General features: G+C 39.3%; 6 protein-coding genes across 13 annotated transcripts; 4 read left to right on the forward strand and 2 right to left on the reverse strand.

Annotated features, from left to right (window-relative positions):
• Positions 1-9,195: 9,195 nt before the first annotated feature.
• On the forward strand, positions 9,196-54,515 carry LOC104591226 (Chaperone DnaJ-domain superfamily protein). 3 transcript variants are annotated; one of them, XM_010250015.3, is made up of 7 exons: positions 9,202-9,623; positions 19,270-19,311; positions 43,537-43,656; positions 47,436-47,671; positions 49,293-49,329; positions 53,919-53,976; positions 54,111-54,515. In XM_010250015.3, the coding sequence occupies exons 1-7, from the start codon at positions 9,474-9,476 to the stop codon at positions 54,188-54,190; spliced, it is 723 nt and encodes a 240-aa protein (XP_010248317.1). In that variant the 5' UTR covers positions 9,202-9,473; the 3' UTR covers positions 54,191-54,515. The 3 variants fall into 3 exon arrangements, with proteins under 3 accessions (XP_010248318.1, XP_010248317.1, XP_019052161.1); XM_010250016.3 differs by lacking the exon at positions 49,293-49,329 and having other exon boundaries at positions 9,196-9,623; XM_019196616.2 differs by lacking the exons at positions 43,537-43,656; positions 47,436-47,671; positions 49,293-49,329; positions 53,919-53,976; positions 54,111-54,515 and adding exons at positions 35,927-36,066; positions 36,215-37,941 and having other exon boundaries at positions 9,527-9,623.
• A 3,577-nt stretch (positions 54,516-58,092) lies between these two features.
• LOC104591227 (uncharacterized) lies at positions 58,093-62,243 on the reverse strand. Of its 3 annotated transcripts, XM_088890815.1 has the most exons (3): positions 61,563-62,243; positions 60,260-60,278; positions 58,093-60,212 (listed from the first exon to the last, which is right to left on the reverse strand). In XM_088890815.1, the coding sequence occupies exon 3, from the start codon at positions 60,149-60,151 to the stop codon at positions 58,397-58,399; it is 1,755 nt and encodes a 584-aa protein (XP_088746941.1). In that variant the 5' UTR covers positions 60,152-60,212; positions 60,260-60,278; positions 61,563-62,243; the 3' UTR covers positions 58,093-58,396. The 3 variants fall into 3 exon arrangements, with proteins under 3 accessions (XP_088746941.1, XP_088746940.1, XP_088746939.1); XM_088890814.1 differs by lacking the exon at positions 60,260-60,278 and having other exon boundaries at positions 58,093-60,191; XM_088890813.1 differs by having other exon boundaries at positions 58,093-60,373; positions 61,563-62,241.
• A 13,498-nt stretch (positions 62,244-75,741) lies between these two features.
• On the reverse strand, positions 75,742-81,546 carry LOC104591228 (squalene monooxygenase SE1-like). The gene is made up of 8 exons (XM_010250018.3): positions 81,114-81,546; positions 79,512-79,623; positions 79,030-79,204; positions 78,215-78,383; positions 77,741-77,959; positions 77,270-77,545; positions 76,512-76,790; positions 75,742-76,167 (listed from the first exon to the last, which is right to left on the reverse strand). The coding sequence occupies exons 1-8, from the start codon at positions 81,351-81,353 to the stop codon at positions 76,063-76,065; spliced, it is 1,575 nt and encodes a 524-aa protein (XP_010248320.1). The 5' UTR covers positions 81,354-81,546; the 3' UTR covers positions 75,742-76,062.
• Positions 81,547-106,825: 25,279 nt separating this feature from the next.
• On the forward strand, positions 106,826-110,338 carry LOC104591229 (DNA binding protein). Its single transcript, XM_010250020.2, has 4 exons — positions 106,826-107,146; positions 107,246-107,441; positions 107,574-107,660; positions 109,955-110,338. The coding sequence occupies exons 1-4, from the start codon at positions 106,929-106,931 to the stop codon at positions 110,105-110,107; spliced, it is 654 nt and encodes a 217-aa protein (XP_010248322.1). The 5' UTR covers positions 106,826-106,928; the 3' UTR covers positions 110,108-110,338.
• Positions 110,339-114,095: 3,757 nt separating this feature from the next.
• LOC104591230 (amino acid transporter AVT6B-like) lies at positions 114,096-117,493 on the forward strand. The gene is made up of 5 exons (XM_010250021.3): positions 114,096-114,603; positions 115,859-116,011; positions 116,159-116,365; positions 116,452-116,923; positions 117,032-117,493. The coding sequence occupies exons 1-5, from the start codon at positions 114,204-114,206 to the stop codon at positions 117,168-117,170; spliced, it is 1,371 nt and encodes a 456-aa protein (XP_010248323.1). The 5' UTR covers positions 114,096-114,203; the 3' UTR covers positions 117,171-117,493.
• A 7,028-nt stretch (positions 117,494-124,521) lies between these two features.
• Positions 124,522-130,305, forward strand: LOC104591231 (neurofilament heavy protein). Of its 4 annotated transcripts, XM_088890302.1 has the most exons (12): positions 124,522-125,544; positions 125,652-126,610; positions 127,240-127,304; positions 127,383-127,444; positions 127,529-128,662; positions 128,768-128,969; positions 129,048-129,080; positions 129,153-129,182; positions 129,260-129,352; positions 129,439-129,522; positions 129,618-129,715; positions 129,821-130,305. In XM_088890302.1, exons 2-12 carry the CDS (start codon positions 126,463-126,465, stop codon positions 130,077-130,079), a joined length of 2,208 nt encoding a protein of 735 aa, XP_088746428.1. In that variant the 5' UTR covers positions 124,522-125,544; positions 125,652-126,462; the 3' UTR covers positions 130,080-130,305. The 4 variants fall into 4 exon arrangements, with proteins under 4 accessions (XP_088746428.1, XP_010248325.2, XP_010248326.2 ...); XM_010250023.3 differs by having other exon boundaries at positions 129,048-129,182; XM_010250024.3 differs by having other exon boundaries at positions 129,048-129,182; positions 129,439-129,513.
• The last annotated feature ends 6,457 nt before the right edge of the window (positions 130,306-136,762 follow it).

Genomic DNA, 136,762 nt, shown 5'->3' on the forward strand with positions numbered 1-136,762 from the left:
AATATTATATTCATAACAATTTCCATACTAGAAAATTTGTTTTTTTTTTTTTGTTTTAAAAATCATTATTTTGGTGGTTCAAGAGACATGTATTATTTTTTGAAACAAAACCCACACCTTTTTTCCTTCAAAAACAGAAAAAAAAAATAGAATTCAAGAACATGTTCTTGTTTTCTTTTTTTATTTTGTCGATGTGAGATTCCAAAAATACATGAAAACAAAAACATTCATGTTGTAAAATGCCCCTTTAATTAATCAAATTAAAGATGTGGTATGATCTATTTAGTTTTCATTGATTCAGGTTTTTCTTCACAATACAACTCCTGCACCATAGATTTTGCCTAAACATAATATCTAAATAGTGGGATCCTCCCTGCAACTCAATTGAATGCACATAATTACCTCAACCTTACAACGCCTAAATCATCGTCGTCGTCATCATCATCATCATCCATGTGACCATGTCTTATCCCAATTATATATAATTGGGTGTCCACATAAATCCTGTTTTACCAATCAATTATATTTAAAGCCATATCTAATATTAAACTATTGATACTTAAATCATTTCTAATTATTTCTATTCATATCCTTTTTGATATACTCAGATATCTTATAGCCCCTTTTATATATAACAAATCAATTCTAACTATAATTGGTGCTCTTCTATACACATACCCCTTCAATCCTATTGTTTAAACATTGCACTAGATAGTGTTCAGGACTACCAAATGCGTTGGGTTTGACTCCATCAATGGTCATATTAGAGATTCCATTTACAAAAAAAACACATGTTTGGCAAGCGTTGGAAGTTGACGTGAATTTAGAACAACAGGGAGGGCACTAGGCACAAAGCCTATATCCTGATCCTCTTCATCAAAACAAAACATGGACAACATGTTTTACCTTTTTCCTTCTTATTCTTCTTCTTCCCTTTTTGAATTTCCTTAGGCAAATCGATATTTTGTGGTGGAAAACCGTTGGAATGGATTTTCTCCCTTGGTTTTTTTCTACCGAACACCTAGGCTGTATTTAGTTATATTTCCCTTTCTTTTCTTTCAAACCAAACACAGCCCACATTTTGGATTGAGAAAACATGAAGAACCATCAAGTACACAAAATACTTAAAAAAGAGAACTTGGGAAATAAAAGCCAAGAGTAATGCTTCCTATATTCATACATGGAGAATCATACTGGCACGCAGATATCTCCTCAGAAAGGGTATTTGCCAGATTATAAGCAATGGAGAAAAGATCTATGTTAATTCTGACCCCTGGTTTCCCTCACATTGTGATTATGGCTCAGCAAAGTGCAAAAGAAAATTATGGAAGCTAGCAATGGATCAAGAAAGGGTATGGGATGCTTTTGATCCAGTGGCTGCATAGACAGTGTTTAGTAGTCCACTATAGAACCCTCAATCTAATGAGAAACCAAATTGTATTTGAGAAGGTGGAATCAAATCCAAATGACCATTGGGACCCAACCAAATGGTTGTAACTATTCTGATTCTAATTCCATATCCTAATTCTTATGAACCAAATAGACCCTAAGTAGAAAAGAAGGCGTATGGAGTGAGAAGACTATTTTGGCCAAGCCTAAATCTACTGCTTGGGTGAAGAGTTCAAAATTAATATAGATGGTGCCATCTCTAATGAGTGTGCTAAGATTAGAGTTGTTGCCAACTTTTTATAAACTCAAATAGATCATCTTAAACCCCTGTTTGTGGCTCCTTGTTCATATGTGGACATTATTACTCTAGCCTTAAGAGAAGGAACTTGGTTGGGTCTTTGAGTGCGGAAAGATCTGCATTGAATTATGTTATATATTATTTATACATTATATTTATATAATATTATACATATATATATAGAGGGTTAAATACTTAAACTACTCTTATGATTTAGCGAATGGATACAAACCTGTCATACTGTTTAAGAAATTACTTGAAGTACCCCAGACATTTCTGATAATGAACAACAATTAGGAACCCGTAATGAAAAAATTGAAAAGACTATTTTACCCTTGATTTTTCTTCAAAATTTCAAAATGTAACATTTCTTCTCTGCCCTAATCTACCCTAAGAACTGTAATTTGCTCCGCACTCTTTCACCATCATTGTCATTGTTGGGGCTGATCAGAAAGTAGAGGGTGGGGGCTGGTGGAGGTGAGGGAAGTGATTGGAGAAACGTACACAACCTTCTATTATCTCGAACCCTTTGGGAATGCAGCTATCCCTTCTTTCATATTGGGGATTGTTTGTCATTTTGTCTCTGTCGATTTGTAACCATGTAGGTATTTGTAAAAACCCTAACTGGGAAGACCATTAGTCTTTTAGGTTGTGTTTGGAAACGATGCAAATAAGTGTGAATGCAAATATGTGGAGTGTAAAATGGTCCATATAAATTGTAAAGTTGGGTTAGTTTTGCACTAATAAATTTACTTCTTAGTAAACAAATATTTAGCTACAATGGATGCAAACACGAATTCCAATAAAGCATATGATTTTTTTTTTTATCAAAAGCCCACTTGAATGCAAATTTATTTCTTTTTATTGATGTACTTTTACATCTTATTATCAATGTAAATATGTATTGGTCTGTCATTTGTCAATGCATAAATGTAATATTGCCAAACATAGGCAAAAGTGAAGCAGAATGCAAATTTACCCTGAACCGGGATTTACACTCTATTTGCATCGTTTCCAAACACAGCTTTAAGAACTTGTGGATTTTGTAATTGGAAAGTTGGTTATTAGATAAGAGTGCATTTTCTGGAATTTGTTTAGAATTGATGTCCACTTCTTATGTACTTGATGCCAGATTTGATGGTTTAATTACAAGACTTTAATCATTTATATGGACCACAAAAATTGGGAATGCAGATGTTCAATGGTGGGTAAGTAAATCATGGGTTATTGAAATCGGCGATTTAGTTGTTGAATCAGGAATCTGAGACATTAAAGTTATGTTTGGTTCAAAGGAAAAGGTAAGAAAACCTATACAAGGTTTATAAAGATTTCCCTATATTTCCTTTCCTTTCCTTATATTTTCCTTCAAACCAAAAACAACCTAAAAAAGTTGTGGGTGGGTTGCAATTGGGTGATGGTATAGGATGGTCTTCATTGGGCATTCGTTAGGTTCCGGCGTCACTGTGCTATTGACGGTGGTGGTGGTCAACCGCAAACCCATCACCTTCATCTTTGTTATTTTTTAAGAACATTATTATCACTCCTTTAAATGATATAGGCACTGCTCAGCAGCAAAGCTACCAAGAAGTTGATATGACTGCTCTAAGCCATCCATTGCGATGCAAAAATTATCAGGACATGCAAGCTAACTCTAACTGAGGTATATAAAACCCAAAACTGCAGAAATCTCCTGCTCGAATTGATGAAAAGGCCTAAAGTTCATCTTCTAAAGCTTACACAAACGTAGGGGATATATACTTTAACGGCACACTAACGTAGGGGAGGATTTTGTCCATTGTCTGAAATATTCGGAATACTTTAAGAAATTTCCCAAACATTAGTATATATTTGTGTCAATTTACTAAACCACTAGGGAGGGGCCCTGCATTGCAGGGGCAAAACATGATGATAAGTAGTTTGTTAAAGGTAATTTATTATATAGGAAAAAAAATTGTGAAAGTTAAATTTTTTAATTAAAATTTTATTGGAAAAAATATCTATTTAAAATAAATAAAAATTTTATGGATAACAATATATTTAATTTAATAAAATAAATAAATAAATAATCACAGCCACTAGGCAATAGAGCAAAAGAGGGAGAGATGACTTTTGTCATTGTATTTTTGTTTTAAAAAAGCAGGGCTTAGCCTGGTTTGTGGCATGACACGAGCTTCTGCAAGCTCAAATTGTATATTATATATAATAATTATATAATATATTAATATATAATATTATTTTCAATTTTATTATATTATTTCATTTTATTATTGCATATATAAACAATTGTACACATCAAAATTCATGTAAAGTAAATTTTAAGATCATTTCTTTTTTAGTTTATGTTAAAATTTTCATTATTTTTTTTTCAAAATTTTCAAAAACATGGCTTAGCCCGGTTTGTGGCCCGATCTAGCCCGTGGCACAGCATGGGCCCGCACGAGCCTAGGCTATATATTATATACAATAATTATATAATATATAATTTTATTATATTGTTTCATTTTATTATTGCATATATAAACAATTGTATACATCAAAATTCATATAAAACAAAATTTGAAGATCTTTATTTAATTTTTTATCTATTTTTTAATTTATACTAACTTTTTCATTTTCTTCAAATTTTTAAAATACATGGATTAGCTCGGTTCATGGCTCGGCCTGGCCTAAGACTTGGCGCACAGACCGGCCTAGCTCGTGGCACGACACAGGCCTACACGAGCTCAGGCCGAGGGCTGTATCCAGCCGACCCCCTAACCTAAAGTATCCTAGGGAGGGAAGCACAGCCCGCACGACACGACCCGATTATAAGTAAAATGAGAGATAAAGACAATTTTTAACAAATATGAAAAAGGTTTTCTAACAGGTAAGAGCAAATTTTTTGTCCTTAATATCAATAAAAATAATATTTTTATATAATAACTAAAATGGGATATAGAAAAAATATCAAGAAAAGGCAGTGGATATTGTTGCTCGTCTTCCTCCTCTGCCCTTTTTAATTGTTTTTGCTTTTTGATCATATTCACACTTTTTTCGATAAAATTTACCGAGGTTCAAATCATGTGTTCTCCCAAGCCCAAATTTAAAAGTTCAAAACCAGATAAGTCAGTTGACAAACTTCCACACTACCAAAATTGGATAAAATTTACCGAGGTTCGGATCTAGAGCAGATTCCAAGATCCGAGCAAGGACCATGGATTACTCTCCTGGGATTTTCTTGCAAAGAAGAGTATTCTGATTTCCAATTTCTAATCTAATCGCTTTTAGGCTTGATTATCCACAGCGTCCCTTCAAATTTGTGCAATCTTTTGTTGCCTATGTGACAAGTGTTTTTGTTTTTCTTTTTTGGGTTCAAGTCTCCAATGAATCTTTCAAGTTTCAAAAGTGGTGGCCGGTTTTGGGTTGTGGAGCCCATTGTCTGCATATGCATAATGCATTCGCCGGTGGATTATGGATTGTGTCTTAAAAGTGTTTTAGAAATTCAGATAGTGTCAGTTCGATTCAGACCATTGTGGATTGTGGATTCACTGGGTGGAGACTCTTTTTGAGAGTGATGTCTCATCTAGTCATCTTGATCACCAAATCAAAAAGGAAAAAAAGGGCAAATATAAAAGAGGGAAACGAGTAACAGTGTCCACTGCCCTTTATTGATATTTTTCCAAATAAGCTATCCTATTTTACTTATTATATAAAAATATTATTTTTTATTGATATTAAAGACAAAAAATTGTCCTTATCCAGTAGAAACCTATAAAAAAGGTAAAAATTTAGTGACATTATTGTAAATAATTATCGGTGACACCATTATAAATAATTATATGTTTAGTATCAAATATGAAAGAGGGAAAGGAGAAAGAATAGGTTATGATTGTTTTTTTTTTTGTTTTATTCAATGACATCATTGTAATTAATTAAATTTATAACGGTAATGGTTAAAAAATGAAAAGGAAAGATTATACGATTATAAGATTTCATATAGGTTATATAATAAAAAAAATTCCATTTGCAAATGCACAAGATCGGCTATACAGCCTTTTGCTTTTTTAGGTTAGGATAGTTTAAGTATTTATATTAATAATAAAAATAAGGGTAAATAATTTACGACAAAACCCCCCTAAATTTTAACCATTAGATAAAGACTCCTTTAACCGTCAAGTCAAATGATGAAAAGCATTAAGTTACCAAAATACCCCACTAATCTTTTTTCATTTTCTTTTTTCTGCCATTCTCTCATAAAACCTAACTGACCGAAAAATCTCTTACTTCTCACCAAATGTCATCTCACCGGTGCATTTAAATTAAAAGATTACTCCTTTAAGACGATAAAACGAAACTAAGAAATACATATAAAAAACAGAGTTCGGTAGTTCATCTTCCCCCTCTTCGAACAATTAAATCGGACCTGCCCAAATGGTGCTGTCAGAACTTGAAGGCTGCCCAAATGGAGTTGAGTCGGACCTGCCCTTATATGATGCTTGCGAGGACTATTATCCGAACATTCTCTTCGATGAATTTGGGAATTGCTACTGCGAGAATATTTGAACCTTCTCGCTCTTCAAGTCTACCAATAAAGTCTATTATATGGATATTTCGGTCCACAGGCAACCTGACAAGTGCTTCCTTTAGAAGAAGCTTTTACATCCATAACCTGGAAATGGCAATTTCAGTATATCAGTCTCTGCAACAAGAAAATGCCAAATAAATGGGAAAGGGGTCGGGTGGTTTGAAAGTTCCTTACAGTTGTGCATCATATTTAACATTGATATATTTGTCTATGGTTGTGGTTGGGTTCCACTCCTGAACATCTGTGCCATTCACAATACTAGTAATGCTAGTCTTCCGAATTATGTCATCCCCATGGCAAAGTCCCGACGGACCAAGGCGCTATAGGTTGTTGGTTGGCGTGAAGGATACCCCTCCTCTGCACCAAGGTCTTATTGTATATATTGTTCCGAATCATTGTCCTGTTCCTTCATATAGAAGCTTTGCTATTCCCGACAACTGCCCCGACATTATTGATATCTACTTCAATCTGGTTGCCGGAGAAGGCGAAGAACTAAAGGTAACGTGTTTAATTAATACTCTAAATTTGAAATATCTAATCAACTACTTTTAAGTTTTAACCCCATGGCCCATACTTCACATTTGACTCAACTTGACTGTGAAATCCATTATCATAGTCACATGATCAGTCAGCTTCTGTTGGATAATTTAAGTTAAATGTGTATGACTTTTCTATGAAAAATTAAGTCAGAACTTGTTTTTGGTTGGCTTATTCCAACAGGTATTTTGCTTCCTAATTGCGGAACCCAAGGAGCAAATGTTTGTCGAGAGATGTCGGACATTCACAGCTCCGGTCTTGTTGCACCGGCATCGGAGTTGGGCCTATCTACGAATTCTGTCATGGTACCTGCAATGGCACCGACAACCAGCTTGACTATGGATCATGTCGTTGCATTTTGGTCGAGAGATGTCGGAGATCCCAAGCTCCGGCCTTGTTGCATCGGCATTAGAGTCGGGCCTGTCTATGAATTCCGTCATAACACCTGAACGAAACAATCGTGAAAGATGATGATACGTAATAGGGCCGTTGCAATATCAGAGGAGAAAAGAGTATTTTGGACATTTAAAGAACTTTAAACAGTCGGGATGAGAATTTTTTTTCAAGTTAATTAATAGAACGCTAATGAAGGGGTTTTTATTTAATGGTTAAAGTTCAGGGAGTTTTTGTTGTAAATTAAAATAGAGGAAATTTCTTAAACTATTTTTATGATTTAGCTAATTGATTAAGTATATTTTTACTGTTTAAAATTTAATTAACACTATTCTTACTGTTTTTAACAATTGATTAATACTTTCTTTACCGTTAGTGTCAGTTAATATAATGATGAAAAAAACTAATTTACCCTTTATTCTTCTTTAAATTTTCAAAATAAAATACAGAAAAGAGAAAAAAAGACACTGACTCATCAAAGCCCTAACCTTTCAAACCCAGAAGCTCCATTAAATTAATTATCTTCCGCCATTATAAACAACTTGAGAGACGAGACCCATTAAACTAATGCCGCCTCCCCCATAAACCAAGTCGGTGCTCCTTTCGAGTTTCGACCTACAATTCAATAATTCAAAAAGAAATAAAAATGGGAAAAAGGAATCCATCAATTTGAGTATATTTCTTAAGACCAACATAATTCTGTAGAAAACAGACTAAATAATTTTAGTTGTTTCTCGCCAATATCTTTTCCTCTTTTTAATTTTCTGATGTAGTTACTGAATTTATCAACCGGGATTCCTTATGGACAACAATTGTTTCACTCTATACAGAGAAGGAGAAATCCCCTGTATACAGAAATCCGTGTATACAGGAGAACACAGATTTCTCGCCAATTGTTTCGCCAATGTCTCGCCAATTTCTTGTTGAACTTTATACAGAAATCTGTGTAGCGGGATCCCCTGTATATGTTGGCGAACAATGCAATGGATGAACAAGAGAAATCTGTGTAGTGGGATCCACAGTTCTCTCATTGTTGACACCATAGTGCAATAGATGAACAGGTTATTGCAAATAAAAAACAAGGAAAAAGAACAACAAAGTTCAACAAGAAAAATAGAAAATAGAAAAACAGAAGTGTAAAATTCATAGATCAAAAGAAATCTGTGTAGCGGATCCACAGTTCATCTCTCACTGTTGACACCTCGTGGCCCTGTATATGTTGACGAAACTTATCTTCCAGATGATAGTCATCATCTTCTTCTTAAGGTTCCCAGTCGTCAAGTCGGTGCTTGTGCTAGCTTTCCCAGTTCTAGAAAGCTCTCTTTGACTCTTTCTCTTTCTCTGGGATTTTCCTTGAGCTCTTAGAGAGCTTTAATTCTTGAACAGAACCACAAGGTGGCAGAACAGCTACGCCGGTGGTGGCCATTGAGAGAATGTTGTCGATGCCATTTATTGCTCGGAGGCAGAACTCTCAGGGCATTCTGATTTTTGATTGAGAGAAAATAATAGCTGAGTGTATAGAAATTACGACAATTTATTGCCTAAACATCCATATCTAGCTTTGGATGCCGTGCTGGTGCATCAGAGATATTCCGTTGGAGCCGGTGTTAGAAGTTATAATAAGGATAAATTGGATATTTTCGAAAGTTAAAATAGTCACGTGATACAGATTTGAATGGCTTATAATAGAACATTAATAATAAGAGAAGTATTAGTTAATTATCAGAAACAATAAGAGTAGTGTTAAAAAATTTTTAAACAATAAAAATATATTTAATCAATTAATTAAACTATAAAGGTTGTTTAAGAAATTTATCCATTAAAATATAGGGGTCTTTGTCACTGACTCATAATAAAAAGGAATCTTTGTAATTTATCCTAAAAATAAATAAAAAAAACCGACGCTGCTTTTTTTCGGTTGGATTTCCCTTTCGTTTATGCGTTAAGTGTAGGAGATCCCTATTCAAAAAAGTGTAGGAGATCGGACCCGAATGGGAGTGCATGATAAGTACACAGACAGATAACGACTCGCTCAATCGAAAAAATTGCGTAATCTCCTTCGACTTTCCGTGAAACCCACCTCAACCAACAACAGGACTCTTCTAAAAAACAAAATACAGGACTCGACCACGAACTCAACCACAACTTCCCGTCAGCCCTATTTCATTCTGTGGGGGTTTAACGAACTCATAAATTAGTCTGACGAAGTTGGTTGATAGAAATCATGGTCTGGGGTTTCAGTCTCTGTTACGAGGTCTCCGAATTAGATATTAGTTAGATATAACAGTGAAGATGAAGCCAGAGGAGGAGAAGAGAGACGATACAAATTCTACTTCATGGCCACCGAAAACACCATACGAAACAAACCAAGATGGAGAAGGGATGAGGATTTGGGGAATTCTCTTGTTCGGTCTGATTGGCGCCACCGCCACCACATTTGCTGTAAGTGCCCTGCTTATTTTCTTATCGTTCTTCATTTGCTATTTTACCCGCTTTCCGTATCATTTCTCCTTCTTTCATATCCTTGAAATATCTCATTTCAAATTCTCCATCAATTTGTCGTGTCCTAGACCGGAATTTGGAGGATGGATTCCATTGATCTTTGCAAATCGTAACTTGGGTTTTGGATTTAGGATTTATTGGATTACTCTTTTTAATGGTTTAATGACCAAGAAAATTCTTCATAATTTATATAGATTATAGAATTCTGTTATTTGCAATTTCTCTTCAGGTTGTGTTTTATTGGCCATTTTACTCGTTGAAACATTAAATCAATTCGGTTATTTGGTTCAAATCTCTGGCGGGCCTGCCATGGGTTAGATAGTGGTCAATGGGTTAAGCTTCGCGCATTTTACTTGACTGTGATAGACCGTTATCTGGTTTGAGGAAGTAGGCTGAGTTTCAGACATCCTCACTGGTTTTGTCTTTTGCTGTCTGTTGGGGTTTAGGGGCAGGGGACAGCCATATCAATAGAAAATCTCTTGGAATTCAAATAGACACCTTAGCAATTGGCATTAGTAATCCGTGCTTGTAGGAAGTTGGTGAGCATTAAGAAAAAAATGGATAAAAAGCGGTCCTTGATTAATCTGACTAAACTCTTTTTGCATGGATCTGAAGGGCGTCTCGACCATTTCCATGGCTTTCCCAAAAATCATAGTAAGGCTTATTATGGAAGCATATCTAGGTCATCCTTTGCTGCTCACTCTTATCACTCTCAAGGGTACCTTTTGGTCCAAGCAATATACTCTCGAGTCTTGACAAGCCATAGAGGGTATTTGAGTTTGTAACAGGTCCTCATCATGTGCATTGTTGTTTGACATGCATATGATTATATGAGGTATCTAGAGACCAAGATATTTGGAAATTTGAAATAGATTTGTGAATGCATGAGACTGAGAATATATTTGAAATATGAATACTTTGCTCTGTCCAACATTGCCAACTTTCAGAAAATCAGCTGCCCCTGTTATGTGATTCTAGAACATATCAGTCAGGTATGTTGCCCAGGCGGCTAATCCAGGGGGGTGAATTCAGTTGGAGGCAAACTCTCCCTTCAATCCAAGATTTAATTTTGTTAGATTACAACACAAAGATTCATAATCTCCTAACAAAAGAAATGGACGATTGGGTTATCATCCTTAACCCAAATCAATCTTATGATTTGTATCAGTTAGGAGAGTGATGGTAGGGTACTTGCCAAGATCTTTTCATCCTAGCTAAGCATGAGTTGTTCTAATTACAAGTGCACTCATCACTATTATCTGATCTCCTAATAATTATTCTTATTCTAGTGAATTGTTAGTAAAAGGATTCTACTCAATAAGATCTAGGAAGGAGAAAGAGAAACTAAGAACATGCAACACACACAGATATATACTATTATATAGTGATTCAACCCTCCTCACCTACATCTACTCCTCAAAGGCTCTCCTTGAGAATTTCCACTACACTATTTACCTAAATAGTACAACAACCAATGTTCTCTGGTGCTGGCTACACCATCCACATGATCGGTATTCTTCGGTGTTGATCACACCATCACAAACAAGTTTTCATAGTGCTGGTTACACCTCCTTCAAATAAAGATATACAATTTTCATGGTTCAAACTATTCAACTCATTTGCACATGTTAGGGTTTCAAACATTGTATGTAGAATTATCCATAATGTTTACATATGGTCCGAGAAGTCCTTCCTTGTGCTATACTTTCATTTAGATTTTGATACTTAAGACTGGAAGGTTGGAATTCCTTTGGTTGATTTATTCTGATAGAAATTGTTGAGCTCATTGTCTAGAATTTCTTTATGCAGATTCTAATCATTGAGTTCTCCTTTTTTTTTCACCATTGTTGATTCTAGGAGAAAACATGATTTGAAACATTTTTAAGTTCATCCAGAAGCTGTTCTATTCTTTTTACAAGAACTATGTTTTTGCTTTTATATTGAGACCCCAAGAGCAAATCTGTCAAAGCTTTCATATTTTTACCATTGCTTTTCTCGATAGACCTTTTTTCTTTCTGATAATTTTTTTCTCGACAGACCTTTCAAAAGTCCCCTTTTTCAATTGTTTAAAGTACAAAAGCAATCACTGCTAAGACAAAGCATTTAATGTGACCCAATGGTCTAAAAAGAATCTACCCAAGAGTCATCTAATTAATCTAGGGTTCACTCCTTGTCACCCAAAAATAATTCAAAATCAAGGGATGAGTCCTTCGTCCATGGATTGATTCTTAGTGCGCATAGGTCAACTCCTAATGTTAATGGGTTGACTCTTTGTGTTCATGGTTCAACTCCTATTGTTCATGGATTGACTCTTTGTATCCATGAGCTAACTCCTTAAACCTAGAGGCTTTTCATATTTTATATTTTCGACCAAGGACTTAGGAAGGATTCTAAAACAATCAAGGCTGAGTTTCTGAGGTCAAATAGGCATATATTTACCTCGTAAGGTCCATATCTAAGGTCTTGATTTCCTTTATTTGTGTGTATGAAATGTTTTCCATAAAATCGATCCCAAATGGTTAAATATGCCATTGAAGCAAAAACATGTCGGTTGCTTATGTTTGTTTACTTAAATATGCTGATACTTGAGCAGCGATCTTTTCTTTGCATCACGAACCAGTCACTTGAGATGACCAATTCTTTGAAACACAAGCAGTAAGTGGTCTTCCTTCAACATCAACTGCTTGATTCTCAGGATACCTTGAAGCTTGAGAAACACTTTGACTCTTCCTTCGGTTGCTGACTTCTTTGAACTGAATAATGGACTGAAGCTTGGAGCTGCATAACCTTCTTTCATCTTTCTTCCTGTTACGGACCTTGTTAAACCATAACACATGCATGTTGAATAATACTTGAAACATATGTAATTACTTTAACACATTTAAACACATTCAAGGCTGCAAGATTCAGACATGATTAGCATAGTCTTTATGGTGAGTTTGCTGTCATCAAAATGCATTTGGCTTTCAGTCAACAAGGTATAACTGTAGAAGTCAATTGACTTTTATCAGTCTCAGGTTATTGATATAAACTGTTTCGACTGCTGCTACAGTAGTCCGAACATGAAGAGGAGAAGAAGAAGAAGAAGAAGAAGAAGAGAAGAAGAAGGGTCTGTCGAAAATCTGATGGTTAACCCATCCAGTCGACCCCCTTAATCTATATTAGATTCTAATAATGTTTACAAAGACAGAAATGCCCTTACTTAAGTGTGGGGCAGAGTAACTCTAATAACACTGCCACACAAGTAAGTTACTTAATAAATAGAAGAAGACTAAACTACCCCTATTTGGCACATCTTAACACTCCCCCTCAAGATGGAGAATATATGCCATATAATCCCAGCTTGTTACATAGATAGTTCACTTTCCCTGAGCTTAGAGCTTTTGTAAACAAATCTGCCCACTGGTCATTGGAGCCCACATGTTCTGTATTTATCTCTCCGGCAAGAACCTTCTCTCTCACAAAGTGGCAATCAACCTCTATGTGCTTTGTTCTCTCATGAAAGACAGGATTGGATGAGATATGGAGTGCAACTTGGTTGTCACAGTACAATTTCATAGGTTTATCCATGTGAAACCCAATTTCTTGTAGGAGATTCCTCAGCCACACTAATTCACAGGTAGTGTGAGCCATGGCCCTATATTCGGCTTCAACATTGCTTCTGGCTACAACCGTCTGCTTTTTACTCTTCCATGTCACAAGATTTCCTCCTAGAAATGTGCAATAGCCTGTAGTAGATCTTCTGTCACTCACTGAGCCTGCCCAGTCTGCATCTGTATACCCAACTACTTCAAGTTTTCCTCTTGGTTTATACAATAGCCCACGGCCTGGAGCTCCTTTCAGATACCTCACAATTCTAAGGACTGCATCCCAGTGAGGTATACGAGGGTTCTGCATGAATTGGCTCACCACACTAACTGCAAAGGAGATGTCGGGTCTCGTGATAGTCAGATAATTCAGCTTTCCCACTAGTCGTCTATACCTTCTAGGATCTTCAAATACTTCTCCTGTATCACTGCTCAACTTAACATTTGGTTCCATAGGGGTCTTAGCTGGTTTTGCACCTAACAGTCCTGTTTCTTCCAATAGATCAAGGACATATTTCCTTTGGCACAAATTCACACCTTGTTTTGACTTGGCAACCTCTATTCCCAAGAAATACTTTAATGTTCCAAGGTCCTTTGTTTGAAAATGATTTTGCAGAAATACCTTTAGTTTGCCAATCCCCAATTTATCACTACCAGTTATGACAATATCATCCACATAGACCACTAATAAAATCTTCCCAGCTTCTGAGTCATAGTTGAACACTGAGTGATCAACCTGGCATTGCTTCATTCCAAAACTCTTCACCACTTCGCTGAACTTCCCAAACCAAGCACATGGAGATTGCTTCAATCCATAAATTGCTTTCTTCAGCTTGCACACCTTACCACCCTCCCCCTGAGCAACAAACACAGGTGGTTGCTCCATATATACCTCCACGAGATCACCATGGAGGAAGGCATTCTTTATGTCAAGTTGAAGGAGAGGCCAATCATACATAACTGCCAAGGAAATTAGGACACGAACGGAACCAATTTTAGCCACCGGAGAGAATGTCTCCATGTAGTCCACACCATACAACTGTGAGTAACCTTTAGCAACAAGTCTGGCCTTCAGACGCTCCACACTACCATCTGGCAAGTATTTCACAGTATACACCCATTTACAGCCCACAACATGCTTCCCAGGTGGGAGAGTAGTAAGTTCCCACGTTTGAGTATGTTGAAGAGCAGAAAGTTCCTCCTCCATTGCCCGCCGCCATCCAGGTGAACTAAGAGCTTCTTGAACATTGTTAGGTATGGAAATAGAAGACAAAAGTGAAACAAACTGGCGATGTGAGGTAGAAAGACGAGATAATGAAACAAAATTGGAAATGGGATGGAGTGTAGAACTACGTTTACCTTTCCGTAAGGCAATGGGTAGGTCAAGATCTGAAGGTTCAGCAATAGGAGCCATGAGAGGATCCGCAGATGAGGTAGAAGTAGGAGGAGGGGCCGGTGTCGTTTGACGTGTATACACTTGTCGGATTGGTGGTCGTTCAATGGTGACCTGCACTGAATGAGGAGATGAGTCTACTCCAACAACAGCTTCTGGAATTGAATCACTGATAGGAAGAGGAAGAGGAAGAGGAAGAGGAAGAGGAGGTAAGGGTGAGGACAAGGGTGCTTCATGACTGGAGAAGAAGGGGACAGACTCAAAAAATGTGACATCAGGGCTGACATAGCACTTTCGGGCAATGGGATTATAACACTTGTACCCTTTTTGAGTTCGAGAGTAGCCAAGGAAGACACATTTAATTGAGCATGCATCTAGCTTGTCTATTCCAGGACTCAAATTATGAACAAAGCACACACAACCAAAGACATGAGGAGTTAATGGGAACGGAGATAAAGTGGGAAACAAGATGGAGAAGGGGGACCGACCATGAAGAATAAAAGAGGGCATCCGATTAATGAGAAAACATGCAGTGAGTACAGCATCACTCCAAAACCGTTTAGGAACATGCATGTGGTGAAGCATAGATCGAGCAATTTCAAGAAGATGACGATTCTTCCGTTCAGCCACCCCATTTTGTTGAGGGGTGAAAGCACACGAGGTCTGATGAATAATGCCATGCTGTTCTAAATACTGTTGAAATGCAGTAAGAAAGTATTCACGACCATTATCTGAACGGAGAACTTTGATTGGAACACCAAATTGTGTGCGTATTTCTGCATGGAATTTTTGAAAAATGGAAAATAATTCACTTCTTTCTTTCATTAAGTAAATCCATGTCATTCTTGAACAATCATCAATAAAGGAGACAAAATACTTGTACCCATTATAAGACTCTCTTTTGATTGGACCCCAAACATCTGAATGAACCAAAGAAAAAGGACTCAACATACGACTCTCAACTCTTGGACTGAAGGACACACGACGGTGTTTACCAAACTGACATGACTCACATTGTAAAACTGACAACTGACTCGATGATGGAACCAACATCTTGAGAACCTTGAGAGATGGATGTCCCAGTCGGCAATGCCATTGTAGAGGAGTAAGGGAAGTCTGAAGTGCAATTGAAGATCCACCGCTGTCAAGGTAATACAATCCACTAGCTTCATGCCCCCCACCAATCTTCTTCCCCGTCTTGAGATCCTGAAAAACACGTGGAAGGAAAGAAGGTAACAGAACAGTTAAGAGCTTTGGTTATTTTACTAACAAACATAAGATTGAATGGAAACTTAGGTACATATAAAACGGATGATAAGGGGACAGAAGCCAAGTCAACATTACCAACACCACAGATAGGAGATGAGGACCCATTGGCAAGTGTAACAGTTTGTGATGTGGAGGTTTCAGAAAGATAAGAGAACACACCTGGAGTCCCGGTCATATGATTTGAGGCTCCAGAGTCAATAATCTAGGAAGGAGTTTTAGATGACATGCAAGCAATACCTGATTGGGCATATGTGGCAGTGGTATGCTGTGAAGTAGTTTGAAGGAACCGTTCATACTCATCACGTGGAGCACTCACCATCTCCCTCCCAGAAGTAGATGTAGATGTGAGAGGTGTTCGGTCTGCCAGTTTACTGTCACTAATAGCAACCTCGCCTGCTACAGCATGATTAGCCCATTTAGAGGGAGGGCCATGTAGGTCATAACAGAAATTCACTGTGTGTCCATCCCTACCACAATGAGTACACTTCCTTGTAGAGTTATTTTTTCCTCTGCCACGGCCTCCCCCTGAGTCACGGCCACCCCGACCAATCATGGAATTGCCACGGCCCCCTCTGGAATGACCTCCCCCTCTGGAATGACCACCTCTAGCTGTCACAAGTGCTGATCTATCATACTGTGTGGGGTTCTCTGTCTGGCCCAAAAAAATTCTACGAAGTCTTGAGAATACTTCCTCATAAGTGTAGGAAGAGTAGAGCCCCCCAATATTTGAGCTTTAACTGGTTCATATTCCGACTTCAGCCCCACTAAAAATCTTGTAACATCTAGCTGCTCCCTTTGCTGTTGTTGAACTTGAATATCTGGAGTAAGGGGATGATAGACATTGAGTTCATTCCTTATATTCTTCATGCAGGCATAGTACTCTTCTAGTGTTTTGGTTCCTTGTTGTAAATCAAAGTACTCCTGATACAGCTGATATACTCTTGTTGTGTTATCTTGTCTAGAATATAACTTCTTAGCATGCTCCCATATATCCTTAGCCGTATCAAGGAACATGAAGTTAGCACTGATTTTGGGTTCCATACTATTCCACAACCAAGTCATGATTTGAGCATCTTCTTGTTCCCAATCATCAAAACCCTGGAGAGTCAACCGGTGGCTTCTCATCTCTTACATGCTTTACTTTCTTCTTTGCCTTGAGAAAAACTTCCACTGATTTAGCCCATGGAACATAGTTCTCCCCATTTAGCTTAATTGAGGTAATTTGTACCCCTAGGTAGTCGGAGGAAATTACTATACTAGGTTTCTGATCATTGTAGCCATCTCCTATTGCTGCCATTGTACTCTTTCACAGTTGTCTCTAACTTTACTTCCCAGCTACAAGCTGATTGATGTTGTTCACAGTTTGATATTTCAGCACCTATTGCAGCTTCTAAACACCACAGTGGAAGCACACACTTGTTCTTATTCACACTACTGCTGACTTCACACACTTATGTCCCACATAAGCATCGGTTTACCTTTCACTAATCACAAGTAGAGGCCCTCTTACAACCACTCAAGCACCACAACACAGTCAAATCTGCTGCACCCAGTTCAGACTTGTTTAACACACTTAAGAGGACATTACACAACCACAAGGAGTTCGGCAAGGTCACTGCATTCTACCTTCCACCACTCGGCCACTTACAGCAGCCCTAACACCATTCAACAACTTATAGCAGCTCTACACCATTCAACAACTTACAGCAGCCCTACACCATTCGGCTATTGCACACACAGCCCTTCCTAGGGCAACAATGAACCTAGTTCTCTAGGTTCTACTCAGTACTAACAGCTTCTTGTAGGGTTTCTACCCAGAAATATAAGTAACACTAGAAGAAGAGAGAACTGACCTTCCTTTGAGAATATCAATCAACCATTCACTGCTGAAGTCACTTTCCTTGTTGAAGAAGATTATGCGCAGCAGAGAGACAAGCTGTAATGTTTCTGACCTAGGGCGAACCAGTTCTCTCCATCGACTGACCATAAACGAAGGTGAAGAGTCACGAACAATGCTGAGGTGCTTTACCAACTGACTTAGGTCAGGAGCATGGCTCTGATACCATGTTTCGACTGCTGCTACAGTAGTTCGAACATGAAGAGGAGAAGAAGAAGAAGAAGAAGAAGAAGAGAAGAAGAAGGGTCTGTCGAAAATCTGATGGTTAACCCATCCAGTCGACCCCCTTAATCTATATTAGATTCTAATAATGTTTACAAAGACAGAAATGCCCTTACTTAAGTGTGGGGCAGAGTAACTCTAATAACACTGCCACACAAGTAAGTTACTTAATAAACAGAAGAAGACTGAACTACCCCTATTCGGCACATCTTAACATAAACAATCTAGCTGGCCTGTATTTAGATGTGAATTTTCCTCAACTATTCCTAATTTGTAGACCAGAGTTGAGTAAACCCTTACCTGCAAACAGTGTTACATGGACATGGAGATAGACACGAGAATTAGAATCCTATTTGTGTTTGGGAGTACAACTCAGAAAGATGAAGAATCAAGGACTTGTAGACACGTCTATAGAAAAGTATAATCTATTGCAATAGTCTATATTTTGTTGAATTTTAACATTATAAACCAATAGAAAAAGGTCTAAAAGATTATATTATTGGTCCTTATAACATTTTATTGTAAAAATGTATTCATTGCATATATATTAGCTATTCATTTGTGTTGAATAAGCAAGGAGAAAAAGAAAAATGTCACATAGAAACATCTTTAAATAATCCATGGAATGTCAGAGTCTGATACATGTTCAGCACGAACACTTAACCCATTTGGGAGAGTCCATGCAACACTGTCCACGAAAGAAAGGACATCACCCAATGTTGGTCCTGGTTATCCAGGGCCTTAGGAGTGGCGGACTAGATACAAACCTACTCTTTGGAACTTCAACACAAAGTGGCTGTTCTCAGACTTGAAGCTGAGCTTGAGATTTTCCCATTGCAGTAAGCATTGGTCTGATTGATGTGGTTGTTGGAATTTGAAACATACTTCTGCAATCATTTTTGGAATCAATACCAGTGGATATAAGAGTTACTCCCATGAGAAAATATCCAAGAAGAAAAAGAAATTCATCATATTCATAGGTTAACCTTGATCTCATTGATATCTATATGGATTTATGAATCAAAACGTAGGTTGTTTCACCATATATGTTACTATTGTTATTGTTGTTGCTGTTGCTGCTGCTGCTCTGTACAACTTAGCAATAAAAAGGAAAATGAAAAACCTTTTACAACCAGTTAGGAAATTTATAATATTTGCTCATTATTTAAGATGTCATTTTTTGAAAACACTTCTCTAATAGTTGTGATCATTGACCAGGTTGGGCAGTTGCGCCGGACTGCTGACTGGTTCTATGCTCAGGTACAAATTATTGTTCTTGCCTTATTTTTTGAATCCCAAAGCAAGCACTTCTTTGTCACATCAATCTCTTCTTTGATGAACTTATGTCCACTCCACTTAAAGTCTTCTAAAATTGTAAAATTCAAGGGAAACTTTTCATTCATGTATGGGAGCTAAAGCCAGATGTAATAGTTAAGGGCAGAAAGATCTTGCAATATTTTAATTTAATTACCTCAACAGCTAAACAAATTAGGAGTCATTTCTTGGTGCAACAGTAAAATCTCGAGCTGATAAGTTGAGAGCAGTGGTTAGAGTCTGAAATTGACTTCTTTGTTCAAGAAAATGCTGAAGGTTAGATCTGTACCCAGCCCACCCCTCCCAAGACCCTGTATGGCGAGGACCAACATTGGGTTATGGCCCTTATACAGTTATACCTAAAGAAATTAGTTCTTTATGAAGCCTTGGTTTGTGCTTATATTGTTAGGCTCAAATACTTGTAAACACATCATAAGTGTTTGGATAAGATAGTGAGATTTGATCACTTGATTTTAAGAAGATTGGCATTCTCCTGAGCATGTGTACTATGCAATGCTAAAGAGGAAATGGTTCTCCATCTTTTAATCCATTGTCCCTTTAGGTTTAGAGTGTTGTCCTACACTAGGGGTGCTTCCATGTACTTCTGGATTTCCCTAATTGATTTCACCATGGCCATCTAAATTGTTTCTCTATAAGGGAAAAATAATTCCTTGAAATCTCCTCCCTTTTGCTTCTTTTTGTTTATTTGGAGGAGAAATTGGCCTATTTTTGAGGAGTAACCCAAGGGAGAAAATTCAGGAGGAAACCACCTTCTTTTCATACTCTTCAATATTGAAGGGTTTCATTCTGTTAGTGTAGCATGGTACCCATGCCTGGTGATGTCACAACTTACAGAAACTTGCAAGAGCTTTGAGGAAGATTTTCAGGAAGCAAAAGAAAAATAAAAAGAAGAGAGAACCAGAGAGAGAAAAAAAGTGGAGATAGAAGGGGTAGAATCTCACTACTTTTTCTTACTTTGGGATTGGAATCTCATTAGTCTGATGATGGAAGCTTAGTTATTTTTGTAAATAATGTGACTCATCAATTGAATTGAAAAGATGCCTATTCAAGATTGGCTAGGCGATGGACTCCTTTCTTTCCATCCATTGCCTCTGATGGCTAAACTATGATGTGAGCTAGCAAGTACTGCCAGCTGCCTTTATAGTGGGTGGTAGGCATTGGATCAAAGGAGAATCAAACAGAGTATCATTGTATCACATTGGGTAGAGTCTCTTGTCTCTTGGAGGCAAACCCAACTCGAGCAATTAATAAGCTGTTATTAATTTGTAAAAAATGGGTTTTAATACTATTTATGGAAAAATGCTGAACTTTCATAGATTTGAGGCCTTTGGAATAAGGGGGTTTTAACTGTATGGGACTGTAGTTAAGTGGGTAGAGCCCATCCCTGATGTATCATGAATCTTGTGGTGTTTGTGCTGAGATCTATGTTAGTTACAATCAGCCTAAAGGGTTGAATTGGACTTAAGCAGTTCTAGAACTTGGTGAGATTGAATTGGTGCCGATTGTTTGTATTGGTGTTTGGCCAATGTCAGTACAATTAATTGCATTCATCCAACCTAATGGTGCCTGTGTCAGCCTGATCTTAGTAGAAATCACTGATTGTAGATTTAGTTGAATTTCTTGTGAAAGGAAAAGGGGAGGAAGATAAAGATCTCAGTAGTAGAGAAGAAAAGAGAGGGAGAAAAGAGTAGGAAGTCAACCAGGATTCTTAAATTAACCCAGCCGCCAACCCCTCATGATATTTATACTTAACTTAAAGGATGAGATATTACAAGGATGCCCTTAGTAGGGCGGCTACTAATGTAGCTGAACAGTCACAACTTGAAAACATAAACTAATGGGCCTAAAGCCCAACAACTTCCTAACTAAATAGCTTAAAATAAGAATAAAAAACAACTAGGCCCAATTCAACACTCCCCCTTAAGTTGGGAGTAAATGTCACACATTCCCAACATGCGTAGATCATGCTCCAGCTTATTCTTTGCAACACCTTTTGTGAGAACATCTGCGAGCTGCAGATCAAAAGCAATGTATCGAAGACAAACTTCTCTAGAAGTTACTCTTTCTCTGATAAAATGTCTATCTACTTCAATGTGCTTAGTTCGGTCATGCTGGATTGGGTTATTGGCAATGTTAATTGCTGCCTGGTTATCACAGTATAATATCGTAGGTTCTTCTGCCTGTACACCAATTTCTTCTAATAGGGAACGGATCCAGAGAAGTTCTGAAACTCCATGTGCCATGACCTTGTATTCAGCTTCAACACTTGATCTTGCCACCACTGTTTGTTTCTTATTCTTCTACGAGACAAGGTTACCCCCAACAAGGGTGCACACTCTTGAAGTTGATCTGTCATCAAGGCATGCTGCCCAATCTGCATCTGTATAAGCCTCTAGTTTCAACTGTCCATGATCAGTAAACAATATGCCTCTGCCCGGGTGTCCCTTTAGATAAGCAAGAATCCTGTCAACTGCCTCCTAATGCTGGACTCGTGAAGCATGCATGTATTGACTTACCACACTTACTGCATAAGAAATGTTTGGTCTTGTCATACACAAGTATAGCAGCCGACCCACAAGTCTCTGATATCTCCCAATGTCCTTTACTGGTTCACCTTCTGATGCATTGATTCTATGGTTCTGATCAATAGGGGTACTGATTGCCTTCGTTCCAAGTTTCCCTGTCTCTTGAAGAAGATTCAAGACATACTTCCTTTGAGAGATAAAAATTCCATGTTTTGATCTTGCAACTTCAATGCCTAGGAAGTATCTCAGTTCTCTAAGATCCTTAATTTCAAATTCTTTATGTAGATTCCTTTTCAGACAATCAATCTCACTTAGGTCATTCCCCATGACAATAATATCATCCACATAAACAATTAGGACTGACACCAAAGATCCCCTTCGCTTCACAAACAAGGTATGATCGGATTGAGTCTGAGTGTATCCAAAAGCAATCAAGGCCTTTCTGAATCTGTCAAACCATGCTCTAGGAGATTGTTTCAAGCCATAAAGTGACTTCTTAAGCGCCTGCATACCTTTCCCTTTTCAATATCACTGTAAAAGCCAGCAGGAAGATTCATATACACTTCCTCTTGCAGATCCTCATTTAGGAAAGCATTCTTCACATCAAGTTGAAACAAGGGCCAAGAGTATGAGGCAGCAAGAGAAAGAAGTATCCGAACAGAGGTCATCTTTGCAACTGGTGCAAAGGTATCTAAGTAATCAACACCATTGGTCTGTGTGTACCCTTTTGCAACAAGTCTTGCCTTGTACCTTTCTATACTTCCATCTGCCTTATATTTTACCGTGTAAACCCATATGCATCCAACTGTCTCCTTGCCTTCTAGTAGATCCACAATGTCCCATGTCTGATTCTTAATCAAAGCTGCCATCTCTTCCTGCATAGCTATCTTCCACTCAGGTTTGGAGAGAGCCTCACTAACACCCTTAGGTATAGACACCGAGTCAAGGGAGGAAAGAAAAACACGGTAGGAAGGAGAAAGTCCACTGTAGGATAAGTACTGTGAAATACAATGAGTAGTACACTTTCTCTTCCCTTTTCTGAGAGCAATAGGAAGATCAAGGTTATCTGTTATAGGATTAGTAGAATCAATGGGAACTGAAACAGTAGCGGGACCAAGAGGAATACCTGAATCCATGTCAGTCGAATCTGGAGTCTCCAAGGAATCGACATGAAGTGATGTGAGTTCTGCTGCAGTGGAATCAACCTCCTTGTGAAGTCTCTGTCATAAGTAATGCTGAGAAGCAGGATGCAAAGGAGGTGGTAAGGTAGGTGACACAGGATGGTCAAGCACAGGAGTAGACACAGGGACTGGAACTGGGAGATGAATAGACTGCTGACTCACTTCCCCAAAACACTCCCCCTGAGAAGGATCCTTTGAAAAGAAGTATGTGGATTAAAAAAAAGTGACATCCATGGTAACATACCGGCTCCCAGAGACTGGATCATAGCAGTAGTACCCTTTCTGATTTTCTGCATATCCAAGGAAGACACACTTCTTCGCCTTGGGATCAAGCTTTGAGCGGTGAGGACCAAGGACATGTGCAAAGCAGACACACCCAAACACCCTGAGAGGAATATGAAACATCTCCCCCTCAGGAAAAAGGAGATTGAATGGGGTGTTGAATCCAAGTATACGAAAGGGCACCCTGTTAATCAGATATACTGCTGTGAGAACTGCATCACCCCAAAACTGAACTGGAACTGTAGATGTGCTCATCATGCTTCTTGCAATCTCAACAATGTGTCTATTCTTCCTTTCTGCAACACCATTCTGCTATGGCCTGTAGGGACAACTGCTCTGATGGACAACACCATATTCTAACAGATATGAAGCAAGGTGTTTTTCAAAATATTCCCTAGCATTGTTTGATCTGAACACCTTTATTCTTGTTCCAAACTGTGTTAGCACCATCTGATGAAATTGCATCACCAAGGATGGAACTTCATCGCGGGATCTCATCAGGTAAATCCAAGAGTATCGTGAGAAATCATCCACAAATAAGAGAAAATATCAATAACCTCCCATAGAAGGAACATGATAAGGTCCCCACACATCTGAATGAATAACATCAAAAGAAGAACAACTTTTATTACTAGGTTTAAATGAATGTCTATAATGCTTTCCAAGTTGACAACCTTCACACTCTAGACATGACAAACTAACAGACTCAAAAAGTTTTGGAAACAAAAGACTCAAAGAAGAAAAAGGTAAATGGCCCAAACGATTATGCCAAAGCATAATTTGACCCACAGACCCTGACTCACTTTCCCTGCTGATATGATGACTTTGATGAGGAGAAAGAACATCCAGGAGGTAGATCCCATTCACTTCACGACCACTCCCAATCGTCCTCTTTGAATCCAGATCCTGCAAAATACAATGATCAGGAGAAAAAATTACTGAGCAGTTCAGGTTCTTAATCAAACTACTAACAGATAACAAATTAGTGCTCAATCTAGGAACATGAAGGACTGAGGGTAGAGAAATAGAATCACTAATCTTGACAGATCCCTTCCCAGCAATAGGAACATGGGATCCATCAGCTGTGGAGACCCTATCTCTGCCAGAATAGAGTTGGTAAGAAGAAAAAATAGTAGAACTATGGGTCATGTGCTCTGAGGTTCCAGAATCTATAATCCAAGGAGGTCCCTCCTTACTTGAAGTAGAAACATAATTTGCAGTGACGTGTAAACTATTTGTGTGAGCAAAGGCAGTAGAGTGGACTTCACCAGTGCCACCTGTACCTTGTTGTCCGCTTGCTGCTGAACTGGAAGTGGCTGTATCCCGCTGGTTCAAAAGTTGCCCATACCTCTCAAGTTCGGCCCTTACTACAGCAGTTGCAACAAACTCCAGAGCAGCTGTAGTAGGAGGGGCCGGAATGTCACCAGTAACTGCCATGTGTGCATTTCCTTTCTTATTTTTCAGTCTAGTCGGCACAAGATGTGGGTGAAGCTTCCAACAAGTATCTCTTGTGTGTTTAGGCTTCTTACAGTAGTCACAGATCAAATCTCTTTTATCTTCCTTCTTGATTTCATTGCCACCCCGATCTCCACTTTGTTTAGGTTTCACAATACTCACCATGGCAGACTGATCAGAAACAAGATTTTTCATCATCACATCTCTCCTGCTCTTCTCCCCTGACACAAAGGCATATGCCTGGGAGAGGGTAACACTGTCCCTAGAAAGAAGATGCTGTCTTGCAATATCATACTCAGGATTAAGGCCAATAAGAAATTCAAACACCCTATACTTCTCTAGATGTTTTTGATAGGTAGCTGCACCCTTAGTGGTTTCCCAAGCAAATGTCTCTAAATGGTCAATCTCCTGCCACAGGGTTTTAAGGGCTGAAAAATAGGCTGCAACAGGTCTATCTCCCTGCCTTGTAGAAATAATATGATTTCTCAACTGATAAGCCCTAGCAACATTCTCCCTCTGTGAATAGGTTTCTACAACCCCATCCCATATTTCCTTAGTTGTATTTGCCCATAAAAAAATTTTACCTATATGGGGCAACATGGAATTACACAACCAAATCATCACCATATAATTCTCCTGTACCCACTGGGAGTTGCTAGTTTCGGGTTTCACTTCCTCACTAGTGATATACCCTAATTTTTTTTTGATGAATGATAATAAATTTATTAATTCAGAAGCAGATTTAGAGTGAGTTCATACAACATCCCAGGGAGAGGCGTGAGCTGTAGCCCCTCCTTGAATCTTACAAGTAAACTAGGAAAGAAAAGCAAGAATCACAACTGAGCCCAAAACAGTTCTTCCCTATTTACCCCTTGCTTAGCTAACACATTTGACAAAGTATTTGCTGATCTCCCCACCCACTGTACAGTGACCAACATATTCCTTGTTAACCAACTAAATTTCTTCATTTCATTCTTGTAACGCCACATAGCCTCTTCAGGATTTTTCAACCAACCCACCACCACTTTGGAATCCCCCTCGATTGTTAGGTGTTGTACCCCCAGCTGGTTTGCAAATTGCACCCCTTGTACAGTAGCTAAAAGTTCTGCCCTAATGGAGTCCCCAATTCCCAAGGGACCTGACTAGAGCAACAAAATCTCTCCCTTCTCAAAGCACCCCCCATTCCGAATAATCATGGATTACCCATGCTACTTCCATCAAAGTTCAACTTTAGTGAGCCTTCGGATGGAGGAGACCAGCTTGTAATTGATTTGTCCTTTAGAGATGAACACCTTGCTACTGCTGACCAATTTCTCCAAAGGTCATTAAAGGAGAATTGATGAAAGATTTCCAAGGTCTTCAGCCAAGGTATTGCCCTATTTAACACACAGTCTTTCAATTCCTGACTGCTCATTTCCTTTTCTTGAAAAATTCTAATATTCCTTTCTTCCCAAAGAGTCCAAATCAAGGCAGTACAAGCACATCTCCACATAATTCTCCCTATTGTTGTAGGCCAATAAAAGGTAGAATGGTTGAAGAGCATGTGAACTTCTGCTGGTAGACTCCAACTACTCCCAAACAACGAAAGTAGCCAAGCCTAAAGGTCTACAGAACAGGGACAAGATATTAATAGGTGGTAACAATCCTCACCGTGAGCTCTACAGAGGATACACCAATTAGGAGAAATACAGAGGAAAGGTCTTCTCTTTTGTAGGTTATCTAGAGTGTTTTTACTTTTCCATGGAAAACTTCCCAACAAAACGCCATAATTTTTTGGGGAACTGGCTTGCACCAAATTTCTTTTGACGGAAAGGGTTGGTGAGTAGAAAGTTGAGAGATGGACTTGAAGAAAGAAGCACAAGTGAAGGTTCCATTGGGTCTAGGAGTCCATACCCTCTTATCTGGCTTGGAGGGATCCAAACAAACCTGATTAAGACAACCAAGCAAAACAGAAAGAGATTCAATTTCATCATCCCTAAGTCCTCTACGAAACCCAAAATCCCAAGTAGGATCTAAGGGTGTTCCCAAAGGTGAGACAAATTTTGAGACCACCTCTTTTTTGTACAAAGAAACAGAAAATGGCGAAGGGAATAGATCCTTTAAAGGTGTCTCCTACCCAAATATCCTCCCAAAAATGGACAGAGTTGCTAGAACAAACTTCATACCTGATAAAATTGAGGAATTGAGGAAGGGTGTTGTGAATGGCCTTCCAAGGTGCTGCTAGGTTAGCTTACCTTGATACACCAGCATCCCATCCCATTCTCTGACCTCCCATGAATGCTTCCCACCACCTCATGCCACAATCTCTCTCTTTCCAATGACCATCGCCACAACCATTTCCCTAACAGAGCTTGATTTTTTCTAGTTACCCTCCCAAGTCCCAAACCCCCCTCTTCTTTACTTCTGCACACAATTTCCCAATTAACCAAGTGATCCTTTTTTTCTTGTCCCGACTCCCATAAGAAATCTCTCATAAACTTCTCCAGATTGTGACCATTCTAAGTAATTTGCACCATCCAACCTAACTGTAGTAATGGTCCCAGTCCCGAAAAGGTCTCCAGCACCTCCTCCCACTGGTCCTGATGATGCGCATTTCGGCAGCTCCCAGCTGGCAGGTGACTCGGATGCCTGGTTGAATAATCCCTACCTGGAATGTGGTTGGATACCTAGCTGAATGGTTCCTACCTGGAAGGTGGCTTGGACGCCTAGCTGAATGGTGACGAGTTGGAGTGGTGGCTCTGACGCCTAACTGAATGGTGACGAGCTGGAGAGGTGGCTCTGACGCCTAACTGAATGGTGACAAGCTGGAGAGGTGGCTCTGATGTCTAGCTGAGTGGTGACGAGCTGGAGAGGTGGCTCTGATGTCTAGCTGAGTGGTGACGAGATGGAGAGGTGGCTCTGATGCGACCTACAATGACAGTGTTAGAGTGCCCGGGTTGCTTTACCTGGGGTGGGCACTCCGATGCTTAAGTTAGCAAATTAGAGATTTTAAGATAGCTAAATGCGAGAGAGCTGGAGAGTTGCGAGAACTAAATTGTGCATCTCTCCCCTGGAGTTGGAGGTAAGGCCTTTATATAGGCATTGTTTGGCGTGAGCATCACACAACACGTCCGGGATCTCCGGGAGGACGTGCCTAACTGCTCCGAAGTCCTCGGAGGTAGTCGTGCACATAGGCCAATCTTTACGCCTTACTCGGTTTCTCCCAAAACATTTGGTGTGAGAGTTGACTTCCGAGAGACCCGGGAGTGATGGGGTGCATGCAGAAATCGACGGCGAGCATGCCTCGTAGGTCGCTACCTGGACCTCAATCAGGTCGACAAGCCCTCGATTGAGGTCACTCCCCACGTCGAGGTCGCTTCAGCTGTTACTGACAAGGTACCACAGGTCGGCCCTGGACAAGGTGTTGCTAGCTGCCCCGAGTCGTGGACGAGGTTGCTGGCTAGGTTTCTACTAGGTTGGGAGTGGAGGCAGGTCGCCAGGTCGGCGCTAGAGGCAGGTTGCCAAGTCGGCGGTGGAGGCAGGTCGCCAAGTCGGCAATAGGGGCAGGTCGCCAGGTCGGCGCTAGAGGCAGGTCGTCAGGTCGGCACCAGAGGCAGGTCGCCAGGTCGGTGCTAGAGGCAGGTCGCCAGGTCAGCACCAAAGGAAGGTCGCCAGGTCGGCACCAGAGGCAGGTTGCCACGTTGGCGCCAGAGGTAGGTCACCATGTCGACAACAGTGCCAGGTCGCTAGCTGGGACTCCATCGTTTTGGCTAAGGCAAGTTGTCGCCTAGGTGGTTCTGGGTGTCACCCAGTTGTTCCGAGATGCCATGTGTCATGATGTTAGTGGAGGGCCAAATCTGCCCTCATCAATTGCCCCCCACTCCCGAGCTGAGATCAGCTCAGCGAAGGGAGTAGATTTATGCTTCGTTGTAGGCCCTTAGGCCTGTTGCCAACATATTTTGAGGTCGGCTTAGGGGTCCTTGGTGCTGAAGGCAATTTGGCTTCCCCTTGTGATATGTGCGTCGATGTTGGAATTTAAATAGCGGGTCGGTGCCACGATTGCGCTATATCAGTCCTTTAAGGTGCTGGTCGTCTACTCCTACGATAAGCCACAAGGAGCTCAACCTGCGGGGGCAGCTTTACAAACTGCAAGTTGCCAGCTCGCATGGGAACCTTGAAAGGCTCAACCCGCAAGGGCGATTGTAGTCTGTTGGCCGCCGACTCCTGCGGGAGCCACAAAGGGCTCAACCTGTAGGGGCGACCTTGTGAACAGGGCTGACAAGGCTCATCCAAGTTGATTACGTGTGTCACCAGGTCGGCGGAAGTAGGTCGCCAGTTCGGAGGCAGTCTCTGCGTCTCCAGGGCGTCAGAATTTTGACAATCTAGTTTTTCTCTCAGCACCTCAGCCTACAGACACTTCGTCACCACGGCAGGACTGACCTGCGAGGGCGGCTCCACAACCTGCTGGCCATCAACTCCCACGTAAAGCAAGGAGGACACGATCTGCGGCGCGACCTCACAGTTTGTTGGCTATCAACTCCCACGGGAATCACGGAGGGCTAAACCTGTGGGGTGGCCTCACATTCTATTGGCCGTCAACTCTCGCATAGAGCACGTAGAGCTCGACATATGGTGGTGGCCTCACAATTAGGGAGATTTTGTTAGGGCAAGACTGCGAGAACTCGTCTGGCCTAATCATTTTGCTTCTGCCCCCCCTAGGGGGTTCTTTCGATCAAGCGTTGTTGTTGTTGCTTGAAGATGTTATTACTTGAGGCTAAGAGAATCAGGTGAGAAAATAGCCTTTTGTAGCGTTTTCCACAGACGACGCCAATTGATGATGCACATTTCGGCAGCTCCTGGCTGGCAGGTGACTCAGATGCCTGGCTAAATAATCCCTACCTGGAATGTGGTTGGATACTTAGCTGAATGGTTCCTACCTGGAAGGTGGCTTGGACGCCTAGCTGAATGGTGACGAGCTGGAGAGGTGGCTCTAATGTCTAGCTGAGTGGTGACGAGCTGGAGAGGTGGCTTTGATGTCTAGCTAGTGGTGACGAGCTGGAGAGGTGGCTCTGATGCAACCTGCAAGGACACAGTGTCAGAGTGCCCGGGTCGTTTTACCTGGGGTGGGCACTCCGATGCGTAAGTTAGTGAATCAGAGATTTTAAGATAGCTAAATGTGAGAGAGCTGGAGAGCTATGAGAACTAAATTGCACATCTCTCCCCTGGAGTTGGAGGTAAAGCCTTTATATAGGCATTGTTTGGCGTGAGCATCACACAACACGTCTGGGATCTCCGGGAGGACGTGCCTAACTGCTCCGAAGTCCTCGGAGGTAGTCGTGCACGTAGGCCAATCTTTACGCCTTACTCGGTTTCTCCCAAAACATTCGGTGTGAGAGCTGACTTCCGAGAGACCCGGGAGTGATGGGATGCATGCAGAAATCGATGGCGAGCACGTCTCATAAGTCGCCACTTGGACCTCAATTAGGTCGGCAAGCCCTCGAGGGAGGTCGCTTTAGCTGTTACTGACAAGGTACCATAGGTCGGCCTTGGACAAGGTGCTGCTAGCCGCCCTGAGTCGTGGACGAGGTTGTTGGCTAGGTTTCTACTAGGTTGGGGGTGGAGGCAGGTCGCCAGGTCGGCGCTAGAGGCAGGTTGCCAAGTCGGCGGTGGAGGCAGGTCGCCAAGTTGGCAATAGGGGCAGGTCTTCAGGTTGGTGCTAGAGGCAGGTCGCCAGGTCGAAACCAGAGGCAGGTCTCTAGGTCGACACTAGGGGCAGGTTGCCAGGTCGGCGTTAGAGGTAGGTCACCAGGTCGGCACCAAAGGCAGATCGCCAGGTCGGCGCTAGAGGTAGGTCGCCAGGTCGGCGCCAGAGGTAGGTCGCCAGGTCGGCACCAAAGGCAGATCGCCAGGTCGGCGACAGAGGTAGGTCGCCAGGTCGGTGCCAGAGGCAGGTCGCCAGGTCGGCGACACTGCCAGGTCACTAGCTGGGACTCCATCATTTTGGCCAAGGCAAGTTGTCGCCTAGGTGGTTCTAGGTGTCACCCAGTTGTTTCGAGATGCCATGTGTCATGATGTTAGTGGAGGGCCAAACCTGCCCTCATCCGGTCCCATTTCACTCCCGGGCTTATTTTCAACTCCGTGACCCTCCATGCTTCTCAAACAATGTAAAGAAAATAATTGAAATATGTAACAAGATCAAACGAAACACTTCTGGAACCAACAACACCTTTTTGGTGTCCTAAACTGTCTTTCCACAAAAGATTCCTTTTCTGTAGGACGAGAGGAGAGAAGAGGCAGTCGCTCTCTCTAGAAGCCTCCAAATCAAGCAGGACTTGAACTGCCCCTTATAGAAAACTCCAAGGAACCCTAAAAAATTAGGGCACCACTTCCTAGGTCAAAATTGAAGAGTCCAACAGAAACAGAACTCTTCCCCTTTCTCTAGTTTTTCCTGATTTTGATGAGAAACCCTAGACCAGCTACAGGGCACACAGATCCACCAAAAAATCCAAAAATTGGGCTTACCTGAGAACTTCGATCAGCCTCTTAAATCACCATGCAGTCGGCCGATCTAGGGTTGCATGAGGAAACAACTCAAGGAACCTTCGGCCTGCTCTGATACCAAGTAGAAATCACTGATTGTAGATTTAGTTGAATTTCTTGTGAAAGATGAAGGGGAGGAAGATAAAGATCTCAGTAGTAGAGAAGAAAAGAGAGGGAGAAAAGAGTAGGAAGTCAACCGGGATTCTTAAATTAACCCCAGCCGCCAACCCCTCATTATATTTATACTTAACTTAAAGGATGAGATATTACAAGGATGCCCTTAGTAGGGCGGCTACTAATGTATCTGAACAGTCACAACTTAAAAGCATAAACTAATGGGCCCAAATGCAATTCAACGCAATTCAACTCACCTTCTACCATTTTGCTCTGTCCAGTTCCATATCCATTAACCATAAAACTGTAAAACCCTAAAACCTTAGGCTTCTGGAAGGGCCCAAACAAATCTTATAACCCTAAAACTCCTCACCAACTTTTATTAGTAGAATAGGTCATTGTAATCTCAATTGGTGAGAACACACTCAGTTACTCCAGGCATGGAAGAAGAACCTTTGTCCAATAATGGAGGTAACCTAAGTCCATTATGTAACTATGGAAGAACTTTTAGGTTTTCTATTTTTCCCTCTCTTTTATTGATGACAGAAGTAACTTGACTGGGACATCTTACAAATTACAACGTTGATCCTACTGAAGCCATTAGGCCTTTTTACAACTAAAGTCAACCCATGACCTTTGTAGTTGCCTTTGCATCTGTTGGTTGGTTTAGTCCCTTCTTTCTTCATTTCCATTAACATAAAAAAAGGAGAAAGGAACAAAAATTTGCTTGTGACATAGTTTTGCTTTTGTGCTTATGAAGGTAAGCTGCTTTTACCTCATATGAGTATTTCCAGTTTAGCCAGTATACATCTTTCTAGTAGGTTAAATTTTCATTGGTAGGTAGTGACATCAAAACCTGTTTTAATTTTCAATTAGAACTGAACTGTCGTGATCAATGTAGAACAGTAAAAGCGTATCTTTTTTGGTCTTTGAGAACATATTGGCTAGAAATAGTGATTTGTAGGATTAACCTGCATATACTCATTCATTTGTTTGTTACTTAGTTTTTCTAGAGATACAATAGATTAGTTTGTGTAGTTCCTCCATATGTTATTGTTTCTTTTCTTTCTTATATAGGTGGCAAAGGCATTATTGTCATTGTATTGACTTTTATTTGCTAACATATAAATATATCTAATGGGGTGGCAGGACCACAACTTACTGCACCTCTTTTCTCTCATTCTTTCTTCTCTCTTTTCTCTTCTTCTTCCTCTTCTTTTCTTTGCTCAATTCACATCAAAATTTCATTCGATTACAGACCCTTTCAACCAAGTTGGTATCAGAGCAGGTCTAGAGTTGATTAGGGTTCTCATGTAGTCTTGATATAACCGGTTGCATGAAATTTTCTATGGCTAGAGATTCTGTGAAGATATATCTTGATGTACATTATTAGAGTAATCCTTGTTGTACAGTATCATAGTTCTTATTATTTTATTTGTTCTTTTTATCTTTCAGCCCTGTAAGGGCATTCTTGTAACTGTACATACCTTTTATCTCGTTAATATAAAAGAGGCTCTTTGAGGTGGGGGTCGACTATTCTGGACACCCCTAAATCTGTTTTCTTCTAGATCTGAATTCAATTCACATGGTATCAGAGTAGGTTGCTCTTTGATCTTCCTTCTCTCTGATCCATCTTGCCTTCGTGATCTACTGAAAACCTACAGCTTTGCCGAGTGGTATGTTTTGATCTATCCAGGAACTCTTTTGTTTTCTGCGCTTTGAGAGAGAGAGATTTCATTGGATCTCTCTTGTTTGACCTTCGTTTGCAGCAAGAATTGAAAGGAGTTGTTGCCTAGCCCTTCTCAACATATTCTGAAATTTTTACAGAGGTTAGTGAAGTTTTGAGAGGGATCTGGGCTCTTCTTCTTGGCGGCTGCGCCCAAACTTTCCTTTTCTGCACTGTGTGTTCAGCTTTTCTTTGATTTGAATCTTGAACTTCGGTGAAAGTAAGGGGTTTCTATCTCAGTTTTTTGACTCTCTTGGATTGATTACAGCCTATTTCACTTGTCTTTGGATCAAGTTTTACTTCAGATTAGTTTCTTTAAATTTTAGCCGAATCCTATTTGTGCTATTGTATTGCTGCAATGGCTTCAGACAGAGGTGATATCATCCTTGTAAAGATGAATGGACAGAACTATGGGATGTGGAAGTTCCACTTCGACTTTTATGTTGAGGGAAAGTGTTTAGAAGGATATCTGAATGGAACGGTCACCAAACCAGTTGAGACCGAGGCCAAAGCTTTACAACAATGGAAGTTGAACAATGGTAAACTTGTTTCTTAGATTCTGAGTTCTATTGACTATCATATATCTGTACCTATGAGGAGAACGAAAACAGCATATGAGATGTACATGTATCTAGAAAAAGTTTATCAACAGTCCAACGTATCTAAGCAATATCAGATAAAATCAGAAATATTCTCTTATAGCCAAGGAGATAGGAGGATATAGGAGTATTAGTCTGGTTTTCTTGATTTATGGGCTGAATATGAGATTGTTCACATTGAACCCTCAGTTCCAGTGGAGTGTGTGAAATATCTTTAAAAGCACTTTGAGAAGAGAAAGGTGACTCGGTTCTTGATGAGACTTAGACCTGAATATGAGATAATCAGGTCCAACATTCTGAGTAGGGAAACACTTCCAGATATGGATTTTGTTTTAGGGGAACTTCTGAGAGAAGAGACTAGACTTCTCATTGCAGCCGGGTTTAATGGGAAGATGGCTGAAGTTGGGGCTGAAACAGCTTTTATTGCTCATGGGGGTAAGAAGCCAACCTCCAAGGATCTCTCCAAAACCCAGTGCTATGAGTGTAAGGGTTTTGGACATATTGCATCTCACTGTAAGAAGAAAAATGTGTATACCTATTTCTAGCAACATGGTCACATCATTCTAGATTGTCTAGTCCGACTAGCTAAGGGCTCTCAGAAAAAGACTTAGCCCGGGGCCTATCAGGCAACAGATGGACTGGCAACAGACGTTGTATCTACCATAGGTGAGTCTTCAATGAAGGGTGAATCAACAGGTGTCATGGATGAAGAAAAGGTTTGGCAACTGGTATCTTCTACTATTTCCTCTGCTTTCTCTGCTATTGGCTTGTCTGGTAAGTTCTTTTCCCCTTCACATGCTTGGATTATAGATTCAGGTGCCACCAACCATATGATAGGAGCCTACCTCAACCACCCAATCCCTTTCACTAAAACTCACCATAAACATATTATTACTGATAATGGTGAAAAGTTAGACATCATTGGTAGTAATGATTTGTCCCTTCAACTGTCACCAACCAGATCCTTTCTTCTCTCCAAAACCCTCTTAGTACCCAACCTTACTACTAATCTGATTTCTGTTGGTCAATTTGTTGATGGAGGAAATGTTCTCACCTTTTCTCATGATGGTTGCTTGATATAGGACCGGTACATTGGGAAGGTGAAAGGGAAGGGGCGTAAGCTGGGCCGTCTGTTTGTGTTGGAGTTCGAGAAGTCTCAACCGAGGGCATCCTCAACTTTACTTAGTTCTTTGTCTGATTCTATATTGAGTTATAGAAATAATGTTTGGGATTTATGGCATAAACGATTGGGTCATCCATATTCCCAAAAATTAAAATTTTTGTTTGACTCTGGTTTGATTAAGAATAAAATTCCCCCTGTTGATACTTTTGATGTTTCCTGCACTACGTGTTGTTTGAGTAAAAGTCATGTTTTACCATTTCTTCATAAATCTAAACATGCCACTAAACCTTTTGAGATAATACATAGTGATGTTTGGTCTGTTTCTATTACTTCACGATTGGGGTACAAATATTTTGTATTATTTATAGATGATTGTACCAGATATACTTGGATTTATTTTCTGCGACACAAATCAGAAGTCTTTGGTGCATTTAAATTGTTTCATACTATGGTGCAACATCGATTCAAGTGCAGTATGACTATCCTCTGCTCAGATTTAGGGGGAGAATATAGAGATGGAGACTAATTGGCATATTTGAGGAGTCATGGAATTCAGTCTCAACGCAGCTGCCCAGAAACTCCACAACAGAATGGTGTAGCTGAATGGAAGAACGGACACATTCTCAATGTTGTGCGGACATTACTAGAGGAGTCTCATACTCCAATTTCGTTTTGGGTAGAAGCAGCCAGTACAATCGTGTATTTGATCAATTTTCTTCCATCCTCTATTCTAGGCAACACCTCTCCCAAAAACTTTTTGTTTATCCCCCAGATTTCTCTAGCCTTCATGTTTTTGGATATCTTTGTTTTGTTCATCTTCCTTTCGTGAACGATCTAAATTAACTGCTCAGTCTGCTATGTGTGCCTTTGTGGGATATAGTCCTGACCACAAAGGATTTTTGTGTTATGATCTTGCTATTCGTCGTATTTGGATTTCTCGGAATGTTGTGTTTCTTGAACATATCTCCTTTGCTGGGGTTGCTAGATTGCCTGCTTCTTTCATCTTTATTTTGCAGGACTTTGATTCAAATGACACTACTACTTCCTCAACCGAGAGAGATCTTCTTGTCTTCACCTGCAAGCGGCTACGTGTCCCGGCTCTTGTGCCTACAACCCCCCTCCACCCGGTCCAAAGCATTCATCTCAGATATCCTCTGTAAGTGATACCTTGACCCAAGATCCTCCTATTTCAAATAGTAATTCAGTTATTCCACTTCATCATTCTACTTGTATCTCTCGACCTCCTGACCGCTATGGTTTTCCTTCAAATCATAGTTCCTTTTCTGCTGTATTTTCTTCCACAGATATCCCTAGATCTTATCAGCAAGTCATTAGAATTTCTCAGTGGAAGGAAGCTATGGATGCCGAAATTCAAGCCCTTCATGAGAATGACACCTGGGATCTTGTGCCAGCTCCTCCAAATGGTTCTATTGTTGGAAGCCGTTGGGTCTATACGATCAAACTGAAATCAGATGACTCTCTTGATTGATATAAGGCCCGGTTAGTTTCCCAAGGATATAGTCAGGAATATGGGATTGATTATGAAGAAACATTTGCCCCAATCGCTAAGATCACCACAATTCGGACTCTTATGGCCATTTCTGTTGTTTATTCCTGGACTATTTATCAATTAGATGTGAAGAATGCGTTCCTTCATGGCGAATTAAAGGAGACAGTCTACATGAAACCTCCGCCTGGATATTGTAGTGATCCTTCACGTGTCTGTTGCCTGAAGAAGTCTTTATATGGCTTGAAGCAAGCACCCAGGGCTTGGTTTGAGCGCTTTTGGGATGTTGTTGCAACTGGGTATAATTAGAGTTCCTTTGACTACTCCCTCTTTGTTAAGAGAAGACCCCAAGGTATTACTATTCTTCTATTATATGTTGATGACATGCTCCTAACGGGGGATGACTATGACGACATTTGTGAGCTGAAGCCCTTACTTCATAATTCATTTCACATGAAGGACCTGGGTCCTCTCACTTACTTCTTGGGTTTGGAGGTTCATCGTAGCAGTCGAGGGTATTTTATTTGTCAACAAAAATACGCATCTGATCTCGTCAAACTAGATGGAATCACTAACGAGAAACATGTTGATACCCCCCTGGAGTTGAATGTCAAATTATCCAAATCCGAAGGCCTCATCCTTCTTGATGCCACCCTGTACCGTCAGCTTGTTGGCTCTTTGATCTATCTTACTATGACCAGGCTTGATATTTCACATGCTGTTCAGGTCGTCAGTCAATTTGCCTTTGGCTCGAGACAATCTCATATGACTGCAGTTCGCCGCATCATTTGTTATGTTCGAGACACAACCTCTCAGGGGCTGTTTTTCTCTTCCTCATCATCCATACAGTTGAGGGTTTATGCTGATGCTGATTGGGCTGGTTGCCCTGACACTCGCCGATCCACTACTAGGTGGTGTGTCTTCATGGGTGACTCTCTCATCTCCTGGAAGTGCAAGAAACAACAAACTCTCTCTAAGTCTTCCACTGAAGTTGAGTATAGAGCTATGTCTTCTGCATGTGGTGAGATTGTTTGGCTGAAATCACTTTTCATTGATCTTGGGATTTCTCTTCCTACTCCTATCCCTCTATATGCCAACAACACCAACACTATCAAGATCGCATCTAATCCAGTCTTTTATGAGAGGACTAAACATATCGAGGTGGATTGTCACTTTATTAGAGACCTCCTTGTTGTAGGCTCTATATCTCTTCCTCATGTTGCCTCTCACATGCAGATTGCTGACCACTTCACCAAGGCCATGACTAAAAGTCGACATCTCATTCTTGTAGGCAAACTGATGTTGATGTCTACGCATCAGTTTGAGGGGGGAGTGTGAAGATATATCTTGATGTACATTATTAGAGTAGCCCTTGTTGTACAGTGTCATAGTTCTTATTATTTTATTTGTTCTTTTTATCTTTCAGCCCTGTAAGGGCATTCTTGTAATTGTACATACTTTTTATCTCTTTAATATAAAAAGAGGCTCTTTGGGGGTGGGGGTCAACTATTCTGGACACCCCTAGATATGTTTTCTTCTAGATCTGAATTCAGTTCACAGATTCAGCATATGTCGTATGATTCTTGGAGGTTATTGGAGAGTCCAATTGCTGCCCAAGGTGTTGTGTGATCTTGGAGATTGCCCATGACCTGGAAGAATTAGAGAAACCAGTTATGTTCAATGTTTAGGGCTTAAACCTTGGATTGGAAGTGGTGCTCAAAGATTTCTGGGTAGACTTATCACTCTTATTGAGATCAATAGCTAGAAGGTGTTTGGATCCTTCTGGAAGGAGCGGTTGATGGATTTGGTTTTCTCTAGGGTTGGTTCTGGGGTTTCCCTTAAATTTTTGAGCAGTTTTTTGATACCCAGCCTATTACTTTATTAATTTAATTGCCTTTGTTGGAATTTCTAGAAAGTTTTGGAGGACTATCATTTGATTTGGGTTTCTGTACACACCTTTCAGCCTTGTGAAGACTGAAATTGGGTATTTTTTCTTGATGGAACCAATTACTTGGAGTGGGCTTAATCATCCATGATGGCCATTGGAGGTAGGAGAAAACTAAGATATGTGATTGGAGATACAAAGAAGCCAGCTAAGGAAAACCCATCTCATGCCAAATGGGTTCAAGAAAATTATTTGGTGATGACTTGGCTATGCAACTCAATGTAGCCTCACATAAATAAAAATTATTTGTGGGTGAAAATAGCTAAGGAGATTTGGGAAAACATGAAAAAGACTTACTCCCGATGTCTTAATGTTGCTAGAGCTTATTAGTTGAAGAGTAAAGTAAATAATCTTAAAATTTATCAAAAAAAAGTAAATAATCTTAAATAGGGGGAGAAACCTATATTAGTTTACTTCTCTACTCTAAATCTTTATAGCATGAAATTGATCACTTAGAAACAATTGAGAGAGAAATCTATAAGGATGCAACAACATATGGGAAGTTGGTTGAAACAAAAAGGGTCTTTGAATTACTTATAAAAAAGGGTGTTTGAATTCCTTGCTAGCCAGACTATGACATTGTGAGGCAAAAACTACTTACTAGAGACAATGTTACCTTGTCTCAAGTTTATTCACTAGTACACAATTAAGAAAGTAGGAAGGTTATGTTACAAAGTCCACGTATGGAAGCAACTTTAGTGGTTGTAAAGCCAAAGCATAGTGGTGATAAAGAGAAAGATATGAAGAAGGAAGAAAATAGGGAGATATTATGTGATTATTGTAAGAAGTTGAAGCACACTAGGGACAACTTGTTGGAAGCTTCATCCTCATCTTATTCCAACAAGGCTCAAGAATAAGAAGGGGAATGCTAATGCGATTGTTACTATTGATGCTTCACCTTCTTGCAGAAGATTCACTTCTCTAGATGCTTTGGTTGTAGTCAGAGTTGCTTTGACCTAGTTGGAGAGTGAATCTAGTATTACTGGATCATCTCAACCAACTACTATACCTACTACTCCCACTTTATCTTTTGCACACTTAGGTACAAGAGCTATTGCCTATCATGCTGTAGCCCCAAGTAACACTAGATTTTTTTTGGATTGTAGATTTGGGTACCTCTAATCATACAACTAGCATGTCTTCTTTGTTTACCTCTTATTGCCTATTCTTTGGTCGAGACAAAGTATTTATTGTTAATGTCTATCTTGTCCTATTTCTGGCGAGGGAGACATCAGAGTGTCTAATGCCATTTCCTTATCCTCAGTCTTACATGTTCGGATGTTCCTAAGCTTAGTACTTATCTGCTTTCAGTTAATAGTATTACTAAAAATCAGAATTGTTTAGTGACCTTTTCCCCTGATCATTGTGTATTTTAGAATCTAGTGACAAGGAAGGTGAATGGAACTGGTTGTGAGGCAAATGGAATCTACTTGCTTGAGAATCCACCTGGGAATAATAAAGAAGTTCGGAGGTCTTTTGTTTTTTAGTCTGTGAGTTAGATTATGCTTTGGCATAATCGGTTGGGTCATTTATCTTTTGGGTCTTTGATGAGTCTTTTTCCTACTTTGTTTGAGTTAATCTAAGTATCCAATTTGATATATGAGAGTTGTGAACTTGTAAAGCATTGTAGATCAACTTATTCATTAAGTACTAAAAGAAGCATTATTCCTTTTGAAATTGTGCATACTAATGTTTGGGGGCCATATCATACTCATACTATGGAGGGATATAGATATTTCCTATTGTTTGTTGATGACATTCAGGTTTCTCATGGGTTTAACTTATGGGCTCTCGAGATGAGGTCCCTACTTTGATCGGTGCTTTCCATAAAATGGTTCTTACCTAGGTTGGAATTGGAATCAAAACTTTCAGATTTGATAATGCCAAGGAGTACTTTTCCAAACCCTTGGTCTCATATTTCCTTGAGTATGGACTTATCCATCAGAGTACCTGTCCCCACACACCTCAGCGAAATGGAATAATTGAAAGAAAGAATAGACACATCTTGGAAGTTGCCAGAAGTATCATGCTGAATTTTAATGTTCCTTTACGTCTTTTGGGCATGCCATCCACAGCTGTGTATCTCATCAACAGGGTTTCCTCGTGGGTTCTAGATATGAAGACCCCTTTTGATCTTTTATATCTAGATAAAGACTTGTTCACTATTCCCCTTAAGATGTTTTGGTGAACTTGCTTCGTTCAAATTCTTGGACTTCATTGTTCTAAATTTGATCCTAAGGCTACCAAGTGTATTTTTCTTGGGTATGTATAAAATCAAGGGGTGTATTGTTGCTATGATCCTCTCTTTGCGACTTGTTTTGTGCTTATGGATGTTACTTTCTTTGAGAATGCCCCCTATTATCCCAGGGTTTCATCTCAGAAGGAGAGTGGTGAGAAGGGCATTTTTTGCTCCTAACGTCCCATTACTTGTTCCAATCATTGAAGGGGAGTATAGTGAAGAGAATTATTCAAAGTGTAAAGAATTAAGGATGTTTCACAGGTGGTGGAGGTAGGTTGATTTTGTTCACGAGCAGTCTAGGCCAGTTCCAGTCTCTTCTGCAGTGCTAGATCTAGGTGTTATATAGCTCCTTTACCTACTATTATTGCAGATGACATACCTACCACTACTAAGCCTCGACCTCCCTCAGATGGCCTTGACCTCCTTATTGCAGTTTGCAAGGAAATGTTGTTGTATCTCATCTATTGCCCATTGCATCTCCCAGTTTCTTTCTTTTAACAACCTTTCACCATCTTATAAATCTTTTTTGGCATCCACTGTTGCTATATCTATTCCTAGAACAATGTAGGAAGCCTTGTTAGTCCTTGAGTGGAAGGATGCAATGAAGGTAGAGATGGATGCTCTCATTAAAAATACTATATGGGAGTTAGTGTATCAATTGGAAGGGAAGAAACCCATTGGGTGCATATGGGCATTTATAGTGAAATACGATGTAGATAGCTGAGTTGAAAGATATAAGGCCCGACTGGTTGCAAAGGGGTATACACAGGCTTATGGTATTAATTACTTAGAAACCTTTGCACTAGTCGCGAAGATGAACACCATTGTAGTATTGTTGTCCATTGTTGTGAATTTCTTATGGTTGTTGTTTTAGATGGATGTTTTTTTCCTTTTTTTTTTTGATAATCGAAAATGATTTCATTAATCAAGAGAAATAAGATTTTACAAGAATCCCTTGGAGAGGCACGAGATGCAGCCTCCCCTAAACATTACAAGAGATCAGAAGTAAAATTACAATGCTGCCCAAAATAAATGGTCCCTAGTAGAGGCCCCTGTTTAGCAAGATAATCAGCCAAGGCATTTGCCTCCCTACCCACCCACTAATATCTACATGTTATGTGCCTTGTTAAACATTTAACTTTTTTGATGAGATCCCTATAATTCCAAACAACTGAGTCTGGATTTGACAGCCAGCCCACAATCACCTTAGAATCCCCTTCAATTAATTTGTTTTAGATGGATGTTAAGAATGCCTTCCTCAATGGTGATATGTAGGATGAGGTATATATGGAATTGCCCCTAGGTTTTATGATACAGATTTAGGAAAGAAAAATTTTCAGTTGAAGAAGGCTTTGTATGGTCTTAAGCAATCTCCCAGGGTGTGGTATGACAGATTTTAACTTGCCTTGGAGAAGTTTGGTTATGTACAAGCCTAATCTAATCACACCCTTTTTATTAAGAAAGCAGGCTCTTCCTTGACTTTCCTTGTTGTGTATGTTGATGATATTGTGGTGATAGGCAATAACATTGATGAGATTGATTCTCTTCAACAACTACTTAACAAGGAGTTTGAAGTGAAAGACCTAGGTGATTTGCGATATTTCTTGGGAATTGAAGTGGTCCGGTCTAGACATAGCATTGTTATCTTCCAAAGGAAATATGTCCTTGATCTATTGGAAGAAATTGGGAAATTAGGAGTTAAGCCTACCGACACATCTATTAAGCAAAATCATAAGAAAAGTGTAGAAGGTGGTAAGCCTCTTATAAGACAAAGCTATGTTTTAACAGTTGGTTGGGAACTTCTTTATCTTTGTTTAACACCGACACATCTTGATATCTTATGCTATTAGTGTTGTCAGTCAATACATGCATTCTCCTAGAATACCCATCTACTTGTAGTTAAGAGGATTCTTTCCTACTTGAAGAGATGTCCAAGCGAGGCATACTGTTCTAAAATAATAGTCATATAAAAATGGAGGTGTACATAGATGTTGATTGGGCAAAGTGTGTTGATAATAGGGCATCTACCTTAGGGTATTGTGCCTTTGTTGGAGGGAATCTTGTTTCATGGAGGAATAGAAAACAAAATGTTGTTTCTCATTCCAGTGTTGAGGCAGAGTATAGGTCCATGGCTAATGGTGCGGCTGAAATGTTATGGCTAAGATCTCTACTTGAGGAGTAAGGCATTAAATATGGAAGACCCTTGATGTTGTATTGTGATAACTAGGCTGCTATTAATATTGCTATAATCCAATGCAGCATGATAGAACAAAACCAATTGAAGTGGACTGACATTTTATCATAGAAAGAGTTGCCTTTGATATGCAGTTTGCTGATCTCTTTCCCAAAGCAATCACCAAAGTTAAGTTGGAGACAGATCTAAGTAAGTTGGGAATGATCAATATCTATTCCCAACTCGAGGGGGGAGTGTAGAGATATATAGTAGATTAGTTTGCATGGTCTCTCCTTACTGCACCCCTTTTCTCTCATTCTCTCTTCTCTTTTCTTTTTCTTCCTCATCTTTTCTTTGCTCAATTCACATCAGAATTTGAAATACAAGGTGCAGGCTTATGAGCCTTTTCACCATTTTCAACCATAAATATGTGATTACAACTTCTACTCAGTCCACATGCTTCTCAGGAATTTAACATTTTTTGCATGAATAAGTTGTTCTTTCTTGGTTAAAATAGTCACAGTTATTACCTGGAAGCCATAAACTTGATTATAAAAGTTTTGGTATATTAAGGGTGGGATACTTATTGCCTCCAAAAGAATGATAAGAGTGCTACCTTTCAAAGTTGTAGAAAACATTAGTCTGCTTATAGAAGTATTTTTTGGTCAATTTATTTACCCATACAAAACAAGAGATGATAGTTATTCTGTTACTTCTTTATTAGATAGCTTGCTGATTGTATTTGTAATTTCATGACAAAAGCTGACCAGGTCACAGGCATCCTGGAAAGGTGCAGCTGGCAGTTCAAGTTGGAAGGAGGAAGCTCGAAGACGATATAATCGTCGAATGCAAGAGGAGTATGAAGAGGAAATGGAGAGAGTGGTGAGCTTAGATGTTTCTCATTTTCTTTTGTCATTGACAATGTTTTTTTTGATGAATGTCATTGACAATGTTATCAGATTCAGACTGGAAACAGAACCATTTTCATCACTGAGTTGCTGGATAGTCCAGCTATCTGGTTCGACCATTTGACTCATTAAAAAATTCCAAAAAGAAAAAAAAAAGAAAAATTTGAAAAGGCAAATAATTGAGGATTGCCCTTTAAAGATATTTTATGTCAAAATAATATTAACACAATAAAGATTATAGGTTGTAACAGTTGCAGGAAAAATCTCTTCTGCTGGAAAGACATGACACGGAAGGGCTTCGATCAATCAACCCATCCCCCCTGCCCCCCTGAATTTTGATGAATAATACCACCTGATTCATTACCACTTTATGATACTGGTTAAGTACTTAGTGGTTACAAGTTTTTCCAGTATCATAGTTGAATCCGCATAATCCATATATTTAAGGTAGGTTTAACTAAGTCTATATTTCAAAGAACTTTATGATACCAGCTAAGTGGTTAGCCTAAACCATTTTAGCCTAAACAACATTGGTTATTGTTTTATTTTTTAGAAAATGGTAAGGTAAATATTATTAAAAAGAACCAGAATACAGAGTACAATCGGCCCCTCAATATAACTGGGGCCTAAAATCAAGAAAACACTACAAGATATCACCTGCCAACAGCTGGGCACCCAAGACCCTTGGTTGAACCCCTTTCACAGCAGCAGTCCAAGAGACTAACTTCCCAAAAGTAAAGGAGATTAGTTGGTTATTTGGTCACTATTAGTTGCTTTTGTCAATAACTTGTTTCAGTGGCATAAATTAGGAGCATGATATGTTTGTATGCTGGCCTGTTGAAATCACCAAACAGATTACTACTTAGTTAACGGTACATAGTTCAATAAATTCTATAACTTTCTTTCTTTCAACCATTGAAAATTTGTAATTTCTAGGATTAAAACTCACTAAACAACTTGGGTTTCACAATTTAGAAGTGGAAGGGGACTCTCAGCCTCTCGGCTAGTCATTTCCTGGACAAGATGCAGTACCCAAATCCCATGGGTGTTCTGGTATAAATTTAGGGAGATTGAGTACTTAATAAGGGAGCTAAATGTTACCTTTAAATGGGTGAGAAGAACAGCAAATGAAATGGCAGAAACAAGGGGCTGTAAGACAATATTTGTTTTGGGCAGAACTGTGAACTCTTGTACTGCAGGAGTGGATCCTACACCCATCTTCTTGTAAACTTCAAGTTACATTAATAAAATTATTTTCTGCTGATAAAAAATTGTAGTTTCTAGGAGTAAACCTGACATGCTCTGAAGTCTGAAGTAGACTTAGCAATGCATTTATTGAAGATCTGTGAAAGAAAGTGGGTACCCTTCAGTATGATGATCCTTGCATGATGTTGACTGTACTTCAATGATGTTTTGAGACCTGTTAAGTGTTTTTTTTTTTTTTTGCAGCTACCTTATTATCTGCTTTTTTTTATCTAAATACATTTGGTTTAGTTTCCACTTTAGTTGCTTTTTTTTTATAACTTCCACTTCAGTTGCTTTTATTAATAGGATTATTATTAATTATGAAAAAATAATAGGATTATTATTAACTTACAGAACAAAAATACAGGGGTTTATACATTGTTACAAGTATCTTATAATTCACTAAATGTAAGCCCATCTTTCTCACCTGGTGACTCAGCTCCCAGAGTATTTTATACCACAAGTATAAAAAAAAAGAAGAATCAAATGTTTATACCACTTATCCATTCTTACTTCCTGCCAAATTTGTCCATAATGTAGCCCAGCCCAAGTGGTATCCTCTATATTGGTTGCCTTCAAACCTTCTAACAAGACAGGGTGTGCCTTCTTGGTGGAACATTTTGGTCTATGCAGAGCCACTCAAAAATTTTGGCAAATTGATAATCCTTCTTCTCAAAGGAGTTTTTGTTGTATTCATTGAGAGTTCTCTCCTCAGGCCTTAGACCTCTGGATCACTGATGGTACTTTTGTCTAACTACAGTTTGAAGGAATCTGGATATACATGTGAAACTCAAGTTACAAAGGTACTCCACTTGCATCTGTCATCCTTAAATTGTGCCAAAGATGTTCAAGACATGGAATTCTTTTTGAGAAAAAGAGTAACTTTATTATAGAGAAAACAAGTACATGAGATGATGTACAAAAGGCTAGTCTCACACAGGTTACATAGGCATTATACTATCACCATAAAAGTTTCTCTGTGAGCACCAGACTTGGCTAAATTATCTGCTACAGAGTTTATAACTGATCTCTAGCCTCGTCTAGGTAGTGAGCCAGTCTCCAAGGTCCTCCTCCCCAAGCCACTTTATTGTGTTGCTAGAGTCACCTTTGACCACCAGGTTGGTCAGGCCTAGTCTTCTTGTGATAAGGAGGCCATTTAGCACTGCTAGGACTTCAGCCGTTCAAGACATGGATTCTTGGGGGGAAATACCTGGTCAATGAGCCCCTAATTTGACAGAATAAGCCACTAGAGACCTAGTAGTCCCAAAGACCTATGCCATAATCATATGAAACATATTATAGCACTTTTTATACATTAATAAAATCAGAAACATCAATCATCAACAGAAAAGAAAAGGAAAAAGGAAAAAAACTATGCCATAGTCTATGATGGATGAATGTGTAGCAGGCCTTGGATAAGAAAAATAAATAATCTAACAAATAGGCAAATTTGTGGAAAAAGGACCTTTCTTTTTCAGAAAAATTGCCTGACACTTTAGATTATTCTTATATTAACCTTTATTTAAATATTTTCTTATTGTAGTCCAATAGTCCCTAGCCATAGATTGATAGTGTTTTGCATTTCCGGAAAATGTCATTGTTAGTGGTCTCTTTATCTATTTATTTATAATGTATATCTAGCTTTCTTTTTACTATATTGTTTTGGTGTCATTGAACCACTGAACCACACTTGGGCCTCAATGGCCTAAACCCCATTGTTGAATTGCCAAAAGGGTCATTGTCCATGTTGAATTGCATGACACTTTAATCAGATCAAACCATAAATCACCTGGGAAAGAACATGACAGTGTCTGGATGCATTGACTATGCTGGTTCAAACTAAAATCATCTTTCATTCTAGTATGTCCTGGAGGTGCCATATTGATAGAAATTTTGTGGTTATATATCTTATATATGCAATAAGTTAAGGGCACTATAGTTGGAGCTTTTCAAGGATCCTGTCTTCTTTTCAACATCACGAGACTGATATAAGAATGAGAGTAACTGGAAGGTAGTTCACTCAATCTCACATCTGTTCTGTGTGGATAACATGTTTCGCTTTCCTTGAGTTTGTTCTGCATGCTTCAACTACATCAGTCATTGTTCCAAATATCTCATAAACAGTTCTTCAGGCTATCTTGACTTGCAATTATTTGTTCACGATAATAATGTAAAAATTTTATTAAAAAAAAGATATTACAATATAAGGTGATGAAGTTTCACCTTGAAAGAACAAAGCTTACATACAAAGTAAATATAGACCATATAACTAAACATCTTCAACAACCAGATCTAAAGAGGACTAATCCACTAGTGTTTTTTTTTAATGCAATCTAACAGTGATGAATGGATATCCTTCACAGTACTATATTGCTTCTTTGACTTGCAAAAATTTTGCCCCCAGGTCTATGCTGAGCAGTTGAGATATTGCTTGCACATATTCCTTGATTATGGTTTTTTGTGTAAATACCTCATTTTATGGTGATCTCTTTCCTGTGTCTTTTGTAGGAGCGTATAAGACGTATGCAAAGTGTGTTCAACAGAGAAAGGAATAAATATAAGAAGAGCTATGAGAGTTGGAGAGAAAATGGCCCAGGAGCATATCATCAACATTTTCAGCGTGATGATTGGTATTGGAAGACTGATACATCCTACAGAGACCGAAGATCTAATTCCAGGGCAACCCCCAGAGAAAGTGGAAGCTATTCATTGTCACATCACTATTCAGTTTTGGGCCTCGACAGGTAAGGGACAATAGGAGGCTAGGTTAGCAGAATATCTAAGTTATTTTTACTTGTCCATTTTATTCATACTTGTATAGAGAAAGAGGGAAACAACTGGAAAGTGATTCTGTTGTTCTAAAGCGGGGGGGGGGGGGGACAGTTACCTTTGGAAATTAAGTTATTAATAAAATGTACAATCCCTAAGGTTCTGAAAATGAGTAGATCAGATATAATTATATGTATTTCTAGAATATCTTTTGGGCCTTCAGGTGGCATTGCACTTTTGTCTGTTCTGAGAAAATAGACATCCTGTTTTGTTTTCCTTTGTGTGATTATTTCTTGTGTTGTCTTCATCCTTGTAAATTAGAGAGCTCATTGAAGTCAAATTAAGTAGATAAAAAAGAGGCATTGTTATTGTACATAAGATTCACTATTCATGAACATATGGCGATCAAGATATTTGTGTTGTGGTGGGCTTCTCTTAAGAAGGGAGTATCTGGATGTGCTTGTCATCACCTTTTATGGTCATTACATCCATAAGCCCTTAATTGAGAACTTGTGAAAGGTACCTTTTTATATCCTTATCCATTTGACCCTTTCCACAGAGAGAGAGAGAGAGAGAGAGAGAATTCAAGTTGTATTTTGATTACAAGTATAAAAAAGTTATATTTTGATTATTTCCATGTTCAACTCATTCTTTATATCCTATGCTTCTAAACTGGCAAGAAGGCAGAATTTCTCATTGTAATTTATTTATTTATATTTTAGATCAAAGAGGGGAACAAATTGTCCCCATTTACTAGGACAACATGGTCCCACATGTAAGACTTATGTGTAGCATTTACAGCTCATACATTGATTGGAGCTTGATAGATGTTCTTTGTTCACATGTAACCAAGATTTGTTAATGATTAAGAGACAGCCAAAAGATGCACATAAAGGACCATAGCCCAAAAATCTTTACAGTATAATGTGCTTTACACCCAAGGCAAAATACCACCTATAGAACATTTTGCCTCTCAAATCTCAACCCTTAATGCTCATTGAGAAAAAGAGCCCAATAATTCAAAAGACAACAATGGCAGCACAAAATGAGGCCTATGAGAATCTTGAATGCCTCTCCTATTTGCTCCTTCCATGGTTCCCAACATGTAGCAAAAGGAATCATAGAATCATAGAGTCATAGACCACAGGAGCAATGTAGTTTTTCCATTTTTGCTGAAATTTCAAAATTATGGTTTCATCAGGAAAATCATAATATAGAAGGTCTTGGTTTATGTGTATCATCCATATAATGTAAAGGGTATACACACGCACACACACACACAAAGGAATTGGAATTTTGTATAGTTTTGTTCTTTAGTAATGAGGTAATGGAAAATTTTAGGCTTCTCCCTGAAAGTTTTCCTGGGAATTCATTTTCTTCTGAAGAGAACAGTTCTCTACATCTCGATATTAAGTTCTAGATTATAGTGATTATTCTGGCAACAGTAATGGCTACCATCCATGGGTTATTTTAATGCATTTATTTTGATTAAAATTTTAATGCATTTAGTGTGTGTAATTTTGTATTGCATTACTATTTCAATGGCAACATTTATATGTTGGGCCATTAACAAAATTGTTTTCTCCTTTATAACAGATTAAGAACAAAACCATACACGGATGCTGAGATTAAGGTATTCTTTATATCATTTTTCTGATGCCAAAATTGGTGCTATAAAATTATAGTGTTTGGTTTCTGAAAATGTTTCTATGAGTCATTTATTAATCTAGGTTTAGTCAGTGTTTAGGAAACCAGATCAGACCAACTGGTTGGACTGGTTGAACGGGAACCTGGGACCTGGTGGTTCAGTCACACCCCAATAACCATATTTGCTATAAACCCAGTGAAAACTGGATGACGGTCCAGTTTAACCAGAAAGCTGGTGAATCAGTCCCGGTTTCATGAAACCGCTCAGGTCCTTAAATAATTGAAAATTTAAAATGTGTTTAACAGGACTTGAACCCATGACCTCTTATTTTCATTTATTGTTTAATTACCACTAGTCCACCTCTTTACTTGTGTTAAGTAATGACTCTTTATTGTACATATTACTCTTTTACACATATTTTAAAGAAAATGTAAATTAAAAGACTTGAACCCTAGTCATTTGTTTTAAAAATTAAGTAACTTGCCATCCATCCACCATATTTAAGTATATTAAAAACTGTAAAATATATTATATACAGTATTTATATGACCCATAGTATATATGTATATACCATGTCATCACAGTTTGACCTCTGGTTCGACCCTGGTTGAACCTTTGACCTGTGACCTCTCCCTTCTCTGGTTCTATGCCTGGCCTGGTTCTTTGAACATTGGGCTTAGCAGTTTAATTAAATGAGTTTTTTACATGATTTGACACTGACTAATCCATATATATATTTTGATCAGTGAAAGTGATTTTATTAATAAAAAGATATGAGAATTAGAGGCTACCCCTTGCTTCTGACTAATCCATATATTCACTCCTAGTCTCTCTCTCATATATATAAAAAAAAGAATGCTAAGTATACAGGTCCTCATTCAATAGATACATTCATCTTGGACCACAATATTCATCCTTGCTTTGTTTGTGTCAATTCGTTTTGATGGAAAACAGTCCCTAAAATTTGGTCCTTGACTATTGATTTATATTGTTCCTAGTCCTCCAGAATAATGGTCCCAAAATGTTGGTTGACTACTGACTTATGTCACTTATCCAAGAAAATATCTTTCATGGCCCTTATCATAAACTACTGCACATACAAGTGCACTTAAAAATTACAGTGGGGAGAATATATTGCCAGAGGAACACCATTAATCTTAAATTCTAATGGGAAACACTCGACCTAACTGACTTGAAATAGATGCAATAAGGCTTAGTTGGGTTAATGCACTCAAGATGCAAAGTTGTACCTTTAATTAAAAAGTTTTTTTGGAACAGTAACAATAAAAGTTTAATCGATTTTTGTCTTAGAAGAGGTTAAGTATATGATTTTATTAAGTATAATAAAAACTGTACAACAAGAAGCTGTTCATAGGAAAATTACAAAACATCTGCCCCCAAAGATCACAATAACACCAATCCATGACTGTTTACAAAAAAGTATCATATAGAACAAATGAATTATAACGTCTTTCTTTAAAATACTAGTGAATAGCCAACCAAGAACACAGTTTTCCTACTATTTTCTGCACCACTGATTCTGCTAAGCTTTGTTTTGGAATATCCTTGTATTCTTTCCTGCCATATAACCCACAAAACAGCCACAGGAACCATACTCCAGGCAACCTTTCCCGTCTTACTCAGACCCTCCAATCTTCACCCCTTCATAAAATCTACAATAAATTCTGGCCAACAACTTCTTACTGAAAGCAGAGCCAAATTCCCGATACAAATAGTGTAAGCAAAGCTACAGTGGAGTAGCAAATGATCCACTATTTCTGAGCACAGCCATTACAAAACACATGATTTGCATTAGCCAGGTTTATACATTATACCTATCTTCAACAGATTATCTCTTGTAAGAATTCTATTCAAATAGGCAGTCCACATAAAAATGATACTTTCATAAGGGATATTCTTGCACCATATACTGTTGGTAGGGAATTCTTGCTCAAATTAATCTGACCAAATAGTTGCATACAGATCTAACAGAGAATTTGTCAGTCTTCTCCCAAGACTATACCCTTTTATCTGCTTTGTTATAGTCCACTCGAGTGCCATATAACATCTGCAACAATTCTACCATGAGTTCTACTTACTCAATCATTTGCATTCCTCCTGAACTGAGGCACTTACACAATACCACCGCTCTACACCTGCATGCAGCCAGCCACACTTCTTTATTGGAGGCTAGTTCAAACAGAGCAGGGAACACTTCCATTAAGGGTCTATTGCTACACCAACACTCCTTCCAGAATTTCACTTTTTGCCCATTTCCAACCTCATTTCAGAGTATCAGGCTTTTAGTGAACAGACCATACACTTTTTCTATTCCTTTCCAAATAGAACAGCCATATTTTTGGTGAGCATCTCCTGTATCCCATCTCATATTCCTTATCCATACTTAGCCTGTATCACCCTCTTCCAAAGCTCTGTTGTTCATCAAACCTCCAAAACCATTTGTTTAACATGGCATTATTCACATTCTTCCACCTCCTTACACCCAAACCTCCAAACTTCTTTGGTTTGCATACCTTGACCCAATTGATCAGATGATATTTTTTCTCCTTCCATCCCTTCCATGAAAAAAATTCATTCTCTTTTCAATGGTTGTTGCTATACCCACTTGGATTGGGTAGACAAAAAGCAAATACACTGGAATAGACGATAATACACTGCTTTCCATGATGCAAATCTCCTCTCAACTCTATCTAGAATTGGTTTCCATAGCTTTTTAATTGCATTTAGCTCCTAAGTGCATCCCTAAATATTTTGTCGGCAACTTCTCTACATTTACAACCCTACTCCTTTGCCCACTGTCCCAAGTCTTGCACTTCCCTCACTACCAACAGTTAAGTTTAATGAGTATTTACATGTAAGCCAATCACCCCCTCAAACCATCTGAGTATTGCCATAGCATACTCCAACTGGTTGTGAGAAGCATCGAAGAAAAACAGTGTATCATCAGTAAATTGCAATGTAGGTACCTCGGCCCTTTCTTCCCCTATTGAAAACCTTCCAAGAGTCCTCCCACTACAGCCCTCTTCACCATTCTATTAGCATTTCCATAATACAGATAAATAAAAAAAGGGGGACAGTGGGTCCCCTTGTCTTATTCTCGTGGACGGTCAGAAATTATAGCCCCCAATACAGATTCAATTTTTTGCTAAGACCTTAGAAATGATTTTATAAATGCTACCAATGGGACTAGTAGGCCCATAGTCTCTAAGCTTCCTAGCCCCTTTCTTCTTTGGGAGAAGGGTGACGAATATGGAATTTAAACATCTCTCCAAAGCTGCTGAGGTGTGTAATTCATCAAATACTCTCATCATGTCCTCTCTATCAAAATCCTAACACCACTTACAGAATGCAGTTGTAAAACCATCTGGGCCTGGTGCATTATCCCCCTCCATCTCTTTAATTGCCTCCTACACCTCCTTGCTAAAACTTCTTTCCAATTGTCTTGCTTGTTCTAATGAGAAAGCCACAAAACCAAGCAATCTAGTTTTGATATTTGTTTCCATTTTTCTTAATAGAGGATTGCATATGGTCAACTATGATTTTTAGTACTGGCCTCTTTTTCAATTGTTTCAACATTTACTACCAATCTTTTTACAGTGTTCTCATGCTGCATTTGCCATTTTGTGAAAAAAAATAGTATTGTTATCTCCGTCTTTCAGCCACAAGAACTTTGATCTTTGTCTCTACTTCATCTCCTCTAGATTAGTAAAGCTTATCTACACCCAGATTGTCTTATAAATTAGGTTCCTTTGGAACCTCCCCCCAGAATGTTTGATCTGTATTTGCCCCTTGCCTAGCTAAGCCAACATCCATGCTGTTTGCACTCCTAGGCACTCGTTGCAATGTAATCATTATTATCAGCAACCAGCTTTCTAACTTCTCTTAACACATCTGTATATTCATGTTCCTTGAGTGTTGTGCTTCAGCCATCCCACTACTATGGAATATCCCTTCACTGTTATATTTTTCTATTGGAGTCTTGCCCAACCTCAGCCCATGTAGTGCTGCCAACAATTGTGCTCTTGGTGAGTCTCCATATCCAATTGGACCTCTGAATAGAGAGCAATTATAGCCCTATTCTCTGGTTTTCCAAAGATGCAACCATCAAAATTCATTTTAACCTTTTGAGTTGGGTGGCAGCTAATATATCCTTGTTCTAGCTTTAACATAAGATGATGAGCTGGGCTAAATTGGGTAATTTATATTTTAATGCCTGCCATCAGTTTGCCACAGATTTACTGCACAGTAAATTTTAGGGTTTCCAAGGAAAGAAGCTTGTTAGTGTGGATGAGGTTTAGCTAGCTAGCTACTCAAAATGATAAAGGAAAATTTTTGATCTGCTGCTTATTATGGTTTTTTGGAATTCTGGTTGATTCTCTACAGAAAGCTCACGGCCAAAACAATGTACTTTTTGATCATATGAATCAGATTCTGTTGCATAGACATTTTACCATGGCTAGGCACTTTACATAATAAACACATATGATATGTGCTTACTACCAAGTATAATATTCCCAATATGAAAACAATGCCATACTTTTTTTTGTCTGCAGACAGCTTTTAGAGAGAAGGCAAAACAGTACCACCCAGATCAAAACCAAGATAATAAAGGTAAGCATTGAGTCACCATTGTCTGAATTATTTTAATAATTCGCTGTGGAATTGGATTCACTAGACTAGCTTTCATTGTTCTTTTCATCTACTTTGTTCAATTGGAATTGGGAACTTGATTCATTTCATTGCAGAGGCTGCTGAGGCAAAGTTTAAAGAGGTGTTGACGTCATATGAGGCCATAAAATTAGAAAGGAAGCAAGGCAAGTTGTGAACAACCAAAAACTATCAAAGGGATTTTGTTACTTGAACGACAATTACGCAGGCAGAAAAATTGTCGATGTACACCTTGCACTAATGGCAGTACATTTTCAAGGTGAAAGTTGATTCATCTTCGGCATATTCTTTGTGGACATTTTCAGAATTGGAGAGATGAAAATTGCATCTTGCGAGCAATCTGATCTCAATGGACCAACACTGAGTTTACCATACGGAATGGACTTTTGTGTATCTTTACAATTGCTTCTCTGGTGTATGAGCAATCTTTGTAACTTATAGTTTAACCTGATCCAAATAAATATAAAATTATCATTCCTGTCTCTCGTGCACGCATGCACTCACACCAAGTAATAGATATAACACCCTCTGACAGGAATGCACAGAAGCAGGCAGATCGGTGAATAGAAATTAGAAAATCAACTTGCAATGAACAAGACGGTAAGTTGAAAACCCCTAGGCCTATATGCAAGAAACCCCCAATGACACACACACACTGAAGGAAATTGTGAATTTTCCTCTGTTCAGTATGCTAAAACGAATAAGAATGAACCTAAAGAAACAAATGTTTAAAAATACAGAATACTCGGTCTCTTCTGTTTTAATAAAAGCTATGCTTTCTGTTGCTGATAAAAAAATACAGAATACTCGACTCGGTCCAGGCGTCCAGCCAAGGTAGATAGAAATCCTACCTTTGGCCCCTAAATGAGTCAATACCACCTTTTTGTGGATATGGCAAAGTTGGCCCAGTACCAGTGAATTTACTCTAATTCTTAAAGTAGTCATTGTGTCCAATTGAATAAATCCCAGGTGTCATCTCCACAGGGGCTATCCTCCTTTTAAATGGATATGCTGTTCCTCTAACTCACCCCAGACAACTTCCACCTCCAGAGCTACCATTGGATCCCGTGTTCTTATGACCATGCCAATGGTTGACAGAGCTGGATTGGAGAGATCACCTGCAACAAGGAGGGGCCCTTCTCAGCCACTTCTTACCTTCTGATTTAAGCAACATTGGACCAATCTGCTGATTCAAATTGCAATGTTGACTCGCCCTTGACCCCGACCCCACCGACATCTATGAGCCATTCTCTTCCATCCTTTGTCTTAAGCCTTTTCCTTCAAATCCCTCTCACTTCATCGTTTATACATCTTGAATAGCATCTGTCAGCAGCCATCTTCCTCACCTCTAGTATCTCTGCCGCAATTTGTTTGTTGTACAGTTTTCTGAGACTGCATATTAGTTTTACAAAGGTTCCTGGTCGTGGCATGACACCTGCATCAAAGCATGTCCAAGCAGTAAAAACAAGCTTATTTTCACAAACCCATTCGAGAAAAACGCATGACGGCATGAATCCAGATGGGTGCTTTCAGCCATGTCATTCCAAGCTTGAACACACCTAAGCACCATCTCTCACCTCCCTTAACTTACAGGTTTTGTAGATGCTGAGGTCAGGAATGCAATCATACTCTTCCAGTTCTTCTCAGGGGCCTAAAATGTGTAAATACGTCATCGAATTTGGAGTGCAACTTTGCTAGATCATACTATCTAGAAGTTCATAACTCTTGTTAATCTTCCCCTACTTGCAGAATCCGCTTATCAGGATTGTGTGTCTCGCTACATCTGCAACACATCCCCTTCTTTGCATCTCGCCGAAAGCCCACATTGCTTCCTCCATTTTTTCCTCGGAACAGACAACAGAGTGCTTGAATTAGAATTGTATACGACGTTGAGAAAACACCCGAACAGAGTGCTTGAACCAGGATGTATTTGGCCTCCATCAGCTTCCCTTCTCTATCTCAACGAAGTAAAATGCTCGAGGGTCGGTGTAAACCGTATTCGCATATCCTCAAACAGCGAAGCAGCTTCTTTGACACTGCCATAATGCCATTCTTGCACAGGGCGTCGAGCAGACATTGCCATTCTGCACCCAGGTTGCTTGGTTATTAATAGCATCAGCTACAGTACTTAATCCAGTAACTTAATTACTCCAATAGTCAACAACCACAACAAGCTAACAAACTGTCATGGATGGTTAACCCTATTATTCAGCACCATATATATATAGGAAATCAAAACAAATTATTTGATGCCTTGAGCCGGCAAAAGTAATTTTGTTGAATACTATTACCATGAACGACAAAGGTTAACATGTAAGTGCAGCGTTCTTAGGCGGCTTCTTATGGTAGATATTGCACATGCCTTGAACACCAATGCAAGAGGAACATTATGTGAGGCATACTCGTAGAATCATATTGCCCATGAAACAAATAAATAAATCATTCTTTGGCAAAACAGTAAGTAGATGATTAATGTTAAATACACCAATTTTATTTAATAAAAATAAGGGAAAAGCGGGTATTCAACAATAATAAGGAAGCCCTAATATGGTCCAAAAAGTGCTTAGACTTTGAGCACTTCCACTTTCCTTTAGGTCTCTCCTGATACTTGTGAATTCCATTTCCTCTGAATCAACAGCTCAGCCAATTAGAACTCTATTTTACATATACGAACAGGCACTAATGAACCAACTAGTAGAAATTTGTCCCTTTTCTTCCTTTCATTTTGTTTACGTGTTTGTGGTTGTGGGTGGATATGCAAGGATAAGTGGTTATCAAGTCAGAAGGTTGGATGGATTAGACAGACCAACAAGACATATTGAATTAGATCAATCCGGTCCAAAATATTTATTAGATTGGATTAGACCTGGTCCGTCCATAAGAAATTTATATTAGATTGGGTTAGATTAAGTCAATATGTGATCCATCCAATAAAATAAAAATATATCAATGGACTGGATTTGGATTGAAACCAATTTAAATTAAAACGAATTGGAACAAATGGACGGTCCAAACATTGAATTGGACCAATCCAAAATGATCCAAAATATTCATTAGATTGGATTAGACCTGATCATTTGTAATGGACTCACATTAAACTGGATCAGAGTGGACCAAAACCAGTCCAATTGACACCACTTGGGATAATGTAAAAGGGACTATATCCCAGGTCCGGGTTTGAACTTCTTTCCCAACTTCACCAACTAAGCACAAATTAAAAAACAATAAAAAGATGAAAACCACTGTATTATGAATTGGCTTGAGCCTGTGCTTTCCAGATGAATTACTAAAACAAGTGCTTTTTTGGACAAAATATACAAAACCAAATAAAAGAGTACAAATAATTAATAAAGTTAGTTTATTTATGATATACAATATTACTAAAACAAGTGCTTTTTTGGACAAAATATACAAAACCAAATAAAAGAGTACAAATAATTAATAAAGTTAGTTTATTTATGATATACAATATTACTAAAACAAGTGCTTTTTTGGACAAAATATACAAAACCAAATAAAAGAGTACAAATAATTAATAAAGTTAGTTTATTTATGATATACAATATAAAAGTTAGTTCTAATTCATTTTATTAATATTATATATAATATTTTGATAATCTAATTTAATTATTTAATGGTGTACAAGTACAATATCCAAATCCAACTTGAGTCTGATCTAAACTCAACAGAAGTGATACAGTCAATCAGAACGGAAAGGTGTATCCCATTCGACTCTAATCTGTTCGTAGCTCTAACAAGTAACAATAGACATTAATCAGAATCTGTTCGTAGCTCCAACAAGTAACAATAGACATTAATCAGAATGGAAAGGTGAAACAAGATTCTGTGAAAACACAAGTTTCCAATAATAATGCATTGAAAATCATTAACTTCATATTCTTCTGTTATTTTTGGTAATGGGCCAGTAACCAAACAATAAAATAACTATATTAATAAAAAGTAACAACAACAATAAACTAAACCTCAATTTAGCTTGCCTATAAGAACCCTGGAGCAAGAGCTCAGATTAGATCATAACTGGTTGCAGGCAATGGATTTAGGTTTTGTAATATTTTTTCCATACATATACCTAAAACCCAAAATTATAGTTCTTGGGTCCGAAATGGGATGACAACAGTAATCCGACTATAGCCATAAATAACTAGTTAAAATTCCTAATGTTGATTTCAAATACATTAAGATTAGGATACAGTGGGGAATTCTCATTTACACTAGATATTTCTAATTTTACATTATGTAAATGGTAAGCATGGAGCATGGCTTCAACATACGACACTAAATCTGTGAGAACCACTAGTATTCAAGAGATCTATATATGACTCAGCTCAAAGTTAACAACACCCTAGAATTGTTCTATACTCTTAATAATCTCTGCTTTGCATGTTGTCTTATAATGTCCGGTTTGGTTACACCGACTACAATGCACAGTATGCTTCTCCCGATTAAGGTCCTCTACACAAAGTCGCTTCTTTTCAGGTCGTCCTGGAGGGCGTCGAAACTTGGGTGGCCGCACAACTCTATTGTCTTCATCTGTAGAACCCTCACTTATCTTATTATTCCATTCACCTTTATCAGGAATGGGATGTATCATTTGTGAATATGTTTCACGGTAATTAGCAACTGTAAAGCACTTCTCTGAAAATTCATACACATCTTTTTTACATGAGATGAGTGCTGCAACAGCGTGGGAGCATGGCAAGCCATATAGTTGCCAATCGCGACAAGAACAACGTCGGGTCCCAATATTCACAATGTCTGATCGTTCAGCAGATATTACTTCAAATTCTACTTCATCTGATCGAAGGACCTGGTAGCCAGATGCATTATTAATTGCTTCTGCCATGCGTTTCTCAGCAGATGGTGCAAGTACCGACATCCAAGACATGCCTCTGGCACGCCGTTCATCAAACTCAGCCATCAGTTTACTGTGAATTCGCTCAATCACTTGGATTATGGGTAACTCTCGCGCTTCAAGAATCCATCTGTTGAACTCCTCAATATTTGATGAGAGATGACCGAACCTTGTTCCTTCAAAGTATGCTAGTGCCCAACGGGAAGCTGGAATTTGGTTAACCCACTTGGCAGCTTCTGCAGAAACCTCTTCAATTTCAGCCATTTTTTCTTTAAACCCAATAGTGGTAATCGAATAGGCAGATTTCCATAGAAGATTGACAAGCCTAGAATTCTTGAATTCTCTTCCAATGCTTTCACTTAAATGGCGCATGCAATATCCATGAGATGCACTTGGGAATTTCCTTCTCACTGCATCTATGATACTTTTTTGTCCATTTGATAAGAATGTAAGCTGAGGTATGGTCTCAGTGTTCAACTCTAAAAGCTTATGCAATTCCGACAAAAACCACATCCAGCTCTCATCATTTTCGACATCAACAACACCAAAAGCAAGTGGAAACAACCCACCATCAGCATCAAATGATGTTGCTGAAAGTAAGGTGCCAAGGTACTTGCTTTTCAGCTGGATTCCACCAAGCCCAATAAGGGGTAAGCAACCATTCACAAAACCATAGATGGATGCATAGAAGGAAACAAAGAGGCGTTGAAATCGATTATCAGCTCCTGTAGTGAAAACCTGTGCAATACTTCCAGGATTAGTTTTCATTATTTGCTCACAATATGCAGGAAGGAGGCAATAACCTTCCTCGGAAGATCCATAAATTGCTGCAAGCCCCCGTTCCTTGGCCCGCCAAGCTTGTTTGTATGGAATGGTGATCCCATATTGTTTGTGGATGTCTTGCAATATATCTTTCGGCTTGTAATTCATGTTATCCCGCAGTCGCTCCTCTATAAAATTCACAATCCAATCTACAGATGCCTGGTGATGGCCATGCTGTGCATTTTTGCCACAAGTATGTGTCCCTTCAAGGCTCCTTATTGTAAATGTTGGGACATTAGGAAGTTTAACTGCACGGATGCGCCATGGACAACCTTCAGTTGCACACTTTGCAAAGTAGCGAATCAAATCACTCTTTATTATCCGAAGCTCAAAATGCTGGGCAATAGCAGCCTCTTTGATTGTTCTCCGGAAAGCCTTGACATCAGAGAATTCTTGACCAACAACAAAGTTATAATCTTCCATATCCAGAAGTACACCAGTTCGAATGTTATGTACTGAACATCTACATAAAAATAATTGAGTGCAACACACTGTGCAAAACTCTGATATACGGCTCTTAAAGAGACCTTCCAAGTTATAATCCAACCCACTGCAAGAAAACCGCTTTTACATCAGCCAGCAGTGCAGCAAAGCATTTACTTGTAAGGAAGAAGCTAGACTTCAGCAAGTAATCATTCATGACACCTAATTATGAATAAATATGCAAGCAATGTATTAATACCCTAAAACCAAGTGGACCACAGTGAGGATAACTTGAGACCCAAAATCAGGTCAATTAAGTATGATTTTTTTTTCCTTCCTTTTCTTCTTTTGTTTTTTTTTTTTTTTTACAATCTTTGGGAAACCAGATAAACACAATAGACAAAAAAAAAAAAAAAGCAACAGGCAAAACATAAAATGGTCTGAGACATCATATAGTCGTATCAATTATTAATTATACATATAATAGTACATAATTGAACTTTATTGCAGTAGCGCTGTTCATCAAAGATGAAAAGCCATCTGTTTTTCCTAAACAAGTAATCATTTTAAAGCATGTGCTTATCCAATCATGGCATGAATCAATCTGGAGCTACAGATATTGTATCTCGGTTCTACTTTAGAGACCGTGTCTCAAGCTCAGCCTTGACCCTAACTATTTGGGTGCCAGCTGACTAAACAGACCCTTATCTGCCATTATGCGGTATCAAGAGCCTATGGGAAACTGTTTTTACAGTTCTGAAAACAAAGATGCCGTTTAAATTTTCCTCAATATCAATTTCTGTAGTTGAAGGAAGAAGACTTTGGTTCCTTACGGCAAAAAATGACTTTGGTTCTTCCATAGAATTGGTTGTTAGTAATCTGAACAACTTAACTAACAAAACAACTAATAAAAAAAAAGAAAACTTAATTAACAAAACAGAAATAACTGACATGCCCAAGGGGAGAGAGAAAAAAAAAAAAAAACTAGCAAAAAAGAAAAGCTTGAGAGATCTTGATTTCATAAGGAGACTAATTACTGAAAAAGTTAAAATTAGGTAGTAAAGACAATTAAACATACAACGAAAAAGTTATCTTATTAAAGATTGAAAAAACAGAAATAATGGTAAAAGACCGGTATTTATTTTAGCATATGAGCACCATAGGAATTAAAGCCTGTTTTTTCCTTCCTATTTTCCTTCGAAAATAAGAAGAGAAAAATATGGGAAAGGAAACACCCCCAAAAAAATCCCAAATTATATAAGAGATTTCACAAAAAGAAAAAAAAAGGCCTCTATCTAAGATTAATATATCAAATCTAACAGCAGAGGCAAACCAGAATAAGATAGAAGTGCTTAGACAAGAATTAAAAACCAAAGGAATGAAAAACTCTACATCATCGTTTTCAACTTACCTCGAATACCAGGCCTCGAAGCCCACGATAAGACTATAAGAGTATGCTACACGGGAACAGAAAGCTAGATGAGCTGAAAGGCATATAGATTTAGATCACGAGACGCCATGGAAATCTTCGATTACAGGAAAACAAAGAGATTTTCGCCATGAAAGGACTGAAGAAAACGAAGAAGGAGAGAAAGGGAAAGTCGAAAAAAAGAGAACCCTCTCGGCATTATAACGAAAGATTAGGGTTGATTAGGTCACCATGAGGGCAAGATAGTCATTATAGTAAAATTCAAGGGTAGTTCAGTCAACAAAAAAATTTGAAATAGACTACATAGAGAGGTAATTGTTTGTTTATTGCACCTTGACGATTAACGAATTGGCTGGTCAGATGTTTGATGAGAAGATGGATCCCGTGCTCTCATTTGAGCAGTGGCGTGGTTTACTTTTGAGTGCCATAGCGGCCCCACAAGATGATAGCGACGATGTGATAGTAGGACTAGGATTATTTGTCGAGCAGAGAAAGGAGATTTGGAGGCTTGAGATCAATTTCCGGTGATCATTGCAGCTCAGCCTCAGCTCATCTCAGCGGCCCGGCCTGAAAATTCCGGGTGACTAGGTTATTGCCCCTTATCATAATTTAAAGAACGGCCCATATTCACCACTGAGATGCAAGGACATGTCCACTGAGTAGATTCTTATGATTGTTATGCACAAAGGAAGAGATCGGAGGCTTGAGTCCGAACAGCCGATTCTCTGTGCACTTCGTCAGTATCTACAAGAACGATGAAAGTTGAAAAAACTTTGTTGCCAACCACGTGCTTTAGCCATGAAAATGGGCTCTTAAAGACCATGCGGCAATAATTAATTGGGAGAAGTACCAATCAGTGCAGATCAGAATTTTCTAGGCCCAAAGTACAGGGCGAATGCATCCTGACCGTGAATTGATGTCAATTTCACGGGCAGATGTGGTTTATAGGGGGAGTGGACTAGTTGTAGCGGGGGCTGGAATTCAGAATTCTGCATCGTGTGTATCCCTATTTTTTCGTAATTAGTTCTAGTAATTGTGGGCCTCGATAAATTAGAAAGGAAGAAAAAAAGGAGAAAGCTTTCATTGAATCGATTTCTTTCAATTGGAACGTAAATTATTTGTGGAGTTTGGGATTGATGTTGATTTTTCAGAAATCGGCACTGATGGTGCGCTATCTAGATGTTCCTAGCTGGAGGATGACCTGGAATTTGGCTGTGTGGTGAGCTGGTTCGATCTGCAAAACAATGATGCTCAGAAAATCTGGGGTGGCTAATCCGGCAAGGTCGCCCCAATGCTTACGTTAGTATTGCGAGTTGAAAGTTGAATGTTAAGTGTACTAGTGAGCAAATAATTGCACATACCTGGGCCCTAGAGGGATTGTTGCCTTTATATAACTAAGTTGTTGTGTGTCTCACGAAACTGTCCTGGGATATTCGGCATTAGTGGATGATATCCGTTTCCACTTTAGTTGTTGAGTAGCATATCAGTTAATTACGTGTCACTTCGATTCTGGAGGTTCGAAGTCTGCTAGGGAGCTTTTGGAGTCGATTACTTGTCACTTCGATTCTTGGGCCCCAAACTGGATTAGGTACCGAGGTGACTTTATCCCGAAGTGGCTTTGTGCCGAGGTGACTGAACACCCGAGCTCTAAAAACCATTGACTAGGCTCCTTTTGTTGAGTTGTCATCCTTCGAGTAGATCGCATCCACGTGACCTTTACTTATTAGGTCGTGCCAAATCACTCTTTATCAATTGCCCCACATTCCTTGTGCTGGGGGTCCTGACCTGGCGCGGGGAGTTTATGACGAGCCCAGGTGGATTTGGCACAAAATCTAGGTGATACGGAGGGCAGATCGTTGGTTGGACCTGTTCGATAGTTTGGCTCAACAAGAAGTGACCTAGATTGCGTATCAGGTACGCGCAGATGTCAAGCCGATTATAGCCTCTGCGGACATCAAAATGCGTGCTAAACTGATTTCAACCTCGGTAAGCGCATAATCGATTTTCCTAGGAGCCGTTTGGATCGTGTAGATCTCGGCCATTGATTCCCGGATATACTGGTTATAAATAGGGGCCGAAGGGCCCATTTTCTTTGCCACAAACCGCGAATCCAGAGTCCTTGAGGTTGCGTTCAAGTATCCCAACTCGGTGTTAGCTATTCCTGGGTCCAAAGTCGTCTTGGTCTATTCGGTCTTCCTTTGGTGAGTTTGCCTTCCTTTGCTTTCAATTTCGTTGTCCTTTCTGTTAGTATGTCCAGCCTTAGCTTAGATAGCCTTTTAGATGGGAGCGGTGAGTCCGCTAGGGCTGAGGTGAGAACCTCAGCACAGGCCGTAGAGCCTCATCCTATCGAGGTGGGCACTTCATCATAGGATGTGGACTCCAATCCGTCTGAGGTGGACTCACCTCGGCGAGAGCGAGAGGCCTCTGGTAGGTCGACCTCCACCTCACACCGAGGTCGCCTGCCGGACAACTTCGGTCCATCTACTATGACAGTGGATAGACTCCTATCTCTGGTAGCTAGCTTAGTACAAACTTCCTAGTGACCTCATATACAGTATTCCCTTAGGCAACTTTCCTTGGGATCACGGTCATGACGGGATCGTGGTCTTTGAGGAGCAGCTCGTAGCCGAGCTGCGTCTTCCACTCCACCCTTTCATAATTGAAGTCATTAAGTTCTTTGACATTGCCATAGACCAGCTACATTCGAACTCCATTCATAACATCGTAGGTACCATTGCCCTTTTCCACAACTACAGCCGACCTCTAGACCTCGACATCTTCTCTTTGATCCTTTCCATAAAAAAGAACGCGTCCTGTGTTTTACCCGAGCACAGAAAAAGTTACTATATGTCTCCTCGCCCCGGGTACAAGCTGTTGCACGAGCTCCCTAACAAGGTCCCGGCCTGGAAGAGACGCTACTTTGTGGTCCATAACACAGAGGGGTGGCCTTTATCGACTCACTGGAGGGTAGCCATCTAGGACCCCGACATCAGACCAGACCCGAAGACAAGGGAGGAGGTCCGATCTTGGGCGAAGCTCGGCCTGAAGTTTGTAAACTTCATGACCGAGAAGAAGCTCGTGCAAGCCGGTATGATCCCTCCTGGTAGGTCGCTAACTGTTGTACTTTTTTCCTGTTTGTTTTACTTTGGTGTTGTATCTAACTTAGTTCATCACTTGTCACGGTTTCCATGGATGACATCCCGGCCGACGAGCTCTTCGAGAGCATGTAGAAGGGAAAGAAGAAGAAGAGGGCCTTTAAGAAGGCTCGCCTCCATACCGAGACCACCACCTCTGAAGTCGTTGCCTCTGCCCCCGAACACCAACCCATTGCTGAACAGCCTCCCGTGATTGACTTAGTTGAGGAGGACCCAGGCAAGGCCACTCCACCCCGCGTGCCCAAGGAGACCACGTCTTCAGAGCCTTAGCCTATACCAACGACCACCACTTCGTCAGGCAGCGATACTTCAGTTTGGAGCATTTTGAATCCAAAGTTTGGCCTTCTCAAGAGCAAGGATGCGGTGTTTGCCGAGGAGATCGCTCATTGGGCTAACTTGTCGGTTGCTTAGCTCGGGGCCCGAACAGCCATGCACCATATGGTGGTACGTACTTAGCCTTCAAGTTACTTGATACTTAGATTTTTCTTCATACTAATACTTGTCTTCTTCCTTTGGTAGGTGAACTCCTCTATTCACGCCTTGGCCTACCAGTCCAAAGTGAATTTAAAGCAAGCTCTTGAAGCCGAGGAATCCTCCCGAAGTACCCACTCCAAGCTCAACTTAGCTCACAGCGTGATCAGCCAATTGAAAAATGACGCACGAGCTAAGAAGGAACTATTGACTATGCTGATGTCGGAGAAGAAGGAGCTCGAGGCAGAGAAGAAGCAGCTCGAGAAGCGCGAGGTGGCACTAAAGAGGGAGAATGAGAACCTCGAGGCTCTTGTGAAGGAGCATACTGAAATCCTGCTTTGGGTGATGGATGAGGCCAAGGTCAAGGCGGTCGAGGAGTATAAGTCTTCGGCGGAGCTTCGAGAGAGGTTGGTCGAGGCTAGGACAGCGGGCTACCGCAAGGGGTTTAAGCTCAGTAGGTGGTTGACCTGGTGTGAATTTTCCCACCTCGACCTCAGCGCCATCACCACTTCCAAGATCACCAAGGAGATGGCCATTGAAGCCGCCAAGGATCTGGAATTCGAGGCAGAGAGCGATGACAACCTTCTCAATGACAAGACGGCGGGAGAGGGAGAGGAGACCGATGCCGCCGAGGACCGTATGGAGACAAATCCGCCTGTTGAAGCCTCTGTTGGGGATGAGGAGCCTTGAACTGACTGATGCCTCTTTTCTTGGACCCCCCCTTTGTAAATACTTGATGTCTCGAGCCTCCAAGCTCGGCTAAACGGTTGTAATCTTCCTTCTTTTTTTTTTACTATGTACTTGAAGCATCTTATCAATGAAATACAATCATTTTGCAAAACTTTTTGTGTGCAAAATTTGTCTAAGTGTAGATCACTCCCGAACTCATGAGCTAGAACATATAGGAGCAAAATTTTTCTAAGTATAGATTATTCCCAAACTCAAATAGGAGTAGTCGTTATTGTATGTTGGAGTGAGCAGACACTGTAGGGTGTGCATGCCCGACCTGTCTGCACCCGATCTACTTTGCCTTACCTATGCCAAAGCGACTGGGTTTTAATGAGCCCGTGTTGAAGAGGTGACCGGGTCTTAAACAGTCTATGCCGAAGAGGCAACAAAGACTTCTCTACTCATGTCGGAGAGGCGACTAGGTCTTACACCGTGCTGAGGTCTTTTGTCAGCTCAACACTATAGCCCTTAGGCTTTTGGGAGTGACTTAAGGTCTTCTCTCTAGTTTGGTAGTCTTGTGGACTTGGTAAATTCTCAATTGCTCTAAAGTTGTGACTCATAGGTAGTATCTTCTTAGGTTGTTGACATTCTAGGCTTGAGGTACTTACTTCCCTTCCATGGTCTCAAGCTCATATGTGCCTTCCCTAAACACCCGTCTTACGCGTTACGAACCTTCCCAATTCGGTCCGAGCTTACCCACGTCGGGCTTTGGTACCATAACCTTCTGGAGGACTAGGTCGTCGACACAAAACTATCATTTCCTCACCCGGACGTTATAGTACCGAGCTAATCTTTGTTGTTAAGCCGTTGTCCGAATGTAGGCCAAGTCCCATACCTCTTCTACAGGTCCATCTTGGTATGAAGCTCGTCATTGTTTTCTTCCCCATCGTAAGCCTCGAGTCGCAATGTTGGCACTTCAATCTCTATTGGGATCACTGCCTCTGTACCATATGTGAGGTTGAAGGGTGTTTCATCAGTCGCGGTCTTGATGGTAGTTCGGTAGGCCCAAAGGACACTAGGCAACTCATCTACTCACAATCCCTTAGCTTAGGCCAGGCGAGCTTTCAGTCCATAAAGAATTGCACTGTTTGTTACTTCAGCTTGTCCGTTCGCTTGCGGGTGTGCCACCGATGTGAAACCTTGCTGGATTTCCATCTCGGCACACCAGTTCCAAAACTTGATGTTTTCGAACTGCTTCCCGTTATTGGATATCAACACCCGAGGTAGTCTGAAGCGGCACACTATGTTTTTCTAGAAGAAGTTTTGTATGTTGCGAGTTGTGATGGTTATCAAGGGTTGGGCCTTCACCCACTTCGTAAAGTAATCTACTACCACAACCAAGTTTCGCTACTAAGCAAAAGCCCACGGACTGGTGATCCGCCAAGACTTGGGCTTTGATTGTTGGGTGGCGCTCAAACCGGATGTCGTATTTGCTTAGTTTGATGGACCACTTCGTTAATCTTCCAAACACCTTAGGCTTGAGCAAAATCTATCTCAAGGGTTTGTTGGTGAAGACGACGATAGTGTGGGCTTGGAAGTATGGGCATAGTTTCCGGGCTACTATGACCAATGCGTATGCTAGCTTTTCGATCTTGGGATACCTGGTTTCGACATCCTACAAAATTTTAGTAACATAGTAGATGGGTCGTTGGACCCAGTTTACCTCTTTGATCAGTAGCGAGCTGACTACCTCATCACTCACAGAGAGGTACAGCTTTAACTCATCTCCTTCTTCAGGTTGGGTTAGAACCGATGCAGTACTTAGGTACCTCTTCAGCTCATCAAACACGAGCTGGCACTCCTTGGTCCATTCATAGTACTCGTTCTTTTTTATTGCCTTGAAAAAAGGCAAGCATCGACCCACTGACTTAGACATGAACCGGACTAGGGCGGCTACCTGGCTAGTCAGCCTTTGGACTTCCTTTATTTTCTGAGGTGGTCTCATATCTAAAATAGCTTTAATTTTTTTTGGGTTAGCTTCGATGCCTCGTTGGTTCACTATGTAACCTAGGAATTTACCCGACGTGATCTCAAAAACACACTTGTTCAAGTTTAATTTCATATTATACTTCCTTAAAATTTGATAAACATCATTTAAATCATTTAATAAAGAGTTCAAAAATTGGGTCTTCACTACCATCTCATCAACATAAAATTCCACTTTATTGCCGATCAATGGCTCAAAAGCTTTATTTACAAGTCGCTAGAACGTTGTCCCAGCATTTTTCAAACCAAAGGGCATAACTTTATAACAATATAGCCCGAGTTCGGTTATAAATGCGGTCTTCCTAGTCAGTAGGGTCCATCCTAATTTGGTTGTAGCCGGAGTAGGCATGCAGAAAACTTAGCAACTCGTGCCCCGTGGTCGCGTCTACTAGGCAGTCAATGTTGGGCAGTGGGAAGCAATCTTTCAAGCAGGCTCTGTTTAGGTCGGTGCAGTCAACACACATGCCCACTTGCCATTGGCCTTCTTCACCAATATCGGGTTGGCGACCTAGCTCGAGTAATGGACTTCCCTGATGAAGTCTGTGGCAAGGAGCTTCTCGACCTCCTCATCGACTACCCTTCACCGCTCTGGGGCGAGGTTGCATTTTCTTTGTCTTACTGGTTTGACTAGAGGGTCCACATTAAGTTTGTGAGTTATTTTAGGGTCGATTCCGAGCATCTCCGCCGCGGACCAAGGAAAGATGTCTAGATTTTTTAGTAACAAACTTACAAGTTGAGTTTGGAGCGGTTCGTTGATCAAGGCACCGATCTGAAGAGTTTTGGTCAGCTCGGTCTCAAAAACCGGTATGTGGATCATTTCTTCTGTCGAGGCAACTCGCTCCTCTGTATGCTCCACTGGTTGTTCGAGTTTGATGTCCTCCGCCAGCATTGCATTTCCTTTTAGGGCGGTCACGTAGCACTTACAGGATTCGAGCTGGTCACCTTGCATGACCCCCACACCGTAATCAATTTGGAACTTCATCGCTAAGTAATAAGTGGACACTATCACATGTAGAATGTGTGTGATAGGCCGACCTATGATCGCATTGTAGGGGGATGGAGTCACGACCATCAGAAAAGTGTGCTTGAATCGTACAACGTTCAGCCATGTGCCTGCCTCCACTAGTACTATGACCCGACCAAGGGGTCTGACCTCTTCTCTACTGAAGCCCTACTAAGGGTGTGTTTGTTGGCTTCAGGTTGCTCCGTTGTAACTGCAACTTTTCGAAGGTCTCCTTGAAGAGGATATCCACCGAGCTGCCCGAGTCCACTAGAATTCGCTTCACTTCGAAGTCGTTGATTCTAAGTTTCACGATTAAGGCATTACCGTGTGGATATTGAATCCTGCGCTCATCGTCCTCGATGAAATAGATAGGTTCTTCGAGCCGAGGTCACTTTGGCGGGTTTTCGCCTTCGTTCTCCAACTCATGGACTGATGTCCTCCCTGCTGCTGATGTGCACCCCACAATGATGGACATGCCGGTGATCATATTGATCACACTGCGGACTGGTCTCTCCTTTGGTAACTACCAAGGTGGCTACTCGTTCTACTTGCTAGTCTTGGGGGCGTTCCTTCTCTGGTCTCCCTGTCGGTCTCCCTACCCTCTCTCTTCCCGCATGATGTAATTCTTCAAGTACCCGTGGTGGATGAGCTCCTCGATCTCGTCATGGAGATTCCTGCAATTCTCCGTGTTGTGATCGTGATCTCGGTGGAAGTGGTAGTAGACGTTCGGGTTCCTTGTTGTTGGATCTCTCCTTAGCCTGGGTGGTCATCTGACGATGGAGGAGTCCTTAATAGCCATTAGGATCTTTCATCTTTTTGCGTTAAGGGGGATGTAGTTAGTTCGCTCTAATGGAGGGGTCCTGGAACACCAATCTGACTTGTAGCCGTGCGAGGGGGACTTACTTCTCGAACATGGGGATTTGCTTCTTTTCCTGCTTGGGGACTTACTTTTCTTTCTTTTTTGCTTGCCATTACTTGTCCCTTCGTCTTCTCTCTTCCTCTTTTCACCCAGTGGATTGTCAATCTTCTGGTTGATTTCCTCTTCGGTGCCGATGAATTGATCAGCTAGCTTGAGGAACTCGGTGATGTTCTTCGATTTGTTTACTACCACGTGCCACTTGAACTCTTTGTGGGTGATCCCCTTCTTTGCTGCAGTGAGGCGCACCGCCGGATCGAGGTATGGTATCTGCAAGCACGTCTCATTGAAGCGCTTAATGTAGCTTCTGATAGACTCTCCTTCCTTCTACACCACATTCAGAAGGCTCTCCTGTGACTTCGGTCACTTCTTATTGGCAATGAAGTGTGTCGTGAATAGGTTGGCAAACTAAGCCCAACTCTTGATGGAGCTCGATGTGAGATTCCTATACCAGGTCCAAACTACTCCTCCGAATGTAGTGGAGAAGGCCACACACATGTAGGCTTCGTCAGCCCCAGCGAGGTGCATCTAAGACTGGAAGGCATCCACGTGGTCATTGGGGTCGAACAACCCATCATACTTATCTAGAGGGGGGACCTTGAAGTCCTTTGGCATCGGGGCCCCTAGAAGCTCGGGTGACAGGGGGATGGCCGGCTCAGCAAAGCAGGCGCAGTCTTCGTGGCCACCGAGCTCACCTATTCTCTTTCTTTGGTCCACTCCACTAGCTGGCTGGGCTTTGTTAGCAGATTGTTTCTGGTTGAAGAGTGACGAGTCTTGTGACGCCGTCGCTGTTGCTTCTTCACCGGCTTGGTATTGGTGTTGTTGACCTCAGTTTGGTACAGTACCTCGATCCTAGTTCTCTCGCGAGGTGGATCGGGGTTTCTTCTCACTGACTCCTCCTGGTTATGAAGCCTATGTTGGTCATGGTGACGTGTGGAGGGGGCTTGCCTCGAGTCTGCGCCCTGGGCTCTGAGCTGATGACCTTCTCTTCGCGACCTATTGTTCTCAAGTCACGAGTGTTGCGGTTGGATGGCTCTGTCGAGGTGGTTAACTTCAGACCTGTCTCCCGGGTTCCCCCTCTGAGAGACTGGGGAAGTGCACTGTCTATTCGTCCTACCTTGTGGTGGAGTTTGGTTCCTAGGAAGTACTGGTACCTACGATGTCCCCTCACCCCGATAGGGGGATTGGCGGGCATCCTGTGTGGATCTATGCAGGCTTGGGTGTAAGGGTGGAAATTGCCACTAGTAGAGGAAGTATTGTTGGAACTGCTAGACTTGTTGCATCTAGATCTGCATCGTCTGGACACATTGAATCAGGTCATCGAACTGAGAGTGTCCAACCCTAGGGGAATCACAGATGGCTCTGAGAAGGCGGTGCCCACCCGGGAGAGCGGGACACTCACTTGCGGGGTTATCTGTGGTACAGACAGTGATGGGACCCCCGAAGCTGTGAGGGAAATGGTAAACTGACTAATACACACCATGGGACCTTGAGGGAGAGTTAATTGCTGATCTTGCCCCCCGGTGACGTTCACCTTTCTCGGTGTTGCTGGAGGAGTCCATTGAGAGTAAGATAGAGGTTGCAATGACCTTTCGATCGGTTCCCACAGACGGCGCCAAATGATGGTGCACGATCTGGATGCTCCTAGCTAGAGGATGACCTGGAATTTGGCTGTGTGGCGAGCTGGTTCGGTCTGCAAAACAATGAAGCTCAGAGAACCCAGGATGGCTAACCTGGCGAGGTCGCTCTGATGCTTAAGTTAGTATTGCGAGTTGAAAACTGAATGATAAGTGTACTAATGAGCAAATAATCGCATGTACCTGGGCCCTGGAGGGGTTGTTGCCCTTATATAGCTGAGTTGTCGTGTGTCTCACGAAACGATTCTCAGATCTTCGGCCTTAGTGGATAAGAACCGTTTCCGCTTTAGTTGGAGAGTAACGTATCAGTTAATGAAGTCTATCGTCTTTGCCCAATTCGGGCGGGGAGAGGATAAGGCCAGCCGTTACGCGGCATGACCCTGTGAGGTTCAGAATCTGCCTGGAAGCTTCTGGAGTCAATTACGTGTCACTTCGGTTCTTGGGCCCTGAACTGGATTAGGTACTGAGGTGCCTCTATGCTAAGGTGACTTTATCCCGAGGTGGCTTTGTGCCAAAGTGACCGAATACTCGAGCTCTAAAAACCACTGACTAGACTCCTTTTGTTGAGTTATCATCCTTCGGGCAGATCGCATTCACGTGACCTTTATTTATTAAGTCATGCCAAATCACCCTTCATCATACACCACATCAGAATTTTCAAAATCGTGAATTATTTTAGTGTTTGGTTGGCCCAATTTCTTAGAAATCAGTAGATCAGTTATCAAAAATGATGATAATCATCATTTTGGGTTGATTTCGATTATTTTTTAATGATGTGGTATCTGACATAAATAGGGGAGATAGTTCCCATAAACACAAAAATCGTCGCTGATAAATCACTAATTCACTATCAAACAAACTTATAATAGATTTCTGAGAAATCGACTGGCATGACAACAATGGTACTAAACAAGCAATTTCTTTGATTCCTGAGAAATAGGTGATCTCAGAAATCACTGATTTTTGAAAAATCTCATTAGAGGGAAAAAAAATCAAAAATAAAAGGAAGGAATAAAGAATAAATTAATGAATTAATAAATTGAAGAATATTAATTAACAGGAATGATCTTAAATACAAATTGCTTTGCTTCAATTTACACAGCTTCACTCTACAACTTTTGGAATGAATTTGAGATTCTGTTTGATGACTCCATTTATCATTGTGTCAATATCACCACCACCTCCTGCAAGAAACATCTTGGAATTGAGATATCTTGAGCTTCATCACTGTTTCCTGCCTTAGATAATGCCATGGTACATCAGCATAATAAACGAGCAAGTTTAACTTCATAAGTTTAAAATGTTCATAAAAAATCATATATAATTTCTCTCTCTCTCTATCTCTCTATATATATATATTTACCATGACTTCCCCACAAGAGGTACAAAACTACAAATCCCTTTTTCCCTTTCAAGTTGCATTACGAGAATATATAACCTGAAGGGTAGATTGACTGGGCATGTGAAAAATAACTTCATCTAGTTTTATCAGTTAAAAATGGATTAGTAAATTCCTTGCAACAAGAATTCCCTACTTAGGTGATGCACAGGAAGCAGTTGGAAAATCAATCTTTTAATTTGTTAAATTAAATCAAAAGAGCAATAACCAGAGTAAAGAAAGATTGAAGGAAAGAGAGAAAGGAATAACGATAGAAGTTTGGGGTTGGGAGGGGGGCGGAAGCAAGAAAATCTAGAGGCTACGGTTTATGGCAGAGTATTCAACCAGAAGCTTACATGATGGTTGGTGAAAGAATAGCTAAGGTCAATGACAAGTATTCCAGTGAAGTTATATGTCAAAGGGCATAAAGGAGCATATAAAGCTTCAAAGGTTCCAAATGATTAACCAAAAGTTATTTAGGGTCTGTTTGGTCCATAGTTGGAACCAGAATTAGAATCAGAATCAAAATCCTCCAGAATTGTAATTGGAATGGTTCATTCCTATAATATGTTTGATTCAGACAGGAATGGGAATAGAAATTGAAATCAATAGGAATAGGATTTCATTTCTAAGAAAGGGACAGAATGATCATTCCCTCAAATAAAGGCCAAAATAGGAATAGAATTCTGATTCCATCCAATCAAACAGTTGGAATCGAAATAGCCCATTTCAATTCTAATTCCAAAGCCCTTTTCCCGCAAACGAAATGGGGCCCTTACATTCCCAATTGTTGGTAAATAATTTGTTCCGTCAACAATTACAGTTGTTTAGCACACCAGTAGAGAACCATTGCCATATCATTCTATTCTAAAGTTCCCCTCAAACCCAAAAAAAAAAGGATAATATGCACCATTCACCATGCCTCTCCCAACAAATGGTTCAAGATTACTCTTTTCCTTTTCAGCTAAGAGTAGAAGGAAGGCTTTCATGTGGCTCACATTAAAATAGAACAGCTTTTTTTTTTTTGATTGGTAAATTCACAATAAAATGCAGCATTTTGTGGATATGACTAGAATGACCATTAAAAAGATTGAGGTTCGAAGCTAAGGGTTATGAATGGCAATGCATGCATCTAGTTACTCATCAATCGGAACTAGCTAGAAGCCATAAATCTATAGCAATATTCCCTATATATGTAAGTACTAAGTGACTAGAGAGATGAAGCATACCCACTAGTGCAGCAAATTAAGCAATTACCACATTATAGCTGAAGAAAGTTCTGACATTAAGCAGTTACTTTCGTCTATTGGAAACATATGTTTGCAAGTTAGTATTGATGTTAGTGGTGGTTATATATGCTTTTTGCCATCCATCCATGGGGCATGGACCATATAGAAGGTTTGAGATGAAGTAATCTTCAATCAAACAGTCCCGGATCCCACATGCACACCATAACGAGGATTCAAAACCAGATTTCTCTCATCTATTTACAGGAATCTACTGCAGCAGATCTCCACCTCCCCCTCCTGTGCTCTACATATTAGTTGGACCCCCACCTGAAGTGAGATGTGAATGTGTTCAAAATAAGTGTTGATGGCGCTGCCACTCTCAGAGCAGTGGTGATTGAAGGCAAGCTCACACAAGTGGTGATTGAAGGTGATGCTATAGATTTGTTAGCAATTTGTCAAATACACTTTATAGGGAATCGCAGATTACCCAAAAGCCAAATTCCAGTCAGCAAAGAACCCAAGAAATCAAAAAAGTTAGATTCCACCATAATAGCAAACAACCGAGCAGGAAAATTAAGAGAAAATAAAACAAAATTTCGAAACAGAAACATCAAATTAAGATGGTGTTTGGAACCGGTGATGCCGATTCCTCTTCACTGATTTTTCAGAAACCGGTGATTTCTTAAAATTGATGATTTCTTTCTACTTCCCCTCAAATTGATGTTGACTCTGGAAAGTTGAAACAAGATAGAATTTGGCCAAAAAAGTTGTTTGACGAAAATTCAATTTTCCTCATTTTCTTAGTACTTCCCCTCGAATTGATTGACTGGAAACAAGATTGAATTTGACCAAAAAGTTGTTTGCCGAAAATTCCCTTGCAGTGGATGATGCTCTTTGAGAAGAAGCCTTACTACAAAGATAGTCGAGGTGCGATCAAGACGAACAAGGGCAAGATAATGGCCATATGGTAGAATAGCGAAAAAAAAAAACCACAAAATGTACAAATGTGCCTCAATATCCACACACTCACTCTAAGACAAGCCATGGCCAAACAAAAAAGACCTCAATGGGTCAAAAAGGTCATATCAGACCAAAACGCCCTACCAAAAGCAGGCCAGGGCAGCCTCGCCAAAGGCAGACCACCATAGACCTTGGGCCGTTGGGCCTTAAGCAAAATATAGTTTTTTTATAACGAGCAGCCCAGGCCGTGTTTTCCAAACAGCCAAAAAGTTTTTCCAATCAAATCTTGCTTTATTTTTTATTTCAATTGGAAAGACTAAAGAGCTTCAGGTGATGCACGGATTCACTTTCTTTTGCAACTTTGTGCGCATTGAACCACTCCATATCCTCCACTGACCAGTGCGGATATCATTGAGTAATTAGTGGGTAAGGCTCGGATTGGAAAGAGTACAAATACAAATAAGTACAATGCAAATACAGGTTTAAATATACAAAATACAAGGCTTGTATTTGCACTCCTTCCAAACTGATCCTAAGAAATAACCGCCAATACCAGAAAGACGTCACCCGGGTCCGGGTGGATTTTGACGAACACCAGTCCGCATGGTATCATTGGGTCATTGGCCCAGTAGAGTGTTCGGAGCCGCATAGAACAGAACCCATACTTGATATGGAATCAAATTAGATGAGTTGCTGATTTCCAACAGAAAAATAAATGGATAAAACGAAAATATTCTAAATCAGAGATAATCCAGCATGTCCTAACAATTACATACTTCCGGATCACAAAGAAAAGTTATTCACACGTTTGGATAACCAGTAATTAGTACACGTGATAAGAACGAAAGAAACTTGTTGCATTTTAGTCCTCTTTGACTTTTGACAGCCTTCTCTCCTCAACTTTGAATAAAGGAAGGGCAGTCACACTCACACAAACGAGCTTGTCTTGATCTTGATGGATAACAGAACCATAACATAATAACCCGTCTTATCATGAATTTTCAACCCTTTTTTTTTCTCAATTAGCAGGAGGAGATCTGTAATATGCTGGGACAGTTACTGGGAAAAACATCTGCCTTACTCCTTCAGCCTTTATAATGGGGAAGATGATACCTGATGCACCCTGCAAACAAACAACTTCATATGAAAAAGATTCCAAGAATCCCAGTGCAGCCTTCAGAAAACCATTGCCAGTGCCACTGCTAAGTGCTAACAATAACATTGGCCGCATTTTGCTCAACTGGAAGCCTTAATGATCAGAATTAATGCTTGTATGAACAGAGAGATAGTTCACAGGACTTGTTAGCAGTGGAAGATGTAGCAAGTAAAATACTGCTGCAACATTTTTTTAGCTGGTGTATTTGCAAAGCCAACAGTACGGTACCAAGTACATGCAGGGTGTTGGTTTTCATGAGGCTACCACTTAAATCTGAAATTATTGCAAAGAAGTATAAATAAGATACTTACCGAAATCAATCTAGCTCCCACCCAGAGGCGTTTTGGAGAAGGAAATGGAAGTAATAAACGACCAACACCATATAGAGCCACGGCAAAGAAATGACAAACCAAACTCAATGGGCGAGGATTTAGACCAGAAAGTAAAGCCACTGGCCCTGTTGAGAAAACACCTCCAAGGCTTAAATAATCAAAACATGCTTGGCGCATTTCCTTCCTTGCTTGATCAGGTGAAGCACAGAACACCTTGTATAGAGCACCTGCTAATGTATTTATCGTAGATGCCACCGGCTGCAAATAGAACCATGAAATGTTAAGTTAATATATATCAAATAAAAGAATTTTATTAAGTCACAATGGCAGGACCAAATAACAACATAAACTACTTTTGTGGTGGTGGAGTTGGTAGCAGTTGCAATTGTTGTTTATGTCATTTCCTTCTTTTTCATTTCTGTTAATTCTCTTGTTCTGCTTGTGCATTGTAACATAAGACATTTATCTATCCCCACTGTTGGTCTTTTTATTTTCGGTTTTTTTTTTCTGGTAATCATATTATTACTCATCACAAATAAAGTATCTTTTTTGAGTTTGTCCAGGTTCTTATAACATCATTACAAGTCATTATCATCATCATCATCTAAGCCTTATCCTATATGGCATCGGCCACATGATTGCAAATCTAGGGAAAAAATCAATACCAGTTTTTTATTTTATTCATTTACTTATTGCAAATATGTACCAGACACCAGCCACTTAGGAACACAGCTTACCTTGCGTAAGGTGTAGAATGACTCAAGATATTTGCACAGTGAGGATGCATCATTCAGATCACGCAGAGGCTTAAGGAGATTCTGTAGCACAACAATATCAGACAATGCCACGGTCATTCCTCCACCAGTTAAAGGATGCCGCATATTAAATGCATCCCCCAATAACAATGCTCCAGGAGTAGGATAAGGAGAAGCTGGCATGCTTCTGTTTGCCATACTTCTTATGTTGCCTTTGTCCACTGCTGCTATAAAGGAATTATAAAGCTCAGGGGGGATCTGAAACAAATGCAACTGCCAAATTAGTCAAGGTGCTAGAAAAGCAGAATGCAGTGACAAGAAAAAAAAAAAAAAAACTTCATACCAATGTAGGGGAGAGAGAGAGAGAGAACTAGTTAACGAAGGCATGCATGACTAAGTTCAAATTCAAAATGTTCATATGCATTTATCAAACCATGTAATGTGCTTAGATACCTGTGGGGCCACCATAGTCTTCAAATAGTTGGCCATTTCACCATTAGAAATAGAAGGTACTTTTTGCCCAGGTATATCAACCAAACAGCGAATCTCTGTACTGCTGATGGGATAAAACAAGATTGGTGAAGGGTCCGCTAAAATGACATGCCCATGATTTGGATGTGGAAGTTGACAGTTCTCCAAGATCAAACCAATAAAACAAGACGGGATATCCACCTGCAAAAATGGGAAGGAATCATAAAGTTGTCTTCAAGTGAAAAGAGTGATAATAAAACACATTTAACTTCCTGTACTGTAATTAAGTCAGTTTGGAAAGGGTTCACAGTTTAGTTAATCAACTGTTAAATACCATTTCATAAGACAAAAATCGTTAAATAATTTGACCAAAAAAGAAAGAAACAAGTGATTGATAGTTAACAAGAATGAAGGGATGCTTTTTTTTTATCAGCAGATCGAAAAAGATGTATTCACCTTTGGATTACAGAGAGAACGGCGCAAATTGGAAAAACAACCATCACATACAATTGTAAGAGGTGCAAATGCATTTAGCTCTTCACCAGTCTTAGCCTTGTATGCTACGCCTTCAACAGTCCCCTTTTCTTCAAGTAAGGATGTAACTGTTCCCTGCTCCAATTGTACACTGAAGAGAAAATTCAGACAATAATTAATCAGTCAACAAAATAGACATAATGCATAAGAATACAAATATAGAGAACGTTTATGAAAATGATGCTGACTTAGATACTCAACATGTACCATGATACTAGTGTTTTGTTGATCATTTTTTATTATGTAATTAGCTTCAGAGACATAAAGCTAGCTGAAAATAGTTACCTTAAAAGCAAGCTTAATCAAAATATGAAGGCCCGAGTACACAATTCTTTGCTAATTGAAAACTGCAGATAGCTTATTAATTATAGCAATTTCTGTATGGAAAGCAATGCATCATTTTATATCAGTAACTTTTGAGTAATAATAATGATAGTGAACTTGTATATTTCTCTCTAAGTACACATAGAACCAGCCCTTTGCTGCTCTCCCGAAGTACAAGAAGCAATTTCCTCATACCTAAGTTGCATGTAGGTTCTAGATAGCACATGAATGTTTTTTTTTAACAAAAAATTAATTCTCAAAACTGGGATTAGAAAAGTTTAAAAGTCTACAGCTTGTGGAACTTTGAATCATGTCACAGATTCATTACTAAAATCAAATGGGCAGCACAGACACTTGTTTCAATTATAAGACAAACCAAAAATACCAAATACTATGATTGAGAAGATGTTTACTTGGGAAGAGATGCTGCTTTCTCCCGTAAGCGTTGTATGAAGCGCCCATGATGAAAGCTCCTCCCAGACACATCTGAATGGAATCTTTCCAATGGATATGGTATTCTAGTATTCTTCCCATCCTTGAAAAGAGCATACCCAAATACTCGTTGGGAATCAATCTCCTCCACACAATCTGCAATTCACACAGACAAATATATTATTCATAACGAACATTTTTTTTATCAATAACTGTGAAATGTATTCGTTAAATTTAAGAAGAATTACAAAGCAAGGGGGCTAAACAAATATACATTCATAACGAACATCTAACTAAAAAGGAAGATAAGGAGAAAAATAAATAATTTAATTCTAACAAATTAACATCCAGAAACAAAAATTTTGAATAAACTAACTATTGTTTCCTAATGGCTATAAAATGGTTTATAAGTTAGTCCAATACATTAATAAATGGCAAGAAATATGCTGCTTTTCATGCCTACCCTCAAGACCCAACTCAACCAACTTCAGGTAGCCCCCTGGTTGTAATAGTTCGCCAACTATCCTGTCAGGCTCTGTCAAGTCCCTCTCTATCAAATGCACTCTGCGTCCATCCTGCAATTGGGAGCAAAATATAATGTTCAAGTTGGAATCCAATGGTTGAATGTCCATACAAGCCAGTTTTCACCAAATGAAGCAAGAACATGCAAAAGTTCATCATATATACCTAAATGATACATTTTTAAGTTGTTTTTAATATAAACACATGGTTAGTGCACATGAGTAATTGTTGCTAGAACACATTACTAGAGTCCCAGAGACCTTTGGCTACATCTCTGCTTTCAGAAGAAGATTTTTCTCAATGCCATAATGTGACAATGCAACATCCCTTGCTAGTTACTACTAGCGAGCCTCTCCCAAAAACAGTGCATCTTATCTTCACTCAATTCTATCAGATTGAGAGATGAACAAAGGAATAATGGAAAACAGAAGACCGGGGGATATGGTTGTCTTGAAGTGAGTGATCCTGTACTTTCCAAAGAAAGAGTTTCATCTTTCTGACAACAAGAACTTGACTCCCGAACTTTTAAATTTTAACTGAAGTTGCAAGTGTCACAGAGCCTAAAAGAACAAGCAATTTTCCCCATTTATTTCTCTTTCACATCACATGAGCGACCCCCAATTGGACATGGACAAGCCATCCCTTTGTTAAAATCGAAAACATCACGTGTTCTGTTTTTCTATTTCCGATCCTTCCATTTCTCTTTCTTTTCTCAATACCTGAGAAAAAGAATTCTGGGTTGCCACTAAATGGAACCAGAATTTACAAGCAAGCTGCTATGCGATAAGCTGAACCTTGTCCTTCTTTTTGGTGGGGAAGAAAAGAACTTAAGCTCAGTTTCGAAGGAGTACAAATACAAATATATAGAATGCAAAACCTTGTATTTTGTACTATTTTGTATGCACTTACACTGAACATATTTGTATTTGTACTCCTTCCATACTGAGCCTTAAGAAAAAAAAGATAAAATAGAAAGAAGGTAATATACAAAGTCTCAATATACTCTGTTAATAATACCAGTATAATTGTATTTATACATTTATATATTGTACGGCATCGACGATCTCCAAACAGATCAAGGGATGGAAAACAAGGCAGGCGTTCCTCCGGCCTAATTCCGTGTGATCACGAACCGGCTTCACCGTTTAACAGAAAAGGAAACACCATGGACTAAGTGTAGGTAAAGAAACCAAAGGACGTATGGATCAAAACATCCTGTAAGATCCTCAGACCAAGGTTCTTCATGACAGAAGATACTGTGTGGAATCTCTCTAGTTTCCAAGTCCAAGCTTTTCGGATTTGAAAAGAAATTTCTTTTTTTTATGGTAATTACAAGCATAACCTTTGTAATCGTTCAACGTATGTATCCGGAACCAAATGAATAAAGAAGACCCCCAAAACTTGAAGAGGCATCGTAGATTACTAGATTATCGGAAACCCCAACTACAGTGATATCATTCTACAGAAAAGCTTGAAATCATTAAGAGAGAGAGAGAGAGAATCCAAAGATTATGGAAGAAAAGAAGAAAGATAAGGTTTTCACCTTGCCAAGCGTATACGCGAGAGCAGAACCAACAACGCCGGCTCCAACAATGATAACATCGGTATTTTGTGAGCTCTCCGATCTGCATTCTCCGTTTATGGAGCTCCTCACGCATTCGTTTCGGATCTCCACGGTAGCTCTTCTGATCTCCTCTTCCTCCTTCCTTCCAAGCGAACGGTACAAGAGAACAAAACCTAACAGGGAAGCGACGATGCCTGCGAAGACACACTCCACGATCATCTCCAAAGGTTGAGCTGGCACCTACTCAGTCTCTTGTCTTTGATTCTCTGATGTCTGTCTAATGTTTCATATCCACCGGAGACGTTCTTGGATTGACGCGCGTTTTATAGGCGCCCCAAGCCCAACCAGCTTGGCTAAAACTAAAAGACAAGTTCTAACGTGCGCACATACTGCAAATGCCTTGAAAGACCCAAAGTTCCTAACTGTCTTACGTATGAAATATTGAATTTGGTGTCCCTTTACAATGCACGAAGTTCCCATCAATCAAGACCATTTGAATATACCGATCAGACGATAAAGAAAAGGTAAATTACAAAGACTCTCATGTACTCTGGTGTCTGTAATAAATACCTCGCTGTACTTTATTTTGCGATAAAGAATTTATATTATGACCGTGAGACAAAATCCCCCTTAACCGTTCCGTTAAGTTATATGACGGAATGCGTTAAATTATCAAAATACCTTATTAAGCATTTTCTATTTTCTGTTTTTGCCCTTTTTTTTCTTCAAACCTATTTAACTTATTCTTTTTCCTTTCTTCTTTCTTTTCCCTCCCTCACCGTCCTCTCTCATTCTTTCTCTCTCCCAAATCTCTCCCAACGCACGCCATAAGCAGGGATTCTCTGCTCATCCGCACTTCTGCCTATAAAGACGCTCTAACCTCAGAGAGTGAAAGATAGCATCATCATAGCCTACAAGAAACAGTGAGTTAGGGGAACCCAAATCAGAAACTACAAATTCAGTGAAGATTGCAGAGACAACTTATACGGTCTGGTTTGGGAGTTGGGACTGGTTCTTATTAACTTATCAGCTGGGCACCGGGTCTACCCCAACCCAGACCCATTAAAAAGCAAAAAAATAATTGTATTCGTCTATTCCACAACTGGGTAATATTCTACGGGAAGGGGAAAGATGAGAAGCGTATTGAGTAGTTCAAACATTCTGAACATTGAATATGAAGATCATCTCCTGGTCCTGGTAGTTGGATTCCAGTAGTAAGCTTCCATAATCTTGATAGCTGACGCCTGACCCAATTTCTCTGAAGAATAGAGCGAGCGTTGGCCCCTCTGAGTAACAACACTCCCGGCTGGATTTTTATAGCATGACCCAATTCCAGTGTAATCTTGCCTTGCTGCCATTCTCTCTAAACAAATTAAGTGTCGAAATTTAATTTAAACTATAAACCAATGGTGGCTGATGGTAGCCAATAAGCACTCTCCTCTTAGTTCATCTTCGAGGCGAGGAGGAATGCTCGTACCGTTTATGGAATGATGCAAGGGTCTCGGTTCTGATAGCCATGAAGGATAGTCGAAATTTAACATTCGCTTAGGGTAGAGAGAGGGGAGAGAGTGAGATCGGGGAAGATGAATAGTATTTTTCTGTTCTGAATAGTTATTATAAGGATAGTATGGATATTAAAAATATTATAATGGTTTTTTTGAATGAAAGGCTAATGAAGGGTGGTTTTTGTCTCACGGTCATAGTACGAGAGAGTTATCCCAAAGCAAAGTAGTGAGGGATATTTGTCACAGACCCCTTAGTACAGGGGGGTCTTTATAATTTACCAAAAAAAGATGACCATCCTTTGATGATGATCCTCAAGTCCCATGTGATGATTGAGCCTAAATGATGCTTAGACGTATACATGTAGGGAAAATTTATGATGACCAATCAAAATATATTCATGTATTACGAGAAGGCACGTGGGCACACTTGAGGCGAAATACTCCCTCCACCTTCGGGATTATCGTACATGATATTTGTAGTGCATCTCACTTATTCATCTTCTTACACCAACCAAAAGGTGACAAAATTTAGACAGATCTCTTGTAATACCGACACGTCATCACAAGGTGTTTTGTTCCCGCGAAAATTCTTGGTAGTGTACACGTTGTCCACTGTCACAGACCCACAGTGTCATGAGTTGTATGGCATTAATTATGAGTTGTAAAGAGAGAGAGGGGCAGAGCCGCAGAGGCCAGAGGGGCGCCCCGGGCCCGGAAAGGGAAGGATGCTTTGACAATCACACAAACAATTGATCCAACGGTGTGGAAAGGAAATAACATATGTCAGTTGTGGTGCTCCGTGTAGCGTTAGATCAAGAGCTGACGATTACAACACAAGGATGAAGGATGTTCTCTTATAGGGTATGTTAAGTAGCTAGCTAGGCCTAGGCCTAGGGGTATGGTTTGGTGTTGATTGAATCTGAGTTGCACTACACGCTAGGTAGGTTTTTTTCTTGTTTTTGTTTATATCAAGATTTTGGCGTGGCGCGGAAGCTGCGGAACATCCGATGCGACCATTAGTGCTGTCGGACACGCATTGACGCATACGTAGCTTTGAACGTGTTAGTGTTACTTTACTAGTATAACAAAAAAAACCAAAAGAAAAACGTTTTATATGCACAAAAAATTATTATATTGGATTAAAGTAAACTTGACAGGAAACATTTATTTTTTCTTGATAATTACAGGAAACATTTATTTAATACAAGTAATTAAAATGTTAAACAACTAATGCACTTCAAGGGTCATCTCGTCTGAGGCAACATCACAAAATCATCGTCACACTGTACCCTTGCGTTGGAAACATCTCTTATATATTTTTTAATTGGGGGAAGATATTCGCCATGACATCAAATCAGCCCTCCACATAATTGCCCCTCACAATCTCATTTATCATGCAGGTAGAGTTGTTCATTTGACTCGATTTGGTCCAATTCGATCCAGTTAAATGTGACTCTACTTATAAATGGATTGGATCCAAATTGTCATGTTTGGTGTCTCATTCCGTATGGTCTTTGGACTGTTTACAAGTTAGGCTGATTGTATCATAGTCTTTTTCTATTTGATTTATAACAAATCTAGCTGCCAAAAGCTAATGACATGAGAAGCCTAAAATGGGCGAATTTCGGGAAGCTCTAAATAGAGCTTTTCATGTCTCTCTCGGTTTGTTGTTGTGTGGAAAGCCGCACGATAGGGCTGAGCAAACAGTTTATTTAGTTAAAAATCGAATTAAATAAATCAAAATTTTTAAAACTAGAGTTTTAAATGAAAAACCAAAATAACCAAAATTGAAAATTTTGGTTCGGTTTTCAGTTCAAACCGAATTTCAACACTATATATATTTTAATATAATATATATATTATAGACAATAAACTTTGGTTAGTTCGGTTTTTTCAATTAATCGAATTTCTAAACATGAAAACCGAAATTTTACAAAATCGAAACCAAAATTTTCGATATGGTTTTTTGGCTTTAACCGAATAAAGCTCACCCCTAATGCACAAAAAGACATGCGGTATCCAAACTAGCTTCGGGCTGCTCAAATCTTAATGCAAAAGCTCAATGCGTCTTTTAATTGCTAGAGTTACCAGAAAATCTTTCCAAAAAGATTTACTGATGGTGCGCAATCCGGTCGGTCCTAGCTGTCAACGACCTTGCCTATGACTGGAGCAACAGGTGCCTGAAACGGGGAAGAAGGTGAGGAGTCTCCGGGGAGGAACCCGGTGAGAGTGCTCCGAAGCTCAAGTTAGTATTTCCTCGAAGGCAAGATAAAAAACCAGATGGCGCAAAGTTATCACATACCTCTCTTCTTGGGGGCAAGGGGGCCTTTTATAGCCACTTCGCACACTCACTCCCAAGCTCCTGTCAGGTCGGGTATCATTACCTGCACTTCTACCAGTTCGAGTGTCATCACCTCTACTGGGGCAGAACCGCCACTGCTCTCTTTGTCGGAGCCGTCTCTATAACTGGAGGTGGCGGTGGCAGGTGGCCGTTGAAGTGCGGCTATCAAGCGTCAGATCCCAAGTTAGTCAGGTGCGTCGCCTCAGGATATGGACACCTTTGGTGTCAGGTACGGTACGGTTGTTTAGTTCGGCGACCTGGAGATGAAGTGCTAGAGTGTTGTGCAAGGTGAAGTCTTGAGTTTGGATAGAGGTGTGGCCCGAACTGCCCTAGGGTGGGCCAGTTTGGATTGTTGCCATTTGCGCTCCTCGTAAGGCTCGGGGTCAAAGGAAGAGTTTGGGGAGCTCGGACCACTGGTTCCTCTTTTTGGAGCTCGTGCCTGGGGCGTACTGTCGTGCCGAGTTGTTGTCACTGCCACGTGTTGAGTGGTTACGAGGTCGGGCCAAATCTTCCTTCATCACTTGCCAAATGGCCACTTCAAGGGTCATCTCACCAGAGGCAACATCACAAAATCATCATCAAACTATACCCCTTGAAATGTGAATGAATGGGATTAGATTGGATTTGTAGGTAGAGGTGTCAATTGGACTGGATTTGGTCCAACCTGATCCAGTTCAATGCGAGTCCACTTACAAATGGATTGGACCCAATCCAATCCATTAAAATGTAAATGAATTGGATTGGATCCAATCCAAATCGAATGAAATATAAAAAAATATATATAAAAAACAGTACATATAAACAATTACAAAAATATATTAAAATGAAGAAAATATGAAAATTAAAAAAAAATACCCTTTAGCATTGAAAAAACACTTTTGTGAAAGTGCTTTGATAAAAAAAAACACTGTTGTAAACTTTTATGAAAGTACTTCGTAAAAGTGTTTTTGTAAAAGTATTTTTATAAAAGTACTTCTGTATAAGTGCTTTTGTAAAAGTACTTTCATATAAGTTCTTTTGTAAAAGTAAGTAGTTTTATAGAAGTGCTTTTATAAAAGTACTTTCGTAAAAGTGCTTTCATAAAAGTACTTTCATAAAAGTGATTTTATATTGGCTTTAGTTTTGACCAGTTTCAAATTGGACATGGGTTTGGCCTCATGATTGGATTATTGGCAATTTGGTTTAGGTCCAATTCAAACCAATAAGAATATGAACCAATTTATTTTGGATTGGCCCAAACCAATTGGACATGGGTAAAAGTACTTTCATAAAAGTGATTTTATGCCAACTTCAGTTTTGATGGGTTTCAAATTGGGCATGGGTTTGGTCTCATGATCAGATTATTGGCAATTTGGTTTAGGTCTAATTCAGACCAATAAGAATGTGGACCAATTTATTTTGGATTGGCCCAATCCAATAATTATAATGGACTATCCAAATCTGATTTGATAAAGTTTGGATCTGATTGGATTCAACCCAAAACCGGTCGATTGACACCCCCAGGGTTACAAGAGTTATAGGAGGAAATTTGAATTGATCCCCAACAATTCCAAAAATAAATATTTTTTTAATTAAGGTTTGGTTTGCAGGAATAGGGGGTTTGGAATTAGAATCGGAATGGGCTATTCCAATTCTAACTATTTGGTTGGATGGAATCGGAATCCAATTCCTGTTGGAATGGCATTCCCAACCCCTTCTTGGGAATGAAATGTCACTCTTGTTGATTCCAATTCCCATTCCCATTCCTGTTTGAACCAAAGAAACTATGGGAATGGACCATTCCAAATCCGATTTCGAATATGAACCAAACGGCCCCTAAGACTCATAAATATTATAAGTGTAAAATATGAAAATATCCCATGAGGTTTCAATTTAACAAAAAAAAAAAAACTTCCAATTAACTATATTTCCTCATTGTTTCAGTAACAAGACTTGGAATTTATGAAATTGCCCTTAATACTCATTAGGGCATCCTTTTTTATAATTCAAAATGTCATATTTGTCTTCCAAATTTCACTCTACTTTGACATAATTTACAAAGTAAAATTACTTTGTTCTTTTTATTTTGACCTATGGAACCTTTTTAGTTCAAAGTTAAAAGTTCATTTTGGATAATTTAATAAATCTTCTTATGAATTGATAAACACAAGGGTAAATTGGTTATTTTCAAATAAAACTAACGCATTATGCCAACGTTTCCGATACGGGATAATGATAGAAGGGAAGTAATTACAAGTTTTTTCCAAAAACTACGGGAGAGGTTTTTCAAAACCAATCGGCAGCTTGATAAGTTTCTCTAAATGCATGAACATGAGAAAATGATGATACACTCCTATTTCCTGATGATGACAAAAACATTCTTCAATAAGATTTCTTATTCTCTAAAAACAACTTCTTAGGGCACAAAATAATTATATTGAATCTTCCTCACTCAGCTATATTTGTTGTAATAATGCCAATCGGCTTGGCTTTTAATTCTAAGAACTTTAGAAAACCTAGTAAGCAAAATTGCCTGGAGGCAAGAATGGTACTTTTGCTAATCTTTGTTAGTTAAACATATATATTAAATATTTAAGGCTGTGTTTGGGCTGAAAGAAAAGGTAGATTTTTTTTCCCATTTGCAACCAAACACAACCTAAAGTAAAATTCAATTTAGGGGATGTGAGAGTTGTTTTTGCTTTCAAAAACAAAACCAATCATGTTGTGGAAAACCACCTTATAGATTCACATCGCAAAATAACATTTCAAGAATTCAAAATGTTCAATCATTTAAAAAAAAAAAGAAAAGAAAAAAAAAAAACACCTTTATTATTGAGCATAGACGGGCGGTTTATTGGCTAATGGTTTATGAGTTATGACGAAGGTGGGGTTTGATCCAAGTCCGAGATTCAAGTTTTCTAACTCCCCATGACTTTACCAACCCAGACAGCCGACGCCCTGATAGAACAGTTATATATAAACAACCAATTTGACCAGTTACTCCAAAGTTTGGTAAGCATAGAAATTCTCATGAGCTAGACAATTTAATTATAAAACTTCTAAGTCAATGAGCATATATTCAAATTAGAGGATCGATTTATAAAACTTCTAAGCCAATGATAATTAAACTAGTAGTATTTGTATTTTGTATAACAAATTATGACTTTTTAATTTCATGATCACACACAGCAGAAGTGAGTGATGAAAAACTATTGTTTGACGATAAGAAATAAAGTTAATATATATATATATATAGTAAGAAATGTTCACAAACTTATCAGATTCTAGTTTAGGGCAGCACCAGAAATGATAGTTAGGTCTGAGATTGATTGACTTATTATATTGGCTGGGTCTGTGACGACTCTGTGAGGGAATAGGAGGCGATGCATGGCTCGGGTTCATTGATTGAGGATGAACAATGGGCCTGGCTAAAACTAAACTAAACTTCAGGCTTCAGGGTACGTAATAAATATCTTTTTAATTTCGTTATAATTTTATTTGGGTCTCTATTCGAGCTTGGTGGGTAAGTCTAAACAGTTGCAAAGATCCAGAGGTGAGAGGTGGTTGTATTTGTATATATATTGAAACTAAAAAGTTGCAGAAGATAGATGAAGTCAAAACATGCATGCATGATTCCCCCGTCAACAAAGTTGAAAATAATGTGGTCTATCTCTGTGAGGGAGATGGGACATCACATATTCACATACATCATACTTGACTTGACCAAATTCACTGGTTTCATACTAATAATACACACGCCAGTGCTTTGGATTTGTGCCTAAATTCCTCCGGTCCATACATCTCTGCTTCCAATATCCTAAGGTAATAGAAATTAAGAAAGAGTAGAAGTAGCTTTCGTTTAATTGCCAGACGGCAGCGCTGCTTTGGGCAGGACCGCTGGAGGTAGACAGACCGCTTCGGCCATGGCCCATGAGTAAGTAAGAGAGCAGTAATTTATTAGTGATGTTGAGAGATTTTGAAGACTACTGCTAGATCTGATCAGAAGTCAAAAGAATGGACGCCCGAGGGAGTAGTATTTAATTTAATTGGCTTGTTAGGACGAGCAGTACTTTGAGTTTGAGTTGTTGTTGTTGTGGTGGTCTACATATACTTTTAGACTTTGGTAACGGGAGTCTATATTAGTATTAGAGGTGGATTAGTCAAAGTCTTTTAATCATTTTAAAATAAGTCGATCAAAAGGTGGTGGTGGTGGTGGTGTTGCACCTTGCACCTTGCACCCACGGCCCGCCAGATGACAAGAGTGGCGGAAGTACTGTAGGGGCTGCATTTTCAACCCTTTTGCTTATGCGCATCCACTCATGCTTGTGCGTTTACACATAGCATGCTAACTGTACTGCGGAAGATACACGGCAAAGGTAAGGTAATTAGGGGGTTAATTTGATGGTTGCTACTACAATGCCATCCCATGCTTCAAACCAATTACTGCATTACAGTATGGGTGGTCCTGGCTGGGAGTGTCAATTGGACTGGAGTTGGTCCAATCTGATCCACTCCAATGCTGAGTTCATTACAAATGGATCGGGTATATTCCAATCAAACGAATATTTTGGAACAGTTCAATTTAATGTATGGACCCGTCCATTTATTTTAATTTAGATTGGTTCCAATCTAAATCTAGTCCATTAGCACCTATATTCTTATCTTTTACCAATGGATCAGATATTAGTTCAGTCTAACCCAATTCAATATAAATTCATTATGGATGGACCAGGTCCAATCTAATAAACTAATGATCATGGCTAGGCCAAGGTGGAGCTATGCACTTATGTTAAAGGCCACAACCTGTGTGCATGCTTGGATATATATATATTTATAATTCAGATAAGGCTTAGATGATGATGACTTGGATATATAAATGTATCAAATTCAAGCCTATCTATTATATATATAGGCTACCAAATTGAAGTCTAAATTGGATTCGGATATACTACCGTTCACATTTGATCTGATACATTTGCAGCACTATAACGTCGTAATATTAAATATGCAACTTTTGACTGCCTTTTAAAGTTTTTATTTTATTTTATTTATTGTTGAAGGAGAGGAGGATAACTTGTGTTGGATTAATCTCTTTTTCATGAAGGTAGTTTTTTTAATAATTATTAAAGATGTATAGTCGTAGGGTTGATTTTGTCAATGGATTCATGTCCTTAGCTTTTTTTTTCCCAAATACAATAAAGTAAGAAGATAATTAATGGGGTTGACGAGAAGAAATTTCTCACAAATTACTTAACCCCTTGTACTTTGACCTCTAGCAAAACCTCTCTTTATGTTTTAAACAAATAATGTAAGCACATTGCCTTTGTTTATTATCCTATTTGCAAATATCCCATTAATGTTATGACTTATGATGAATGTGCATAGTAAACATCCTTATTCTTTGCTTGAGTGCGGCGTTTCTACAAGAGTTGAACTCCAACTTGGCCCTTCTTATTAACTCAATGACGTGGACAATGAAAGTAAATCACCTCCTTTTGGAGTAATTTATAAAATTTATCTTAATAAATTTCATGGAAAAATATACGATTTTAATAACCTTGAAGCATTACACTACCACTTTCCGTCAATAGAATTATCAAAAGGAATGTATTTGCATATTTATTTCAAATATGAAGGGAGGTTTTGTGAAGGTCAAAATGCAAAGGAAGTTTAAGTATTTATTAGCAGGGATAAGCAAATGGGTAGGTTCTACTCAGGACTGAATGGTACCAATCTCGAACCAATCTTGAATTTATCCTACCTAATCTATTCTAGGGTAGGGTCTGATTCTAAATTTTTTGAACCCACCCCCACCCAAGCCAATTCCAAGGTTTAAGGGGTTACCTTGCCCGAACTAACTCAATGAATTGGTTTTGATTGTCCTTGGTGGAATTAAAGTTGTCTTAAAATAAACCCCAAAATACTTTTAGGAGGTGAAGATTTGAACCCAAGTACTCATGGTTATAAAGGCCATGGTCTCGCTTGACCATTGACTTACTTATGTGATTTTATCATTTGTTTTTATTTTATTATTTGAATGTGTATAATAAGTAATGTAAAATGTAATATTTACAAAATCTAAATTATAATGATACATTTTGAACCATATATGTTAATATATTATGATAATCTACATATTAAATTATTTAATTTAATTAATAAAAATAATATAAGTTTTTAACTATATATTATGTTTATCAAAAATCAAGTTTTTTAAAATAACGTGTTTCATTTTTTGGGGGGTTTGACTATAATGCCAAAAAGACATTGTACCAGAAAAAATTATAACCAATTAACTGGCATCATAAAAGTGGTAACCAATCAAGTAGGTTCTCATCAAAATTCATGGGGAGTATTGATTGGTCAAAGCCTTATTGGTATCATATTTTTCCGACATCATAGATTTTCCCCTTTTTTATTGGGGAGAGTAAAGAAAGAACATGTTCCACGAGCAGACTTTGTAACCAACCCTAGAACCGCCAAGACCATAACCGACCTTCACAATGTAGGTTTCGATTCCAAAAACCTAGAACCAACCCCTATAGGGTAGGCTCCAAGTTCTGTCATGAACCAAACCAAAATGACTCATGCTCACCCCTATTTATTAGGAAAAACATAGAGGAGGTTTAACTAATTTTCCCTAGGCTTAGTTTAGGAAGAGTGCAAATACAAATATGAACAATTCAAGACTCTTTCCAAATTAAGCCTAATTAAAAATAAATAATTCTCATGCAAGCGGGGGATTAAGTACTTGTCACAAAAACACAAGGGGGAGGTTTAAGGGGTATTTGGCATAGTGGTGTTGTGTTTTGGGTTGATCAATACAAATTTGTATGAGAAAGCTTTTTTTTTTATTCCTAAACATTTTGAAAATGTTGAGTTAATTAATACAACTTGATATTTATACTTAAAACCAAGGTTTTAAAAACCGACTTGGAAACAGAATCGTTCTGGCCACCGATTTCTGGGTCAGCGGTTCGACCATCCGGGTCAAACGGTTCGAACAGTTTAAATATTGTAGCTAGGGAAATGTCACCTTACCATCAGATTGAAATATTAGGGTAAGATGCATATAAATACAAGAGAAAAGAAGTTAAAATGTTTGAGTCTTTGAGAATGAGAGAGATGTGAGAAGTTGCCGATGGCTGAGAGAGTTTAGATGAGAGAGAAGAAGAAGAAGAAGAAGAAGAAGAAGAAGAAGAAGAGGAGGAGGAGGAGGTCACTTGCAGGTTGTAGCGGTGATGGCAATGGTGACGACAACGACGATGGTGAACTACAGCGGCGGCGATGAAAGTAGATATGAGATTTCTCTTAGTCTCAAATCTCTCTCTCTCTCTCTCTCTCTCTCTTTAGTAGATCTTAGATCTGAGAGATCTTCACTTGCTCTCTTTTCACTCTTGCTCTAAACCACAAACCGTTCTCCGGGTCGAAGGGTTCAATGGTCAAATCGTCCGGGTCAATGGTTCGCTAACTAATTCAACAGTTTTTGACCAAAGACTGGATTTGGGGTAAAATGGAACCGATTGTTTGAATGGTTTCCAGTCCGAACAGTTCAACCATCCAGGTCAACAACGGTTCAAAAACATTGCTTAAAACATCAAATTTGATGTTTTTCATACATATGCACTTTTCTAAGTGAAATGTCACTCATGCATAAGGTGTGACAATACATATTTTCTCAAATTTGTATTGAAGAACCTAAAACGCAAGGCAAGACAACCAGTGTACCAAACACCTCGTAATAATCCTACTTAAAACAAACAATTCTTGTATTTATTTTTATTTGCACAAGTCCTTCTTACTAAATGGTGCAGCTACATCCGAATTCGAGCTAAGTTGGTTACATAAACCAACTCTATCGTTTATGTAAATTTGGTTACATTCAAATCCGATTTGAAATCCTAAATGTTGGACTCAGTTCGGATTTGGCACAACAAACCATAATTTCAGCCATGTAGAAGCTGGCTTACTTTCAATCTTCCATGGCTTCCATCTCTATAGTTTGAGGTATTCCACTTGGTATCATAGGTATCTACGCATCTTTGAAAACTCAGATTTGTTCTATCACAACTCACAAGGATTGTCCATTGGTTGGTTTGGCTTAAAAAATGGATGTGTTTGTTAAGTATTTTGCTTTCAATTTTCGTGCCCATATTCCATCATTTTCATTCATTAATCGCTATAAATGTTTCAACAGTAGTGCTTGGTTCCATTCTCCTTTTTTGAAACCAAGACCATCTTCTTCTTTGGGTCTTGTGATTCTACTCCAAGCAATTGTTTTAATTTTCTTACCTCCTTTTCCTTTCCACCAAAAATTCTTTTTAATCTTTTCAATTTCCTTGTTGATTGGTATAGGAAAAAGGGTGGTATTCATTTGATACGCCGGTATCGACTGTGCCACTGATTGAATAAGTGTGGTTCTACCCGCCTAAGAAAGAAACTTAGCTTGCCATGAATCCACCCTCATTTGTACTCTCTCCACTATACCTGTGAAAGCTTCAGTTCTTCTCTTTTCAATTAGGGATGCAAACAGATTGGATCAGATTCTAATCAATGTATATTTGAATCCAATCTGACATTGTTCATGTCGGATCTGATCCAATCCAAAGATTCGATCGAATCTGATAGGACTCGATTTGAATTCGAATCCTATTGGTAAGTTTGATCTTCAAATCTAATCCGATCCGACTTGTTTTCTTTAAAAATTAATAAATTATTAAAATAAAAATAAAATATACTAATTTAAATAAAGTAAAAACATAAAATCTAAGTATTTTTTAGTTATTTTCATCATATATATACATGTTTTTTTGTAAAAAATAAATAGTATGACAATTTTATAAAAATATATTTATAAATAAATAAATAACATATATATGTACTATAAATATTTATATTTATAAATATAAATATATCGGATTAAATCTTCTCAGACCAGATAGGGGGTGATCTGAAGACTGATCCAATTTCTGATTGGATCTTATTATTTGATCCGAACTGAAGATCCAAATAGGGGTGATCTGAATTCGACCAAATAGGATCGGATCAGATCATGATGCGATCCATTTGTACCCCTATTTCCAATCCACAACTTGGTGCCCAAATATTTATCATTAAAATCTATTTGTTTGAGGCCTAGATATTGTCTCATTTTCTTTTGATGCCTCAAAACATTCTTACTAAACAGGATTGCTATTTTTTGGTAGTTTATGCATTGTCCCGAGATACTTCCATTCAAGATGATTAAGAATGTTGGGGTGGTTATACATCATTCCACCAATGCTCTCCATTGACTTGAGAAATTCATCATCTCTAAGGTTTTCACTAGAAAATTCCACCCCATACGTTTATAAGCCTTTGACATATCAAGCTTAATGGCCAACCATCCGGTCTTGCCCTTCTTTTTATGCATTGAGTGGATAATCTCTCAAGCCAAAATAATGTTATCCACTATATTCCTTACCTTGATGAAGCCCGCCTGATTAGGGGAAATGATATTTGGAAGAATCGAGCTCAGTCTATTGGCCCTAAATTTTGTTATAATCTTATATATAACTTTACATAATGAGATTGTTCTCAAATGCTCTGCCTTTTCCTCTCCCTTACGTTCAGGGATAAATATTAGATTACTATGATTCAACTCCTTCAATAGCACTCTTGTGCTAAAGAATTCTTGGACCAATTTCACTCAAGGATCAAAGTATCGGTATCGGATATTGTATTGAACAGATTGGATATAGATATGCTTTGGAAACATATGGATACAGATGAAAGATATGAAAACACATGGATATGCTAGGAAAATGATACAAATTTTGTAAATACATCAATTACACTAATTTTAAAAGTCAAAATAGCCACAAATAAAACATAATACATAAAGAAATATATTACCAATATAACAAGATACATAAATATCATACAATTTTGTTGATAATCCAACAATCAAGAATCCAAAACTCATATTATATAGTTTTTACAAAGTAAAACATGCACTAAACAATTATTATGTTAAATTCTATAAGTCCAAAACACAAAACATATGCAATTATTATATTTTAATTACTATACCAATTATTTTCTATTTTTACTGTTCAACATTAACAAAAAAAGAATTAAACATCAAATTTTGAAATGTTTGATAATATCAAAATTACTATCATATGAAACTTACATTTTTTCTAAGATACATATATTATTATCATATTTTTACTTTTAATCTTAACTAAAAGTATATCAAAATTATTAAAATTTCTAAGATACATACACATGAAATTCATAATTTTTAATTATTAAAGTAATGATTCCATTATTAACATTTTTATTTTCTATAGTTTTTTTGAAATAATAAATCATTTTTTATATAAATTTAAATTAACGGATTTGATAAGTTCAATTTAATATTATATTCTTGAATATTTTGTAAACAATTGTTTTTATTTTTGTAAATAATAAATATGTTATTTTCTAAATTAAAATATCAATGACTAATTTATAAGCAAATATTAAAATTTGAAGATACATATAATGTACAAATTTATGAAATTTAAGTACTAAAATAATTATCTATTATTAATTTTTTTATTTGTATATATTTATTGAAGTAAAAAATAATTTTTGATATAAATGTAAATTTGGTAGATTTTTTACTTCATTAATGTTTATAAATTAGTAATTTTTAATATTATTTTTTATTTTAAGTTAGAATTATTGAACATAAACATATAGTATTTGTGTAAGTTCATGTTAATTATAAAGTTAATAAAGTGTATTTTATTTCACTTAATATCACAAGTTGAATGATGGCATAGTGGCTTAGAACGTTAGCATAGAGTGACATGGGTGCCAAAACTTGAGTTCGAATCTTTCTAATACGGTGCGATACACACTAATACTAATTTGTATCTTGTTGATACACACGAGTGGACGTATATTGTACCAGTCATAGTGTATCTTGTATCCATTCTTACTATTACCGATACGATATGCCCCATATCGGGCATATTGTGTTGATATTTTAATCCTTGGTTTCACTACATCTGTCTTCACTACCTCCTAATATTTTTGAAAGAAACATGTGGTAAATCCATCTGAACCGGGAGATTTTTGAGTATTCATTTGGAAAACTACTGCTTTGATTTCATCTTCGGATGGAGTTCTCCAAAGCTCCTTTTCTTCATCCTCGTTCACTTGGGGTAACTCTATTTCCGCCCAATTAACGTCAATGCTTGTTTCTTCTTACACCCCACTAACTTTCAAGAACTGTCTGTAATTCCTCTTTGATTTCCTGAGTAGAACTTAGCTCTTCCCCTCCTCCTTTAGTCCTTTTAACCATTCAATGCTATTCCATTTCCTCTTTTATTCCACCATATTGTGAAAAAGACTTAGTATTTTTTTCACCTTCTTGTGGCCAAATCTCCCTTGACTTTTGCCTCCGTAGTTGTTCTTCTTTTTTATGCCACTGACTGATCTGTTCCTCAACTTTGTTTAATTGCTTTACCTTATTAGGTTGGTATCGTAAAAGGTATTGTAACTGAGCTTGAAACTCTTGTAATTTCTGTTGAATAAGTCCAAACGCTTTCTTATTCCATCTAATCAAACTCTTTTTTTACCTTTGTAGCTTTGTGGCTACCACATAAGATGCACGACCCCTAATGTTAGTTTATCAGTTCTTTTGAATGATTCTTTTTAACAGTCTTCATGATCAGTCCAAAAGGGTTGAGAATCGAATTGTTTTTTCATGTTACTCCCACTTGGGCTTGTATTTAACAAAAACGGTAGGTGATCGGAACCAGTTCCACACTTTCCCTTCTTTAAACAAATCACACCACAAAACATTAGCCCAAGCCTTGTCAAATCTTTCACTTACATGATTCCATCTCTCCTGCCTCTTTGACTATGTAAAGGAAGGTTTGATAAATCCCAACTCTATTAATTCACATTGCCTTTTCAACCACTGTTTTCAAAATCGGACCAGACCGGATGGTTGGACCGGAAAACCGGGAACCAGTTTCGTTTTCTTTTAAAACCGCTTTTTCCCCCCAAAACCGTTGATTTTGGTCAGCAAACTGTTGAATCGGCCAGTTAATCGTTTGAATCATCCGAACAGTTTTGTCCGTTTTTCAATTTTTTAAATTTTTTTATATTTTTGTCAGAATGGGTTGGCCATTTGGATCGAACGGTCGGACTGTTCGAACCGGTAACCGGACCCCTGACCGGTTTGGCCACCGGTTCATTTTTAAAAACCATGTTTTCAATTGTTCCATATCGATTGAAATTTTGGATTTTTTCTACTTTCTTTTTCTACTCTATGTATTCTTCCCAATTAAGTAGAATATTAAAATCCCCCATCATTAGCTAAGGGTAGTTATTTTTAGGGAGAATAACGGTTCATCCCAGGGCAGAATTCATAGGCACAAAGTACAGTTGGGATAGGTGCCAGCTCGGAATTGATGCCAATTCACAAATGGGTATGGGTGCATAGAGTGTGGTTTTTTGACCTTTTGAATGTTTATAAATTTGCAGTGGAAATCAGAAATCTGCATTAAGCCTGACTGTATTTTGCTGTTATTTTTATTACCTTCCAACCTGATGTCATGCCAAAATTGCTTTCTTTCATACTTAATAGGAGAACCATAAATAAAAGTTATGAGCCAAGGGCTTGACATTGGACAATTTTTAACCAGCACATCAATATGATTGCTAATCATACCTTGCACTTCAATTTCAATTCCTTGTTTCCAAGCACATAAGAGGCACTCTTTCAGATTTTGTGCAGGTATTACTACAAGAGCTGATTAATTAACTTGTTCCTCTCCTCATTCAGTTTTGTTTCAGACAGAAAACAAATAACAGGACTGTATTTTTTGGTTCAGGTAGGGAGCTCAAGTATTTGATAGGATTCAAAAGAAAATAATGACAAAGGAATGCAAGAAAACTGATTTGTCAAACGAGCAATGAGTCCTCAATTCACATGGTAATTTCAACACACCTTGAGAGAGTATACGGCTTTGAGTTGGGGAGGAACTTGTATGCTGTCGTCGATTTGATCTCCAAGGTAGAGAGGCCCAAACTACCAGTACGTATTCATAGTTAGGGGTGGATTCGAGCCGAGCCGAATAATGTCAGGCTTGAGCTCGGCTCGAGACTGTTCTATAAGGCTCGAGCTTGAGCTCGAGTTCGGTTCGAGCTAGAACTTTGAGCTCGAGCTCAATTTTGAGAAAAATGTTTTATAAAAATAAAAATTATATATATATATAATTTTTTAATTTATATTTAAAAATTTAAGAATTATAATAATTAATAATTATAATATTTTTATTATATATATATATATATTAAATATCAAATATATATATATATACATATTAAATATCAAATATATATATATATATATATATATATATATAACGAGCCGAACTCTAATAGGCTCGAGCTCGGTTGAAACTGAACCGAGCTTGAATAGCTCGTAAAAAACTCAGCTCGTTGTCACTCCTATTCGTAGTAGCACCTTGGAATAACAGGCTCGTGGCCAGAGATTTGCCAAAACGCCTTTGAAATACAAGCTCAAGGCCAGAGAAGAGAAATGCTATATATTTTCCATGGATGATTATTGAAATGTTGTTGGATTTACAAGCTCAAGGTTGAAGCTTGATGAAGAAACTTGGAGATTCAGGTGGAAAGAAAGAATCTTATGGACATAGACATATCTCCATCAGAAGTTGGAAAGAAGCTTTAGGGTTTAAAGGTTTTATCATTAATTTTCTATAGAGCAAACCTTAATCAAGGCAAGGAAACACAATGGGAGTCTTCCCAAGTCTTCCACTCGTTGTGGAGGCATGGAGATCACATATAATGCAACCTCCTAATTGGATGCAAGTTATACCATGTAAGTGGGATAATGGGATGGAATGTCGAAATGGAATAGGGACTTGTCGAAATGGAATAGGGACTTTTGGAATTCGTTGACAAATGACAACCTTACAAATCATGGGTTTTATGTGTTTTAGGCCCATTTTTTTTGGAAAGTTATTTATTTAGATAAGTGAATTTATCCATGTTTTTTTATTTCCCGTATAAATAAGAAAATGACCATTTTAACCATTAAAAACTATTATTAAAATGGGCAATTTTGTTTCATTCAAATATTGGCAACTTTTTCTCAGGTGGAAAAGTTACTTACCCAACTAGGAGATGGGTAAGTGATACCTAAGAAAAATAAATTTTCCATGAACTAGGCAAACCCTCCAAAGTCGCAAATGGGGTTGTCAATGGGTTGGGTTTGGTTTTGGGACAGGGTGTATCAAGCCCAAACCGATTATAATTGGTTACATGTTATACATGATAGATCAAGGACTGTTCCAATGATTAATCAAGATAATCGGTTTTGACTCAATTATACTAGATTTAAGCTAATATAAAACTTCGTTTTTAATAATATAACATTTATAAAAATGACATTAAAATAGTAAAATAGTAAAGTGTTTATATGTTAATAAATAGTGTCTTTAACCAATATTATCTTATATAGCCTATACAATTTACTCTTTTAGGGATACAAATATACAGATCTATTTGGTTCACAGTAAAAATCGGAATCAGAATCAGAATGGTCTATTCCTCCCACTTGTTTGGTTCATACATGAATCAAAATGGAATTTGAAATCAGCTAAAATGGATTCTCATTCCCAATAAAAGGAGAGGTCTCGTTCTACCAAGAATAAGAATGAGATTCTGATTCCGCCCAACCAAACAGTTTGACCATCCTAATTCAGATTCCAGACTCTTATTCCCATGAACCAAACAAACCCTAATAAACATTATAAAAAAGCCACATTTTAGTAACTATATAATTGGTTTTTTAGCTACCAAATAGTTGGTAGCAACCTCAATTCCTTGGCCGCCTAGGAATTATTTGATTTGTTTAAAGTTGCTATAGCAAATATCAAAGCAGTATCCACTATGCTCTCTTTCCATAACCCAAGCGGTACGAGGGGCAATGTGACCATTAATTATAATGATGATAGAATTGTAATTGAGGGAGACAACGGAAATGCATGGATTTGTGGACTAGGTTGAGACGGGCTACCGGTTACCCTGTCTTCTCATACCAGTCTCCTTTAAAAGAAATAGAGAGCAAAACCTCGATGACCAACTCTTAAGCGGACACAAGCAAGGATGATATCAAGAGAACGAAAAGACCTGATGACCGATGGGCTTTGTGTCTAATTGCAGAGCTTTTTGGAGAAGCGGAACCTATCAAGGTTATTGTAGATAAAGCAATTGATTGAAAGATAGAAAAACAAATTGAATGGTCAAACAATAGGTAATGGTTTTTACTTGTTTGCTTTCACTTTTCAATTGGACTATAACAAAAGTTTTGAACAACGGACCTTGGTTGATCAGTTGGAAGTACTTTATTATTGTACTCTGGAAGAGGATTAAAACCCATTTTGATTTTACTTCTAAAAATTACTTCATTTAAGTGTTGGGATCACACATTGAGTGGTAAAAATGTATTTATGTATGTTTAGTGAAAAAGTCATCAAGAAGTAATTATAGAAAAAATGACTTGAGAGTGGTTTTTTTTTTCAGCACTTCTTGGAAAAGTGCTTTTTCAAAACGAATGGGACGATTCACTCCCTAAATAATTTATTTAATACCAGTTTTTCCCCCGCCCGAGGGTTTTCTTCCCTCTCCTCCTATTTGAACACAGCAAGCAGAGGGCGGCAACTCCAGTTGCAGGTCCACCGGTGACAATTGACGGTGTGAAAATACAGCCGGTAGACCTGCTGTTTTTCCCTTTGTGACTATTTTTTTTGCTTATTTTATTCAACTTGAAGCATTTTTCTTGAGTTTTTTAACACCTAAAAAAGTATTCTTCTCTTTGTTCATAGATCTGTGATTGGGCAAGTTTACCAGCGACACCCGACTGTCTAGCCGCCGACGAACGAAGGCGAGTTCGCCCAAACTCCTCCCCTCCATGTTTGATGTTATTTTCTTGTTTTTTTTTTGGGTAAATATTTATTTGGATTCGTTTTTTCAGATTTTTCAAGTGAGAAATTCGAAATATTTGTTTTTTTTTGCATTGTCTATGTGACGGTTCCTATGTGTGAGTAGAATTTTTTTTGCATTATTTATCAATATTATTTATTATTAGTTATTATTACTATTATTATTTATGACATTTTTATTATTACTATTTATCAATAATATTTTATTATTATTATTATTATTATTATTATTATTATTATTATTATTATTATTATTATTATTATTATTCATTGAAATGTATAGTATAATATGTGAAAAACATTGCTTATATGTATGAATGAAGTGAGGGCTCACCAAACATCCCCACCCCAATAAGTGCTTAGAAAACATAATAAGTGATTTAGCAAGTGGGTCACCAAACAACCTTAAGTGGTTGTTAAAATAAATACTTCTAAAAAGTACTTATGCAACAATTACTTCTTTTAACAACCACTTAATCACCAAACATAGCCTAAGCTAAGCTCAAGATTGTTGACCTAATGGTTCATCTCCCAGGTCTTCCTCTTGAATTCTACTCAAAGGAAGATCTAGAATTCATCCTCAAGGATGTGGTTACTATGTTAAAGATAGGGCTGCAACTTGGGCTGGGTTGGCCCGAACCCAACTCGAAAAAGTTGGGTTGATGATCGGGTTAGGGTTAGGGTTGAAATTCTTGAATCCGACCTTAGTTCGGGTTGGGTTAGGGTTGACCCCTCTGGCAACCCGACCCAACCCGAACTCGACCCCCTATAGTACTAGACTACTAGTCTACTACATGTCACACACACACACACACACACACATATATATATATATAACATACACTGATTTGTTTAGATGCATAATAGTTGTATAGCCCCCCTACATACTATCATGCCTTTCTTTAAGTTATTCACAGGTACTTAACAACTTGTCTTTTCCTTTTGTCTTGTAATTTTTATGTGTGACCTATCAAATAGATTCAAATTATTTGCTTGATCCTATGAATTGTTATTAGTGATTTTATTTTCATAATTTTATGTTTCATTATTGTTGATTTCATGAATTTATATTTTTGAGAAAAATTCTATCATAAGTCATAACTCATGATAAATAAATACTTATTTTTCTACTAGATTTTAAGGGATGGGAAGGTTGGGTTGGGCCCAACCCAACCCGAAGTTGACATTGGGTTGGGTTAGGGTTGAAGGAATTAGTTAGGGTTAGGGTTAGGGTTGAGTAGGTCGGGTTGGGGGTTTAGAACATCGGGTTGGGCTAGGGTTGGCCTCAACCCGACCCAACTTGCAGCCCTAGTTAAAGATTGATGATAATACGATGAACTTGTACAAAACTAACTTCCCAAGGGTCAATGTCCATGTTAAGCTTAACTGAATAGACCTTTTGTGTTGACTATCCCTTTCACCTATAGTGGAGACGGGATCTCCACGAGGCAGAGATTGGGGGTTTGGAGAAAATTTTCATTCTTAATAATCATTGTTATATTGTTAATTTCCTAGAGAAACACTAATTTTATTTTCTTATTGTATATATTGTTATTCTTATTTATTCTCAAATGACCCCATTTGTACTTGTAGTTGTCAAGAAAAAACTTTACAAAAAAGTAAAAAAAATAAAAGACAAATAATGCTTACCCAATTAAGAAAAGTGATTATTTATTGTCTAGATTTTTTTTCTTAATATTTAAAAAATGGCAAATTTCTTAGACTACCCTTATGGTTTAGCTAATTGACCAAGTATACCCTTAATGTTTGACTATTGTCTAACGCTACCCCTACTATTTCAAAAAATTACCATTATTGTTAAGTATTAATGGAAGGGTTGAAATGTTAATTTTACCCATCCGTTAAATCCCTTTGAAAGTAATTCTCTCTCTCCTCTCTCCCATTAAATTCCACTGACACCCAGATCTCTAAGGCTTGGATCTGATTTGTTTCTTGCATGTTTTGGCTAGACCAAGATTCTAAAACTGAGCTGATGAATGGACATGATAATGATGTTTCCACAACGATACACTTAAAGGCGTTCACCACCATGAAAGCACTCGTCGAGTTGATACTACCACTGCAAATTCTAGCAGTAGCAACTCCTCTACAACTCTCTTCTCTCACTCTTTTTCCTCTCCCATTCTCTCTCTCTCTCTCTCTCTCTCTTGTCACCGCCGGTCTTCCTCTACTGCAACGAAAATGGGCGCAACCTTTTTATTAGATTGGTGATAAGGGTCAAGGGACATTAGATGACGGTGAGGTGGTCGCTAATCGGAGAGAAGATGCGGTGGCCACCAATTGAAGAGCAGAGTAGACCAAGGGACATCCGATGATAGCAATGACAAAGTAGAGAAAACAAAGAAAGAAAGCCTTGGAAAATCAAGTTTCAGCTTCTTTAGGTTGTTCGTGCTTACACAAAGAGGACATAACCCTAATCAGGAAGATCATAACCCTAGAGGTTGAATCCTTAGACACAATGAACAATGTGAAGGTGAAGATCCAAGACAAAGAGGGCATACCTCCTGATCATCAGCGCCTTATCTTCGCAGGCAAGCAACTTGAGGACAACTGCACTTTGGCCAATACAACATCTAGAAGTACCTACACTCCACTTGGCCCCTATTTGATTTCACTTCTAAAAAGTACTTTTAACAAGTACTTCTTTTAAGAGCTGGGACCACACATTAAGTGGTTATTAAGTGCTTTTATGTGTTTGGTAAAAAAGTGGGGAAGAAGTACTTTTTGTTAAAAGAAGCGCTTCTTAAAAAAGTGACCTGAAGTTGGCTTTTTTTTAACACTTCTTGGAGAACTACTTCTTCCAATAGAATGGAACGAACCAGTCCTTGGTATTTTTTAATACCCAAAATACCCCCACGGGAGGGTTTTACCTCCCTCTCCTCTCATTTGAACATAGTGAACCAGAAAACGACCAAAGACAATGAAGAGGGATTGATCTAGAGTTGGGAATACTACTTGATATCACTAAAGGAACAGGAACTCAAATCAACGCTACTACTATCCCCTCTGTCACGTCGACGAAGAATAGAGGATCAAGGATGCTGATGGTGCGCGATCTGGAAGCTCCTAGTTGGAGGACTGGACGTACTCGCATGGTAAGCTGGATCAATCTGCAAAATAATGCTCAGAGGGACCGGGGTGGAAGACTCGATAAGGTCACTCTAATGCTTAAGTCAGTATATTGTGAGTTTGCAAGCTAAGTATGAATGCTAGAGAGCTTGAATGTGAGTAATCGCGCATACCTTCGCCTTGAGGATCGATGCCTTTATATAGTTGAATAGCCGTGATCTTACGAAAAGTCTTTGGGATACCTAGGCTGCATAAATAAGATCCGTTCCGTTTTCAAAGGAGAGCAATGTGCCAGTTGATAAGGTTTATCACTTTCCTCTGATTCGGACAAGGTGAGGATGAGCCCTGTTATTAGACATCGTGATCCTGGGAGATTCGGAATCCATTGGGGAAGCTTCTGGAGTCAATTATGTGGCGCTTCGGCTCTTTGGTCCCAAACTGGCACCTCGGTTCTTTGGCTTCGAACTAGAACCTTGATTATTTGGCCCCGAACTGAATTAGGTGCCGAGGTGCCTTTATGGCAAGGTGCTCAAGGCCCCGAGCTCCCGAGCTACTGGTGAAGCTCCCTTGCTGAGTTGTCACCCTAGTGGTTGATCGCATCCACGTGTACCTTGGTCGCTAGGTCGGGCCAAATTACCCCTCATCAGATGCATTTGAGGAGCCAAAAATGACAGAGGAAGTTGATGAAGCACTTCAAATCAAGATGTATTCTGAAAAACAGTAATAAACCACCGATATATGACTGAAAACTAAGTGGATATCACCACTGCAAGCTGCTTTTTGTGACCAAAGTATGGGGATGGGGAAGAAGCAAGAAAAGAATATAGGGAGGAGAAGAGAGTAGGAATGAAAGGGAAGATGGACGAAAGAAGAGGGGGAAGGAATTGGAAACAGGGGGTTACCGTCGTTGTGTTCTTGCCTTCAGGATGAAGATGATGAACAATCCTTCAGCTTCACAAGTCTAAATCTATATGTAAAGAGAGGGGCAATTCTGTAATTTTGTTAAAAATCATGCAAAAAAAATTTTGGAAATACTGTTCAATGTTTGTTAAATTATTATTATTGTTATTTATCAATATTATTCTTTATTTGTTATTATTATTATTATTATTATTATTATTATTTATCAATAATATTTATGATTTGTTATTATTTGTTATTGTTGTTGTTGTTGTTGTTGTTGTTGTTGTTATTATTATTATTATTAGTATTTATCAATAATATTTATGATTTGTTATTATTTGTTGTTGTTGTTGCTGTTGTTGTTGTTATTATTATTATTATTATTAATTGGGTTCACATGGTGCTTTGCGTGTGGGTCCACGTGGGCTCTCAGTTGTCATGATGTGAAGTTTTTTCATTAAAATGTATAGTATAATATGTGAAAAGCATTGTATATATGTATGAGTAAAGTGAGGGCTAAAATTGTCATTTATGTCAATATAAGCATTTATGGGGAAAGTAGCTTACGAAACATCCCCACCCTAATAAGTGCTTAAAAACATAATAAGTGATTTGGCAAGTGGGTCACGAAAGGTTGTTTAAATAAGTACTTCTAAGAAGTATTTGCACAACAAGTACTTCTTTTAACAACCACTTAATCATCAAACGGGGCCTTGGTTATTTGTCTTAGAGGATGAGCGAAAAACCTTAATATGTTGAAGTTCTACAAGGTTGAGGACTTTGGGTAGAATAGGGGAATAACTTATGGCAGTGCTCTATTCTCTCTCTCTCTCACTCATCACCATTGGTATGCCACTGCTACAATGATAAAGAAATGTTGAGATCAGGCTATCTGAGCTTACCTCTAGATCATAGAGTATTGCTTCCAGAGAACCACTTATCTATGGAAGCCTCTCCATTATGAAATTCAAAGAAAAAAAAATTAAGAAAAAGAAAGAAATAGGTAATGGGTGAATGAAAAAAAATCTAGGTAGTGGGCGGTGACGGTGGAATTATTGAGAGGCTTCTGATGATGCCGGAGAACCATTGAGAGGTAATGGGTGCCAGAGACCCCTTGAAAGAAGTAATTGTTGTTGAAGAGCCATTGATTTGGTTGCTAAAGAGTTCCAGCTTATTTATTGCTGACGGAGACAATCAGAGGAAAATAGAGGTGAGAGAGAGACAGAGAGAGGAGGAGGAAGGGGACAAGGGTAACATTGGGTTTTAAAAAAATAAATGTCATGTGGTGTCACATGTGTATGGGTTTTGATGAAATATTAACGAATGCTAATAGTAAGGGTAGAGCTAGTCAATTGTCGGAAATAATAGGGGTAGCATTAGACAATAGTAAAACAGTAAGGGTATACTTAGTATGTGCTTCATATAACTTTTGTTTATTAAATAAACGTTTATACTTGACTTATCTTCAAAACCGAGAAAAGTACTTGATAAATCGTTTATAGACAACTAGGCGTCATTAATGAATAAACGTTCAACCATTAAAAGAAGTGTTAGAATGAAGTTTCCCCTAATAGTCGATGCACATATAAATCAAAATCCACTTTTGCGAATATCAATATCTATTTTTACGAATGTCAATACATACAGATGAATATGATGGAAAAATTGCTGATTATGATGGAAAAATTGCTGATTATGATAAACGCCTATCACCAAAAGCGCTCACGTAACAAAACACACGCTTAGTCAATTAGCTAAACTTAGTTTAAAAAATTTTTGGAAACAGCAAAAAACGGTACAGCCAATTACATAACCAGAACCCATTATTAATCAGTTCGGTATAGACCCGACCTATTTACACTAACGGGAAAGGGCGCGAGATTTTTAAAAGATTAAGCTGAAACCTGAAAGTAAGGGAGAAGAAGTGGAGTGCGTAAGCCAAAGACAAGACCAATTAGAGACGATGGAATTTGCATGCTTTGATATCGGTGTATGGCGAGAAACACTGTCATCTTACAAAATTCACTTAGAATCGCTGAACAAACCCCAACTTCCTGAGCTCGACGACTTTTATCGGAACCAACTCCCGCTTCTACTTCACCAAAGAAACCCTAATCCTTACATCACCAAACCCGAACTCTCCAGGCTCATGCAATGGAAACTCACAAGGGGAAAATGGAGGTACTCCTAACCTGGCATCAATTCACCAAAAGAAAGTATTTAAAGATTTGTCAATTTCCATTTTCATTTTAAAATATCAATAATTTTTCTGGATGTCAGGCCACGTCTGTTGGATTTCATCTCGTCTCTGGACGAGACTTTAGTGGAATCTGCATCTCAGATGGCTTTTCAATCTCTTCCCGATGTTCCTAAAGCCGTTTCCGAGCTCACGGTGTTGAAAGGGGTCGGCCCCGCCACCGCGTCTGCCGTTCTGGCTGCCTACGCTCCCGATATCGCGCCGTTCATGTCCGATGAGGTGATTTTCTTTTCTTTTTTTTTTTTTTTATTTTGAATATCCTCCCATTCCCCAACCCCACATTGATATGCATAGAAGGCTTTTCTGTAACTTCTGTAGCCTAATATTTTCTAACACTTTGGTTCGCACAAGGCTATGGTGGCGGCTCTCGGTAGCTCAAAGGATTATTCTTTGAAACAGTATATCCTATTCACCGAGAAATTACAAATCAAAGCAAAGGTTAGTGAAGTTCAGTCTATTGATTTCTTTTTTTTTTTGGTCTTTATTGCTTGTATTTGTTTATTAACTATTGCCGTTATCTAATCTATAAGCTGGAGACCCTGATGTTGAACCTATATTTTTTTCCCGTAGTAGTTTGTCCGATTATCCTAAAACCATTGCAGTGATGCGCTTCGCCTAGTCTCGTTGTGACTGGCCCTTTTTGTTTTCCGAGAGTTTTCAGTCACTACAAGTTGCATATTATCACATATATAAAGACACAGAGATCAATAGGAAGGAATAATCTGATTGCTAAAAGGACAAAAGGAAATGTTGAAATAAAACGACTGGGATTGCATTAGTTTAAACTTTTATCATTACTTAGTAGCTGAATTATATAATGTAGATGATGCTTACCGAATATGTCTACCAAGAACACACAACACCTAGCATCTCAACTTTTTGTTGCATGCTTTAGTATTGGCACCTCGGGATACTGTATGCGAACTAGGCATGTGTTGCACAGTTTTCAATGTTTTGTGCATCTTGGTAAGATTGGGGTACTACTTCAACAGATCAATATAAACTAATACTTTGGTCCACTATTGGAGGTTTAACATGGAATGTCGGCTTGTTGATCGAATCCAAAGATAACTACTAAGCTGAACAAGATTAGAAAACGAACAAAATTTGTGATTCTCTTCTTTCTAGTAGAAGTTAAATGTAAAAACATAATTATGTCACTGAACATATTAGGCTGAGAAATAGTTTCAAGCTTCTTCAAAAGAGAAGCCATGTGTAAAAGTCCATTCACCATGGAAACAGGACTCATTGACAAAGAAATCATAAGGCGATTTAATTATTATTTGGTTTCACTCAACCCAACATAGTTCTGTGTTCTGAAACAACAAAAACAACTCAGCAAAACCTGATGATATGGGGTTAGCTACAAAAAATTCTGTTTCATGGTTCAACTTTATTAAGGAGTTATAAGGACTTGATTGTCATTTGGTTATACAGATACAGGACACATCAAAACTAATTTTTCAAGCTTTGCCGACACTCATGTAGCATAGCATAATGATGGTGACATGCTTCATGCAAAGTGAGCAAAAAATTGTTAGCACTTATCACTCTGATAAGTTGACAGAAATTCAAACGAAATGTCATGGTAAAACAGAGATCCAATAAGGCACTAACTCCCAACACTTTGGTCTTCATTAGTAATTACTTAATTATTTTATCTCATGTCCCTGGCCTTGATTTTTAAGGTTGACATGTTGTGCACCTTTGGTATGTACAATGATAAAACTAAATACACCATTTCAATTTTATGAAGGACAAAATTTAAGTTCATTGCATGCACATACAGATCAGTTTCTACTCTAAAATGAGCCACAAATTGATTATGATGAGGCATAGTTGTTGCAGATCTCAGACCGACAAGCATGTGATTTTGAATCTGAGAGCAGCCATTTTGTGCAACAAAAATGCCAAAAGTTAGGTCTGTATCCATTCCACCCCTCCCAAGACCCTAGATAGCTTGGACCAACATTGGGTAATGTTCTTTTTAGTCATTGCAGATCTCTAATAGGAGTCCATCTGCCATACTGTGCTGTAGAAGTTCCAGGCATGTATTTCAAATGAATTAGAGAGCATGGATCCGTCATCTTGCATTTTTAGATGAAGACCATGAATCCTTATTAGAAGTATCAGACATGTACCTGGTGTACAGCATGGGCCTAGTGATCAGCCCTGGAAAGGACTGAAAAGTGACAATAATGTAGGATGGGTTAGACAAGACCTACCTCAATTCCAAGATCTCATCTAGCAATAAGTAGGACAGGAGCTTGTGACTTTTAAAGGAAATGATGCAGAGAAATAGGAGCTGACAAACTGTAATGTGGTTATGCAGTACTAAGTATTAACATTTTAAATTTAATTCCAAAAGTAATTTAAAAGATTCAGAAGAATATTTTAGCAAATAGAATACAAAACTAAGGAAGGAATAACAGAAAAGTTAGTTATGGTACACAGAGGAGTCTGCCTCTAACCGAAGAACTTGTCTGACCAGCTTTGGAGACAAGGTTTCAATTGTCTCATCCCTGAAAACTAGAGTGTTGAACAAACTTTGTAGAATAATCTTAGAATTTGGACAAGCCATATGGGTTATACTGCTAGAAAAAATGCCCAGAGAATTGTTAAGCTCACCAAGTAGAAGTTGAAAAAGTGGAGGCTTCTAATGCCTTGATAGTTGCTGCCGTTGTACTCCATATATGTCATTTATCTGTTACTTGGTTGATGGTTATACACAGGAACTAAGCAGAGATGGGGACTCATTTACACCATCTGATGTTGAAAGAGCTCTATGGAGCTCCTCTGTAAGTAACAAATTGCTTACTTCATCGTTGCAGTCAGATATTAAGGCTAATCCAAAGAGAAATTCTAAGAGAAGGAGAAAAGAATGAAGATATCACTTGGCAAATGCTGCAACTCTTTGTAATTGAGTAAGTTAACGATTTTGGTCATGCATACTTAGCTCTATGGCTACATTTTATGTCACAAAATTGGTACAACTCATGGAAGCAAGCAATTTTAAATCTAGAATAAATACTTGTGTACATATTCAGTTATATCTTTGTATTCTCGAGGGTCATCCCCCCTCATTTTTGTGCAAGCTATCAACTACAAATTCTATATTGTGGATTTCTTTTGGACTTGTTTGTCATACATATAGGACCTGGTCATTTGTTAGGTGTGGTCCATGCTTGTTTTACTGTTACAGGCAACCAGATAGACATATATTTCCAAAATCATTAAATGCTTCATGGCATGGTTTGTGAGAATGTTTGCATAAATTTTATTATATAACCGCCATAGCTTTTTCAATGGGTGGTCCAACCCGAGTTTTAGCATGGATTTTTGGGCTTTGGGGCTGGTCTATGCATGGACTTGAAAAAAAAAAATCATGCTTGACTTCAACTTCAATTACGCCTGGGTCGACACCTCAGATAGCTTTGGCCCGGAATCAGTTTGGTACAACCTTTTATAATATATTAACTCCATATATGTATGTACATTAGATATATGCTAAAGGAAAATCTATGATGCTTTAGAGTACATGTATTATCAATATGTATATGATAAACTCTGGCACACATTCATGTACAAATACGAGTAAAACACGCATAATGTGCATATCATGTATATGCATGTATTCTTTCTTGTATTATGTAAATATGTATTAGGCAATGATATTTTTCTTTGATTATATTTCTAAATAAGAATATAAAGCCCAAATAAGCGATAGGACTGTAACTGTGATTTGATAACTTAAAAACCCAACTAACCTGCCCAAGCCTGCTTTGTGTTGAGTTTAGTTCAGAGTGGGCTTGATGTTGGTCTATCATCTATGATGAGTCTGGGCCCGTCTAAATTTTAGAGGTGGGCCTGGTTTGGCCCCAAACCTAGCACCAGTCCAAGTTGCACCCCCTGCTATTGGTATCTATGGAAGGAGTTTCACATCTGCGCCCCACAACGTCCCACAGCACATCCCTGACGTGTATTAGGAACATCTCCCGATGATAGTACCAGAATCAATGATGTCATCATTGGGAGATGTTCTTAATACACGGCGGGGATGTGCTATAGGACGTTGTGGGGTGCAGATCTGAGCATCTATGGAAGTGATCTGGGGAAATTATTGGACGGACTCTCTATTCCCATCTCAACTACATAAGGATGCGTTTGGAAATGATGCAAAATGGAGTGTAAATCCCGGTTTAGGGTAAATTTGTACTCTGGTTCACTTTTGCCTGTGTTTGGTAACATTACATTTATGCATTGACAAATGACAGAACAATGCATATTTACATTGATAATAAGATGTAAAAGTACATCAATAAAAAAGAAGTAAATTTGCATTCAAGTGGGCTTTTAATAAAAAAAAGCATATGCTTTATTGAAATTCATGTTTGCATCCATTACAACTAAAAGTCTGTTTGGTAAAAAGGTAAATTTGTTAGTGCAAAACTAATCCAACTTTACAACTTATATAAACCGTTTTACATTCTACATATTTGCATTCACACTTATTTGCATAGTTTTCAAATGCAGCCTAAGGATCTGGACTGTAAATAAGGTTTCTCAATGTCGTTTCTTATCTACTGAATTAGCAAGATAAGTGTGTTGTTTTGGTAATAACTTCAAGAATCAAGAACCTCACCTTGCGCGCATTCAGTTCAGTGCTTTAAAACTGCGGTAATGGGGTTAGGAAAACCTCTTCCTTTAAACGAGTCAAACATAGCAGGGAGTACTGGAGCAGGGTTAGTCTTAAGTTGGGTTTTTCAAATGAGCTTTGGAATTGTACTTCAGCCTGTACTTGGCTAAATGATCCTCGGAATTGTACCTTGGGCTCAATTTACATGGAGAAATGAAAGGACTTCGAATCGATTACGTAATTTACGTTCTAAATGGTTATGTAAATTTGCTGTTGCTAAACGGAACGCAATTGAGTCTAGGGGCCAATAAAGGCATTTTTAAGCATCTTTCTATTGGTCTTGAACCGACTAATAGGGTACATAAGTTGGAAGACTTGCCACATTACGTGGTAGATCAGGATTCAGGGTCATACTGCTGCTCCGACTGGTTTGGATTAGCATTCTTCATTGTCCCGAGTTCCGACTAGTGGTTCCGCGTAGAAGGTTTTGAGGAAATGCTATTCATGTGATTTTGGAATTTGGATTGACATTTCACATTATGGGGTTGAAGAAGTTCATGTGATGTTCTGGATTTACTTATTTTTTAAAAGATCTAAATGGGGACACTTCATTTGCAATTGTGTAAATGCATGGGAGTACAAGTAGGCTGAGTGCAAATTCTGGTTTATATAGAGGTAACTCCGAATCTGTTCCTCACAAGATCCCCTCACTCTGATCTCAAAACAGGAGAGCAAATCTGAAAGCAATAGAGATAGAAGAGCTATTTATTTGAGAACGAGGAAACAAGCAAGATGACATGGTTTTACATGAGCAAAATATTGACAGAAGGTGGTGGTGCAAATTTTGTATCAGGTAGAGTAAATCATAATTACAAAACTGAACCAGATGCAAAATTAATATTCAAATTCAGATTTGTATCCCAAAAGAGGTGTAAAGTGGGTCCGGCACGGCCTGTGGGTGACTCTTGCAAAGTGCGGGCCGTGCCGTGCTGGCCCATGGGTCGTTATGAGCCATGCTGCCCTCCCCAATGAAAATTTTGGGGTCGGCCTGGCACGGCCTATGGCCCAGGCCCGTGCCGGCTTGTGCCATGCCGTGGGCTGGGCTGTCCTATGGGCCGAGTCTTGGGCTTGGTTAGGCCGTGCATCAAGCCAAAGCTATTTATTTAAAAAAATTGACAAAAAATTTAAAATTTTAATTTTATATGATTTGTGTATACAATTGCTTATATATACAATAGTCAAATAAATTAGTATAATAAAATTAAAAAAATTATTTATTTTATATATATATATATATATATATATATATATGGGTCGTGCCACGAGCTGGGCTGCAAGTGGCATGGCCCACTTGGTTGTGCCATACCGTGTCGGCCCGTGGACCTAAAACCCCAGGCCCAACACGACCCCCATGATCATGCCGGGTCGGTCCAAGTTCATGCCGGGCCACGGGCAATATGGCCCGATTTACATCTCTAAACCCAAACAAACAGTGTCTTGCTTTCATTTTATTAGATGCCGGATGGGGGTGGGGATTAAGTAGGGGTGCGCAAGAAAAACTAAACTGAACAAAAAAATCAACCAAAACCAAACTGAAAATTTAGTTAATCGAACCGGTTGGTTTGGTTTGAATTTTGTATTTTTAAAAACTAAAGGTATCAGTTTGGTTTCGATTAATCAATATAGAAAACTGACAGTTAACCGAACCAACTTATATATATTCATGTATATTTTATATATTATAAATTAATAAATATACATTATATATAAATATATATTTATAATATATAATCTATTATTTATTATTTAAAATATAATATTTTATATATTTATAGTTTTTATTATATACTTATATATTTTTATAATATATATTGTAAATGTAAAAAAATCGAAAAACCTATTATTAACTGAACCAGTCAATCGGTTAGGCAATCGGATTCTATTACTGGAGCACGGTTCGATAACCGAGCCGTGAGCATCCCTAATTAAGGGAATAGGGATGGTTAACCTACAATAAGATGATCCCAATACACGGTGAGATGTGCTCTGGGACGAGGCAATCTCGTTGGGGGCTGACTCTCGTGGTCTTTGCTGGAAGGATTTGAGGATTCAGCTAATCCACGTGTTTTAATCCTATTACATGTGGCTGTTAGGTAGTTGTAGGTGTTGTCTCCCGCGTATGACAGAAATAGAAATTAGAAAAGTTATTTCGATGTCCAATTAAATACCCTTGGAAATCCATTCCCCTGCCTCCCTCCCGGTACTTTCCAAAGAACAAGTGTCGGTGTCGGGTCCGAAGACGAAGAGTCAGAGTGAGGGAACGAGGGAGGGAGAGGGAGACGACAATGGCTCTCGCCGGCGAGAAGAAATCCCGTTGGAGTGCCAGAAGCCCTCTCCTCCCCCGAAAGAATGAGGAATTCGGAGCGGGTGAAGTGGGTTTCGACGGGGCATCGTTCTCCGGGGCGGTATTCAACTTGTCCACGAGCGTGGTTGGGGCGGGAATCATGGCGCTGCCGGCGACAGTGAAAGAATTGGGGCTCTTGCCGGGCTTAGTGATGATAATGCTAGCGGCCAAGTTGACAGAAACATCGATTCAGATGATATTGAGATTCGGGCAGGCATCTAAGGCAGTAACTTATTCCGGTTTGGTTGGGGACGCATTTGGTGGATCGGGGCGGAAACTCTTGCAGGTGTGCATTGTCGTCAATAATCTGGGCTTGCTGATAGTCTACATGATCATCATCGGTAAGGAACTGCTGCCGGCCGATGCTGGTTATTATTATTATTACGGTTATATGTGTCATTTGCAAGTGAAAACGGCCATTTCGGATATCCATATCAAAATTGATTTGGCAATTTTATCATATATTAAAAGAGATCACATCGGCGCCCCACTTGCACATCTAGCGTGGATTGGGAACATCTACACGGTTGGGATGTGATGTGGGGCTCATGTTCTGTGAAAACGATACCAGAAAAACTTAAATCGTAAAAATCAGGTAGATTTTCATCAAAATTCATCAGGACGGTTTTGATTGGTCAAAATTTGCTTTCATGTCTTTCCTGTGGTTATAAATTTTCATTGTAAACATCTTGGAATTGGAGGAATGGCATTGGGTAAGGAGTAAGGAGGGGACTGGGCAAACCCCTTGACTGAAACAATAAGTATATATTAAGCGTTTGATTTACTGTCATGCATGGCCCCATCTTCTTGGTGGGGCCATTGCAATAGATCCAAGGCCATATGATTTTCTGTTTTAACTTTTAACCCTACACTGCGTCACTGTTGTAGCAAAAGTGAATTCGGGACGGGCAACAAACCACTCGGTCCACTCCTCCACATTCCTATCTCGTGAAAATCTCTCTCTATCCCCGTTCCATACCCGCCTATAGAGATAAAGGGTATCTTCGTCCCTATGAAAATTTTCATATTTTTTATGATATCAAATTCATTTTATTTCATTTAAAAAGATTAAAATAAATAATTATGTTTTATAATGCCAATAAAATATATGTAAATATATTCAAACACATTCGTTTATTATACACGTATCTTCATTTGTATTAAATGAATTGGGATTTGCTTTCACAGAGCGCACCTCACACCAACGGCCAACCAACCTCAGGTCCTCAGCTGGGAGTCGTTGTAACTTGTAAGGTTGGTGTGAAGAGCGATATGTGAGGAATAGATCCGGACTCGTATTCAGGGGCGGACCCAGGGGGGTCATAGGTTCAGAAAATCTTCATAGTAATACAGTAAAACTTATAATTCCTGGCTCCGCTCCTGCTCGTATTAGATTACTTCACCTGTTACTGTTGAAAATATTGACAAATCAATAATACAGCATATTTTGCGACCACCACGTCTATCGGTCTATGGGCTATGGCTAAATTGCTATTGGCAGGCTGTAAAGTAAGTTCATGTATATTGATTAATGGTATAATTAGTAATTTGTGACGGTGTTAATGTGTTATGTGGGTAAATCAAAAATGGAAAAAGGGGACGTGCTGTCGGGGACATGGTCCGGCGGTGCGCATCACACAGGGGTTGTAGAAGGCTGGTTCGGTTGCCAGTGGTGGACCTCCCGCTTCTTCTTACTGCTGCTCACCACTCTCCTTGTTTTAGCTCCCTTGATCTCCTTCAAGCGCGTCGGTTAGTACGTAGTACTTACTATATTACATACAATCTTCTTCCTTTACCGTCTTTAATGTCAATCATTTCCTTTTCCATTAATTAATTTTTTATACTTACATCCGTGATTTTGATTTGGATTCTATCTTTTTTTAAAATAAAAAAAAGATTCGTTGAGATACACATCGGCGTTGTCGGTGGCATTAGCCGTGGTTTTCGTAGCGGTAACAGCATGGATTACTGTAGTAAAATTGATGAATGGCAGCATCACTGGATTGCCACGCTTGCTGCCTAACATCGTCGATGGATCATCTTTTTGGAAGCTTTTTACCACCATCCCCGTGCTCGTCACCGCTTATATTTGCCACCACAGTAGTAAGTAGCTACCTAGTCTCTTTGCTACCTACAACTGAACTCTCTCTCTCCTGAAAACACAGTTGTCGGGTTTCTTTTGCATGTAGTCCACCCGATTGAGAACGAGCTCCAGGACCCCAGCCAGATAAAATCCATTGTCCGAACATCCCTCGCGCTTTGCACCTGCATCTATGTCGCCACCAGCTTCTTTGGATACCTGCTTTTCGGGGAGCAGACGCTAGATGATGTGCTCGCCAATTTTGATGCTAACCTCAACATCCCGTACGGTTCCCTGTTGAGCGACATGGTGAGGATTAGCTATTGTCTCCACCTCATGCTCGTCTTCCCCGTCATCTTCTTCTCCTTCCGCCTCAACGTCGATGGCCTCCTCTTCCCTGGTCCTTGTGCCATCCCCATCGTCCATGACGGCCAGAGGTTCATCTCCCTCACCGTGGCCCTCATGAGCATAGTTTTCCTCGGGGCCAACTTCGTGCCCAACATCTGGGTTGCCTTTCAGTTCACCGGAGCCACTGCCGCTGTCTCCATCGCATTCATCTTTCCTGCCGCCGTTGCTCTTAGGTGAGTTGAGTGTGTGAGACACACAAACTAAGATATGGACTCAATTATATTCTCCAACAACTCACAGACTCACATGGTCACATAGTGATTGTTTTTGATAATGCACAGGGATTGTCATGGAATAGCTACAAAGACTGATACAAGGTTATCATGGTTGATGATGGTGTTGGCCGTGTCTTCCAGCATCGTGGCCATATCTTGCAATCTATACAGCATATTTCATGACGGAGGAGGCATCCCAAGTTGAGAGAGCGTAGCAAAGCAAGATTGCATTAATTCTCATCCAGCACCAACTGAGCTGACGGTTCACTGTTCTGCCTCCCCACTCTCTCTCTCTCTCCCTCGCTCGGCAAGGGGAGTATTTAAGTTACTAACTATTTATCGCGGGTATTATTTAGTTTAGAACCTTCTATTCGCGAGTCGGACAAGGTGATTTCGTGGCGTTTGTCTGTACTGCGTATTTCTGAGTTCGTATCGTCTGAACCCGTGGGTTCACAGAAAGCGTGAATCTGCAAATCAAAATCGACTACGATAGTTAAAAAAAAAAAAAAAAATGAAAAGTACATTTTGTAGATGTCTGAATATAATGGTAATATGAATGACTGAATGTTGCAACATCTAAAAAAAAGTGCATTTTACAAGTTTACCCTTCAAATTGTTATTTAAATAGTATTAAATAAAAAATGACTAAAATATTATAATATTATGAAAAATATTATAAAATAATAAAAGAGGTTATTAAATAATCTCAAAAGAATAAATTTATAAAAGTAATCAACCTCATTACAGGACATTTCAAAACATAATATGCAAATTAATCTGTTGAAGCATAAACTGATTTTTCTTTTTTTTTTTTTTGTCTTCTTTTCCACATAATTAACTACTAGCAAAGGCATCTAAGAATAAAACTTGGCAAGTGTGCGAATGCATTTTATTAAACATTGGGTGGTAAAAGAAGTATCATTTCACCTGGCATTGTTACTTTGTGCCTGGCTGCATGTATTGTTTTTAAGAGAGTCCAATTCTAAAGGTAATTTCTTAAAATCCTATTAAGCATTCTTCCACACGACAAAAAGATCATCGGAGTTACAAATGCTTTATGATGCTTGGTAGTTCCAAGAACCTGAAAAATATGAACAACCAAGATAAACTGCGATCAATTCGTGCAAAACCGGGAAGGCAAGATGGTCAAGGAGAAACAGCAAAGATTTTCTTTACAATGAAGCACCTCGTTTCGATTTTTTGATTCATCAGAGAAGACGACTACTTGCTTCTCTTGATCTCCTCATCGCAAACCAGAGTTTTTCTTTGGCGGCTTCTTGTTTTGTTGGATTTCTGCATAAAACTCAAAATCTCATCCTCCAAAGCAGAGTCTCCTTCGCTCCCTCCCAACTCTTACACATCCAAGCTGAACTAGAACTAGAACTCTTCAAATAGCTCCTCTGTCGAGAGAAGAAAAAGAGCACAGTTGTTGAATCCACGTTCTCCCTGTTGTAGAGCATAAGAGGCACGTTCTCCCTGTTGCAAAACACAAGATGCACATTCTCCCTGTTGATTGCAGAGGGAAGAAGGAGACGGAAGAGGAGGAGGAGGGTAGAGTGGGAAAATATATTTCGTTGTTACCTCCGGACTTTGAATAAATCGGAAGCATTTTCAGTGTTCGGAGGATTGGTTCAGAGGTGCTACCGAACAACCCCAGAGAGCCGAAAAGTAACAATTTCGGCATTCGGAGCTCAGTTCAGTGCTATCGAACGCCACCTACGTCGGCATATTCATATTGAGAGAATCTGGTTGAACCGTGTAAACATTGATTAAGTAATGGATAGGAATCACCTACTTAATGAGCGGAAGTTGTATTTCTTATACAGAGTTACAAGAGTTTGAGTTTAGTTGAATTTGAACATTTACGCCAGATCAGGAACAACTATACAATTAATTAAGGACTCTTAGGATAAGAGATTGATATCCAAGAGTTATCTTGAGGACTCTTAGGATTTATCCTTCACATCCCCAAACAAGATCAACGGATAAGGTTGAGCTTCGAGTGTAACTGAGAGAAGCGGGAAGATGGCAGGCCTTTGGTGGAGATATCCGCCACTTAGTCATGAGAGCTGATATACCGAACATTCAACTGTAGGTTTAGCGGTTTAGGACCATATTTCGAAGGAGGTAGAAATCTACTTCAATGTGTTTTGTACAGGCATTAAACATGGGATTTGTAGCAAGATACGTGGTGTTAACATTATCACACCAGTGGGTGGTGATGGGAGTGAGACATGAAGTTCCTTTAGTAGAAAGTTAAGCCATAATTGGCAGGTGCCCGTAGTTCAGATTCTGTGCTGGAGCAAGCCACCGTCGGCTACTTCTTGGCACTCCAAGATTATAAATTACCACCATAAAAAACATAGAAACCACCCATAGATCTTCTGTCGTCTGGGCATCCAGCCCAATCGGCATCGGTGAAGGCAGTGAGGGAAGAGAGAGATGATCAGTTTATGACAAGGTTTAGTGAGATGGTGTGCTTCAAGTATCGTAGGATGCGTTTGACAGCTTGCCAATGCACTGTGGTGGGTTGAGGAAGGAATTGGCACACCTTGTTGATTGCAAAGGAGAGATTTGGTTGCGTCAATGTCACATACTATAGCGATCCAACAATGCTTCAATATAAGGTGGGGTCATCAAGAAGTACACCATCAAATGACAACAAAGAGGATTTTTGTGGGATTGGTGTGTGATAGACGCATGGCCCATGTAGGTGTGTGACGTGGCGTAGGGAGAAGAGCAGCAGATTTCCTCCATTTTCTCTTTATTTTCTTGTTAGTTTATTTTTGTTCTATTTCCTTGTAACCTGTACGTAGGAATAGGTCAATAAGGCCAAGGTGTTGGCCTTAGGAAGTAGTCAATTTGGTTAAGTAGTTATTACTTAAGAATAAGTCAAGTTGTTTGTGGTTAAGTAGTTATGTTACTTGGCTTAGGGATATGCTAACTACTAGACAAGCTAATCCCTTAATCAGTGGCTATGTTAGTGGAAGGAAGTAGAATTTTCTTGTATTTAAACACTACCCATCCAACATGGGAGGGCAGTTGAAGTTAAATAAATCTTATGGTTAAGAAGAATAGTCTTTCCTTTCTAGCTTTGACTGGGACATATCAATTGGTATCAGAGCTAGGCACCATGGCTACTAACAAGGAGAGAATTAAGAGCTTAGAGGCCGGACTTGGAGGACTACAAGATAGCTTTAGTCGTATGGAGGCGGGAGTAGCTGATAAGTTCCATCAGTTAGAATATGCCATCAACAAATTATCGGAAGCTCTACTCTCCAACCGTGCTGCATCGACTGCCAACAGCCTCGAATTTAAGGCAAACTCTCCTATCGGGTGTTCTCGCAACACAAGAGAAGAATCTCGAGACAACTCCGAAGTGGGACGACAACTGTTCTCTTCCAAACTAGCCAAATTGGAGTTTCCTCGATTTGCGGGAGATAACCCCACCGAATGGTTCACAAGAGTAGATCAATTTTTTTGAATACCAAGGCACTCTTGAATCTCACAAGGTGTCCTTAGCTTCTTTCAATTTGGAAGGCGAGGCTAATTAATGGTGGCAATGGTAGAAGATCCTGTAAGGAAGAAGACAAAGAGGTGACATGGGAAATTTTTCAAGAGGAACTTTGGGCAAGATTTGGTCCTACCGAATGTGAAGACTTTGGCGAAGCATTGTCAAAGATTACACAGGTGGACTCTTTACGTGATTATCAAAAATAGTTTGAACGGCTGGGAAATCGGGTACAAGGGTGGACTCAAAAGGCATTGGTAGGCACCTTTATGGGAGGTCTTAAAATTGAAATAGAAGATGAGATTCGGATGTTTAAGCCAAAATCCTTGAAAGAAGCCATCAGTTTAGTTAGGATGCGAGATGAACAGCTAAACTGTCAAGAGAAGGCTACATGTCCATTCAATAGGACCACTATCGACTCTTCTCCAACGAAACTGAAGTCTGCTTCACCAATGAAATGACTCACTTGGATGGAGATGCAAAGGAGGCGTGCTCAAGGCCTTTGTTTTAATTGCGATGAGAAATTTGTACCGAGGCACAAATGCAAAGGGCCGCAGTTGCTGTTGCTTGAAGGAAATTATGACGAATGTGAGAGAGATGATGAAGATGGAGCGCACACCAACCTTCGACGAGCTATGGAATAGATACATCAAATTGGACATTGAGGACAAGGTCCCTCTGAAAGACGGGGGCAATGATAGACGCATGGCCCATGCAGGTGTGTGACGTGGCGTAGGGAGAAGAGCAGCAGATTTCCTCCATTTTCTCTTCATTTTCTTGTTAGTTTATTTCTGTTCTATTTCCTTGTAACCTGTACGTAGGAATAGGTCAATAAAGCCAATGTGTTGGTCTTATGAAATAGTCAATTTGGTTAAGTAGTTATTACTTAAGAATATGTTAAGTAGTTATGTTACTATGGCTTAGGAATAGGCTAACTACTAGAGAAGCTAATCCCTTAATTAGTGGCTATGTTAGTGGAAGGAAGTTGAGAATTTTCTTGTATTTAAACACCACCCATCCAACATGGGAGAGCAATTGAAGTTAAATAAATCTTATGGTTTTATTCTCACCTTCAGAAAATAGTCTTTCCTTTCTAGCTTTGACTGGGCCATGCGTCTATCATTGTCCCCGTCTTTTAGAGGGACCTTATCCTCAAGGTTCAATTTGATGTATCTGTTCCATAGCTCGTCGAAGGTTGGTGTGCGCTCCCTCTTCGTCATCTATCTCACTTTCGTCATAATTTCCTTCAAGCAACAGCAACTGCGACCCTTTGCATTTGTGCCCCGATACAAATTTATCATCGCAATTAAAACAAAGGCCTTGAGCACGCCTCCTTTTTATCTCCGTCCAAGTGAGTCGTTTCATTGGTGAAGCGGACTTCAATTTCGTTGGAGAAGAGTCAATAGTGGTCCTATTGAATGGACATGTAGCATTCTCTTGACGGTTTAACTGCTCGTCTTGCATCCTAGCTAAACTGATGGCTTCCTTCAAGGATTTTGGCTTAAACATCCGAATCCCATATTCTATTTCAATTTTAAGACCTCCCATAAAGGTGCCTACCAATGCCTTTTGAGTCCACCCTTGTACCTGATTTCCCAGCCGTTCGAACTCTTTTTGATAATCACGTAAGGAGCCCACCTGTGTAATCTTTGACAATGCTTCGTCAAAGTCTTCACATTCTATAGGACCAAATTTTGCCCAAAGTTCCTCTTGAAAAATTTCCCATGTCACCTCTTTGCCTTATTCCTTATAGGATCTTTTCAACCATTGCCACCATTGATTAGCCTCGCCTTCCAAATGGAAAGAAGCCAAGGATACCTTGTGAGATTCAAGAGTGCCTTGGTATTCAAAAAATTGATCTACACTTGTGAACCATTTGATGGGATCATCTCCCACAAATTAAGGAAACTCCAATTTGGCTAGTTTGGAAGAGAACAGTTGTCGTCCCACTTTGGAGTTGTCTCGAGATTCTTCTCTCATGTTGCGAGAACGCCCGGTAGGAGAGTTTGCCTTAAATTCGAGGTTGTTGGCAGTCGATGCAACACGGTTGGAGAGTAGAGCTTCCGATAATTTGTTGATGGCATCTTCTAACTGATGGAACTTATCAGCTACTCCCGCCTCCATACGACTAAAGCTATCTTGGAGTCCTCCAAGTCCAGCCTCTAAACTCTTAATTCTCTCATTGTTAGTAGCCATGGTGCCTAGCTCTGATACCAATTGATATGTCCCAGTCAAAGCTAGAAAGGAAAGACTATTCTTCTTAACCATAAGATTTATTTAACTTCAACTGCCCTCCCATGTTGGATGGGTGGTGTTTAAATACAAGAAAATTCTCAACTTCCTTCCGCTAACATAGCCACCGATTAAGGGATTAGCTTGTCTAGTAGTTAGCCTATCCTTAAGCCATAGGAACATAACTACTTAACCACTAACAACTTGACATATTCTTAAGTAATAACTACTTAACCAAATTGACTACTTCCTAAGGCCAACACCTTGGCTTTATTGAACTATTCCTATGTACAGGTTACAAGGAAATAGAAGAGAAATAAACTAACAAGAAAATGAAGAGAAAATGGAGGAAATCTGCTGCTCTTCTCCCTATGCCACGTCACACACCTGCATGGGCCATGCGTCTATCAGTGTGGAGATAGGTTTGGAGTTGAGCATTTCAGCTTTGTCAAGTAAACTGAGGATATAGTTAGTAGCGCTGAGATAGAAAGAAACGATCACCGTTGTTATGAACCTCCAACCCAAGAAAAAAAATGAAGAGGACCCAAGTCTTTAATGGAAAATGTTGAGTGAAGTTGGACTAGTAAGTGATCAATGGCTGGTTAAGAGTTTGATGTAAGAAGTATATCATCCACCTAAACCAAGGCAATAATTATGACTAAACCCTTATGCAATATGAAGAGAGAGCTGTCACATGTAGAAGCAGTGAACCCCTCCTGAATCAAGGAGTATAGATGAAAAAACCAGGCCCGAGGAGATTGTTTCAATCCATAGATAGCATTGTGAAGCCGACAAGCGTGCTGTGGATGATCCGAGTCTACAAATCCCGGTGGTTGAGACATGTATACCTCTTCACGATGTTTGCCATGAAGACAGGAGTTCTGAACATCAAGTTGGCGAATGGGCCAGCCACGAGAGTGAGCAATGGTGAGAACCGTTTTGAGGGTGGTGGGCTTCACAACAGGGCTGAAAGTATCAGTAAAGTCAATACCAGGTTGTTGAGTAAACCCCTTGCTACCAAACGAATTCAAGGGAGCCATCGGCTTTCTTTTTAACTTTATAGACCCATTTGCACACAACAATATTACCATGAGAGGGTGGAGACACCAAGGACCAAGTACCATTGTATAATAAGGCATTGAATTCTTTGGGCATGGCATCATGGAGGCACCAAAGACCAAATACCATTGTATAACAAGGCATTGAATTCTTTGGACATGGCATCACAGAGGCACCAAGGACCAGGTACCATTGTATAATAAGGCATTGAATTCTTTGGATATGGCATCATGCCATTCTGAAGATTTATTAGCTTGAGAGAAGCAACTTAATTCGAAAAGAGCAGCATTATGTTCAGCAAATAATGCGCTAGGTAGGGGATGACGAGTGGTGAGAGCATGCTGGTTGGATCAGACAATCATATGAGAATAAGGTGGAGGTGGAACGGGATCTACTCCTCACACATGGGCGCCTCACAAGCACATCCACCATGCATTGGGAACATCTCCCATGCATAATAACTTATAAGTACGGGAGATGTTCCCAATGCATGGTATGATGTGTGTGTGAGGTGCTCTGTGTGAGGAGCAAATCCGCTCTTGGAACAGGTGTAGTTGATTTAATAGTTATTGGATGGAGCGCATGCCATGTGGTGGTGGTGAACATTTGTCATCAGATCAGTGAAGAGCCAATAGCCGAATTAGGATCTGTAGGAGGTGGAGAGGCGAGAGAGGCATCAACCGTGGTGGTGAACATTTGTCATCAGATCCTGACATAGTATTAGTAGTAGACTCCTTCAAACACAACAAGTTTAACCCAGAAGTGTCCACCAACGAGTTTACTGCACACCGACGTCCGTGAACGCGGAAGCCACCAGTGGTGACCAGAAATCAATCTTATTTTTGATGCGTTCTTCTTCTTCTTCAACTATTGCTCTGAAGCCGGCTGCAGAACAAGAACAAAGGTAGGTTCGTGTCTTCATCCCCCCACCAAACCAGCTGGTGATCGTCTTCTTCCACGGCGGGGGGTTCGCCCTACAAAGTGCCGACTCCAAGGGCTACGGCTTTGTTTGCTGCCGGATAGCACGTACCGTATCTGCCGTCGTCGTCTCCATCAACTATCGTCTCTTGCTGGAACATCGGTACCCGGAGTACGACGACGGATTCGACACGCCGTCGGCAACAACGTCGAGGCCAACTTAGCTCACCAAATGGTATGCAGGGTAGGAAATGCGGAGTTCTGGAAGTTGAGGGTGATTAGACTGATCTTGATCCAATCGTTCTTCGTTGGAAAAGAGCGGAGATAGGTGGGAAGGTCCGTTGACGCTAATAACGAAGAGAATTAAATCCCTGAAACCTCGGAGATAGGCGGCATCGAGAGTCATTACGATGTGGATGATGCAATCGGGAGCACATAGTGGCGTTCTTGTCTTTGCCATGGACGTCGTCGTTCGAGAGGGAAGGTCAGTTGTTGTGGTGGCTGGTGGCATAGTTACAATGAGAGACGATGGAATTATTTGTCTTTTTGTCACTCGTTCAATTATTTGGACTATTATTAACTGGAGTTAACATCTCCGCCCCACAACGCTTCAGCACATCATTGATGATGTCATCATCGGAAAATGTTGGCAGTGTGATCTCTATTAATCGGATACGGACAGCTATATTAATTTAGGGAGAATGATCGATCCGCCCAGATCAGAATTTTATAGTCCCAAATTACAGGTGGAATGCATCTGACTGTAAATTGATGTCAAATTCACAGGCAATATGTGATTTATAAGGGGGCAGGGCTACTAATAGGGGACTGGATTTCAGAATTCTGCATGAGTGTTTCGGTACTTTTTTCTCTTATTAATTTATTAGTGACGTGGAACACTCAGCTTAACAACTAAAGCATTCAGCTAATCCGAATTGAAAAATGACATTTGATTTTAATTTGCAGGTTGACGATTTCATGCTTCCCGTGAACCCGTGGATTCACAGGATGCAAACTCTAGGCAGCGCTTCTGGAATTCATTGAAATTTATTCCCAACATTTTTTAGGTTTTTTTCTCATCCTAATAATAATAATAATAATAATAATACCCATGTGTCCATGTTTTGGTATTAATTCATTTAATCTTTATTTACGGAACAAAATTTGGTTTAAGTTATGACAGATTTGGGTTGGGGTCAACATAGCCTAATTCTGGTCCTTGAGGAATGCCTGGTTCCGAATTGAGTGGGCTAGCCCCATATAGTTTCCGTCCATTCCACAAAACTCTGGATTATATTTACAAGAGTTGGTTGGGTGGGACAGTGTTGGGCTGTTTGAATGCACAGTGAAATGTGCCTCTGAGGTTGGTGTGACTTGTGAGGCGTCGTGTGTGAGGAGCGGAGCAGATCCGGTCTCGCGAGCACCAACTTGCCCTGACAAGTGACAAAAGCCGAATTCTTCTTAGAGATCGGGTCCCCTATACGAGCGTTGCGCCGTTGCGTTGGAATGTATGGTCTTGTCTGACGAGTGACGAGGGTCGAGGGTTTCGTTGATTTACAAGTATGCCACCGACATTCGGTTCTCGACTTCTATCCAAAATCCAAATATTGCCCGAAAAGTCCCCCCCCCCCCCTTCCCCTCCAACGGCTACTTAGAAAACTGGGTATTTAAACCAATGCGAGAAAGAACGAACGCATCTCTTCTTTAACTCAGATCTCATTACCACCCCTTTCCGACACTCTCCGCCTGCGCAACTTCCGAGCGAAGGTCCGAGAAGATGGAGCAACAACCTCTATCAGTGGTCCGCCACAACAACGAAGACGATGACGAATTCTATGAGAACATCGAAGCCCCCAAGTTTGTGGATTTCACTGTACCTGATCTATCACGCCCGGACGATCGTTTCTGGTTTTGTTTGCGTGTTGGTGAGTTATAGGTCTATCTCTTTTCGTTTAACTACGAATTCCGCTTGGTTTTTGCTCCAGTTCTGCGGATTTCAATGGTTAGGCAGTTAATCTTGTTTAACCTGACTTTATCTCCCCTGTTTGCTGCCTAGATCGATTTTGATTTCTTTTTCACTGTCTAGGTTGTTTATTTGTTTCTATTTCCAGATCTTTCATTTGATTTGCATGCAACTTAAAATGTCTACAAGTTCCATCATTCACATTCTCCTCTGCTGACTAAAATCTGCTCCTGTGTTGCTTTCACTTTGTCTAATCTAAATTAATTTCAACCTCCTTGTTTTAACCCAAGCTTCTATTGTTCTTCTTATGCTGGTCTTAAATGTTAAACTGAACCTCAATTGCTTCTTCTTTTAGTTTCTTATATTGACAACAAAGTTAAGGCTCGAAATTCTGTTCTCTCTTCCTGCAGATTCCGTTTGTACTCCTTGCTCTTGGTTTTGATTGCTTTCAGTACTGACAAGCTTACTGGTTTATGTCTGTTATGCAGTCATTTCCCTTTTCATTTTTTTCTTTGATGTTCTCATCGGATCTTCCTTTTTTTCCGAGGACATATTTATGGATATCTTTCCTTCTGTCTGGTTGTCTTTCAGGATGTGATCAAAACCATGAGGAAGACCTGGATCCCGATACCCTTTACAGAAATTTTGTGCTTCGGGTTAGTTATTCGCTTTGGTATTTCCTTCTATTGATCTTATTAGTACATAGCGTCAGAGATGACCTTTCAATCATACAGGTCATGGCAGCAAGAAGCCCCAACTTGAAACTGCAAAAGGCATTAAATAGACAAGCTCCACGGTATGCAATACTTTCACTGCACTATTTCTTCTCTTTTTACCTTTGATAATTCAGTGACACTTTTTACTTGTTATTATCTTTTAGTGCAAATGCGAAATGCCCTCTTTCAGCACCAGCAAAATCTTACAAGAGTAGAATATCAAGATTGGCCGCAATTACATCTGTTTCTCAAAGGATGGCTGATACCAAATTGAAAATTCATCCAATTTACAAGCTTAATTCGACTCCAAATGTGAAGGCAAAGCAATCTTCAATTGCTACAAAAGCTTTGACTACTCCTAGGCACAAAAAATGCCTCCCGAAACCAGATTCTTTTCATAGTGTTCAGAACCCAAAAAAGAGTGTTGCAGTTCCGAAGAGTAGATTGGTTGCAAAGGCCTTGGTCTTCCAAACGCCAAAGAAAACCGAGAGAACTGGTACTTCATTTCAGTCTCCTACTCCAATGTCAGAGATTTGTTCGGGGATGAAGAATCTTGCATTAAGCAGTCAAAGAAAGCATGCCTCGCCACATTCATGCGTAATACCATCAAGATACAGGACATACAATCCTAAAAAAGCTTTACCCCCTTCAGATCAATCCAAAGCTCGAAGTGCCAGAAAAGTCATAAGCCGAGATAAGGTTTCATCAGTTTATCGAGATTATAAGGGGCAGCAAGCCAACAGTTCAAGATTGAAAAGCCAAACCAAAGGAAATTTACAAAATAACCATGAGCCTCTACCTCCAGAACAAGTTGATAATGACTCTAGTGATATGGAGATAGATGGGAAATCAAGGGATGGTTCTTTGGAGGTGTTCTCTCTATCTGGTGGTTCTGGAAGTCAAGAAAGCAATGTTCGTGAAGGGAACCTGACAAGTACAGAGAATTCAGGAAACTCACGCTCAGCTGCTACATGTTCTATTCCAGAAGAATTAGGTGGGACCTCGGAGAAATCCCCAATTATGAAAAACCTACCTTTAGTGTTAACAAATGCTCAAAGCTGTGAAGCAAGCTCCATATCAACTTCTGAGAAGGATTTGAAACAGAAAGATCCACCCCTTTCTCCAACTTTAAAGGCAAAGGGAGAAAGTGGACATGAAGAAGTCATCATAAGATGCAAACCCCAGGATGGAATGGACTCTGAAGATCTTTCTATACACCAAACTTCCAATGGCGCAGGAGATAAGGAGGCAGTAGAAAGTGATGACAAAGAAAATGATTTATCTTCTGATAATAACAGGTTCAGCCCTATACTCCTAAAATTAAAATTTTTATGTCGCAATTACCTGAGAGTATTTCACAACTTTGTGCCAACTGTACTTATTTCTGAATTTAACTGACACAGAAAATTGAATATCAATTCCGACCACTCCGAAAGGAAAATTCTGGGCAGGCATAATGAAGCTTGTCAAAACCATCATAAGGTTACTCAAGTCACGGGTAAAAAATCTAATGGATGCTCTGTCTCTGTTACTGCTGGTACCCAAGGAGTGAAGTATAAGAAAACAAAGTTAACAAATCCTAAGCCCTTCCGACTAAGAACTGATGTAAGTGTTAAACTAAGTTCTGGTTTGCAAGTCACAGTGATCTTGATGCTTTATCTGACAAACTAGTGGTTGTACCAGGAAAGAGGAATTCTTAAGGAAGCCAACTTAGAGAGAAGATTAAATTTTCTTCCTCCTTTGAAAGGAATAACTACAGTTCCAAGCGTTACAATTGTAAGTGCGCAAAGAAGGCACGGGCAAGGAGATGAGCTACAGGTGAGCTTTTTAATTTAAGGTAGCTGACTTATTTTCCTTCTTCATGATGAACTCCAACATTTTATTTTGATTTGCAGAATGAGAAATCCCAAAAACAACGTAAACATGAAAATTTTGCACTGGAAGGCAACAAAAATCAAACAGACAGAAATGTTCAAAAGATTCAACTTGTAAGTTGAGAAGCCGACCTTTTGTTTTCCCAAGAATGTTTCCTCTAGATGTTCTGCTGAAACTTACAGGATTAACAAACTTGCAGCAAGGGATGAAACCTGCATACCATAACACATCAAACCTTTCAGCAGAGACAAAGATGGCCTCAATTGTGCCGAAGGTACAAAAGGTGTAGTTTTTCCCTATCTGATAGATAAAGTTTAGGTGTGAACAGATTCAAATTTTGTTTAGGAAGGCTAAATGTTGATCAATCAATGTACGCAGTTAGAAGATGGCAGGGAGGTTACAGCCCAAAACCCAAAGAGCAGGACCAAACAGGCTATGTCACCTTCGGTGCAGCAACAACGCATCAGGACTCAAAGGTTGGTCTAATTTCTGAATTTCTGTCTTAGAGTAATGATAAATTCTCAATCTCCTCTGATCAAACTAAAAAACCACCTCCCTTCTGCCCACCATTTTATTTGCAGGGTGGCTTCATTAATGAAGAAAACTACTTCTCTAGCATCAACGAATCAGCTCAATATAACAAAAGAAACCTCAAAAATAGTTTCACAACCAAAAGCAGCAGCGGAGTCCATTGAGACAAGCACCACTAGTGCAAAGGCTGGTGCTGTCGGGTCTTCAACAAGGGGAAGAAGGCATGCAACGATTCCAAAGGAGCCGAACTTTCATAATATTCATATACCAAAGAGTTGCACAAAGAAACTGGCAAAGGCAACCCCATGATGATACAATTTTTTTTTTTTTTTCTCACTTTGTGGTTCAATTGTTTCATTGAATTCTCTTTGCGAGGTTGTAACATGATTTTGTATTGTATTATTAGTGTATTTATGATGAAGCTTTCAAATGATTATATAGTTTATTATTATGTCTTCAAGTTGCGGGAACATGTAAGAGCAATTAATTACTTTTATTTCTGGGAATCAATCGGAGTTGTGTCCTGATTTGAAAAGGACGAAGTTCCCAGGTACTCAATTTCATTCTATTTCCTTGAAAAAAGTTACCTGTCCGGGTCACTAATTTGCCTGATATAACGATCAAAACCTTCAAAAACCTCCCGGTTCGACTACCTGGGTCAATGACAGTTTTTCTCTTACTCCATGAAGGTGAGTCGAGCTGACCCAAGTTCTACTTCGCCAGGCTTTGGCTTGGACTCCGGTTCATTCATTATTTAACAAATTCTCAACCCCCAATCTGACCCAAGTTCGGAAGGTAGTAAGGGATATACAATATTGAAGTATAGACAGTATGGATGCAACCATCTTTCGACATTGTCGCATATTACAGCCTACAGGATCAAGACCGCAATCGGGCATCGGATGAGAATGTCTAGACCAAATATAATGGCTTTTGTACACGATCAACCCTGTACTACGTTGTCAAATCCACTTGGTGGTGGTTTATAATCCGTAGTAACTTCCCTCAGATAAATTTAAAGTTCAATTGTAATACATTTATAAATATTTGGTACATGTTAAAAATACAATGTTAAAGATGTCAACGCATATTGTTTTTAATCACTGATGCACAATCAAATCGAACCGGTTAGGGGTCCGGTTATCAGTTCGAACAGTCCGACTGTTTGACCCGAATGACCAGTCCATTCTGACAAAAAAATAAAAAAAATTAAAAAACGGTCAAAACTGTTTGAACGGTTCGAACGATTAGCCGACCAATTCAGCAGTTTGCTGACCAAAATCAACGATTTTGAGGAAAAAATGAAACCGGTTAGATGACTGATTCCCGATTTTTCCGATCCGACCATCAGGTCTGGTCCGGTTTTGAAAACCATGAGACTAAGTCAGTTCTATTTGCTATTGGCCCAACCAAAGCCCCTGGTCCAGACGGGACATCAGCCCTGTTCTATCACAAAGTTGGGATGACATAGGTCCGGAGTTGGTGAACTATATCAAATATCTTTTTGCACACCCTCAAGAGATTAAAAATATAAATGGTACAAACATCGCACTTATACCCAAAAAAAGGATGGTACAGAATGTGTTTCTGGCTTCCGGCCAATTGGCCTCACAAATGTCATTTACAAAATAATGGCAAAAATCATCACTTCTCGGTTAAAATTTTTACCCCCTAGGCTGATCTCTCTCCAATGCAAACTGCCTTCAGTCCTGCACACCAAATTTTAAATAATTGCCCGAGTCCTCCTCGATAGAATTCATAAGAAGGAGAAGTTTGGTGCTTTAATTTTGAAGCTTGATCTCTCGAAATCATATGATCGCATGGAATGGAGTTTCTTACTGCACATTCTTCGTTTGTGAGGTTTCTCGGAAAATTTTTGCTCTTTGATTTTCAATTGCATAGCCACTGATTTTTATTCCATTATACTCAATGGTGAGACTACTACACCTTTCACTCCTGAACGTGGTCTCTGTCAAGGGTGTCCCTTATTACCCTACTTGTTTATATTGGGAGTTGATGTCCTCTACTGGATGTTGTTGAATAATATACATGACAAGCACCTCAAGGGGCTCCGCTTAGGTTATGGTGGGCTTACCTTAAAGGCTTAAACCACATCATGTATGTAGATTACATACTTATATTTGGGCAGGGTACTTTCAGAGAAGTCCACCGAATTAACCTCTTTTGCTCCTGGTCAGCCCAGGAGGTTAGCTATGAGAAGTCTTCGATTTTCTTTAGTCGTAATGTGTTTCGCAGAGGGCGTATTAGAATGACTAATTATTTGGGTGTAAAACCGATGACTGGAAATAAGGTTCATCTTGGCTGTAATTTTCATGAAAACCGGAGGTGCAAAGTCGATGTTAAGATGGTAGTTGATAGAGTCAAATCTAGATTGGAGAATTGGAAATGTCGTTTTCTTTCACATGTTGGTCGTTCAGTTCTCATTCACAGCACCATTAATTCTCTTCCAACTTATGTTATGTCTTCCTAAATCATTTTGTGACCTCTTACTAGGAAATTTTGGTGGAGTTATACTTATGATAAACGCTACTTTTATGTAAAAAGATGGACATCCTTTTGTGAGCCTAAATTGCATGGTGGTCTAGGTTTCAAAGCATGGTTTTAAAAAATGACTTAGAAATGGAATTGTTTTGGCCACTAGTTTTTGGGTTAATGGTTCGATCGTTCAGTTCAAATGGACAGTCTGTTCTGACAAAAGAATTAAAAATAAAAAACGGTCAAAAATCATTGAACGGGTCGATGGTTTGACTACCCAGATCAATGAATCGTTAACTGATTCAATAAATTTTATTCAAAGACCAAATTTAGAATAAAACGGAATTGATTGCCTGAATGATTCCTAGACTGAATGGTCCAACCATCTGAATCAACAGTGGTTCCAAAACCATGTTTCAAAGATTTCAGGATGTTAAATGTGGCTCTGAAGTTATGTTGGCATTTCTTAACTTATACGCATCAATTATGGATTAAAGTTTTGTGCTCAAAATATTTATATCGTAATCAGAGCTTCTGGACGGTTCCGATCAGATTTGGCTCTTCTCATGTGTGGAATAGTATGCTTAAATGCCAATAGGCATTAAGATAGGACTGCAGATGGCAGGTAGGCAATGGCTGGTCTATTGACTGTGTTAATGATCCTTGGTTATCTATGGGGGAATTCCAAATTTTCATAATTCAGCTCCAAGTTCTATTAATTCTTGTCTCTGAGTGGCTAACTTCATTCATCCAATTTCTCACTCTTGGCTACTAAATTGTTTGCATGACGCTCCAAGTTCTACTAATTATTGTCTCTAAATGGCTAATTTCATTCATCCAATTTCTCACTCTTGGCTACAAAATCGCTTGCATGACTTTTTTATTGAACCAGTGGTTAATTTAATACTTTCAATCCAACTCCCACAGCTTGTTCATAACTTGGAGGATACTTTGGTTTGGATGCATACACCTCATATGGCTGTTTGACATCATCTTCTGCATATATAGGTTGCTTTTGACAGATAATGCTCACTTCTCATCTTCCATTTATGCTTTTGGTGATGTTACATGGATACTTTGATCCCACTGTTACAGAGGTTCAGCCTTCACCGATAGATGACCTTGACCTTTCAATTGCTATTCGTAAAGGGAAGCGTTGTTGCACAACATCCATTGCCCATTGCATCTCCAAGTTCCTTTCCTATAATTGTCTCTTAGAATCCTACAGATCTTACTTGGCATCTATTTATTCTATTTCTATACCCGAAAAAGTGCATGAAACTCTTTTGATACCTGAATGGAATGAAGCAATGCAAGTAGAGATGGATGCTCTTGTCAATAATACATGGGAACTAGTTAACTAGCCTGAAGGGAAGAAACCTGTTGGATGCAGATGTGTTTACTGTGAAATATAATGCTGATGGTACTGTAGAGAGGTATAAGGCCAGATTGGTTGTAAAGGGATTCACACAAACTTATGGCATAGACTATACAGAAACCTTTGCACCTATTGCAAAAATGAACACTATCAGAGTTAAGAATGCCTTCACACAAACCTTTGCACCTACAAACTTCTCATGGCCACTACTTCAACTAGATGTTAAGAATGCCTTCCTCAACGGAGACTTGCAGGAGGAAGTATACATGGAGTTACCCCCTGGTTTTTATAGTACAGAAGCAGGAAAGAAAGTTTGCCTTTTGAAGAAGGCCTTGTATGGGCTGAAACAATCCCTGAGAGCTTGGTTTGATAGGTTTAGACTGCCTTTGGACAAATTCGAATATATACAGGCTCAGTCAGATCACACTCTCTTCTTTAAGAAGACAGGTCATTCCCTGACTCTACTTGCAGCCTATGTAGATGACATTGTGATAACAGGAAGTGACACTAGTGAAATTGAAACCCTTAAACAGCACATTCACAAGGAACTTGAAGTGAAAGACCTAGGAAAGTTACACTATTTCCCAGGAATTGGGGTAACTCGATCTAAGCATGGCATTTTCATCTCTCAAAGGAAGTACGTTCTGGACTTATTGGAAGAAACTAGCAAGTTAGGAGTGAAACTTGTTGATACTCCCATTGATCCTAACCATAAGATAAGTGCAGAAAGTTGAGAAATCCTTGAGGACATGGCTATGTACCAAAGGCTGGTTGGGAAACTTCTTTATCTCTATTCATAAAAAAAAAACTTCTTTATCTCTGTCTAACCCGACTAGATATTTCTAATGCCGTCAGTGTTGTCAGTTAATACATGCATTCTCCTACGACCACCCATCTCCCTGCAGTAGAAAGGATCCTTGCCTACTTAAAGAGATGTCCAAAGAGAGGTATACTCTTCAAGAATAATGGTCATATGAAAATAGAAGTGTATACAGATGCGGATTGAACTAGATGTGTTGATGATAGGAGGTCTACCTCTGGATATTGTGCATTTGTGGGGGGGGATCTTATTTCCTGCAGAAGCAAGAAACAAAATGTTGCTCGCTCCAGTGCAGAAGTGGAATACATATCCATGGCCAATGGTGTTGCGGAAGTGTTATGGCTGAGATCCTTGCTTAATGAGTTGGAGGTTGATTATGAGAAGCCTCTGATGTTGTATTGTGATAATCAAATTGCAATTAATATTGCCTACAACCCAATACAGCATGACAGGACTAAGCATATTGAGGTTGACAAAAATTTTATCCGAAAGCGAGTCGCATCTCAAGAAGTATGCCTTCCTTACATTGCCTCAGACATGCGGTTAGCTGATCTCTTCACCAAAGCAGTCACAAAAGGCAAATTGGAGACAGATCGATGCAAGTTGGGCATGACAAATATCTACTCCCAACTTGAGGGGGAATGAAGAAATAGTTGGTTAGCCACGAGTGTGGGGTTCCATACCCACACTCAGGCTCTAGTGTATGTGGTTTCATACCCACACCTAGTTGTTTCTAATTTTTTTTATTAGTAGTTTCTAATTTCTTTTTAGTAGTTCTAATTTCTTTAGTGATGTGGCGCGATCCGGGCACTCCTAGATGGCGGCTGACTGGCTCCTTGTTGGCAACGAGCGGCACCTGAGAAGATGAAAGGAAGGATTCCCGGGGGTTTGCCCGGTGGGAATACTCTGATGCTTAAGTTAGTGCAGTGTATGGGGGGAGTAAAGAGAGAAATGAAAGCCAAGAGTGGAGGTCGCGCTTTATCACTATATTCGAGAGGTTGGAGGTCTCAAGAAGAAGTTTCTCCTCTGCCCTGAGGGCTTTTATAAGAGCGTTCTTGCGAGATCGGGCATAACCGCCATTGGGTCCCTGCCACAGCCGTTACCTGCCAGGGTTGCGCAGGTGGCTGTTGGGATGTACTCCTTACCCGGGCGAGTGACACGTCCTCAAAGTGACAAGCACACCTCCGCCTGCTGAGAGACGTGGGCGCAGACTGTCGAAAAGACAAGGACTACGCCGTCAGTTAGGGACGTGGCCCAGTCTGACTGGTACGGCCTATTAAATAGAAGCTTCATGAGGAATGCTCGTGCGGCCCATTCGCGAGCTACTTTGCAACGAGCTTCGAATACTTTAGAAGTACCCTTAATAGAATTGGTCCTCGGATGACTTGCCTTGTTTGGGAGATCGGGCGAGCTGACTTTCTTAGCTCACAAGTTAAATTTTGCCTCAGAATATCCCTTGAGGTAGCTCGGGGGACCCGGAGCTCGCATCGTGGCGAGCCCCTCCTTTCCCCCGCTACCATGTAGCGAGCTGCTTTATGGGCCTATCACTTAGCCGTACTGGACTACAATGTTGAGCTGTTGCTTACGTTGTCAGCGTCCACGTGTCGCCGTTTTATAGGTCGGGCCAAATCATCCTTCATCAATTGCCCCCCAGTTTCATTGTTAGACGCCTCGTATTCTACTTCACTGTTAGATGCCTCGAACTCGAAGCGTAGCGCGTATTCCAGTTTCATGCCGCTTGGGCCGTGCAGAACTATTCCGGCACTGCTGCCCTGTTGGTTCGAGGAGCCATCTACGTGAAGGATCCAGGTGCCACACTGGCTACTACTTCACGGGGTTCGGACTTGACCGACCCGAGAGCTTCGGGCTCACCCGAGGTGGGAGCCTCGCGCTCAACCGGCCTGGGAACTTCGGAGTTGAATGTGCATTCAGCTATGAAATCTGCTGAGGCTTGGACCTTAATGGCAATTCGCGGCTTGTACTGGAGGTCGTACTCGCTGAGCTCAATGGCCCACTTCGTCAACCGACCGGAGACCTCGGGCTTAAGTAATACTTGCCTCAGAGGTTTGTCGGTAAGGACGATAATAGTATGAGCTTGGAAGTATGGGCGGAGCTTCCGAGCTGCAATTATCAATGCGTATGCTAGCTTTTCCATCTCCGGGTATCTCGTTTCTACTCCCTGCAATACTTTACTAACATAATAGATGGGTTGTTGGACCCGATCTACTTCCTTTATTAGTACCGAATTGACCACCTCATCGCTTGCCGAGAGGTAGAGTTCTAAAACATCGCCCTCAT

The sequence above is a fragment of the Nelumbo nucifera genome, chromosome 6, assembly GCF_055504915.1.
Source record: "Nelumbo nucifera cultivar China Antique chromosome 6, China Antique-T2T, whole genome shotgun sequence".
Taxonomy (NCBI): domain Eukaryota; kingdom Viridiplantae; phylum Streptophyta; class Magnoliopsida; order Proteales; family Nelumbonaceae; genus Nelumbo; species Nelumbo nucifera.

Bases quoted from the DNA above. Each gene is read 5' to 3' on its own strand.
- LOC104591230 (XM_010250021.3), top strand. From the start codon at position 114,204: ATGGCTCTCGCCGGCGAGAAGAAATCCCGTTGGAGTGCCAGAAGCCCT. The intron at 116,012-116,158 runs GTTAGTACGTAG...AATAAAAAAAAG, and splicing joins GATCTCCTTCAAGCGCGTCG to ATTCGTTGAGATACACATCG. The intron at 116,924-117,031 runs GTGAGTTGAGTG...GATAATGCACAG, and splicing joins CCTGCCGCCGTTGCTCTTAG to GGATTGTCATGGAATAGCTA.
- LOC104591229 (XM_010250020.2), top strand. From the start codon at position 106,929: ATGGAATTTGCATGCTTTGATATCGGTGTATGGCGAGAAACACTGTCA. The intron at 107,147-107,245 runs GTACTCCTAACC...TCTGGATGTCAG, and splicing joins CTCACAAGGGGAAAATGGAG to GCCACGTCTGTTGGATTTCA. The intron at 107,442-107,573 runs GTGATTTTCTTT...GGTTCGCACAAG, and splicing joins CGCCGTTCATGTCCGATGAG to GCTATGGTGGCGGCTCTCGG.
- LOC104591228 (XM_010250018.3), bottom strand. From the start codon at position 81,353: ATGATCGTGGAGTGTGTCTTCGCAGGCATCGTCGCTTCCCTGTTAGGT. The intron at 78,384-79,029 runs GTAAACATCTTC...TTTTCTCTTCAG, and splicing joins AAAGCAGCATCTCTTCCCAA to TGTACAATTGGAGCAGGGAA. The intron at 76,791-77,269 runs GTAAGCTGTGTT...TTCTATTTGCAG, and splicing joins CATTCTACACCTTACGCAAG to CCGGTGGCATCTACGATAAA.
- LOC104591226 (XM_019196616.2), top strand. From the start codon at position 36,802: ATGCTCCTAACGGGGGATGACTATGACGACATTTGTGAGCTGAAGCCC.
- LOC104591227 (XM_088890814.1), bottom strand. From the start codon at position 60,151: ATGGAAGATTATAACTTTGTTGTTGGTCAAGAATTCTCTGATGTCAAG.
- LOC104591231 (XM_010250023.3), top strand. From the start codon at position 126,463: ATGGAGCAACAACCTCTATCAGTGGTCCGCCACAACAACGAAGACGAT. The intron at 129,523-129,617 runs GTGTAGTTTTTC...CAATGTACGCAG, and splicing joins TTGTGCCGAAGGTACAAAAG to TTAGAAGATGGCAGGGAGGT. The intron at 129,716-129,820 runs GTTGGTCTAATT...TTTTATTTGCAG, and splicing joins CAACGCATCAGGACTCAAAG to GGTGGCTTCATTAATGAAGA.